Source organism: Sturnus vulgaris, chromosome 5, assembly GCF_052056855.1.
Source record: "Sturnus vulgaris isolate bStuVul1 chromosome 5, bStuVul1.hap1, whole genome shotgun sequence".
NCBI classification, from domain to species: Eukaryota; Metazoa; Chordata; class Aves; order Passeriformes; family Sturnidae; genus Sturnus; species Sturnus vulgaris.
Genome location: NC_142247.1, coordinates 15,788,540 through 15,916,214, shown reverse-complemented (window position 1 = coordinate 15,916,214; position 127,675 = coordinate 15,788,540). Strand labels below are relative to the sequence as shown.

The following is a 127,675-nucleotide window of genomic DNA, read 5'->3' as shown; positions in this document are numbered from 1 at the left end:
TTTTTTCAGACTTAATGTGGCACACACACCACACAAATGCAATATTCAGTTTTTCTGTTCAAAACCCCCTTAAGTTTGATGAATGCTGTCCTACTTAGATTAGCCAAAATTTTTTTTTCATGGTTTGTCTTTAAAATTTTCCAGATAAGCAGTTTATATTTTTCTGCAGCAGTGTAATTTTTTTTTTTTAAGTGGGATACCATTTTACCTATTCCACTGTTAAAAATGGAAAAGCTGCCAAGGGGTAGAGCACTTGTAATGCTGCCCTGTATGACCCTTATGTTAGTTTCCTATTGTGCTTAGGGCTGCCCTGTTACTTCCTGACCTTTCTTCCTTTGCTGTACAGTGACTTTATAGCAAAACACCTTTACAAAGGAGACATTAAGCTTTACATTTTCATCAGGGATTAATCATGTATACTCTGCCTTAATGGCTTCTCAACATACTTGGACATAGGGAAGGGGAAACCAAAAGCCCACAGTGTTCTGATTTCCATCAGAAATCTTGCTTGATGTATATGTAAAAGTGGCTGATCATAATAGGAATTGTTAATTTAAAAACTGAAATGAATAAGTATGAAGAAGCTGTATGGTCCTTTTTTTTTTTAACCAAGAAAGAAAAGTGCACTGCTCTGCTGAGTACTGTACAAGTTCCAGGAAAGAGTCAGTGATTCCACAGATCTGCACAGAGTCTCTCCAGGCTCTGATATTCTAGTAAGAGGGCTTTTTGTTCCAGAAATTAGGGGGTTTCTAGCTATCAGTTGCAAAACTTCATTAATTATTTACCAGGAAGCCATACATTTACCAAAAGTATTAATTAAATCTACCTACTTCTCTTTCAAATTAGTGATCGTAATAACTTCTGTTCTACAAGCAATTTCTGATTACAGGCAATGGTGGTGAAGAACTGTGAATAAAGGATAATTCCAGTCAATCAAGTAAAGTAACTAGTGGCTTAAGAGGAAAAATAAGGGGAAAGCACAGTAATTTATACCATAAAGTTATGCTGCTACTTGTTCTGTGCTCAGAACAGCTACTTTATGAAAGGTGGTTTGATTATTTGGTCTTTAGTTTTAAGTCTCTGTGGAAATAAAGTCTAGATCTTTAATAGTACTGAACCAAACTACTCCCACTACAGTATTTTTCATTTCCTGGCTCTTGCAAAGGCACATCAGCATGAGCAAAGCATTCAGCTGCATTTATTAGGAAGAATAAATGGAAATCAGTGTTTTGTTTATCTTCATGCAAATCCACATTCAATCTACTACTCACGTTTGGTGTTGGTTATTTTAGTGCTTGCTTGTTACCATAGGACAGCTGTGGCAAAGGCCATTGCCCCCCTCCTGTACTCCATTAGATAAATCATGACCAGCAGCTCCAGGCAGGTGAGCCTTCTCATCAGCACTGGCAAATCCATTCCTGCAGCCGTGCATCCTACTCTGGCTTCTCAGTTCAAAAGAGGTATGGAGTTACTGAAGAGAGCTCACTGAGTGGCTACACAGGTGAATAATGTGTGGACATCCCACATATATGAAAATGCTGCAAGAGCTGGGACATTTCAGCCTGAAGAAATCTCAGGTGAAGAGCTTCTCTGTGTGTACAGGAGCATGTAAAGAGCCAAGCTCTTAAGCTCTTCTTAGTGGTGCCTAATGGCAGAGCTAGAACCATTGGGCATAAACTGAAATGTGGGAGGTTTTGGGTAAATATCAGGAGACACTTTTTTTTACTGTGAAAGTGACTGAGTTCTGGCACAGGTGGCCAGAGCAATAGTGGAGAAATTAAAAAACTGCATCGACGTGGTTCTGGACAACAGGCTTTAGATGTCTCTGCTTGAGCAGGGGTTTGGAGCAGGTGATTTCCAGAGATCCCTTCCAGCTCTAGTGATTTTGTGATGCTGTCATGTTCCTGGTGTACATAAACCTGTTAGCTTTCACCACCTTTGTCTTAGCAACTTTGCCTTCCACCCTAGTTGTCTCTATGCTCCTTTAGTCAAGGGCAAAAAGCACAGGGCCAGGCCAGCAGTGTTGGTCTTCTCTGAGCATCTCTGGCTGAGGCAGAGTGTGAATGTGTGATCTTCTGCACTTGTCTAACTTTGTAAATACTTCTTACTTTTATATATATAGGAGCTGAAGAAATAGCTATGGACTTCATAGTGCCTTTAATGGATTTTTTTGAGATGTTCCCCTGCTGCACCTTTTGTTTTATGTAGTCAGTGCACTGATTGCAGTGAGATAGAGACTTCCTGCATGGCTTTATTAATTCTGGATAAAAGTTATATTTTAGCATTTTTTTTAAACTCTCTGTAAGTTTTCGTTAAGATGATTGTCAGAAACAGAGAAATTAATGGTTTAAATTGAGAAGACAAAGGAGGTGTGTTTATCTTGTGCAGCAGGTGTTTGAGACCTTGCTTCATCTCTGGGAGGGGAAGGTGTAGAACGGGCTTGCTTTCAAAATCCTTCAGGCATATCCCTTGTGCACCTGTACTGCTATTGCTGTGCTCACTAACTACTACTTGAAGGGGTAGCTAACTTCTCAAAGTGGCAATATCTCACCAAACATCAGAAATTCACATAAGCTTCAGACGAGCTAAGTGAAAAGGAGCTGTGAAAACTTCTATATACTGCAGCTTCGCTGAAGAGCCTAATATAGCCCAAACCCCCATACATTCACTGGTCTGTGTTGCTGTCCTGCATGTATACTGTGTCCAGTTGGATGCTTGGACCCAATTTCACAATATACCCAAGGTCAAGATAGTGTAGATAATGAAAGATGTGTTTTTCCTTGGCTTCCTTTTCTCTTGGATTTTGCTTTAAATGTTCTGTGAGATTAGTTTGCGTCTGTGAGGTTCCAGAGCGCTCACATTGAATGGTTAAGGTTGGAACAGACCTGCAAAATCAAGTTCAACCTTTGCCCTCATACTAGCAAGCTCACTAAACTGTATCACAAAGTGCCAAGTCTACTCATTTTTTTGAACACTTCCAGGAATGGTGACTCCACCACTTCCCTGGGGAGCCTGAATCTCTCCTTATGCTGGTCAAACCTTCACTAAGCCTTTTCGTCCTCACAGGTAATTTCAGTTCACATCCCATTAAGTGTCGTTCAGAATTACAGGGCAGTGAGCTGCATCCTACCTGGGGAATCTGGACTGTGTCCTTACATGACCTGCCATTTCACCTGAGACTGAGGAGCATCCTATCATTGATTTTAACAAACGGTCAAAAAGGAGGCGAGAGCAGAAAAGGTTTGTTTTCCAGAACAGAGCAGGAGTGTCAGCTTATCCTTATCTGTAAGGTGGCTTAATGTTTGCAAGGAGCCCAAGATCAAAATTTGGCTTAAAAGAGGGTATAAACGTTAACTGCTACTTTTCTTTTTTATTGCATGCAACTATTTGTTATTGTCCTACCAGAGTAGCAGATAATAAAGCAGAGTATGGCCTGTAACTGAAACTTAAACCTTGTAAAGCTGTTAGCAATGAATTACCGATGTGTCTGTTTGTTCTCTGTTAAAAGGAGCATAAAATGCCACCATAAAGTTTGCACTGCTGCACCTGGGGTGCTGGCAGCAGTGACTGTGTGATGGCTCAGTAAAATGTTGACAAAGATGAAATGGGAAGAAACCTTTCAGTGCAGTCAGGAAGACCTGATCTAGCAGAAAATAGCACAGAAAATACAGTGATGTTGTTGTGTAAGTGACTTGATTCAGAGTGAGCTGGGAAAAACTGCATCTTTGGAAAATATAGTGATTTTAAAGTAATTTCTCACTGCTGCCATGGCATGTGATGGCCACAGGTGATCTGTGAGGAACTGCTCCATGAGATAATAATCCTTATTGATTTCTATCTCTATTTCCATGACAGCTGTCAATCTGACTTTCATTTGTGATCCTTGGAGTTAGGTTTTCTGGTCAGTTTGAGAAAACTATGTGGCTGAGGAAAGGTGGTTGGGGAACTTTTAAGAATGGGTCTTGAGGGCAGCGATTATTTTCTCTTGTATTGACCAGGGTTAATACAGCGTGAGTAGGAAGACAGAAGAACTGCTTCTGCTAGCTTCCATAAGGAAGTCTTAGTTGTGATTTTATGTGATGTGGAATTTTTTTAACACCTACTTTTCTGTAATCACATCAGCTCTCACCTTTCCCTCCTGAGGCTTTCTTCACCCTCTGTGTTGTGGTTTAATCCCAGTCAGCAACCAAGTACCACACAGCCACTTGCTAATACTGCTCCCTTTCCCATTGGGTTGGGGAAAAAATGGGAAAGAAGGTAAAATCCATGGGCTGAGATAAGAAAAGTTTAATAATATATAATAGTTTTTAGTATTTTCCTTCCTTTCTCAAAAGATTCTGCTATTTAGTGCCTCACATGAGGACATCATCAATATATTCCAGGTGTTCCAGAGCTCAGAAGGTGATCTCAGCTGCTTGGTTTCCCTACCCTCTAATTCCAGGCTCCCAGCCCTGTTACCCAGCATCTGAGCAGTCAGGTGTTGACCTGCTCACCTGGGTGATGGCTGAAATCTTTTGCATATCCCACAGCTCTCTCAGGGATAGGGATTGAGTGGTTCCCTCTTGTTCTGCCTCTTCCTCCTGTTCTTGTGATGGCCCTGCATTATTCTCCTTTACTAAACGAGCTCTCTTGTGTCCATTTCTTCTGGTGAAAAGGGGTGACTGATGCTGGCAGGGGTTGGTGCTCTGGTTCAGGACCTGGGGCCAGGGTTAGAGTAGCTGCAGTGTCTGTCACTTTGTCATCAAACCCAGGGAGATTCTTTTCCTTTGAGGATCCTGAATAGTGTTGAGCTGGGCTCGGTAGGCCTGGGCCAGGACCCAGCACATTGCAGTGATTTGTGTCTCTCTGGAATTGCCAGGCTGATGGCATCCTTTTTCCAAGTATTTTCCCAGTTTTTCTGGATCCTGCACTTGTTCAGGGGGAAGTTCCAGAATGCTGGATGTACCCACTGTCCTAGGCACTTGCCCACATTATCCCACACCCCCGTCCTCTCAGAGCTGTCCAATCTCAGCAGAGATCTCTGGGTGGTTTTTAAAGTGGTTGTTCAACAAGAGCTGGAACGCAGTCAGAAGACACAGCAATAAAACCATGCTGGTTTAAACATCCCAATGATATTTGAAATTTGCAAGAGCTGTGGTAATTAGTCTGGAGGAGAAGATGAAGACGAATGGAGATGTTTCTCCCATGGATTGGGTCTCTGAGGAGAAAAGGTAAAATATATAACGAATAGTTTCCAATAGATGGCTCACAAAGTACAAAGATGACAGCAGTGCTGGTACAAATAACGGATTCGTTTCATAACCAGCAATTCTGTCATATCATAAGCCAGCATTAAAGTACAACATGATGCAACTGAGATAACAAGCACAACAGCTCTGAGAACAAGTAAATCAACATTGTGATCAGTGACTATTAATAATGAATGTTTATAACAGGTTTGTTCTATCATGTTCTAATCATATTTGTCGTTATCTCAACCCTTCATTGCCCCATGTCAGGCACCAAAAACAGACTGTCACGGTTTAACACCAGCCAGCAAACCAGTACCACACAACTGCTCACGCACACCCCCTCCCTCCCTGGTGCAAAGGGGAGGAGAATCGGGAAGAGGGTAAAACGGCTGGTTAGTGTAAGAACAGTTTAAGTTTAGGAACATAGTAGCTTTAATAATTAAAATAAAATACAATATGCTAACAATTATAATGATATAACGAAAAGTGAGGAAACAAAAAGAGAAATAACCCACTTCCCCCCAAAACTCCTACCCAAACTCCCAAGTGATGCACAGTGCAGTTCCTCATCACTCACTAATGGATGCACAGCCCATCCCTGAACAGAGACCCCCTTATCCCAACCAGATACAGTTTTATTGTTCAGCACAACACCATATGGTCTGGAATATCCATTTGGCCAGTTTGTGTCCTGACTGACCACAAGAAGCTGAAAAGTCCTTGACTTTGTATAAGCATTACTTGGCAACAACCAAAACACCAGTGAGTTAGCAACATTATTCTCATACTACATCCAAAACACAGCACCGTACCAGTTACCAGGAAAAAAATTAACTATACCCCAGCCAAAATCAGGACTTTGAAACATTCTGTGAATTTCCTTCGTCTTCTAGAAGAGATCTTAATGCACCTTTCTCTGCCAGGATAAATTGGATAGATTTCAATAGGAAGATTAACACCATGAGCTGCACTGTTCAAAACTGTACAGTCAAGTCAAACTTTGTCTGACAACTTTTGCTGGGACAGCAGGAAAGAGTGGCAGTACATTCTTTACATCACTAGACATAGACCAAGAAGACTGAAGAATGCTTTCAAAAGGCAGTGGTTCCAAACTGTGCAATTACAGGTGTGATACGGTAATTTCTAAAGATTGAGAGAGGATCAACGAAGAATCTCTCTACTCAGAGGACAAACTCCATGGTTAAAAAATTAGCACAAAAGTCTTAAGACAGCTGGGGCTATGCTTGAAGAGAGCTGTGCAGTCTGTGCAGAGGGTTTAATGATGGATGCAGGAGATGGTGTATAGCAACACCTGCAGCAGGTGCATACTAGAGTGCTGTGTTGTCAGAAGCCAAACTAGGAGACTTGGATAAAGCCAAAGACTGAATTATGGGTAACAATCTTGTTCAGACTGCAAAGAACTGGGTTTTAGAATGCATTTTAGAGTGCATCTGTTTGCTTCAGCTGAGAAATTCCGAGGAGGACTGGCATGTGGTGCTTGTGCACCAGCTCAGTGGAGTAGTTTTGTCTCTAGAAGCAGGAAGTCCTGCTTCCATGACTTTCTGACTGTAAAGCCTTAGCATAATCTGATGGATTGTCTGGAGATTATTGTGGAGAGAGAAAGATGCCACACCATATATAATGTAAGTGGATTTATAATTACATGATAGGGAAATGAAAGGGAATTCATCTAAGAGGCAAAAAGTAAATGTTTTTTGTCTGAAATCAGCACATGAGAAGGTCAGGGTCTGTAAAGTGCCAATGAAAATAAAGCATGTGCTTTTATCACTTGTTCAGCATAATCCTTCCAGAGTTGTATATTGAGTTATTTTTGAAGGCCTTGTGCCAGGGCTTTATCAGATGAACTGAGATCAAAGGTTAAGCTTGATTATTATTTTTGTGTGTCCTTCTGCCTCTTTTCCTGCCCAATTCGACTAAGCAGTCCAGAGGCTTTATGTAATGAAAAGCATTTGTGGAAATGGAGCAATAAAAACCGTTTCAGCTTGGCCTTCTCAACTAGCACTTAGATGGGCACAGAACATGAAGGTACAATGCCAGTACTGAGTTCACTCTGTGTACTGAACACTGATTTTTGATGTAGTGGAAGTCCCAAGTTGTAATATGTAGAAATGGCTGCACAATCATCCATAGAAACCTGGGGTCAAGAAGCCTTGATCCAGTCACAAAGCACCCATTGATGGGGCTGGCTACTGGGCCTCACCCAGCACTGGGTTTTGTGTTTCCTAGATTTCAGGCAACTGAAACAATGGAGTGGACTAAAAAATCTCTAAGGAAAGTCAAGAAGTATACCTAGTTTCCTTGGATATACTGCATCCAGTTCTGCTGGACACACTGATAACTAAACGTACCCCCTGGACTCCATCCCTCTAAACCATTGGATTTGTGCCAGAGACTCCAGAAGCATTGGTTGTATTAATGCAATTGGGCAAGACACAGATTTAAGTTTATCAGTTGATCTATTCTTTGACTGTTTCCCTTCTGCATGCTATGCTATTGCTATGACTTGCAGCCACCTTGCTGATCAAGTATGCTCTGGTTCAGACTGGAAAACCATTGAAGCCAAGGGGCTTCTACTGCCAGCCTTTTGTCCATCTCCACCACCACCATGGTGGGAGAGGCTGGAAACATGCCTTCTGCCAGAATTCCTCAAATTTGCACAGGGAGTTTTCTCAAACTGTCCCTCTGAGCCTTTCAGAAAAGGGAGGACTCGCTGAACCAGGAACTGAAAAGGAAAAGGAGTGTTTCCCAGCAGCAGTGAGGCACACTTGGGCACATGGTGGCACTAAGTGCCTGGCAAAAAAGGCTGACTTCCTTCATCCAGCCCTGACTGCCTGCGACCTCAGAGCTACATCCCTGATAGAAGAGGCAAAAGGCTGAGTATTGCAGGGCAACACAAAGTAAGAAATCTAAGTTTCCAATGAGATGTCTGGGAATACTCTCTTAGCAAGTATCTTCCTCTGTCTGTCATCTATCCTGCGAATTCTGCTTCTGGTCATATTACACCCTCAAATCCCTTTTCCTGGAGTGTTTTCTCATGTCTCCCTTGCGAATAGAGCCAGGGCACATTTCTGCTACCTTATTAAAAGATCTATTGAAAAAGATTTATTGAAAATCTCACTCACATTTAAAAAATACATTACAAATACATTATTTTTAAAAGGTGATGGCTTACTTTTTAGTCTGGATCCTTCTTCTGAATCTTTTAATGACTGGTTAACGTCACATTGGCAGCCTAAACTTCTGAGCCATAAAATGTGAAACTTCAAAATTTTTTCCTTATGACAGAGGTATTTGGGGTAGAAAATCTGAATGACACAAAAGGAGAAATTTGCCAGGGAGCTCTAAGGGGGAAATAGAGCTGAACAATCTTTTTCTAATTATCGTAATAAGAGTGCCATTATCAGAAATACTTTGTGCTCTATTGGGAGAGCGAGCTATGTTAATAGGAAACAAAGATATTTGATCCTTCATAGATCAAAGCACTTTTAAGGTGCTGCTGTCAATATGAAAGGCTCTTGGTGTAAGAATGGTATTGAGTGGACAATAGCTCTATTGTTTGTCATTTATTTAAAAAAAAAATTAAAAATCAGACCTAATGTTTTATTTATGAGGGGCCAGATTTGATGAAAAATGCTTCACTCTACCATAAAGCAACAGTTTTTAGGACTATGCTGTAGTTTACTAACCTGCAAATGTGAGCAATTCCACTGTGCAAATAGGAATATTTGGTATGGGAATAAACGCTGAAATCCACTGAAGTGAAGAAGGCCCTTGGAAAGCTTCTGAATTCTACACTGCAAAGGTCTGTGGGGTTTTTTTACCCATTTTTCTCTTTTCTCTTTATGCTCACTTGGGTTCAGGATATAGCTCCAAGAGCTTCTAGCTAGGCTTTTTCTTTTTGTGTTTTTGCAGTGCTTCAAGCAATCAGATTCTGGTCTAATACCAAAGCTTCAAAATGCTTTCCCAACACTTATTATAATGAAAGTAGAGAGAAATTGATACTGAGAACAGTTCACCTATGGCTCACAAAATGGATTTCTTACTGTTGTTAAATCCTCTGGGGGATGGGGGGAAATTGCTTGAAGACCTGGAAAGTTCTACATACACCCACACTCAATACACACCCCCAGTCTTGTGTAAAGAATAGTGTCAAGAGAATGGGAAAAAGAGATATAATTTTTTCAAGGGAGAGACAAACAGTTTTTGTAGGTAAAAAAGCAGTATTCAGGGATAGAAACTAAATTATAAATCCTGATATTTTACTTTGACCTATATTTAATTTCTGTCCAAGCTAGTATTACATATTCCTATTTAAGTGGAGTGAACAGAAAAGTAAAGCTATTTGGATTTTGAATAGTCTGTCAGTTCACCAAACTTAACACTCAATGAACCCATTAAAACACAATTATTTATTTTTTTGCTTGTTTTTTACCATTTCTGTAATACCAATACAAGGTACACTACCGTCCTCCTGTGTCCAGCACGTGGGGCCATACACGATTTGCCCACTGTCATTTTGGTTTCTTTTTGCTGCTCTTTTGGATGCAAAACTTCATGAGATTTTTTAAGTGCTTTTGCTCCAGCATCTTCAAAACTTGTCTTTTCTTTTTTTTCCCACAAAAAGAAATTCCAACTCTATAAAGCCTCTCTATGTTTGCTGTCTTAGAGATGAGCAAATTTATGTTAAATGCTTTGCTTGTGGTACTTTGAAGCCAAGAGCAAGGAGGGCTCACGACTTTCAGTTGCAAAGCAGCTTTTTTCAGGAAGCCATGGAGGCTGCTTTCAATTCCAGAGGTGGCATTTCCTGAGGCAGATCTTTTGGCACCACTCACTGCACAGACAAAAACCTCCTACTGGAGAGCTTGGACTGGAGAACTGGGGCACTTTCTCTGAAGAAAATTCCAAATGAATATTTTTCTGATATGTAGTCTCTGTTTTTTCTAAGGTAATTGCACAGGCTTTCTGGCCCATGGTGATCCTACAGAGTTTCCAGTCTGCTCTGACTTTACCTCCCTGCCAAGTGAAAGTGTATTTTTCTCTGACAGAGCACATTGACTCCTTGGCTTTGTGCTAATGAACACATGGCAAACTCTGCTGTCAGTGTGACATCCTGTGTGCTTTATTGCCTTATTTCATCTCAGCAAGTATGTCATTGTCCCTTAGAGACATATTCTTCAATGTCTTAGGACTTGGTGTTTTTAGGTCTCCAAGCCCTCCAGAATAGGATTGAGAAGGCCTCCTGAGTGGCCAGGTTTAGCAGGACTGGGGATCCAGGGGAGTAGAGGCTTTTTCAGAATATGTCCTCTTGCCCAAACCTACCAAAAAACCCAGAAAAAAACCCCACAGACCCCAGCAAAACCCCCCTAACAAAAACCCATGGGAAATTCCAACAATTTTGAGAATTACCTATATACTGGGACATATATCAAATAAAGCAAATCTCCTCATACTTTGCATACACAGTAAGGCATTCAGTTATGTCAGGAAACTGTTTTCCCACTTCATGCATTAAAATTTTATGTCACAATCCACTCCACAGGTTTAGGGTAATGTTTGATTCACTCTGGATGGTGCACAGGAGAAAGAACAAAATTCTCAGGAATGATAAGCATTTGCTTGAAAACTTTAGAACATTAAGGTAGACTAAGGTACTTGTCACATTTTAAAACCAAATACAGACAAAGTAATGAACTTCACAAACTTCAGCTTCGCAAAATTAAACATAGACACCTTTAACTTATCCAGATATATCAAGGCACTTACTAAGGCACTGACTCTAAGTTTTTAGTTTGGCTTACAATATATTTCAAGAAGTTAGGACAAGAAAGAGAGAAAAAGAGAAAGTAGAGAGGAAGAAAAAGGAGAAAGGTATACAGTCACCATCCTTGGATGCAGTGATGAGAATTGATTCTTGCAATTTAGATGTCTGTAGGTTGAAGTGATGAGTTTTGCTCTGCCAGGTGTAGGGGAAGCCCATGAAACACAAAGTCCAATGTGCTAATATATGCTCAGGCTCAATGGGAACGCCCAGTCACTGCCTCTGACGGGGCAGTTTTTCACTGTATGATGCAACACTGTGGGTTGCATGGCACTTCAGGGGCCTTTGATGGTTTATGACACCTTCTAAGACATGACAGCTGCCTCTCACATCAGCACAGTTGAGCCAAATGTACCCCATCACAAGGGATGGATGAACCTTCAGACTTACCTGTAAATGTCCCAGTATCTCCCTCAGAGGGAAGTTTTTTGAGACAGTTATATAACGTAGGACACTGGCGTGATAAAAAGCACTATCTCATCTCCCAGGATCTGCTTCTTACAGGCCTCTTCCCTTACCTGGCTTAAACCCCTGTTTTAGCCTCTGGTGGAGGGTGTGCACCCCCTCTGCACCCGGGCTGTTCCCTCGCATGTCACTGTCAGCAAAGCACCCGCTGCTTTTGCGAATGGCCAATTGTTTGAGCCATTCACCACTAGCACAGTGTCTCACACTGAAGCACTGATTTCATATTCTAGAATTCATTCTCTGGCCACACAAAGCTCTCTGGAGTTCATTTTCATAGTCAACCAGTAATGAGACCTAGAAGGACTTCCCAAAAGTCTATGGTACTTCCTATGAGAGATGAAACACTTGTTTTGAGTAGAACAATCTCCCCTATTACTTTTTTCTTAGAAGGCTGGGAGAACTCCTTCCTCCAGGAACAGGTTAGTTCATAAATGGGAAATGCTGATAATAACTGCAGTGACCTCTATAGATAGTCCTGAGAAGCTGTTATGTATGGAACCAAATTAATTACTGTAGACACCTGTCAAAACAGTGATTGTGTGTAGAGAATGACACCAGATGCAGGAGATGTTTGAAACTTCCTTCAAGAATTAGTTTTGGAGTCCTGAGACCTTCAAGGCTGGCTGCAGAAGACTATGGTATGTGCATGCATCAAATTTAGTGGAAGTATTTAGATTCACAGATGGACAGTTTTCCTCTTGTAAACAAAGCATATTTTTTACTTGACAAGTGGAAGTGTTGCCACCTGTGAAAAAATTAAATAGGGATTTTGAGTGGACCCTTTGTCTGTGACTAAGTTTTTTAGAAATCCTGGCTATGGGCCAGGTCTCAAGAGGAATATTCTTAATGTTTGTTTTTTCTTATGACTGAGATCGGATCCTTAGATAATTTTGACATTGCCACAACAAATTTTTTTATAGAGAGAACATACTCATGTTTCCTATGTCTCCAGAGTCATTGGAGCATAAGTCTGTGATTCTCATTATATGAACAAGATGTTCCTAATGTTGATACTGCCTTTTCTTTCCAGTATATTTGCCAGGGTTAGGTATAACACATGGAATCTCTTCTGCTTTATATATTAGCATGGGTAAATTTGCATTTTACTTTAACATTTCTAATCACACGTAGCTGGGATTCTGTTCAAGCAAAGATATATAAAGACTTCAATCAGTTTTCTACGCTTACCTTCACATAATTTTTCACAATAACATTGTGGCAGAAGGATAGACTTGTCCCTTGTGGTGTCATTCTCTGTGTTTCTCTGCTAATATCTGCTAACGCTTGGCCTTTATCCCCATCCATTATTTTACAGGTGATCCCATCTTCTTTATGATTTTCACTCTATCTCTGACTAGCTCATTTTTCTTGGCCATCTGCAACTTCTCTGTGGGCTGTTCCCAAATAAAACTCAATAATGTATCTAGTGAGCCAGAGTAGTGGCATGCTCTATCTGGTCTCCCTAAATAACCTGTTGCACGAGCCTGCAGCAAACTCCTTCAGTTGTTACCTCAGAGACACTACACGTCTGTGGCATGAGTGCTTTCAGAGAGAAATTCCCTGTGCATGTGTGCTAGCATTGCCCAAAACACTGAAGTTGTGACCTCAGGCACTACTGCTCACATATTTGGTACATAAATTAATAAAAGCCTTTCTTCTATGTATCAACATGTGTAATCTTGGTTCCCGTTTTTCCCTTCTGCATCACTTTCACCAACCAGTTCATTCTTCCTTTGTAGGTATTCTCTTTCCCTTCATATCTCAAGTTGTACTATCTTCCTCCTAAAATAATTTCATTCTTCTTCCTTATGGTTCCTGGCTCTAATATTGCTTACACTGTCTGGTGCACATACGCATGTGAAATCATCTTGTTTTCTCACCATTTCAATGTCCTTAGCCATCACAACACTTCCATCTTTTTGTACCCACTTTGAGCTCCCCATCCTTCACAAAACTCCATCATACTTCTTACTATCTCATAAAACTCCACCCATTTGCATCCTGTGTCTTGAAGGCCTGTCTTCCCTGAGTAATGCACTCCCTTATGCTCTTTGTCATACTTCTGGTTTTTTGCTCCTAAAGAAAATTAGTGACTTTCTAATTCCCATTCTTTGCTGGTCCTGTCCCAGTAAGACTATTCTAAAACTCACCCAACAAACGTACTTCTTCTGCACAGGCCCTTCTGGCTGAAATGACCTTCCCCAAAGTAGCTTCATCTATCCTGAGAACCTGCATGCTATTCTAAAATCCATTTAAAAATAGGACAGGCCTACATTATTTTAAAAAAATCTTTGTAATTCATTACTTGCCATATGAATTCCTGACTAAGCAATTGTTTTCTGAGAGTTTCTGCTTTATTGGTATTTTACCTCTTTCTTTCAAGTACTTCATAGAAATGACCTACAATCACCATCTCTGAAAAACCAAGCATGTGTAACTGTCCCGGGCTGCAGTCTCTCTTAACAAGAATGAATGCCCTGTTTCACCTGTTCTTATTGCCTACAAAATGACATGGCTGTGCTTGGCTGCTGCCTGCCTTTAATTCAACTGAGCTGGAAGTTCTGGTGCAGCCTGAGCAACTTGGCTCTTGCCAAATCCTCTTTTGAGTCCCACCATTCATTTGCCCTTAGCACCTCCATCCATTTCGTACCTGCTGCCCTTCTGCCACATATCAGATGAACTCTGCCAGTTGTTTGGTTTTCCCCTCACCTGCTTCACCTGCCAGATTCCGGGTTGGAGAGAAAATAAGGAATGATGTGGGAGAATTTGCTGTCTTACTAGAAGCAGCAGCCCAGTGCAGCTGAATTGCACCTCTCTCGTGTGTGGTCTGCAGGTTGTGGGTAACTTGTGCCTGACCTGATGCACACCCTTGTCACACAGCTGGAGGTGCTGGTGTCACCTGTGGCAATTGTGAGAGGTCATCAGTGAGACACAGCAGCGTGCACAGGGAATAGGATCTATTCATAGGGGTCCGCAAGTGAAGTTTTGATAATAGATTTAATTTGTGTTCAAATGAAACACTATTATTCTCTTTTTTTTTATGGCATGCAACTTGTAACTTATATTTTGTCAAGAATTTCAGACACCTAGGGAAGTTAGTGTAAGTATTACAATAACTTAGAAAGGATTAATTGAGAATGCACACCATTTTGTGAGGTGTTAGGTCATGATTAAACGCTCTTTACTGTAGTCACATTTTATTACAACTTACATATGTTTGGAACACTGATAGAAAAGAAAGCATGTCACCTATTTACAGTCACTACACATTTACATTATATTATTTACAGATAACAAATTTAGTAACATGTATGAGCAGAAAATATAGCAAATATCAATATGAAACTGTACAGGGCTTAATCTCATGTCCTTTACTGTAGTTGCATTTCACTGTAATAATAAATACAGTTCTATATTTACACATTTTACTTTAAAAATCTATTAAATGAATTTTAACAATTTCAAGTTAAAAATATCTGATCAAAATATTTCAAACATGCTTATAAAAATAAGACACAAAGCCTTTAGGACCTTCTGCAAGCTAAAAAAGTTCTGATAAAAGAAGCATTCTTTAACTAGTCTTTTGAATTATAACATTATTTTGCTTCTCAAATTTCTTTACAAACTTCTTAAATATAGCAAGCTGAAAGGAACCTTACTGACACTAAGCAGAGCAGCACAGATGGACCCCAGTTAAATTAAAGCTAAGTAAACATGGTAATAGGTATTGTGCAATGGTTGACTGATCCTCTGTTTAATCCAAAGTGGTTTCAGGCATTGTTTCTGCAGCTGTGTGCTGCACTGCTTCAAAAGCCACAACAGATAAAGGATTAAGATAAGTACCCAGCTGACTTTATCATGCATAATTTCAGAATTGGTTCATTTTTTTTCCCTGAAGGATGAACATGTCAGCCAAAGTCAACTGATGCCATCTGTAACTGCAAAACTAAAAATATGCCAGTGTGAATGGACAAGAAAATTAAGGCATATGAGCTGTTGGCAGCAAAGTCTTCATTGTGAAAATCCATCCTTGAGTCCCAGGAAGTTTTATATACAGGAACAGATGAACAACAGAGATCATCTGTAACAGATTACCTTAATTGCTGGGCCTAGCCTAACCTTCCTAATGTTAAAAAATTAGTCTCATTCACCTGGAGGTTGAGTGGCCATTAACTGAGCAGTGAATACTGAGCTATTAAATGTTACTCCTCAGGGAGCTCTTTTTAACAACAAAAATAGGTAAATTCGTGCATTTTTCTGTCTTAAATGATCAGCTTACTTAAGCAAAAGGTGCCAGCTCTTAGAAAAGAATACTGGAGTATCCCCTGATGGATTGGACGAGGTCAAAGAATTATATTCTACGTGGCTCTGTTGTCTGAGATATTTTAACAGTAGACTTGACAAGGACCTGAAGTCTCTTCTTTCTAAATAGGATGCTTCTGATGTGTAAACACACATGCCTTGATTGAGCAAAGTATTAACAGATTTAAAGTCAGAGAACTCTGCTAACCTAATCAAGTCTTTTCCTAAACTAAAGCCATCAGAAGTCCCTGAATTTCAACAGCTGCTCCAGTATCTTTTTTGGCAATATATCCAGTATGAATTTAGATACTTTTGGTGACAGTAATTTCACTAGCTAATGACCATCTCTATCAACAATTTCCACCTTTATTTCTATGCTGCATATCCCTAATGTCAATTTCCAGTTGACCATACCAGATTCTTCTCCTCTCAGATGAGTAGTCCTCTGCCTTCAAACTTCTGTATCCCAGAAGCAGCTACTTATAAACTGTGATCAAATCACTTATTTCATAAGTTGTTTTAAATGTATGATGTTCATATCCTTTCCAATTTCACAATGTTATTTACAGCATGTGAATGCCAAAAGTGTTTGAAATATCCCAGGAGTGCTTGCATCAGTGCTAAGAACACAGACCACACAACCTCTTCACTTAATATTGCCTTAGCTAAGGATGTTGGCTATCCTTATCCAAAAGGAGACAGTGACCTCTAAATCTTCAACTGACGAGTGACTATGAACTAGCAGCTTTCGAGAATCAGTTTCACGAGACAGAGACCATGCCATGAGCAGGATTACAGTTTTTGTTCCTAGACAAATTACCTTAAATGAATGTTTCTGTCTGAGTGCCTTTGGTGTCCTTTAATAGTTCTCAGCATACCAGTTTTTTTTATATTGATGACTTTCTATGTAGTATTTTTCACTTTCAAATTAAACGAGTCATCTGCCAATTTTACCATCAGTAATTCTGGGGAGTAATTCTACTGGTGTGAAAGCAATTCAGGACCAAACTGAACACAACCTTAGTAGAAAAATACTTATGTGACAATGCCTTGCCATTTACAATTACATTTTAAATGCTTAACAGGGTTTTGATTAACTTCTTTCACATCATGTTAATTTTTTCACATTCACTGAAAATTAAAAATGTTTTGTCAAGTTAGATGACTTCGAAAATTCAAACCCAATGCCAGTTAAACCATTTAATCAGCTTTATCAAACAGAACTTCATCAAAGGGTATTCTGTAGAAACCTCTAGGACTTGAACAGGACTACTCTTCTGTTTAGATACCTTGCTGAACAAACGCCATATACAGATGCTTATAAAAAACAATCATGGCACTGAAAAACTATTATTAAAACCAAATTAAATAAACAGGAAAAAAATAACCCAAACCCTGAAAACATCAGGTGTTGCTTGAAAAAATGGTACCAATTTAATATGCTATTTTTCTTCTTGAAAAACTGATGCCCTTTCTGGGTAGTGCTACTTTAAAAGAGAGCAGCTGATACAACTGCACAAACTTCAGCAGCTTTCATTTCCTGTCTTCATCCAGCATTTCAGGAGGAAGCTGAGCAGGCTCAAGTATTGGATTTTCAGCCTGCCCCAAGTTTTGCCGTTGTCTGCTTTCTGAGGTGTGTCATAATAATTTAGAGGCACTCTCTACACTCGTATGCACACATCCACACTTAGTTTTGGGATTGAAAATTTTGTAAACAGAGGTATTTTCTGTACTGTTTCTGCAACTAGCGACAGGGAACAAACGCGACTGACGAAAGATTGCAGCCTTCTGTCATGTGATAAGAAGGTGGCATTAGTGAACTGCTGGTGGGCATATCATATGATATGCTGGCACTCGTGAAGGTTACCAATGCCTGTGTTGAGTCACAAGATTGTTTTTCTATGTCTTCTGAATTCACAGAGATCAGACTAGCATGTTTTGATCTCCTCCATATCAAAGTTTGCTTTCGCAGACTTCCCAAATCCTCCTTAAAATGTGGATTGAAAAGTATATAAAGCAGTGGGTTTAGACATGCTGGAAGTGGGACAATCACTAGAAGTATTGACTTAATCACTTCTGGGCTGATAAAAGTGAGGTTTAGTAAGGAGGAAAAGGATAAGAAGGCCACAGGGCAATAAAGAATGCAATTAGTAAAAAGTAGCAAGGCTATATGTTTGACCATAGAGCAATCCCAAATGTTATCTAGTTCTCCCTTTTCTAAACTACAGTAGAGCTTTGTATAAGCAACAGTCATTACCAGAAAGCAAAGGGAGTTCAGCAATACCAGTGCTACCATGTAGCCCATAGCAGTGGACTCCCCAAACGGGAGAGGCAAACAAAGAGGAGAAACCCCATATTCACTTCCAGTGAGAACGGGCACCATGGCAATGATTAGTGCCAACATAAAGCAAAAGGAAATGGCAATTTTTACGCTAGCAATGGAGGATTTTGTTTCAAACTTTGCAGCATGCTTTACAGAGAATGCACGTTCGAGTGCAGCTAGGGTAAGGAGGAATATGGAAGCCTCTGAAGCAAAAATGGAGAGAAGGCCAGTTATTTGGCAACCAGTTCCACTTTCCCACTGTGCTCCGTACTGAGCAAAGCTACCAAAAGTGGATGCATCCACGCTAGCCAGTACTCCACTGGCCAGACCCATCAGGGCATTTACAATGGCTATTAAACCAATCAAAAGTTTTATGGAGGACATATACAATGGAGATCTGAAAACTGTAGCAGACACCAGTGCATTGCAAATAAAGGTCAAACCCACTATGGTCCATACTCCAATTCTGATCAGCCAGCTACCAAACAGATGGTCACATGGTTTGAAGGGACCTGAAATGCCAAAATAAAAAGGGTAAGGGAAGCCCATGTAAGCAAAAAAGCCTTCATGCTTTCTAAGACACTGAAGTATATGCTTCTTGCAGATTCTCAGCACAGCCAAAGAGTGAATTTTAGTCTAAAAAGGGAGCTGGAAATTTGCTCTTTCTTTGGAGTAATCTTGATAACATGCTGCTAAATCTGTGATGCATATTGCATTAACAGTGAACATGAGTCTTTGTCCTTCATCATGAGTAGTCTATGGGCTTCTTTTTGTGCCTGGCAGGACTACTGCAATGGGAATGTCAACTCCTGTAGTTTCAAGAAATGCTGTGATATTTGTTAGTGTGTGAAAAAAGCTGAAAATATTACCTTTTGCTAAATTAAAACAGGTTCCTAATGAGTCTGGTGAAGCGTGATGTAATGGATATGGACAGATGTACTTTGGCTACTTTATAACATGTCATTACACAGTCCAAGAAAATGGTGTCTCTCTGCTTTTGGGAGTGCTGCCTCTCTGGATCTCCTGTGTCTGAAGTCAGGTCTTTATGACTGAGGCTTGCTATACATTCTCAGAGGACTGAGGTGCATAAGCTGTGCAGTTGAAGCTGAATGCTCTGTGGTCAGAGAACATTGTGTGTCTTGGTACGAGCCAGCAAAGCAACCCCTCACCATGGCCTGTGCTCTTCCATGAAGGCATAAACCCTGCAGCTGAAATGACCTCCCTATAACTATGGCTCTTGCCTTTAAGTAAGCATGAGGATCTATTGTGTTAGTTTGCAAGTTTTTCTAAGATACTATTTGAAAAATCCAAGCTAAAATTTCTCTCAGGTCTGGTGATAACTTACCTTGAAGACAGCAATGTTTTAACGAACTCAGAACTTCTTTAGGCCATTAGAGCCATTAGGCCATAGAACTCAGAAGTTATTATTTAGGCCATTGGAGAATATGTGACAGTCAAATAACTCTATTCTTTAGCTTCCTGCCTTTTCTATTCCTATTTATATATTTATATTCCTTTAAAAATTTACAATTAGTTGCTGTTGCAAACAAGAATCATGGCTTAAAATGAATGCTGAAGTACAAATTGTCACTTGGCATTTTTTGGTTCCTGTTTCACAATGAAAGAATGGCTAGTGAAAACATTTGCTAAACCAAACAATCAAAACTTATGAACATGGCTGGCTACATTCTACAAAGAATATGACAGTGCTGAGTGTCCTTTGTGAAGGACTGCACACATCAATGCAGTAGTGTTTGGTATTTCCTAGACACAGAACTAAATTTTGTTTTGTTCAAGCTGCTCATGGGTACAATAACTCTGTGACGGTCAGAAGAATTACTTTAGCTTTGCAAAAGACTGAGAGAGCAAAGATTCTGCTGCCTTTATCATCTGTATCTTAGTAGAAGAGTCTTTCCTCTCTCATTTTCTTGATTGGGTACCAATTCTGGTGAAAAGGGGCCCAGAGTAAGGATCTGCTTGGTGACTGGGCAAAACTTTTGCTACAGTCATAGAGGAATATACTGGCTGAATAGTTTTCTGGAATTCAGTGCAAAACTGTGTATTATTGTGCAATGTATTTGAATTAGACTCATCAAATTACTGCACATCATGTTGCTGTCCTAGTATCTGATTCACAGTTTGTTCTGTATCTTGAATATCTGCTAACACTGTCCTTGAATTTGTATCTGTCCAGCAGTTTCATACCTGGAGAAGGTGAGCACTGCACTGAATGATGAGATTTCAAATCTTCTTCAAAGTCAAGAAAAAAGTCCTCAAAATCACGTTCATCTGTTGAGGAGAAAAAAACCCAGAATTGTTACTGCAATTTTCAAGAAAAAAATTTTTGGTAAATGTTGCAAAAATGCCTGTGGTATTTAAGGCCTGGTCTTGTCCCTTTGCCTGCTGAACTGTGAGCAGAATCAGACATAGGCCTACTTGGTTTTGAATTGCTGTACTTGGGATTATTTTAAAAGTTGGCATCTTTACTTCTCTGAAAATAATCACTTACAGGTACATTCTCTATTGCCTAATTTGCAGTGTGATGACTGCCTGGGAAGGAGTTTAAAATATGAATTCTGCTGTTGTGCCTTACTACTACGAATTAACCAAGTTTTGTTTTTTATATCATCACTAGCACATATCCTTGGCTCTTGCTGAGCTCTGAGACCACTGGTTTGCAGGAGCAGAGATAGCACAGAAAGCAACAGGGTGGTGTAAATGTGTATGTGTGCCTACATAACAGATCAAGTAACAGACCTAGTGCTGAAGGGGAAGAAAAACGCAGCAGTCTCGTGTCCTGGAGAACAAATGTACTCTCTGGCAACCCTGGTTCTGTGCACAGACTGAGGAAGGAGATGCTGGAGAGCAGTGCCATGGAAAGGGACCTGGGGGTCCTGGTCTGTGGCAAGTTGAACAGGAGCCAGCAGTGCCCTGGCAGCCAGGAGGGCCAACCCTGTCCTGGGGACATCAGGGACAGCATCACAGCCAGGCAAGGGAGGGATTGTCCTGCTCTGCTCTGAGCTGGGGCAGCCTCACCTCCAGTGCTGGGGACAGCTTTGGGTGCCACGATGTAAGAAAGATGTTAAATTATTGGAGTGTCCAAAGGAGGGCCACGAGGATGGTGAAGGGTCCAGAGGGGAAGCCGTGTGAGGAGCTGAGGTTGCTTGGTTTGTTCAGCCTGAAGAAGAGACTGAGGGGAGACCTCATTCAAGTCTTCAACATCCTCGCAAGGGGAGGCAGAGGGGCAGGTACCAATCTCCTCTCATGACCAGGGACATGCCTCAAGGAAATGGCATGAACTGAGCCAGGAGAGGTTTAGGTTCGATATCAAGAAAAGGTTCTTCACCCAGAGGGTGGTTGGGCACTGGAACAGGCTCCACAGGAAAGTGGTCACAGCACCAAGCCTGACAGAGGTCAAGAAGAATCTGGACAATGCCCTCAGGCATATGGTGTAATTCTTGGGGCTGCCCTGTGCAGGGTCAGGAGTTGAACCTGATGATCCTTGTGGGTCCCTTCCAACTCAGCATATTCTGTGATTCTATGATCCTATGAAAAAAATAGGCCAAAGTAGCCACTTATTTTGGCTATTGCTCATCCTGAAGTGTGTGATTAAGCCTAGGATGTGTTCCATTCTAAGGCTGGCAAGAAACTACATCTTTTCTGGCCTGCTTTTGTGTGGAGTTACATACCAGCTGAGCTAGCCTGTCTCTTATATAAAGGGAATCTTAAATTTACCACATTATTGTAACTATTGTTTGGCTGAAAAGATGAGTGCGTGAGTGAGATTTTTGAACGGCCGAATGAGTTTGCTAAGCACAGGAATACTTAAATAATATATTATTGATGAAGACACAGGGAGAGGCCACCTCTGTGACTGTAAAGAGTATTAGATTTATTTAAAATCACAGGTTGCTCACAGCCTTCAGGTAGACTTAAAAGCCTAAGATGATGGTTACCTTGAATTTGTAACAATCCAGCATCCTTTCTATGAAAGTCATCAATGCTGCTATTATCATCTTTGTTCCATTGGCTGGAGATTCTGTAGTGGTTCTCACAAGCTCCAAAGGCACAGCACTGATAGGCATAAGGCATTTCCATGACCCTGCAGAAGAATAAGGCAGCATGCCACGATACTAGTTAAGCACCAGAGTTACTGGATTGTACTGCTCCTCTACAGTTAACACAAAGCAAATAGTTTAAATATCCACAACAGAAAGTAAAAACATCTCTGGGTAAAAATCAGTCACAATAATACAAAATGAGGATTCACAAATAAAATTCCTTATTGGAAATGCAGATGGTTTTTAGGCTAATTTTAGAAAAGGCATACTGAAGTATTCTTATGTGTTTTCAAAGGAGACAAGATAGTGGGAGATCTATGTCTTGCTGTTGAGTGAATTTTAATCAGAGCTGTATTTTTTGTTTTATGATTTTCAATGATTTTACTGTGTAAATCAACAGTTTCTCCAGCAGTTACTTTCTTAATGGTTTCTTTAAAAAAAAAAAGCACACCCAAATATCACAACCTGCCTACCAGGCAAAAGCAAAACACTTCCCAAATTGAATTTCTCTACTTTAGGGAGAACGAGATCTTTTGGAAACCAAACTTTATTCATCTCTTTCCATATTCAACTCATTTCACATTAAGATGGCAAAAAGGGGATTGTTTCTTGTGCAGAAGATCAAGAAAGCAGTATTCTAAACCAAAAGGTGAGTGAATCAGGCACTATGTGTGAAATGTCACTGAGAGAAAGGTTTTACTTCATTAATTGTCTTAAAAATGAGAGCAGTCATTTCAGGACACAGGATACTCATTCTTAATTCTTTTAAGATCATTGTTATTCCTCACAGATAACAATACATGCCAGTGACTTCCAATGATTATGAAGGCTCCTGTTTTCAGAAAATTGCACACTTCTGGTACTGTGCAAGTTCTGGGGGATCGTAGAAGAACTACTATCTGAGTTCTGTGGACTACTTCTATTCCATAGACATATTTTTATGCTTTGGAAGCAGAGCTATTTTATTTGCAGTTCACCAATTGCACACAGTAAAACCTAACAACTCACCTTAATTCCAAAAGTCCAATATACCAAAAAGTTCAAAGATAAAGAGGTGATTAGAAGTAATTCTGAATTAACTTAAAAGGAATAAAGTAGAACTAGATCCTCCTATCAGATTACTTTCAACAGGTTAATCATGTAAATTAACATAATGGGTGTAATAAGCAACCTCTAACCCCCTGGGAAATCTGCAGGGAAATCAAGCTGATTTAGGCCCAGTGCCAACAGGACTTAAACTTGTGCACTAGCCAAAAAACTTGGACAAAGGGGAACAAACTGAATCTTAACTTCTAAAGTGATTTTTTAAATTAGTGCATTTGGGGGCATTTAGATTCTACAACCTTCCATTTCTGTTGGAAATTAACAGCAATAATCTGTACCCTTGTACCCAATACAAAATTTTTAGGGTACTCAATAAAAGTTCAAGATAACCAAGATCTAACTGTCAAGCAACCACAGGCCAGCAGATTTAAATATTTAATTTCTAACTCATTCATCTGCATGCCATCTTTTAACATAAGGAGATTATCCTGATTAAACATTTTTGAACACATTTCCCAGAAGCCCTTCTTAAATGAACTATTATTAAACCCATTGATTACTAGGCTAACCCATAGCTAATCATCTGGGATAAAAACAATCCCAATCCCCATATATAAATTGCCTTTTTTTGGAACAAAAGAAGTAATTATCAAAAGTAATCCTGTCAGTTCTGCAATGTGACCCCTTGCAACTTGTGGCTTCAGACCTTTGGAAGGACATTGATACACCTGGGGGAATGAACAGTTAGTGGATATTTTAGGCACAAGGGACTGGCAGAAATGTATTCTATTCTCCGATTATTCAAACAGCACTATGACAGATTTCCAGATCTTGTGCTTCTCCCAGCCTGCTGACCTGTCATATACTGGAAATGTGACTTCCCACATTGTACTGCTCCACTGCTTTGATGACATATCCAAAAACATCCATGGCTTTTAAATTACATTTGAAGACCAAGACTCCCATGTCTTATCCTCTCTATTGGTATCTCTAGCATCCATTCTTAAATCTGAACATTTTATGTCTGTTTTTCCCCCCCTGCCTGTATTATCAGAATATACACATAATTAATTAATTAATTAATCCTTAAATTAGCAAATGTTGCTTAATCTATGTGCAAAGCCCAACTGCACACAATGGCTCCAACCTAGAATACAGAGGACAAAACATACTTTGCAAAGCAGGGAAATAAGTATCATCTTCTTGGTGACAGAGGAGTTTTTCCTCACAAAAGCTACATTTAACACAAAAAAAATGAAAAAAGAAGGAACTCTCAGGCGTACAGTGCTGGAGGCAGTCCTTTTTATGCCTGGTGCTTATTTGATGTGAGTGATTAGATTTGGACTTTGTCAAATTAAACTCTCTTAGAAACACTGGCTAACTTTATTTTTATATACTCCTTATCTTACTAATGATATCTGTATCCTTGATAATTTTTTTCCTCTAGTAAGGAATGCCTCTTTTTTTCTGTTTTTAGATTAAGCAGCAGAGAACACAAGGTCGTTTTCTCCCTCACAAAGGTGTGGAGTTAATGGTGAACAGGAAGGCACAGTTATGATGAATGGAGCAAAGCACTGAGCTCTTTTCAGCACTGAATCAAAGCATCAGATAAAGAAGGAAGGAGTGGCTGGCAGCCTGACTTTGCTTCCTCAAGGCTTGCTGTAACAGGCTGGGCTCAGCTCTGCAGAGTGTACTAGTGCTATTGCTGATGATGGGGAAGGGGATGCTCAGCTCTTTGATGTGTCTGTTTTGATGAATTTAGATAAGTAGGAAGTTTTTATACAGGAATTTGTCTTTAATGTAACCACTGGCTAGCTGCAACAATTGCAAAGGGTGAAATTTAATTTTGTTTTAGTTATCTGTTCAAATTTGGTGCTTTGTGCAGTGATCCTGTGTGAAACCCTGAACTCATTTTGATTTATGGTAAAAGTCGTGCAGACGGTAGGTCAGGATTTTACCCTAGTCTCTCCTGACTGGGTATAATTTGTTCTTACAGATGTTAATTAACTCTAGATAACATACTTTGAATAAATTTTTTAAAATAATTAAGTTAGTTGGACATATCCTTGTTAACAATTTGCCCAGATGAAATACACTGTACTTTCATTTGACCAATGTACACAATCTTGCTGAAAGGAAATTCATATAGAGTATAATTTTGAGACAAGAACTTAAAAAATCTTAGTAATACATAATTCAGTTGAATAATGGATTATTCTTGGACTACTGCAGCACCTCTTATGCCTCTACGTCATGGTATATGCATCACTATATATTAGCCAGGTCAGAGTAATCAATTTTCTTGTGTTTACATTCTTTTAAGGAAACTTCAATTATTTTAGAATTGTCACCAGCCTTGGCATTTGGGCAAAGCCAGTGAGAGAAGAAAACGTATGGTATAAACTCAGTCTCAATCAGTCGTGATTTTTATGGTACTTGTTCCTTGACCTCCAAGCCCTATCTCAAGACCTCTAATGTAAAAGAGGTTTAAGGCCTCTAGTACTTTGAATGCTAATGTTATAGTTTCATGTGCTTGTTGAAGTCAAGCACATGTAACCTTAAGTAATCTCCTCTGTGACAAATTACCATTTTTGGGGTTATTAAGACCTTTCAGGTGTTGTTTCCTAACCTTGGAACCACTTTTTGCAGCTCTTATCTCAGTTCATATTAACATGCCATGAGAAAAGTGTTCTAGGGTGGATCCCTCCAGTGCTGTACACAGAGCCTTAATCAGTTCCACACTTCTATTCAACATTCCCCTATTGGTAACTCCAAACACTGCAGTCGTTTTTGTTAATGGTCACATCTTGAGCTGTCTGCCTGCTAGGACTCCTGGGCCTTTTTCATTGCAAAAGGCAAATCTAGTGAAAACATCAGGATGGACTCTCCATCTTTGGAGATACTCAAAAGCTGTCTGGATGTGGTCCTGGGCAACGGGCTCCAGGTGCCCCTGCCTGAGCAGGTGGTTAGACAAGACAGCCTCAAAGCCTTGCAACCTCGACCTTTCTGTGATTCCATAACTATGTGCACACTGTTTAGTTATTTCCTATTTTCTGATACCAAACTTTTCACAGAAAAACATGATGAAGTATATATATGAACTTGGCATCTTCTAACTAAAATATAAAAATGAAAGGAGAGTTAGGGGAAACTCCAAAATATCCTGAAGTTAGAGACAAAACCCTCTTTGCTGTGACTCTGAAATTAGTTTAGTTGGTTATAGCATGGTGCTAATAATGCTTAGGTCATGGGTTCAAGCTCCATACAGGCCACGGTCATCCAGTGACTGGCAGAGCTGCAAATGATCTTTAGAGGACACTTCCTTCCTGTATCACAGAGGACCCACAGAAATTATTAGTATCAAAGTGTGTTAGTAATATTGGCAAAGTATTATCTGAATCTTAATCAAAAGATTACAGAAAAATCATGCTCAAACAAAAGAGGTGAAATCTTTTGGTCTTTCAGCAGTATATTCTTCCCTTGTATTTGCTGTGTTCTCATTATGTATAATGGGAGTTCTGTAAGCACAGTCCAGGAGAAGAAGGACATATCACTAAGCTGCCAGCGATATTGTTTTAACAGCTTTTGAAACATATCACCAGGAAGCAGATGTGGCTTGTACTAAGCAAGTACTGGGGTTAATATTTCAAAACCTTCATAGTTTCTTCAGTTGAAAGTGAGCATAATAAAAGAAGTCTATCATTTTTATCATATTTGCTTTCGTTTTAATGGCACAGATCAAAGACTGACAATACGAAGTAACATGCGTTACACACTGACACACCTTCCACTGCACATGAACACAAATGTGGCTTATTAGTTTTAATGATATACTCACTTGAGTTCTGGAAAATTTTCAGATGTTATCAAACTTTGTAGGGCATGATTTCCTGTTAATTTTAAATGAGTTAAACCATGTAGCCCCGTCACAGGAAAAGAGGACAAAAGGTTGGATGACACATCCCTGCACAACAGCAAATAAAAATCAGCTTATGGTTTTCATTTTTTTTTCAGCACTAGAAGTGTCACATTGAAAAAATAGGTTAAAGATTTCTAACTCAATAAAAATTGACTGTATTAAACAGAGGCCCCAGTGAACATAGCAAAGCATAGCAGCACTGCTCAGGATTACTCACCTTTATGTCTAGCAGAAAGCTAACAGTAATATCTAGTAGTTAGCTGGGTGTCTGTTCCCATATTTTGACTCAAAACATTTATAGTGCTAGTTTTGACATTAGCAAATGAATTTGAAATTTTCTCCCTGGACTGAATTCAAAGGAGCCTGAACAGCCTCCCATAGTTTAAAAGATTCAGTGGGATGCTACAGGGCATGGCTGCCCTGACAGCTCCCAAGGAGCAGCTCAGGTGTGTGGGGAGGCTGGGTGTTTCAGGAAAGGACAGGGCTGGGCTGGAGCACAGGGAGATGACATTTCCAAGCTGAACTTTGTCTGAGTGGCTGAGGGAAGACAGAGCAGTGCAGATGAACACAGATAGGTAACTTGGGGAAAGTAAAACAGGTGAATGAAAAAGTGGTAAGTGATAAAGGAGACATGGCAAAGTAGTGAAAGAGGGGGAGTCCAGAGGTACTGTTTTCTATTTTGCTCTCTCTCCCTCTCTCCCTCTCTCTCATTTATTCAATGATCTTTTCAGTCTTCCTCACAATTGTTTACTCTGCAATACTTGTGATGATCAACAGTCAAGGAGGAAAAAGGGAAGAAGCAGAGTCTGATGCAGCTGAAATGCTTTTATGTTCAAGGCTGAACAGGAAAGTCTGGACTATACACTGAAATCTAAGGTCTAGGCATAAAATAAGGTATGTTGATGGACTGGGCTTCTACCTATCTGGTTTAGTGTGTGTTTTCTTGCACACAGCACCATTAAATACCAAAGGTGAAATTCAGGTCCTACTGCAATGGTAAAAATAACCACTGACTGGTGGACCAAGGTTAGAGACTACCATTTCAAGAAACACTGGAACTCTGTGGTACTGTTTGTGTGCTCAAGAGCTTTTTTTTCTTTAACCCCCTCTGACAGTTGTATGTTGTCCAAAGCTAAAATTTACTGCTCACCTCATAAAGTAGGTAAGTTCTGAGAAAGGTCCCAAAAGGGACATTATAGGCAAAATTGTCTGTGTGGGCATTTGTCAGTGCACCATTCAGAGGGCTTTGCACATCAACAGAAATGAATACCTCTCCAAGTTTTGGTTTATCAGCTGCTGGATTATTTGTGAGCAAATGCCCAGCATAATATTTTTGTGACAACCATGCAGCAATATGACTCCAGAAGAATTTTTTTTCACATCTTCCCCATACAGGCAATGCCTCAAGGATTAAAAAAGCATCACAGTGACAATTGGAAGTAGGAAAAAAAAAATTAGTAAGCACTGAGAAGTGCTTGTGAACAAGGCCTGCAAAACTGCTGCTGATGTTTTGACCACTAACTGCTCTGGCTGAACTTACTAAAGAAGAAGAACTATTTCATCAAATGAGGAACAATGAAATAAAGATGCATTCTGGAAAAAGTTTCTTATGTAATTTTTAATCCAATTCCTGAGGCCTGAAAACACAACTAACAGGAAATATTTACCACTGCCACAACAGATTAACTGCTAATAAATTGAATTAAAAGAGGCAGATGCACTGATAATCCTCATGGACCCCAAATCATTACACTAAGCATTGTATGCAGCTTTGCTGTGATACCTACATGACTTGGGGAAGTACAGGAAATCAGACATTTAGATAAGGATTCAACAGACCAGATGATTAGAATAGAGAAACCCTCAATTTCTGCTGGGGCACCAAGTTATTGAATTTTTGTATGTTCTTGCAAGAAAAATGAAAAAATTGAATGTATAAGATATTCAAATACTTACAGTTTGATCAGAGATGGTAAAGAGGAGAAGGCATTGGGGTGAATAATTTTAATTTTGTTCCAAGCTAAATCCCTACAAGAAAAGTGAGTAGAAAATTACATACCCACTGAGTGAATATGGAAGTTTTCAAACACTTGATTAGGAGTGATTAGGAGGCCTAAATATAAAAAAGGTATCAATTACATGCCAATATTTTCAATAAGCTCCTGCATATCTCATAGTGCAAAGTATTTTTTCATTTTTTGTTAGTTGTCGTGTTATTAAACTTACAACTTAAAATTGCCACAGCCCAAGACATTTCAGTCTGCTTCACAGTCTCCTAAGGCAGCAGAAAGAAGGGTGGGTTATATGGACTTAGTCTGAAAACATTCTCATGTGACTAAGAACAGCAAACCCAGGGTCAATAGGCTTAATTTCCTGACCTCAATTTTCACCGTCCCTGAAAAGTCAGAAAGACTGAAAGCAACTCTTTAAAAAAAAAGTGTGGCATCAATTCTGCAAAAAGATTACAACCATGAGTAATTTCTTGACAAAATGACTCCTCTAGCACATGAGTCTGTGAGAAAACTGGAAACCTGCACATGATTGGACTCCACATCTTAAGACGTTGTTCTCTGTAAAAAGATTTCCCACTCCCTAGAGCTGATTATACCATGAACCTGCCAACACATACCAGCTCTGGCTCAGGAAGTGTCTCCACTTCCTTCAGAAACATTTAGAAATGACAGTTTTTATGGCTATAAGCTTATATATTTTAATTAATTGCTGCAGATGCTAAACTTCACAATGTTTTATCTCCTTTCTCAGTTATGAACTCATGGTGAAAGATCATAGTGAGGAAAAACTGAAATAAGGATCTTGTGGGGTACATCATGAGCAGACATTACAGAGCCCGTATTTTTGAGAAGCTGTGTGAATATCTGCTTGGGGGTACTCACAGAGACCGAAGAGCAGCCAGCTGCCGAAATGTGTCTGCTTTGATTTCAGCGATTTCATTGTGATGCAAGTCACTGAAATAACAAGAAGGATCTCCTCAGTTTCAAACACACTTGGGAGGCACTTTGGGGTGTTTTAGATTGTGCTTATGATCCACTTCAATAAAGTGTATCTGGGGTATGTCAAATCAGCCAGCAATAACCAAGTTAATTATACTCAAACACACATAGATGCTTCTTTTTAACATTTTTAGGGTGGTTTAACACTTACATTTTTTGTAGTTTTTTACATGCAGTAAAACAGGGTAAATCTTCCAGGAGGTTATAAGATAGATCCCTGAATTATACAAGAAAGAATAGATTAACATCAAACGAACATTAAAAGAAAAATAGCTTTCACTGTGTTCCTTCATGCTCAATTAAAAATAATTTGTTTTTATCCACAGTCACAGAAGAATAGAAGTGTACAAACTCACTTATTTCTCATCTGTCACATTTTGATTTCTAGCTGAAGAGGAGAGAGGAGGGCAAATGGCAAGATCTATTAACTCCATATCCACATTTGCAAATTCCTTGCATTGTCTGAAGATTTCCTGCCTGAAGTGTAGACTTCTGCTGTGCTTTACAGCAATGATATTTGCCATCTGGATTTATATCACAGACTTCATATTTATCGTGTTTAAATTCTGATAAGTATTTTAAAATAACCTACTCAGAATATGTACTCATATTTTTTCAGAGAATATCCTGCATTATGCTGATAAGAGTCACAATCAGCTTCCCATTCTACACTTTTAATTAAGCAGTGTTACCTCTGATACTTGGACTGCTACATCTCATAACTGAGGGAAATGGTCAAAAAATATTGGAACTAACTTTGAAATCAATCAATCACTACGTAGAGGGAAAAAAACCTTAAAAAGACTTGAGCCAAAACTCAACAAATTACAGAATAACAGAAACATCTGGACTGATTTACAGTATAATATAACTAATCAAAACCAAGCCCTAGCAATTTGCAGAAACTGAAGGGAAAAAAAAGAGGCACCAAACACCAGCCCCCACCACCCAAGAGTCTCATCCAATATATATATATGTGTATATATATATATATATATATCTGTGTGTGTGTGTGAGTGTGTGTGCATATTGCTCAGGGAAAACTGAATGGGAAATTTGCACGTGAAAAGAATAGAGAAAAAAGCTTATGCCTAGAATTAGAAAAAAATGTCCTTTTTCACTGTTATCCAGTATTATCACATGAAAGAGATTCACTTTTCACTTTGTGAAATTCGCACTTCTCAAATTCTCTAAAACTGGTACCTCTCCACCTATTTAATCCCTCGGTAAAACTATATTTTCACTGTTATTGTTCCAACAGGGGCATTTGGACTATTTTATATTTGATTAGTGGAAGTAGTGTAAGTAATGACTGTCTGTGTCTTTAAGGAATTCTACTCTGATTTTACTCTGTAGAAAGGCAAATAACAGTATGTTTGGGTGGGGTTTTTTTGGGGTTTATTTTGTGTCTGCGTACAAAAAAAAAGTACACTGTGGCCCAAATCAGACATTGTAGAGGAGGGTTCAAATGAGCTAGAGGCTTTTAGGCCAAGGTAAAGGATGTTTTGTATGTCTGGCAGACACTGGCTATTCTGTCATCCACAGGTTTATCACTTAGGTCTTCTTAGAAATATGTTACCAGCTTGAATTTTGTACATACTGACACTCCCTCCTCACACATGGAAAAAAAACCCTGAATTTGAGACCCTTCTCCCCTCAATTTCTGTCAGAACTCCAGGAAATATTTTACTTGTTTATTTTTAAGTTCTTTTTTCCCACTTTCTTAACACAGGAGGCTCTTGGCACAGCAGAGGGCAGGTGGTTTCATTCCTGTGTTGAGGGGCATCCCCAGCTGTGCTGAGCCAGGGCTGCTGTGCCCAGGTTGTCACACACACCCTGACTGCAGGTGTGCACACATCTGGCCAGCCTCGGGCACTTCCAGCCACATCCTGGGGTCCTGGTGGCTCGGCAGGATGCACACATTCAAAGCAGTGCCTGCACTCAGTTTGTGAGGGTGCCAGTGTCCTGTGAGGTGTGGGTGGGTTCAGGGCACCTTCATCCCCCGTGGCACAGCCAGAACTGATGTGCAAACCCAAATGGAGACTCAGCAGGCTCCTTCCAGTCTGGCAGCAATGGGGAAAGAGCAGCTCCTGAGTACTCGAAATCCTTCCCTCCTCTTTTAAGTATCAGCTCTAATAATATAGGGTAATGCTCAAAAATAAAAAATGTGAATTTCCAATGGACAGTGCTACTCTGCTATGATCTCTGTAAGTTATTAATTTTTGTATTATTTGTTTGCCCTCTGTCTTGAGATTATTTACTGTTTTTGAATGTTACTGGACATATTTAGACTTAATTCTGTGTGCAGACTTTTTTTTCTGGCAGCAGACTGCCCTTTATCATTCTGGAAATGATTATATTGCATCCACTAACTACAACTTAATTTTTTCTGGAAATGTTCTTGACATTCACTCTGGTATTCAAATAATGCATTGTAATTAGTGCTGTTTCAATGTTGGCCAGAGAATTAATACCAAATAGATTCCTAGTGATGTAATACATAGAGGAAAGTGCTCTTGGCACATTCTCAAAGAAGTGGACACAATGATTACTTTCGTTAGTGATTAAGAAAACTCCAAGGAAATTTCCAAGCTAAAATAATATTGTATATTTAGTATACCAAATCTACCCAGCTATGTCAAGGAACAGTCTATTAAAATTTCAGTCAGCTACTTATGTCTGATTGGGAAAGAAACTAAAAGAGGAGCATAAGAAGGACTTAAAACTGTCATCCTTACTTATATTTTCTATTCACTTCAATGAATTATTTGCCTTAGTGAGAAAAAAAATCCCAAACTACTGTAGGAGAGACCAAATGAATGAAAATAAGGTAGTTCTGTCTTTTTAAAAACAAAACCAACAACCTTTCTATCTTCTCCTAAAAATATGCTAAGTAATTATCTTTCTCAGCAATATATGGGAAATCCTGATTGGTAAGTGGGTTGTAAACTTTTTAAATAACACAGGGGCCAACTCCCTGAGCTGAATTCCAAAGAAGTAACGTGATACACAGAAATAGCAGTAATTGGGTAATTTTGAAATCATAATGGTTTCATTTGTCTATTAATCTCTTGCATTAATGTCATGTTAATAATCTTACTGAAACGTACAGCACTTGGAGATTAGGTAACTGGTCACAAGCTGATTTGGGGAGAGAGGTGATCTGTGCTCCTGTGAGTGTCCTGTTCAAAGAATTTATGAAAAAAAAATTACTTTTTGAAGATTGAAAACCAAAAGGTTTTTAGGACATTCTTTACAGTAAGTCAGTATACAAGAAAATAAAACAAAGCAAAAATATTTCTCTAGCACTTACAAACTCTCCAGACTTGTAGTCCCTGTCAGATCAGGAAATTCTGTTAACTGTGAAGCACCATTTAAAGCCCTACAATTAAAAAAAAAAAATTTCAATAAAATTGTGGTGATGGAAGTGTGGGGCAACTCTAGTATTGCAATATAAAAAGAAAACTAAAATAAAAAGTAAATGCATACAGAGTTCTTAGTTCTGGTAAGTGTTGAAAAGCAGATTTTCCAACGAGCTGGATAGGGTTATCATAAAAATGTCTGGAAAAAAAGGATAAAAAGACATTTAATGAAAAATACTTTACAATATTCTAAATATATTATTACACTATAAACAAATGAGTCAACTCTCTATGATGAATCACATCTGATTGTAGCAGAGGTGAATTTCTGGGCTTTTCTCACCCTCTAATCTATATTCACCAGCCACATGTCACATTTTGAACATTCAAGTAGTCACTGTTTTCCTGTTTTAATGCCAGAAGCCAGTCAACAAAATATTCTCTCTTCTTCCCAGGTTTACAAAGACAAAATTTCACATATGAAGAATTTTGTAATGACCTGAGACAAATTTAAGGATAGCACATGAAGAAGTCAGAACTTTCCCTATTCACAAGAGGCTCCCTTGCCCTTTGAAGTCATGCTGGTTTTGCTCATGGAATATTACTCAAGATGAGTCATTATTTTTCTTACACTTATTTTTCAATTTCTTAATTTGAAGCTGTCCATTAAGTACATTTTCATGTAGATGATGAGACTGGAGTCCATCAAGAGAAATTTTTACCAGCTTTGACGTTGCCAGCAACGCTAAGAGATTTAGAAGTAAACATTCAAATAAAAGGTCAAAGGCCAGAGACCACTACTTGCTTCCCTTAAACAGGGCTTGAAAACTGCCATGATTTCCATGAAGCTGGAAAGAGAAGAGCTCGTTTGCTTGTATAATGATGTGCTACAAAGTGTACTCACTAAAAAAAGCTATTTGACAATTAGCCACAAATATGATACTTAGTTCCACATTCTCTAATAAAAAGAGTCATTGAAAAGATTCTTATCACTTACATTGTAATAAGTGAAGGATTACCCACAAATGCACGCTCAGGTATTGACTTGATGTTATTGCTATGAAATCCCCTACCAAGAAAAAAACATTTATATGGTAAGGAAAAAAAAAGTGAAGACAGTCTATGTTCACACTGCACAATGATGGTTTTTTGTTTGCAGTAAGAAAAGTGTCTGTATGTAAAGGTATATCCTTGTTTTCTGGAATAAGACAGAACTGAAAAAAGCAAAAGAAATGGAAAGAGAAGAGAAGAGACAGAAAAGTTGCTGAAATTCTGCACTTCTCTAAGTAAACAAAACCATTCAGATAAAGTAAACTTCAAAATGGCATTTTAAAATTCAGAGCATGTATGTATATAGATGTAACGTAAATATACACATGTATATGAACTAAGAACATCAATAGTTGGATATTAATAATTAAGTAGCTAACAATATATTCCCCCCTGTTCTTGTTAAACTGCAACTCTTTTGCTGGATGGCACAAGTTTATCAAGGAAATTCTTTTATACACTATATTGTTATGTTGATCCTCCCACAACCACCTTTTTGTTGAGATATTTCAAATGTGGATACAAACAAAAATGTGGTTGTGCATGCTGGATAGAGAGCCAAATCATCATTAATTACTGGATTTTATTCATATGAGTAATTCTCCATTGTGAAAAACAAAAGGAACAACTAAGATTTCAAAAGAACAATGATGATTTATGTGGGAAACTCCCATTAGTTCAGTCGGGTATGAAGAAGGCTTCCCAAGCTTAAATTTATGCATTACTAAGCCTCCAATTGTTCACTGATGCAAGCACACTTGGCCATTACTTGAACAGGTCCCACATTATTGGTCTGAGCTGTTTAGGCATTGTGCTACTGGTGACGAGCTGCAGAGCAAGGCTTTACATCCCTGCTTGCTTTGCATGCAGACTCTAAGCAGAATGAGCATCTCATCTGGAATCAGTAAACTGGTTTTGAATGGGATGCCTTGCATGGCAGAGAAAAACAAGGAAATGGCATGACTACCTCCCAGAGCAGTATCTGCTACTGGCTGTGCACAAAAAGGTCACAGTTTGTGTTTTCAGCCCAGGCACAACTTCTGAGAGAGACAGGAGGTCCCACCCAAAGAAACCCTTACTATGGTGGCCCTGCAATGAGCTGGGTCTCTGTGGGGCTGGGCTCCCACCTGGGCCACTGGAAGACATCCAGTCCCTGTCAGATCAGCTCCCAGGGCCCACACAAAGTGGACCACACGGTCCCATGATCTGTGATGGATTTGGGATGTCAGGTTGCAATTTCAGACCCCAAATGTTTCTTGCACGTAGTTGATATTCAGGGGTGAAATCCTCTGGGGGCCATACCCCAGTACTCAGTACCCTGTAACCTCAGGCACATCAGGCAGTTTGCTGGTGCATTTGGTGTAAACTGGGTTTGCATTTTTGGCTACTGACTCCAGAGGTCAGCAAAAAGGCAATCCTTTGAGGTCACTGAATTTCATTCCAATTATTTTATGGCATAAACAGCAGCTGAGAACGTTTGGGCTGGGAAACCATAGCCCAGCTGCCCCTTCCAGAGCTGCATTCTGGCAACACTGGAGGTGCTGAGCAGGAGTCCACAGTATCTGGGGGTACCTGCTCTGGAAAAAAATCTCAGGTGGCTATTTAAAACAGGTTTTTAGATCAGTTTGTGATGTAGCAAGGATACAACCATGTCCAAGTAGTATGTGATTACTTATTTTTGTCAAAAATCTATGCTGATAGTACACGAACATGGTAAATAAGTCAAATGGAAAGAATTCTGAGCATATGCATTAATGTGTACATTGTGTTTATCATGTGTTAACATTATTTAATTACTTTTAATTTTTCAATAATTCAACGGTTTTTCAAAATAAATTTGAATAATTTAATTTAGCTGTTGATTTTCTTGATGCAAACTATACCTGTGCATACAAAAGTGTTTTATCCAAAAATTACAAAGAACTGACTATATATATTGAAAAGAAATTGCTGTAATTTAATAGAGGTGAGGGAAGGAAGTAGCTAAAAGTTAATTAAATCTGAAGGACTAATAAAGATACCATTGCCTTCTTAGCTAGAAAACGAATATATTGGATAGTTTGCAAAATCTAACTCTTGTGTTTGGCACGAAAAGTGAATTAATTGTGTTTGCTATTTACTGTATTCCAAAGAGGAAGTTCCTGGAAAAGATCCACTGCACAAGGCAATATAAAAGTAAAAGTTGTCAGAACGTGAACGGTCTAAACTGAACATTGAAAATAATTTTGATGTATGTTGGCATGCTTATTAGTTGTTTTCTAGGATACCAGTTTTTAAGGATTACTGATAAAATCACCAGCATTAAAAAAAAATTGCATACTAGACAAAACATCCTTCCTCCTAATATGAGCTCTGTACTTACAGTTCTTTTAGGTTTGTTAATGTCCTGATTGCAGTAGGGAACTCGTCCAGACTGTTGTAATTTAAATCTCTGTGTGAAAATAGATTTTATTATTTTGGTTATGCACTGCATAACAGATAACATAGCATTGCTGGCATTTGTAATGAACTATCATTTTCTATGCATTGAATAAGTACATACAGCAAAAAGACAGGAAATCCTCAAAAGCATATGGATATTTTCCAATGAAGTCTATTTAGAGCACATTATTGTTCCTATTTTTTATCAGCATTCTATTTTTAGTTACATTTTAGCTATTCTGTAATAAAGAAAATGTAAGTAAATTCAAGTATTAATAAGGGATTTTGTGTTTTGATTTCTGTTTTATAAGTTGCCCATCCTTTACCTTACATTAAAGTATTAACAGGGAAAAAAATTCCTTCAAAACAATATTCAATTACCTTGGTGATCTGTGCTTTACATGTCTAATACATTTCTCTATAAAGATTTCTAAATGTATTGCTAATTTTAAGACTTGACAACAGTCAAGAGAATACTTCTAACCACACAAATCCTAAAAATGGTAGTGACCTCTTTAAGAAATGCTCATGCTGCAGCAGTAATTAGATTTTATTCTGGTAGGCTGAATGGATTATAATCCTACCTCTGCCCTCAGTATGCCACACGTATTCTTTGGCATTTAGGAGATGGCTGAAACTAAAATTGAGATATGCCAGTTTACTGTGATGTTCTCTGGCAATGCTTCGTGAGGAAAACAGTCTGAAAAACTGAAGTGAAAGCCTTTTTAGACAGGCAAAACCCAAGCCACAGTTTACAATAGATTGAAATTGAAATAGTATCAGGCTGAAGTAATGCAGGCAGGAAACTGCTGTCTGAACTCAACAAGGCTTTCCTTCCTGCTTGTAAATCTCTGCTGCTTATTGACAAAAAGAGATTACAGGCACGTTCGGTTTGGTTTTGCCCTCCAGTGATATGTGATTTCCAGACCTACGCCTCAATGCAAAAAAATGATCTTAAAGCTGGCGTCCATCATTTACACCAGGATCTCTTCAGATCATCTTGAGACTATGTGGGAACTGGTCTATACATCATGCAATTACTGTGCTTGAGGCAAATGCTACACTGTCCTGGTGCAGGGAAGCGGCCACATCCATGTTTATTCCCGGGTTTGTGACTGTCCTCTGTGTTTTCATCTCTCTCATGCCAGGTGGCTGGGACTGGGTTTGCAATTACTTATTCCATTGTTCTGTTTTTCCCCATTTGTGACCAAGTGCCATGTGAATATCACTTAAATAAACAAACCAAACCATTACATTTTCCTTCTTCCTTTCCTGTCCCCCTTTCCGGTGCTACACTAAGGGACTTCCTCTCAACTCACAGGCAGCTCAAAGTCCAAATTGTAAAATTGCAATTCAGTGGCAAGGGATCAATGCAATCAAACTGGTGATAAAAAACCCCAAGAAGCCCAAACCTTCTTGCCTCCTAATCTTAATGAAAGATGGAAGTGGGCAAGACACAGATTTGTGGACAGGAAAGCAGTCACCTTTAGACTAGCAATATCCATGTCTGAAACTATTTGTTTCTCATAACTGGGTTTTTAACCTCTGTCCTGGCTGGGTAAAACATCCAAAATCACTGAAAATGATGCAGCTGACTGCAGCAGGTGCAGGAGGAAGCACATGCAAAGTCTTACTGTCCCTGTGGCACTTCTGGGGTCTGGGTGACTCCAGCAGACAACATCTGTATTTGACTAACTGTAGCAAAATAATTTCTGCTAACCATTAGAACTGCATTCTTGTTTGGTACTTTATGTAGAATTTTTTTTGCTAGAAGACTCAAGAAAATTTGAATTGGTCTAAACAGAATTACAGTGAAAACTTGAGGGAGTCTTTACCAGTGCTATTCTTTATCAGAGCTCTCTAAAGACAAAAACTTGGATACAACCTAAACATTTCTCCCACTTGTAAAGCACATGCATAATTTGACTACCTAGAACTTTTGCTTTTTCCAGATATAAAAAAATAAACCCATCTAATTTTACAATCCTTCTCTATGCTAAGACAGTTTCTTAATGTTGAAGCTTTTCACTGTGACAATTTTCCAATCTAGCTATTAGCTTTACTGATTGAACAAGACAAATAAATAGTACTAAACTAGGCAACCATAAGTTCATGAATAATCACTTCTTTTTCTATGCTCAACACAGTTTTCAACTCTCTTTCAAACAATTTATCAATTGACAATGCTTATTAAAAAGGCAAACTACTTTTATAGTCAAAAATAGGATTTACTACATAGAGTCATTGTGAACTATCACTTAGATCCTGTAGCGATTAGGCAAGCTAAAGTCCACATTTGGCTTTTGGGCTATTTTTATTCTTTCAGAATATAAATGAAAACACTCTAAAAAAAGAAACAAATAAGAGGTCAACTCACAATGTCTCTAGGCTGTGGAGCCCATCAAAGCATTTCTTTCCCAGGGAATAGATTCTATTGTTATGGAGATGTCTGCAGGGGAACATTAAGCATGCAGTCAGGAAAGCACACTGCACACAGTGGACTATAGCAAAACATTTTGATGGTTAAATCAAAATTAACTTATTTCCAGGCATGCATTGATTATATGCAATCATGCTTTTGCAAGAGCCTGCATAGGAGGCACCTCCACCACCCTCCACCCATTATCCCAATACCTCTCCATTTGGTTTCACAGAGGGGATCTGTTTTAAAACCACCTAGTTTGTTCAAAAGTGTTCTATCCTGTAGTTCCAGGCTGGGGTTTGCATAATGAACAGATGTATTCTCAATGATAGCTAACCAGTTAAATAACACATCTTAAAAAGTGTGTGTGGGGTGTGAGGTGTATATTTGGAAGATGTATATTCAGAGGGTGTCAGAGGGTGTGGCCCAAAAGAGCAGCCATTGAGGAGACAGATAACACAGCAGACAGGTAAGGGGCATTAGGCTTGCAGAATGCAAACAGATCCAAACCATAACAGAAAAAGTCGTCTGAAACAGAAAAGCTTCCCTGAGATGAGTAAACTAATTAATCTTAGAAGCGCTGCAACTTGCTTTTCTTTGAAATTATGAAAATCAGTAACTACTTCCTAAAATATTTAGAAATTGAAAGCAATTTTTATATATTTTAACCAGGTCAACCCTTCCCCTTTTCCCCCTTCTATCTCAAGACTCTGAGTTCTGCCTATTTCTGTCTTTTATACTGACATGGAAAAAAAAAAACACTCTGAGTGAAGCTCATTAATGTGAGCAGATTCAACTTGTAGCCACTTCAGGTCATTTAATTAAAAAAGAATGCCTTTTCCCCAGATTTTTCCTTTTATTTTGTCCTCAAAATCCTACCCCTGTACTGGAGGGAAACTAAGGGAGAAGGGCTTTAAGAGAAAAGAAAGGCTGTGAATGAGTGGCTGCCAGGCCCCTTCACTATACTCTGAAAATAATGTTAAAGATCAGAGGCTCTCTGAATGTATGAGCAGAACCTAGAGAATTCGAGTCTACCTGTCCATCAAAGGCAGGGATTCTGACAGCAAAATAAAAGTGTTCTGTGGGTTTTTCCTCTTCTAGGAAGAAACCTAATCAACTCCATATTTTTAATGACTACTCTGACCTTCAATGCTTTAGTTAGCATAAAGAGTGCATCTGCAAATTCCAATTATGTTTGGATCTTTAATTATAAATATTTTGACCTGCTCCAATTGACCATGGACTTTTGCACCATGTGGAAAATTTGCCATACTTTATAGAGTATCAACCCAATAAAAGCAGAACCACATACAAAGATTTTGATGAGCCAAAAATATCAGCTGTGGTAGGTTGTCAGGAATGATTCAATTATTAATCACTAGAAAGCCCAGAAGATTAGAAATAAGCAAGGCAGAGATTAAATAAGGAAACCTAACTGGGCAGAAGCAAGCATGGCATGAAAAGAAATTATTTTCTCCTGCATTTCTTAACTGTCCTCTTACCAGTACATTTCTGGTAGGGGTCAAGAGAACATTGTCCAAGACAGCCTCTTGCCTTTTACACTGCTGATATAAGTCTAGAAGGTCAATCAAATCACAAGTCCATTCATTCTTTAACTTGAATGAGATTGATATTTAATGTAAAGAGAAGGAAAAGGCTTTGCAGCACAAGTCAGCTGTCAATCCCCATTTTTGGGGCCCCATGGAGGCAGAGATAGTGACTACAGCTGTCAATGAAGAACCCTGACGTGTGCCAGGTTCAATGTTTACACTGGGGCTAGAGGATGCTACAACATGCTAAGTGTCTTACATAAGACCATGGTTTCTGACAGCCTGTAAAGCTTGACTATATAATTCTCTCTTTAATAATGCTAATGTGTTCCAAAGCATCTTGAAATTACTTCTTCACTTAAGTTTCTTCAGCTAGTCCAGATTTTTTCCACTTGGTACATTCCTAGAAGATAAGAAGCTGAAACCATGATTCATAGTGTGCCTTCCAGATTGTGGTGCCAGCTGTGCATGTTTCAGTTAGGTGAACCGGTATGCAAACAGAACCAAACACAAAACTACATATACTTTCTATGACAGGAAATGCACCTTTTTTTCTACTGGATGGCATTCTTTCCAAGTCCCTCAGGAAGATTTCTATTCATTTCCTGTTTCTAATCTTCCCTCTTTCAATCTTAGACAGCACACAATGCATCCCTTCCTGTTTGTTTTGCTGAGCAGATAGGGTGATTTTTAATTCCCTTGAATACTTTTTTATTGAAATGGAAACTTTTAAGCTAGATCAAAACAAGTGGTTTAGCAAATGCTAGTCAAACTGAAATAAAATCTGTTTCTCCAAGAGGCCAAAGCCGTCCAAGAAAACATTGTGTATAAAAAGCAATCAATAAAACTTACAGAACTACCAAACTGGAGAGGTTTCCAAAGGCATAGTCCGGTATGTAATGAATTTTATTCAGTGCCAATGTCATTGCCTGGAGTGCTGGTAAACTCCTAAAAGCTTGGACAGGAATTTCTGTCAAGGAATTATCATCTAGCCACAGGTGTCTAAGGGAGACCAAGCCATTGAAGCAGTTGGGGGGTACATAATTGATGTGGTTGGCATCCAGACGCCTAGGAGAAAAAGAAACAGAGAAAATTGACTTCAAGAAAAGAAAAGTGGCTTTGCACAATGGCTATATGAAGTTATCACCATGAACATAAGCCCAAAGGATGGACATGGGTTACCACTTTCAGTTTTCATTTCCTGGAGATTCTATGTTCCCATCTTGCTTGCAGCCTCATCCTTGAGTTCTCAAATCATGTTTGTACATCTGCTTGTCAGCTGGCTCTGCACAGACAGCTCTCCTTTGGACTCATCAACTCACTGAGAGCACACACTGATCATTTTTGAGCAGTGTCTCTCTACAGACCGGGTATGACTTTGTTTCCTTTCCCAGTTGTTCAAAACCATGGAACAAAACAGTGCAAGAAACTCATCCAGAGATTCTCTTTCAGAACCTACAAATCACTGAGCTGCAAGATAATTTGGATTTCCACATGCTAAATGCTCATTCCAAGACTCATAAACAGAACTCACTTCTAAGTCTCTGGAAGTTCCTGCTTTACCTTTTCTTAAATATTACAGAGTTATAGAATCAAAAAATAAGCTGTGTTGGAAGGGACCCACAAGGACCATCGAGTCCCACTCCTGGCCCTGCACAGGACCATCCCCAAGAGTCACATCATGTGTCCAAGGGCATTGTTCAAACCCTTCTTGAACTCTGTCAGGTTTGCTGCTGTGAACACCTCCCTGGGGAGCCTGTTCCAGCACAAATACTGTTTATCCTAATGATTCTATTGATAACTGAAGTTCACATTTTTTTTTAGTGGAACGTAATGTTTTTTACCTAGAGATTAGTATTGCCAATGTGATGTATTTGTGTTAAAAAAGAAGTTACTAAACGCACTCCAGCTGCTGCAGAGCCAACAGAGGGAGCTCAACTGCACGTTGTATCTTTGCAGGTGATGCTTTGTTCTCACACTTGTGTAATTAAGGATTAAATCTAGTGAACCTTTTTCAGATGTGGTGCTACAAATATAACGTCATCTATTCACTGGCTTTTGTTTTGCTGTGTTTTGCTTTTTCACTGTGATTCTTTCAGGGAAAGATTTAAAAGTGCGTTTCAGGTTTCAGAAACTTTGTGAAACACCCAGCTGGAGATGTGGGCCCCAATAAACTTCTACTTTTAATGTGTTGCAGTGACTTATACCTTTTCCATAACATGAAAGCTGTGCTCTAAAAATTTTCATGAACTGTTTAGAGAGAAGTAATTAAGTGAATGGTAAAAAAGAAATAAATTTAAATAGACATTTGAAAATACTACAGAACAAACAGCCACACCTGGGGTACAAAGAAGTAGTTCTGTACAACCTAAATTCGGTCTCTTTGAGAGAAATGCAATAGTCTTTTTGGTGGACATACTAATCTCTTTATTTAAAGCTGCTTCCTCATTTACATTCATGTAAAATGTCAGGTCCATTCTATCTCCTGTTCCATGCTGGCCCTACCTACTGCATGAGAACAAATAATGACTGCTAAGGCTCCGTGCCAGGCTGGCAAATAACTGAGACAAGGTCAGTTGGAACAAATTTATAAGGTTCAGTGTCAAAGCCCTTGTACAATTAAATTTTCAATATAATAACTGACATGTCAGGCAGCAGAGACAGATCTTCCAAAATAACTCAGTGGTCTGTCAGCAAATGGGTAAGGCTGGAAATGTTTAGAAATATTCATGTTGTTCTTCCTCCTTTCCCCAGGCAACAACCATGTTATGCCTGTGTTTTCAAATAAGGTATAATTTGAATGAGTAGATGAGGTTTCTTTGTGTTCAGTCAGAAGTAAACTTCTTCCCTGGGTGATGCTGGTATGTAAACTAAGAAGTTACAGTTGCCTTAGTTTGACAGTTTCACTGATTAAAGAATGGAGGCTTTATTCAGACTACATGTGCTGCAGTATTGCAGTTACCATCCTGTTCAATAGGAAGCCTGCCCGTGCAGCCCTGCTGTCCCTGCTCACTCCATGAGAGTCACTCACAGGATGCCTGGCTGTGTGGAGCAGCCAACAGTTACTTGTTTGTACCTGACCCTGTGGCTGAAATGGCAATATTTCTGCTGTCGTCAGTGAGACCAGGATTTTTATCTTACCAATATTTTGTAGCAAATCAAGGAACTGATTTTCTTTTTTTAATAGCTGAAGTTTCCAAATATAAACCCACCACTGGCTATGTAAACAAAACCCACAGAACAGAAAGAAAAACAGAACTGCTGTACTGTAAATGAAATTCTAGATAGTTGAATGTTTAATTAAAGCTTGGAAGAAACAAAAAAGCTGCAATGATTTGTGCTTCAGGTTCTGTAACTGGATTACGTATCCTGCAAGTACTTATAAGAAGTACTGCCTCAAGTGCTCTTTCGTTATCTAATCTTTTTTAAATTTCCAAGTACCGTTTTCCCTCTTGCAGATATTAAAAGGTTTCAATAGTGGTTATGTTTCCTGTCATACTGTAGGTAATGCACACTGATGTATAAAGGACTGATCAAAATCACCCTTTTCAGCCAATTGTTTTACATGTGTTGATCAAAGTTTTGGCACTTTCAGAACTAAACCCATTAACTCACAAACATGACCCTATTTATAACTGAAAATATATGTAGATAACATGTGGTGAGTTTGAAAGCTGCTATTATATTCTAGAGAGAGCTAATTTAGGGAAACAGAAATACTTGATCTCTTCTGATAGGCAGCATGTAAATAAAGCAGCCACTATGAAATTTACCATGAGCTCACTTAAAATGTCTAAACCTTTCAAAGCAAATGCTTGAGCTATGTGGACTGTAACCCACTAGTGTTTCCTGACACACTGTGAATTCTGTGATCATGTGTACAAATTATGAAAAGATATTGTTCGTGTAGAATGAAAACCTCATTTATGGTACAGACAAAGGCAGATTCTTCCCCATTTTCTGTATCTTCTCTCAAAAACAGCTACAGCCTGGGTATATCTCACAATCAAGAAATTCCTTAATATCTTGTTGGAGTGTCTTGCTCATTCATTCAGGTTTACATCAAATGGATGTAGGAGATCAGGAAGGAGATTTCTCCCAAGCCATTTTTCCCTGTGAAATGAACAGCTCTTACATGGATTGCCTCATCTTGAATGGATGAGGGCCAGGACACAATGAAAGGTCTGGAGAAGAGGGAAGCCACAAGGATGGAGAAGTCAAGGATAAAATGTTTCTTTTGATGTTTAAGTTTAAAGTAGGAGAGGTAAAACCAAAGGAAAAGGGACTGTACTTAACAGGTGGGGGAAGCAGAGAAGTGGGAGCACAGGAGGACTGATTTTAGGCATGGTCGATTAAAGAAGGTGTGTGCTTCTCCCTCTCAGATCACCTTCCTCTTCTCCTGACTCAGATCTGTTCTGCAGGGAGCCTCAGCCAAGTTTTTCCAGGAAGTATGGAGCAATGATGGATGGGGATAGTGGACAGGACCTGTCTGGGGAGGCCACAAAGGCCAGGAGAGGGTCACTTGCAGCCCACCATCTTTGCTGGCACAGACCCTCTCAAGGGTTTGTTCACAGGATTGACTAAAGTCTCATTTAAGTAATGGCAAGTGACATCTAAGCTAGCCTTGAAAAGTGGATGTAATAAAAATACAGCTGGATGTTGTAAGCCATGTTTTTCAAACCTGGTCTTTTAAGCAGGATATCCCCTTCAGTCCACAGGGGAAAATGCTGGGACTATTGTAAAAAGCTTAATTACAACACAACAGCCCGGCAGTTCTCACATCTCACTTTTACAGGACTGATATGAAGAACCCTGCATGGCAACAAGAAGACCAAAAAAGACAAATCACGAGTCCCAGTTTAGGAGCATTTCTTTCTGTGCCACTGCTCAGTTTTACACGAGGAGGTTTCTGCAGCCCTGGGAGTGTCTCAATCTGCAGTGTTTCTCTTTGCATCCAGGTGAGATGCTCAGGGGTACTGGTATGACTGCATTCAAGACAATGGATGCTATCACACTGCATACAGAAAAGAAGCCAACTGCACTGATATGTTTATGCAAAGGTTGGCTCTGATACTGGGTACTTTCAATCCTCACAACTGGGATAAAGTGGGGGCTAGCAGTTGTTGGGTAATCCCAGGAATCTGGCTGCAGACTCAGATCATGACCCCACAGATAGACAGGCATGTTTGATGTGTCTGGGAACACTCAAGTCTTCAGCCTAGTGGCTTGGAGTGAGCTCTCCTAGCCTCCCAAGCAAGGTATCACCTGCTGGGGACAGTCCCAGGGGCATGCAATCTTCCAGATGAATCCCAGGAATACATTCAGGGCAATGTTATTTGGCATGAGTCAAAAGTGTGCCAAGGATCCTGTTAAGAGTGCAGCCATGGCCAGAGGCTGGGTGTGCTCTGAAGCACTGCCTGCTTTGCTGGGCTGGTTGTGATTACCAGTGTGACACTGCATGGCCCCCAGGACCTGACTGGAAATCTGGTGTGAGCCCCTGCTCTGCCAAACTCTCCAACAGCACGTTCTTGCCTCCCATGTATGCTGGCAGGCTTCAGCCATGCAGGATGATTTCTGGCTAGCAGTTCTGAGGTTGAAAAATCTGTCGGTCTTAGAGATATGATAAACCTCCCCTCTTTTGAGAATTCTCATGTGACAGGAAAGAGTCAGATGCCTGGTACCATCTGTTGGATGAAGGAAAACATCACCTGGTGGCCTGGAATTGCTGATCTAATACAGTTTCCTTGCATCCACTTTGAGAGCAACTGGCTGGTTGAGTTAGGGACTGCACATTAAAAAAAGTGACCAGTAGCAAATGCATTTTAGGTAACCTTGCACCTCTACTTTCCTCCCCTTGGTTTTCAATCCAGAAAAATCTCTGTGACTGAGAAGGGTGGCCTGATACTGGGCTACTGCTTGGTGTTTCAGTCACTCTTGTGTTGCCCAGTGCCCTGGGGCTGTAGCAGCCTGGATGGTGAAGGTGTGCAGTAAAACAAGGAGGCTGCAACAGCGAGTTTTGAGATGTCTTTGTGTATGTGTAGACATTTGCACGGGTACAAACAACCTCAATTTCAAATGTGGGAAATTCCTCCTCTGGGAGTTTGTGGGCACCTGTTGAGGTAGCAGCTTTCTTAAGTAGGATAATACCTTCTGTAGCCTTCATTATTATGGGGTGTGACATGGAAAACCACAACTAAGGTTCCCTTCTTTTCATGAAAACAATTCTCTGGAAAGAATGCAACTTCATCAAAGTTGTTTGGTCTTTCAACTAAAAATCAGGATTATTAGCAGAAGCAAGAAACTGGAAAATAATTGTTCAAATTTAAGATTTCTGGGGAAAAAAAAAACCAACAGCTTTTTAATTTTAAGCCCAAACTGGAAGAATTTCAGAACTATGTGCCCTCAAAGTCCTTCAGTGCTTGTTTGGGCTAAGCATGGAAACTTTTCTGAAATGTCAAATATTTGGAGGAGGAGGGAGAAGATGAAAAATCCATTTGCTGACCTGTTCCAGACAGGCAACTACTGAGAATATCTGAGATGAATTCTAGATAGTATTTTGTGTAAAACCTGGTGTCACCATCAGGTGGTCTATAAATAGTAAATACCTTATAAATAAAATTTAAGAAATCTAAAAATTATGTTGGAAAAAATCTAAAAAATTTCATTGATACTAGTTTGCTGTTACTTGTAAAGTCCAATTAATTTGTTTCACTAATTCACAGGTTTGCAGGTTAAGGTAGAAAAGATGGTTTATTTTTTCAATCTGTCAACTGTTTAAAGTGCTTGTGAGCTATATTGTTTCTATATTATAGAAATATATATATATCTTGAGCTCTATTATTCTGCCCTATTTTCCACTATCAAAGTAATAGTCCTTTAAATTTCACAGGAATGAGAGCAGGTGATACAATAAATAATGCTTGCTTTGAAATGTTCTTCATGACTGGTGTGGCATGGGCAGTGAGATAGCACCCATCCTATTCTTGTGACTATTTGTGTGTCTGACAATGCAGCAGGAAGAACTGCTTATTAACAATGATGTCAAAACAAGAAAATAAATGGAATGAAGTTTCACCTATAGTATTCACTGCAAAGGGTTGTGTTACAATAGTTCCAATAAAAGAATAGCAGAAACTTTGCTTTTCCATCTGCAATGCAGATTACCTTTTCCTCTTTTATTCAGCAACATTTGAAAATGGAGATCTGCAACTTTTCAGTGGCTAAAAAATATATATTAACATGTTCAGGAAAAAAGTTAAAAAAGAGTACTGATATGTCATTGGCAGTTTTTGACCAATCCCTGTTTGTTCAAAAATACTGAAATTGTATGCCAGTTCTGGAATAAAAAGGGCGTAATTAAAAATAAGACGATTGTACTAGAGAAACAAAGATACCTATTTAAAAATACCTGTATTAAATGAAAAAAGTTTGACAGAAAATAAGCTGCTAGCTAAAAATGACACTTGAAAAACATATCAATATACATATGTAAAAGGTTTTTGAACTATATATATTAAAAATCACTAGAAGTTTTATTGATTTAAACACAGAATGGAGATATTGATGGTGTGAGAAACACAAAATCCAGAGATTTCCTGCTTATAGTCTGTTCTAAAGAAATACATTTGCTCAGGGTGACTAATAGGGATGAGAGCATTCAAGTGACTCTTTGAACCCTCCTCCCAAGCACTAAGTTGTGACACACCAGTGATTGTGTTCCTCCCTTTCAATCAAAGTATCTGCACACTCTTTTGCACTTGACAGAAATAAATGCCATTTGAATTGTTAGGACTAGCAATCCAGATAATTTTTGCTCATACTTGATTTCAGAGGAGAATTATAGCCTATACAATAATACAGATACTCTTCTGCTCAACACCATATCTCAAAATCAGCATGTGCTCGTTACTTCCTTAATCCTTCTGCCACATAGGGAACAAGAGTCCCATGCAAACATTGCCCAAGCTCTGATAGCTGAACTCATTTATTAATCAAAGCAGCTCATCACTGGTTTTGACTACTGAGCTACAAAGACTTTTATAAAATTGGAGACTATTTTAAAATTGTTCAATCTTATTTTTATTGCTTCAGTGACAGAAAAGAAAGTCATTAATTTGTTAAGGATTTCTCATTTCTCAGATTTTTCCTGTCAAAGGTGAAATTCACAAATCTTACATGTTTTTGGTTAACTTTTGTGCCTATTTCTCATTTTATAGTAGTTATTGAGCAATATCTGCTGTCTGAATAAGATTGATCTGTTCTAGAGGTAAGTCAAGCCTTAAGAAATTTATGAATATTTGTCACTCAGACTTGTCATACCATTCTACATACTGGCAATAGTACCACTTGGACAATAAAGTAGAAGAAATTGTTGCTTGTTCCTGCAACACATCAGCTCTTACTCTCTGTGCCACAGGCCATTTAACATCAATTAATGGTTCTATCAATATCAACACCTATACTGTCATTTTTTAGCCTGGAACTGGATAATAGGGAGAGCATATCATCCAGAAATACCCTGGATGCAAAAATTTGTGATGAATTTGCATTATAAGTAAATGTGGGATATTAGTGTGTGTATATGTACATATTGTGCATGCACAATTAGACATGGATACTTCTATAAAAAGGATTTTAACATAATCCTCTTCACGTTGATGAAGGTATCAAGGCATTTGCTATGGTTTGCCCCTTTGCACGACTGCCTTTCTTCAGTAAAACCACAAAAGGAAGAGATTTGAGCCCCATCACCAGCTTTTTTTTATACTGCATATATGCTAACCTAAAGCAAAGGGTTAATGAGGCTTTGAGAAATCATACCACCTGCAGACCTAAACATAATAAAAAGAAGTTGTTATCTTACAGAAACTGCTTTTGAGAAGGCTTTTAACCTCTTAATTACACTCTTGAAAAGACTCCTGCTATTTCAAAGGCTTCAAGAAATAATTCCTATTGTAAATCAGAAACCAATGCAAAACAACCTTGTGAACAGAAAATTCCTAGACTATATGAAACAAGAAATTGAATCTGTGCACACCTTTATCTGGCAGGCACAACCCCTTTTAAGCAAACAAAAGAATAATAGTTTTCTTTTCCTCAAAGAGGTCTCTTTTGCCAGTGATCGTTTTTCAGGTGATAGTAGTTTTTCTGTACAAACCCATATCATTCCATCTTAGGGCTGCTAGGCAGCTGTCTAAAGGTTTCTACTGACCATTCCTATTCTCCTTCTGTTTTAATTCAGTCCTTTAAATAGACTGCACGAAGTCCAGTTTACTTCTTCAACTTCTTCACCCAAGGAAAAATATTTGCAACAAAGCCTGAGTGAGACTGTCATTTTGTTTAGAAACTGTACCGAAAATTCAACAATCTCTTTCAGAGTAACAAAGGAACTCTTGTTGGCTTGGCTTATCATGTTTTGGTCCAGAATGTGTATAGAGTGATGTGATCTCAGCAAGATTTTTTTGTTTGTTTAGCAGAAACAAAACCTAATATAGTCACTGGACCAGCATTTTCTCATGACTTTTCCAAAGATCAAAGGAAAGAACTGTAACCTCAAAAGTATATGGCTGAGATATTTCTGTCTGTGTCTGGTCAATAAAGAAAAAAGGCACTGACCAAATAACAATTATAAGATAATTAATTCTTAGGGCTGTTTCACCTTTAGAAACCTTAACAAATGCTTTGTATATTAAGGAGGCAAATGTAGTTCAAGACAGGCATAAGAACATGGGAGTTATTACAGTATAATGTATGCCTGTGTAGTGCTAAGTTATACACAGATGACATGATTTTTCTGAAAATAAACTAATTTCATTAATTCTGGTCTTCAGATTTTGGCTGAACAAAATGTATACAAAATATGTTAACCTTCTGCTGGAACTTCTTTACCTACAAAAAAAGAATAGTATGTTCAACACAGCACATTTCTCAACCAACACATCTTAACTCTAACCAGATTGATACTGATGCTCATCCTATCCTTGTCAATGTTAAACTTTTACTCGTGATTTTGGTGATCAGTATACACTGTAGCAACATTTCTTGTGAAAGCTGTTTGAACTTCCAGATTGAATTCTCTGTTTGGATCTTGTAACGTTTTAGGAAAATAGTTTTATTTGAGAGTAATTCTGTGACAATATAAGGTGAGCAAAGAACTGCTTCTCTATTTTCAATCATCTAGATATTTCATGCTGCAGATTCAAAACTAGTAGCTCCTTTTGAAAATCTTGTAATTTTTTTTTTTTGTATCAGGTGAAAATACAACTTTGTGGGTAATTCAGAAACTAATTCAATTTACTGCATCCTGTGTTTAGGAAGCAAAAACATCTTTGTGGTTTCAAAATATGAATTGCAGGTGCAGCAGAAGAAACTCCTGATGCCAAAGTGCCTGAACAAGAACATGGCAGATGAAGTTCAGTATAGATAGGTGCCAAGAGAGGCACTGAGGGAAAACATTACAGGACAAGTTCTTGAGTAGCTACTAACATGCTAGAAAGAGGATGCAATAAGAATGAAAATAACAGCTCAGCATTCAGTAAAGGTTAAAAAAATTAAGCAAAACAAAGTTTTGAACTAGTAGGAAAGCAGACAAAAAACCATCCATTTTTTCCCCCTCTATAAACCCATGGTGCACAAGCACTTTAAACACGCTGCACAGGGCTTGTCCCTCTTTCACTTGTCTCAGGTCAAATACATGAGAACTGAAAAAAAGTTCAATAACATGACAAGGATGACAGAGGAATGGAACAGCTTCCACAGGAGAGACAATCCTAACAGATTACATCTGAAAAACTGACTAATGCAGATACAAGAGAAGTATATAAATCTGGTGTATGTGAATACAGAACCGCTGCTTCCGCTTTCTCCTAATGCTGCAGAGAACATCAAATGTGGTGAAAAGCTCCAAATAAATATCAGAAAGTACCTCACCATGCTACACAGGCTAGCTGATCAGCAGACATGCTGCCACAAAAAATCATGAGTGTTTCACTGGCTCAAAATGCAATTGTCCAAGCTCATAGAAGAAAACCCTTTATCTATCAAAGCCATGATAGACTCAGTGAGTCCCTGAGTGCAAATCTCTGGCTGCTGGAACAGTTTACCAAAGCAGCATTATACTCCTGGCTTGTTTTCCTTTGTCTGGTATTGCAGGCTGGATGCTGGGCAAGGTCAGCTTTTAGCACAACCTAGTACAACCATTCTTACAGGGCAGAAGCACACCAAAATTATTTCATTCATACCACGAAGCAGCCAATCTCCACTCTTGGTCTAGTAGTTCTGGCAGGAGTTCTGTTAAACTGAAGCTCGTGGACTGAGTCAGCATGGACAGTCAAGAACTATAAATACAGAGGCCTGCCTGAAGCACAGAATATAATTAAGCATCTTCTAGTACACTTAGTTTCATGAGTTATTAATGTTTTCCACAGTGCTTAAAAAGAAAAAATGAAAAAAAAGAAAAGGAGTAATTTGGGATTCCTTCTCTTCCCTGGTAAAGAATAGTAAAAAGAAACCATGTTCTTGACAGAAAGCATTGCAGGCCAAGGAGTGTCTTCTCAGATGTTGAACCAGTCTATAACGCTGCAAAGAAGCTTCCAGTGTCATGAAATTACTGCAATGAAATAAATCACTTTTGATGTTTAATTGAGAGTACAATTCTCTTGAAAAGCAGCTCAAAGAGAATTAAAAGAAAAGGCTGATTCAGCACATTACAAAGTAATATTAACAGATAATTATTAGGTAATCATATATTAGTGTTCATGCAAGGCTGCAAATGGATTAATCAGGAATACTCACAGAGACTGCAGGCTGCGCAGGTTCTGGAGCGCTTCGGTGGGAACCTGGCGTAGCTGGTTATTCTGCAGCATCCTACATTTTGAATAGCACAAAAGCCAGAATCAACACAGTAAAGATAATCTCTTTCTACTGCAAATTTTCTTCCAAGCTTACCTTCTTTGTACTGGTCCTAATTCAAGGTTACAAAGAAAGTTACACAAATAGTCCATTCCCCTTCCCCTGTCAAAAGCTCTCTTCAAAGCAAACAAATACCTGTAGCACATTAGCTTTGCTAACAGCTAGACATCAGCTTTGAGCAACATTTCAAAACAGCTAAGGAAGTTAAAAGAATAAATCCGATTTGCTTTCAATAGGGCTTATAACCTCCTAATTACCTCCAGGGATTCTGAAATTTTCATTTTCATGTACTGATACTGTTCTCCTTCTGAAGTGATTCTATTCTGATAAAGCTGTGAAGGACTGACTCTTCAAATCCTTACTCAGGAAAATGCAACAATGGCAAATCAACTTTTAACTGTGTGAGGCCTTTATGATTTAGTTTGAATAAAATTTTATCTCTATAAATAAACTGCTGACTTTTTTTTCAGTGAAATAAATTTTCTCAAACTAAAGGTTGCTAGCAATGACTTGAAAAATCTTTTTTTCTGAAATATCATATCATTTACCTTGCAAAGATTGAAAAATCACTTTCCACTCCTAAAGAATATTTTCCTCCTTTTGAATGTGGTTTCATTCATACTACCCAACACGCTTGTTTGGACCAACTCCTACATATATAAATATTCTATGTGGATAAATCTGAAGTAGTACATGCTGCCTTCAAAAGGAGGCATATTCAATGGGACATTGTAAATGAAATAATTTCTGGCAGGCCTAACTCTGCTTGGGCCAAGAAGAGCTAGAGCTCGCCAACTTAGAAGTAAATGGAGTGGGAATCTCTTCATACTTCTTTTACTGCTAAGTATTTTTTCAGTAGAGATTTGTACAGTAGTGTCAGGCCCGGCTTGAAACTGCCTAGGAAGCTGATGTTCTTGCTAACAATACAGTTTCTGTGAACTTTACATGGGCAAAGATCCCCTCTGATGTAAACACTGTGAGATGTAGCCTGCTAGTAATTTTAGCAAATATATATATTGTTTTATTATTCAAAATAATACAATTTTGTAATATTTTTAATAATACTTTATCTAATAGTCATTACATTGCAAAGAACATTATTTGAAATGTGAACTATTAAAGTACATGTGTATTAAATTACATTGTGTCGTATACAAGAATGTTTTTCCCCCATGTCTCAAGAAAAGGAAACCCTCAGTTTTGTGTGATCATGAAAAGGTTCAGCCAAAATCAAGACTTTTGAGATAATTGAAAAAACTATTAACTGAATCAATTTTTAACTTTGATATTGTACAGAGACATCTACTTGATGAGCAAGTTGTTTTTAGAATGCTATTAATGTTTTCCAACTTTTGTTTAGGATACTTTCTATGTGAAAAAACAAAGATTTAATGATGTTCATATGTATCTTCAATTGAATTGTTCAAAATGAGCTGATCAAAATATGTAATTTACTTGATCAAAACTTCACTGGTTAATTAGTTCCCTAGAGCATTTAGGAAATCAGAAATATATCAAACAACACACAGTTTACTTACAGCACTTTAAGACTGAAAAGGCCAGCAAATGCTCCCTTAGGAATGTATGTCAAGCCATTTCCTGCAAGACGTCTGCAAAGTTTGAAAAAGGAAAAAAGTGAATAGCTTTTCTCTTCATGTGGAATTAATTTGGTTGCTAAAAGTGCAACACAGTTTGAGCGACTGATGCCAGAGGCAGTAGCTTAAGAGCCTAGTTTTGTCATTAATACACTTCTAAAAAAACCCAAAAAAACCCCAAAACCAAAAAACAAACAAACAAAAAACCAACAAAAACCAAAAACAAAACAAAAGAAGAAGCCTGTAGCTGCACAGTTGATCCATTGAGAGCTGGACTGTAGAGAAAAAAATTCAATTTCATTGCAAATTTGGATTATGGTTTAGAATGTACATGGAATTCTTCATATTCTTTTCAGGGTTTAGAACAATTCCAGAAACTAAAAAACAGATATAGTAACAACCATTAGCATCATAGGATTTATAGGCGTGGACTTCTGGAATTGTGCATGTGTGATTTCCATGCACATTTCACCCATTTGCACAGATATAAAAATATATCCACATAGCAATGATTAGAGTTAATTTTAAAATAACTACACATGAAACTTCTGTAGTGGTGGAATAACAGTTTTCCCTGTGGGCAGATATGTAATAGGTTGGCAAAAAGTGTATTTGTTAAAATTTGTTGGGCATTTTTTTCCCTACTTCTACTGCATCTTGCTCTCAGATTGCCTGAAGGTATTTTACAGACTGAGGTAAGTACACCAAATACAGTTTGGGTCTAGGAAAGAGAGAATCTGTTTGATATAAAATAATGGCATTTCCATGTTCCCTATCAGTGCAGCTCCAGAGGATCCTGGAAATGCTCAAGGCCAGGCTGGATGGGGTATTGAGCAACATGGTATAGTGGAAGGTGTCCCTGTCCATGGAAGAGCATTGGAATTAGATGGTGTTTAAAGCCCCTTCCTACCCAACCTACTCTATAAGCCTGTGTTCAGCATTCTGACACTGCAACTCAGCCTGAATTTGCTGTGATACCTGTGCCCTACCTGGAAACCTGACTGCTAAGGGACAGCTTCCCAGTAAAGTTACTTTGAGTCAGTAGGGCCCCAGTGTGTGCTCCTAGCTGACAAAAACCACAGACTGATATGATGTAACCCCCTCTGCAGAACAAGTTAAGCCAAGTGGAATTGTACACCCCATCAGCCCAGATATTGCACACCACATCTGCAGAGCCCATAGCCCAGATGATGTGGGATCAGAACTGACATTAGATTCAGCCTCTGGCCCCTTAGGAAAGAGCACAGGACTAGTTCCAGGAAGTTCCTGTGGTACCAAGCTGCCAGAGAGAAACCTACAGCACTGAAATAGGCACCAGGTTTGCCAATATTCTTCACGGCAAAGGCCAAGTACTTTTGACTGGAGTCCCAAAGATCCAGCACTGACTGGCCCTTAAATGCAGTCTTCTTTTGGGGTTGAGTTTTCCCTGAGCTAACTACAGGGTCTTGTGCACACCTTGTTTCTAGTCACTGCTTTCATAACAACAAATAAATAAATAAATAAATAAATAAACATTTGGCCATATGTAAAAAAAAAAAAAAAATTAAAAAAAATCTACATCTTAGCTCCAGAGACTTTTCAGGAATTTTCAGTTATTGGAAATGGTACACACATCTCTGCTGTGCTATGTAACCTGCAACATTGAGCTAGCTCTCTCTGTTAAATGAAGGTAATTGTGTTCTGCAATGACAATCAGCATCAGACAGAGCTGCTGGGCTTGTCTCTCCCTGCAGAGTGTAGTGGAGTCTGATCTCCAGACATCTGAGAACTGTGCACATGCAGCTGAATTCCTGCAGGCGGATGTGCAAACCAAACCTGGCTCACTCTTGCTCCAAGATGAGGCACTCACAGGCTCAGATGTGAGGGCCTTTTTTCAGATGTGTGAGGGCCCTCTGCAAGCTTCAGCTTTCATTCTGAACACAAATGGCAGTGACTTTTGGCTTATTCCTGGATCAAGCAGGCATGTGCTAGGTTAGGCATAACAGATTGTGTTCCTGAAAGTAAATGCCTTTTGTGCATCACTAGAGGCTGAGACCTGTCTAATTCTGATTTCACTTTTTATGATAGGATTGTTTAAAAGAAAACCTAAAAGACTACCTAAAAACCTAAAGACTACCTCACCCCCACAGCACCTTTTTGCTCTGCCATTTTAATGACATGATTGCACACAATTCTGGACATAAGCTTGGCATGAACCAGAAAGTTATAAGTTTGCAAAACTTTACTGGAAAAAAAAAAAAAGAACGTGCAGGTATTGAGATTTTCACTTCAGTTACTGCTGTGAGTGTCATATGGAAAACTTGATAAAGAGCAGAAATCCAGACCCACATGTCTGAAGACTCAAGAGCGTGTTCTTTCAGGCTGCCACCCCTTCTTCACTCATAATTGAGGTAATGCAAGCTGTGGAACACACTGCATGTTAATAGCCCCTGTTTGAACTTAATACTCTTCATAAAGTGGGCTAGCTGAGAAAATCAGATCTATTTAAGAGCTCCAGGAGAAGGGCTGTGGCAATTACCAAGCATGCATCACCTGGCTGTAAATGCAATGCTGCAATATGATTGGGACACTGCACAGCTTTGAAGTTTTATTTTAATGTCTAAATACTTACTTTTCCCAGCTTTGGAGCATCTTTGTGGCTCTCTGCAGCAAGCCTTAATATTTGGCATTTTTTTGAAAATGTACAGCTATGTTCCTCAGCTGTTCTAAGTGGTAGTTACCTGAACTGTTAAACAGAAATGTAATTTTTCATTCTTGGGGTTTTTTTTCAGATTCCAACCCTTTAAAAAAAATATTGCTTCTTTTCCTTTTAGATCACAGCTTCTTAATTACTAAAAATGTCTTGTACAAACACTTTACATAGATGTAGAAATAATATGTTAAACCTTTTGGTAGGCATAACTTCTGTATTTACTCCTCATGAAGTTTCTTTCAACCTCAGGTCATTCTCGAAGTTTGGCTTTGAATATTTTTCAATTTGAAAAGAGCTCTCACTAATTTTACAGACAACACTTAGAACTATCTTATATGATATTCCTCTGCTGATGCAGCAGCAGAACATACTCGTCATGTACAGCCCTATGCATTTCAGCATAAGGCTACATTAAGTATATCATAAATGCTATGTATGGATATGTATGTCCTTGTAGTTCTCTCACCAAGCAACCTGACAGTGTCAGAAAAGGCAGACATCAGGCAACAACTATTTTTGCTGCAATGGTGCTGTGTCTGACCTTCATTCACCATGCTCAACCCTTTTGCATAATGCACTTTTCATGATTTTCTCTGGAGCAAGCTCAGCAAAAGCACCTATCTATTCCCAATACATGCTATGAAACCACTTCTGATACAATAGTAGCATCTTCCCAGCCCATTAGAATTTCCCAGCACTAGTATTTGGTCAAAACCAGCAAAAATTATTCATTTGGATGGTTGTCTAGTTCTTTTAGTATTCTTGGATAAAAGTTAGCACATCAGTCCCTCATGGCATGCTGCAAAGCTTGGGAAATTAGGTTTATTTATTCCCGATAATTTTTAATGTCTTCCTTGCAGCATTTTATTGCTATTACTGTGTTTCTATTCTCAGCCTGGGCATAAGGGAAAATTCATCCCTTTTTTGACACTAGAGCATGTATCAAGTGTCTACCAGGGTTTACTCTTCTCCACTTCAGGATTTTTTTTTCCATTACCTAAATTATTTGAAGGAAGCTGCCCTGTATTTTACTGAATTTTGGATGTACTTTGGATAGTAATTTTAGTCTGAATGGGTAAGTATAATTTTCCCTAAACAAATGAAAATGGGCACAGTCCCTATAGCTGAGTAGTTCTTTTATTTTAAGCATTTCTGACATTAGTTTAAAAATCTCTCATATTAGAGAAATCCCATTAAGTACATTCAGGCTTAGACATATCACAACTCTTTAATGAAAAAGTAATCAAAAATGAGCCTATTTTTTGAGATAAGTTGTTTTAGATTTAGATTTTACTTGCACTGCTTTGAATAACCTTGCAAATTAATGGAAGCTGGAAAAGTTTACAGAGAAGAGCCACCACATATCTCCTTCAGCACTTGTTACTTGTCATGCTTGGAGTAAGGATACTTTTGCCTTAGGCATAGTTTTTATATTACTGCAAGTTTCTTTCTAAAAGATGTAAAATAAATGAGTGGCGAGGAAAGCAAGTGGCCTCCATACTTTTAAATGGCAGTAATTTATAAAGCATCTTTCATTTCCACTGAGCTGTGCTCACTGCTGGAATAGTTGTAGTGCTGTAGGTCATGTTCATGGTCTGTGTTCACATCTAAGAAAAGGTGTGTCTGGCTCTCCTTTGAGTGCTCCCCATCTGCCGAGCCCTTGGACATTTCTGACCTCTCCTGCAGTGTCACAGTTCTGAGAAATGGTGGCCATTCAGTCAAAAGAACATGCCTAGACACGCTTCAAAAATCGTCAGAAACTTTTTTCTTGTTTTCCTTTGATTTTCTGAAAAGAAAATCTTCATTCATCAGAAAGAAGCAAATAAATACGAGTTGTGACTGAGAACAGTCAACTTTACATTTCTAGTACAATAATTTTTCTTTGCCAACTCAAACCAGCTTTTTGTGTGGATGTTTTTTGCACCAGGACAAACCTTACCTGGTACGAAGCATCTCCTCTATAACTGCTGGGATGAAGGTGAACTTGAAACACTATAAAGTATTCTCTACAGATAAGAAAACTGTGGCATTTAATAATGAAAACACGTTTCTACTAACTGCAGAAAAAAACCTGTACGACTCTAACCCAGCTACTTCTTAGTCTGCAGAAGACTGTGACAGTACAATATTAGCAGTGGCTGCTTTCCTTCTCTGCTTAAGTAAGATCTAGTTCAGCAAATGCTGATCAAGCAACTGTGAAGTGTGTTTTCAAATCTTCTAGTATCAAAACTAAAGAAAAGACATGAAAGGGAGGTAACTGTCTCCTTGGGAAAAAGCATATGTTTACATTGATCAATATTCATGCTGTGTTCTAACAGGTTAGCACAATGGAATTTTCTGGGCCAAGTTACTTATAAATATTGGAAGGTGCTAATACGTAGGAGAATAGATGACACTGGATCTCAGTGTGACTCAACATATAATGGGAATAAACAATGTAAAAGAAGTCCAGCTTCACTATTACAAAGTGAAAATATAGTGAAACTGTTGTAATTGTATTTCAGAACAGATACCATTAAGTAGAAATTAATGACTGATATTTCTGATAAATATATTTGACTCTCAGTATTTGCCAATAAACTATGATATGAATACCAGACTGACTCAATGTTTCTAGACTAATGCCAGTGCATGCCCTTTAATACAGATTAGGTTATATATCATTGCATCACTTGTGTTGCATTATATTTAAACAGTTCCCATGGAGTGCAATATCCTGTACAGAATGGAATTGTGAGTGCAATCTGAAATCATTCTTCAGCTGTGCAAAGGTACAGAGGGATTTCTACAAGAATAATTCTGTGAACTAGAATCCTTTCTGTTATGTCTCTGACTCTGCATTTTACCTCTGTTCACTAATTGGTTTGCTGATTTTATTTAAGGAATGAGAGCAAAGACTGCACATGCTAAGACAATCTTACTATGGATATGTTATATATATGACTAGGTTAATATCAACAGAGTCACAATCCAGTCAGTTTTATATTTGTATATTTTCTTGGAAAACATATTCATCATTTACTCCATTATATGCTGCAGCTAACCTCTCCAGACACAAAATTGAGAAGAAATCGGGTAGAAGAATCTTGTTTTTGTGAATATAAATTGAAACTTCAAAAGGCCTGAGACAGTGAAAAACCCCAAAAGATGGGACTGTTCTGCTCTGTGTGGTACCTTCCCAAATTTGGTGCTAAAACACTAGTATGTAGAAAATTCCATAAAAATTCATGCAATCATGGACTGTGTCCTTTATACCTTGTGTACAGATAAGAAACTCTCTTTTGTAATTTGAAACTTCTTTCTTAAAAGCCTGATCTGCCTCCTCCAACTGCCGTAATTGTTCTGGATACCTGATAAAGATCCATGGTGAAATATCAGTCTCATTGAAGTCTGGGGAAAAATTTGTGCTGACACAAGGAGAAATGGGGCTCTCATTTGCATCCTGCCACAGTATCATATTTGCCAGTAATTTACCTTTCTCTGAGGAGCTGCACCAATAACACTGCTATCAATCCTAAACCTACTACCCCAATTTCTAATGGAGGAAACAGCTATTGGAGGGAACAAAAAGAAAACGAAACTTTTTCTTGAACAACTTGTTCTGGTATAAAAATTGGCCTTTGTTCAAGGAAGAATTTACGACTCTTGAATCTTCTTGTCTCAATTTTGTTTCTTGTTAAACTTTGTTAAAGGTACACAAGCACACAACTACACGTATGTTTACTCCACTTATATATATATAAGTGAAGTAGTCAATATATAATTTATATATTTTTATTTCTAATTATATATTGATAAATAGGTGACATGAACTGCTACTTACATCAAAAACGCTTTGACAACATGGGTATTCATATAGCACTTAACCAAAGTCACCTAAAGTTTTGAGATAAGAGTTTAATTTTCAGGCCAATGAAATAGAAATGTATGAATTAATGGGTGATTAATTACAGTGTTAATAATCCATGGATGATATCAGCACATATTTCAAAAAGTTCTTTAAGAATTACTTTGCTAGCCTAGAAATTTAAATGTTAGTCTCTATTTTAATTCTCTTTTTATATTTCAATCTGTCATGTTAATTAAAACTATAAAATTACAGTAATATAAAAAGAAATGTGAGTCAAATAATCTATAAAAAATCTGATGCTCAGAGAGATCAAAGAAGAAAATGTAAAGATATTCTCCTTTCTTTAAATAAGGGGAGGAGAGTGTGCAAGTCATAATTGTGCTGCATGTTACATTTATTGCTACTTACAGTTTACTTGGAAATTCAAATATAACACAGTCTGCTCTTGCTTTAGGGCCTAATTGCCTTTTAAAATGCTTGTGCCAAATTCTCACAGGGTGTAAACTGGAATAACTCCAACAAACCTAAAGCAGTTGGAATGAAATGAGCGTGTATTTGATCTTGAACTGGCTTTGATGAAATAGATCATAGATTTTTGTCAGTTTAGAATATGGTTCAAAACATACTGTTTCTTTCTCCACGTATAAAAGGCACAGACTCTTTCTGCATCTGGCATGGCTGTGATGCAATCACTGCTAAAGACAATTGATCTCTTCCTTTGTGAAGCTGTCCCTAGCCAGTGCTGACAGCAAGCAGGTCCTTCTGCTGAACGGGAATCCAAGTACCTGCCTTCCAACTGCAGCAAGGAAAACTCTCAGGAGGGACTCCAGCATTGGCCAGAACATCCCACATTGATTCCCAGCAGTGGATCCCATGGATACAATCATTAAGAGGCATTACTTCTGTGTTTGAAGAATGTTGCCACCAAACACAGCTCCCAGAATGGTCTTAAAATTGTTAAAATTTCTTTCTTGGTATTTAAATGTTACAGCAAGATGGAGCAATAAACGGTGGATCATATACATAATATTTCCTAGGCTGGGTCTCCCAAGTGTCATTTACACTTTTGATGCTGATTTTGGTTTTATCCCAGTAGTGTCAGTATCATCAGAAAAGGCAGGAAATAGTAATCATTGATAGCAGGAACTGGCTGAAGTGTACTGCAATACCATCAAACTGAAAATAATAAAATATGTGTTAGCTGTTTAGTCATTTCAGTGTGATAGGCAAAGAACACAAATTATATAGATCCAGATTTTGAGATTGCTGCTGTTTTCTGCATGGTTCAATGAGGCAACATCAATGAATTACTGGAGGAATTAAAGCTACTCCTTTTTGGAAATGCAAAAAACAACTTAGAGGGAAGAATTTGGTTCTACTGTGCTTGAGAACCTATTTGATATAAATGTGACATGGTCTGAATTCCTTACCCATCATCCTAAGCACGTGAAAAAACTGACCCAGGTAGGTACCAAAAGTTCTCCCTGCACTGAAACTAAGCAGTCTACAAACAGGCTGAACTTCCACTGACGAAAAAAAGGAAATTATTTCTGCATACTTGCTACTGCAGTACACACAGAATGTGTACGACTTAAATTAAAATCCTGCCTCAGGATCTACAGATAGCACACTTCACCCTAGTTTAATTAAGTGTAATGTCACTATCTGTATTGATCGCAAAACACAAAAAGCACTTCCAATGACTCTTTTTGATGTTCTAAACCAGTTCTTAATGAATATTGCTGGATAATAAATTACAAGTACCAGAAAGCATTTATAAGCTACAAGCCAAAACCAAACTTCAACAGACTCAAGAGTAATGCAGCAGCACTGACAAGGTCTCTTGGATTTCAACCTAGAACATTTATTGCTTCTGCTTGCAAGCATATCTGAATATTTTCAGTTTTCTTTTATCTTTTTCTACCCTACCATCTCCCCTTCTTCCCCTTTACCCCACAGATGCACAGCAGTTCCAATGTCAAGGCTGCTCCGTGCAATTTGCATTAACATTTCCAGAATAATTATCTGTCAGCACAAACTATTCAACAAGCAATGTAAGCAGCTCTGATTTAGTAAGGCATTTGCTCTGTTGTTTTTCTCTCTCCCTCTCTTCTTTTTTTTTTTCTGTTCCTCATCTTGTTATTCTTGATAAGATGGCCAAAAGTGCAGTTTGGAGGATGTCAGGCTGACACATCCACATGGGCGAGTTCTTTGTTGTTACTCATTTTGGGGGCATCAAAGGGATGGCATCAAAGCCAGTGAGAGCTCCAGAACACCAGAGCCCTTTTGTGGAAGTAAAGGTTACAAGTTGTTAGCTCATACAGTAGGAATCTTCTATGCTTGGGTTTGTTCTTTTCTAGTAAACCTAAACTGTGCATGCAAAAACTAGGGGAGAAAACCATTGCCATTGTTTCCAACTGATTAACTAGGTAAACATCTTCTTACTGTTTTTACCAACATATTTCAAGGCAACTGGTGCAATTCCCTCTGTCAGGACTTTGCCTGCAGCTCTATATTAAAGCAAAGCTGGGAAACCACAGTCCTCAGGTATTAATAAAATCTGTCCTGCAGCAACAGAATTTACAGTGTGCTGTGGGCCATTTGCTGGGCTGGTGACAGATACTTGCTGACAAACACCATGTATTGAACACAGTGACACAGTCTGATCCACGTGCATGCACACATGAAGTGAAGAAACCAAATTTGCAATTTATACGAAGAAACTGAATTCACAACTCAGTTGTTAGATTGTGCACCACTCTGAAATTATCTAGGGCATCACAAGTCATTTAATAGTGACAGTTCTTGAAACTAGCTGACAGAGGTGACACAAACCAATTTCCATCAGGACCAGCTCTGCTACACCCTGCTGTGCAAGAACTAAAACTGGTATTGAAGTGACATTGGCATGTATGGACAGTTTGAGACCATTAGATGATACACTGTTTTTATTTTAGTTCTGCATGTCAGTTGCCAGGATTTTTACTCTTGCATTAGAAGTTTTCAAATTTATGCAGATGAAGCTTTAGGAAATATTTTAGTATTTAATGATAATGTTCCAAGATTGTTGAAGTAAATTACATTAATCCCCCACTTTCTCAAAAGTTTTGGAATATGACTGCAGCATTTTCATGTTTTCTACCAGCTTATGTCATAGTTAAAAAAAAAAAAAAAAGTACAGAATCTGTTTTCAATGCTAGTCACAATATGTCTGCCCCAGTACAAAAATAAAGACTGTACAGGACCCCCAGAGCAAATGCTCTCAGGTTGCAAAAATGTACATGACCACAGATCTCAGTCCCATGGCTCAGAGTCAGTGAGGAAAAGAACACCTAATTCCCATTAACCCATAACCAAATTCCCATTGAAAACCTCTTTGCAGCAAGAAAGAGCAAACAGAGGGAGAAGTAAAAAGAAAAAACAGAAAACCAGCCCATAATGGATCATGCCTGGTAATTTAGGACTTCATTTTCACATATACAGTGGCTTCTTGATCACTTTTGGAGTGTAAAGGGATTTGAACACAAATCATGGTAAAATTCACATAGTGCATCTTATGTATTGTATCTGCAATTTTGCACTCCTGTATTACCGTCAATTGTACTTTTAAAGGCACTTTTGCCTCAGAGACCACAACCATAACGCCAAGATCAATCTATAAAACTGTAGATCTGTTTATTTGATTTTAAGATTATTTTAAAATAACCACGTGTGTCAGAAAACATTCTTGCACTTGTATGTAGAGTGTGAATAATTTGGGATGACTTCACAGTTTGATTTTGTAGAAGAGAGGCTATTTTGGACTGTCCTGCTCTGTAGTAAAGTAATTGTAATACAAAGGTCTTTTGTTGCTGTTTTACTAAAACACCCAATTTAAGTTGCTGAAAAATAGCAATGTATTAAATATCACTTGAAGCTTCACCTATCTGTGGAATGTTCCTGTGTTTAAAATTAAAATGAGAGCCTTATGCATGTGCAGTGTGGGTGTCTGTGCATATATTTATGCATATATATGTATATGTGGATATATGTCTAGTTGGAGAGATTTTGTAGGTAAGTCTGATTCAAATAGTTTTAAATTAGTATTGGCTTTCTTCCTCACATTTCATTGAGACATTAATTTATAAAATAAAATAGTTTCAGGCACTGCTTTGAAGTGTAACTAACCACAAAATGTTAGGTCTGCACTCAGATGTAGCTGCCTCTAATACTGTTAAGAGTCCCACCCTTTAGATTTTTTAAAAAACCTTTTTTCCATGCATTACTCTAATTCACTGTCATATTAGAACAGGCATTCTACACATCGTCTATAATGACATATGTCGAGAAATAATCCACATGAGAGTGAGTCTTGGATTCGGTCAGACTGATAAATATCTGCAGTTATTTTGAATTTATAATGAAGAACAGTGTTGTACAAGTTCATGCAGAGCAACTTGCTGATAATCAAGCACCTGAAACACTTCTTTCTTGGTGGGAGTTCTGTCATATATGCTTTAAGAGAAAATTAAATCTGAAAGGCCCATCATTGTCACAAATAAAAGATTTTGCTCAGAAGTATTTTTTTTGAGATTTAGAAAGTCCCAAGTCTTCAACGTTTTCCAAAATTTTCCGAGGAACATGCACCTCAAACACACTTGCAATATGCTTTACTTCATCATAGTGATCATAGTCTTTGATTAAGTACCAGTCATGATTATCAGGTTTGCAAGAATGCTGCATGTCTCAGAGGACTCTAACCTTGGCTAGAAAAGTGAATCAGATTCAGCCTGGAAGGCCAGAACTGGCTAAACAGACCTGTCTTATATGCCACTGCTTTGGAATCCAAACAATTAGTTTAACTGTTTTAACAAAACCTCAGCTCTTTCAGGGTAATCACTTAATAGTATTGCCAAACCAGGCATTGAGGATGTAACATCTAAGCTAAAATTCAGTGGTTCAGTCATGAGCTTTTATCAGATTTTTGAGCCGGATCTGTAATAAAGGGATTAGTAAGACTTTTTTCAACCCTAGAAAAACCCTAAAAGCTGCATTTCAAGCTCCTGCTGTTGTGTACTTCAAAGACCAGAGGGACATTTCTAAGATGGATTTTAATTTTATCAAACATTGCTTTAGTAAAGATCTCATAAACTCTTATTCTAAAAATGTCCGAATTATGGGCTAAGTAATGTTTTCCAAGAGTACCTTTTAACTGAGCCACACAAACAAAAACCACAGATTTCTCAGGTAAACTAGAAAAAAAATCAAGTGGCAATGCCTGGATGGGAAAAATAATTTTCATATGTATCATCACCACTCAAAAATTAATACATGGGAGCATGAGAATTACAATGGTTGTTCTCCCCTACTTTAAAACGGAATAAAATATTTCCTTTCCATAGTCTATACTTTTTTCTATGTAACACTAGGCTGAATTGCATTGCATGCCTCTGAACATCAAACAACATCTCAGCACAATGAAAAGTTGCCTCACATCAGCTACCTCACAACTTCCAAGGCTTCAGTTTTTTAAGCTTATTTTAAAAGTGAATACAAACTAGAAGGATTTAATGAAACAGCATTAAATTAATGAGAAATAGAAGTGATTGGCTAGTGTGAAACAAATGGAAGAGTTGACTATGCATATTTAAAAACATTTGCACAGTAAAAAAATAAATACCTTGCTGGTGCTTCCAGCAATGAAAGACTGGAATTACTTAATTTGGAGTGGCTTGTTAAAGAATAAAGGTTTAATATTTCCAGTGAAAAAGGTAGGCCCAGCACAAGGAGAAGGCAAGAGCACTTTCAAAGGTCTTGATCAGGAAGATGATACACACCACAGAACAGTTTCTCAGGCACTGACTTAAGTCTTACAATTTCGGGCATTTAGCTGCCTAGGGAGGTGGAGTCACCATCTCTGGAGGTGTTTAAAAAAATACTGGATGTGGCACTCAGTGCCATGGTTTAGTTGATAAGGTGGTGTCAGGTCATAGGTTGGACTTGATCTCAAAGTTCTTTTCCAACCCCACTGATTCTGTGATTCTGTAATCTAATCATAAAATGAAAGAGTGAAGGTAACCTGGCTGTATTACAATTTCCTTCCAGAAAAAGCCCAAACTTGTGTTTAAATTCTTTCCTTTAATGGCTGGAGAGCAGTTGGGTTGGAAGGTTTTAGTAGGGTTATTACAATTGACAGGAGATTGGACAACCAAATATGAACATGATGAAGATCTTCATAAGCAGGAGATTTGAGGCATATGCACAGAATATTGTTAAAACTTGGTGTGTGACATCCCTCTGTATTATGTACCTGTTCATTACATTATTTGAAAGCAGTAATGGCAAGAAAGATATAGATAACCAAAGAAAAGGAGTAAGTAGAGGAAGAGAGAAAGAATAAAATTAAATAAAGCTTTCCAAATAGAAGTGCTGAGAGTAATAAAAATAAGACAGGAAAGGAAGATCTGCTTGAAAATTGAGTATTGTCCAAAGTTAGCATACAAAATGATTTTAAATTTTTGGTTTGGTAGGGTTTTTTTGTTTGTTGGTTGGTTGGTTTTTTGGTTTGGTTTGGTTTGGTTTGGTTTTTTTGTAGATGCTGGCTAGAAAGACCAGGTGGCAAAATTCAACTGTGATAACAAGGACTGTAAGTTGTCAGTGCAATACCCACCTAAATTGCAGAGGACTGTACACATTTCACAGCTTAAAACAGACCATATCTTTGCAAGAAGGGTAGCACCATGACTTTGCAGATCATACATGGGTTTTATGGCATGTTAGCAGCTAAGCATGCTAATAAAAAAAAGCAGGTTTTCAGTTTTAAAAACTTAAAAGCCACATTTCATAAAAGGCTTTTAATCAATATTTAGAGGTACTCATGCAAATACAGGCGCCAGCTTTTTTCCACAAGATCTATAGTGCATCAGTTATAGAGTCTCCATCACTCCTCAGAAACCTACATTTTCTTTTAAGCCTGGGCCATTATAACTAGAGTCACTGCCAAATCCAGGTCTCATGAATGCACAATACTTTTCACTTTTGGTTAGTTCACCATCACTTCAAGCCAACATTCCTCTTTTGATGTTGTGCTTGATCAGCTAGTTTTCGCACTGCGCTTTTTCCCCGCGGTGAATGTAGTAGATAGCGTAACTAAGCTTTTTCAGGATTCTGCACTCTACAGTCAGCCTTCAGGGATGCTAGGTTTAAGAGTAAGGAAACAGTAATTAGAAGTGATTAGGACAAGAAGCCTCCATACTATGAAATGTGGACTCAATTGTCCTTGACACTGACAGAACAAGGCAGCAGGTTTTGGTTTTGATTACAGCTTTACTTGGGATTTTAATAAACATGAGCCAGTATTCAAACTTTTAATATCCTGCTGCTTAACTATTTCCAAAAAGCAATCCAGCTATTTTAAACAGTCCTTGTTTAAAAATTTTAATTTGTTTGGCTCTGTCTCTGCTTAGAGAAGTTGTAGCCTCATGGTAACTCTTTTATAAGTTCATTTCCAGAATCACAAGCAATTGGTTTTTTTTCAACTAAGTGTTTCCGCATGTGCCAAAAGTGTCAGGCTGACAGCTTTCCTGCACTGTTTTATCTGGTTCCCACAGTAAGTATGAGAGACAAACACAGGAATGTGTCTAGTGCTGACTATGCCCATCAAGGATACAATGATACTTACAGCTCTTCCAGGAAGCGGAGATTGTGCACAGGGTTTGAGGGCAGCTTAGTAATGTTGTTCATACTGAGATCACTGTAGGGGAAAACAGACAGAGACTTAATATGGCATGCCACAACTGTGGCATCCAGCTGTTCATTCCACACATTTTTAAGTGCTACATTAATAAAAATTAGTTCCTCTGCCAGAATTGATGAATCATTATCTACTTAGCACATTAAACATTCCTTTTTCGTACGAACACAGCTTTGTCAAACCAATACAGGCTGTGGCATGTTCCTCATTTCCAGAGATTTTGGAATGTTTTATCACGCTCTATAAATCAGCTGGAACACTAAACAACACTTTTAGTCTACATAATTTTAATAAACCGCTGTACTATATTAAAATTTACTTGGAGTAGTAAAGGAAAATTACTATGATTTTTGTTGTTGTAGTACTGTAGTATACTTGGTTTACTAAAGTAGACAGGCAAAAGCAAATTGATACAATCTATCTGCATAATCCTTAAAATTTCATTAATATGGAAACGCTGTGCTTTTGCCATACAGCGTGTTGCATGGTCATACTGATCTGCCTTGCTTCACACAAGCACATCTCAGGTGTCCCCAAAATCCAACCTCACTTACAGAAATGACATATTTTCAAAAAATAAACATTCCTTTTTTGAGTGTTCTTTTGTTATAGGTACTCAAATTGCATTAAATAAGTGAAATGAACCATAAAACAAGGGTGTAATGTGATCCTGCTCTGTAACACACTTCCTGGTGGGGTTCCATGGTAGTTCCTGGTACAGGAAACTACCAGCCATATCAGCTCTGTCAGAGCTCATTCAAGCTATGTTTTAGACTAAATTTCATAGAATACTCTTTTATTCTTAACTTGCCTTTTCATTGTTTTCCACTGTCTTCCCCATGCCCTATAGGATCATTATAATTGCTTTTCATTGAGCACCAAGATTGTAAACAAATGGCATAATAGAATTTGGTGTGGAAGAGACACAACTGTATCAAAATTTCTGTAGATTCTTAAAATAAAATTAGGAGTGACCTGCATATTTTATGCAGTACAGTATACAGTAATTAAAACAGTAATTTGTACAGTAATTTAAAACTCCCCACTATTTAAACATATCTATGCATTTGTAGCAGTGCTTATAGTTTCCAGCTACTTTGGGTACTATTTAGATAACTTTATTTCTTCCAGCTGTTGAGAGCTTACAAGGTAAATAAGTTATCTGTACTTTGGTGGGTAGGCATCCTATTCCTACTCCATCTAGTTCTTATTACTCACAGTCTGTTTCACATTACAGAATATATGCTTTTAGTCAGCATAGTTAATTTAGATGTTTGATCTTCTGGTGAATTTTAAAATGTATAATTTAAAAACATACTTCACATAGAGATTTTGAAATAAAGGAAATGTGTTAATACTTTACAACAATTATCAAATCACTGTTGAGTAAGGTTTCTGCATTCACTTCAAAATCAAAGTATAATTTGAGAAATGTGTACTTATTAAATTCGTTTTTCACTGTAACCCTTTATCACCTAATTCTTTCATACTGTTTAGCAGGTTATTGCCCTTTCACTTTGATAGAGGCTCAAAGGATTTATTCTGGCAAAGGAACAAAAACATGGATTTATTTGGCAAAAGAAAAACTCATCCAGGTAGTGAATTATATACTACTGAATATTAAGATAAACCCAGTATTTTAACAAGATCATTTTGATTATGATATTTTCAACACATGTCTTAATGGGTTTTTGAAAACATGCCAAATCACATTTTAGACTTAAAAAGTCAGCCCTGGTGGAAGATGGGAATGATTCCTCTTCAGACACACACATATTTAGGACATTCTACAAGCCCAGCATTAACCAATGCTCTGGCTGATGAGACAAACCTGAAATCTGCTTTTCTAGTGTATTAACTTCTATTGCTAGTAGGCAGGACTTGTCTGCCTGTATCACCCACAGGACCCCATGACTAACCAGTCAGAAGCAGTCTACTGACCAGACCCTAATATCTTAAGAGGATTAGAACAAGAGAAGGTGGCTTTCATTATGTGCTTTGATGCCCAAGGAGAAAATCAACAATAAGTGCATTTTCCTTAATAACATCTTTAGACCCTAGAGGTGGATTTGCCAAGAGTGAACTGCTATGTCCTAGTCTCCTTTCTGGACTCCACTCACGTGGTAAAGTATGTGTTACCACATCATATGATGGAGGAGAACCTCTCCTTTTCCCCAGTGTACACCACAGCAATTTCTATCTTTTTTAAACGTACCAGTTAAATAATTTCCTTCTTTTAGATTGGTTAATTTTTTTTCCCACGATTCTTTCCTTGGAACATAAGAAAAAAAGGTGTTTTTGTGCAACCGAATTATTAAACATTACCTATGCATATTTTGCAGAATCATGGAATTGTTTGGGTTGGAAAAGACCCTTCAGATCATCCAGTCCAATTGTTAACCCAGCACTGCCATGTGCTCATCACTAAACCATGTCCCTAAGTGCCACATCTACGCATCTTTTAAATATTTCCAGGGATGGTGGAGGTAACAAATTATTCTCCAAGCTGGCTCAATAATCTCTTTTTAAATTAGCTTTTAACATACCAGCAACTAATACACTGTTGGTTTTTCCTGGGATATTTTTTCTTTCTCTTATATTTACATATATCTATGTCACAAATAATGGGCAATGTTGGCAATGTGCTATTCTTGTAGCTGTAAGGGTTTAAGAATAAAGGCAGACAATGCTAGTGAGAGGTAATGTATCTGATGAGGCTAACTGACACAGTTGGAAAAAATGAGAAACTTTCAGGCACAGAAATCAAAACTCTCTACTTCTTCCAGCTGTACCAGTTGGCTAAATAGGTGACATTATTTCTCCCTAAAAAACCACACATCCCTTACACTGGCAAAGCAGTAGTTCATCTGTGCTCACAGTTTTTAGATCCAGGATATTCTTTTGTTTCAGAATTACCATGGATGCATTTAATTAAATTTTTGTTCACTGGAATGACTAAGGGAGACAAGTGCCATGGCAGAAAGTTACTTCTGGGGGGATGCTCAAAGAGTTAATGCAATGCAATAGTCACTGGGTCTCGTGTGAGCAATACTGCAAAATTTGGGCTTCTGAACAGAAATTTCTCACAGTGCTCTAGAGACAAATAAAGGAGATTCTCAGCATTTTGGTTTGCTAGCATTTTGGACCATCCCGCCAAAAAGACATGGCTAGGATGAGATTTACAGCCATTAGCTAGATGAAGCACAGCTAACAGCCAGTAACAGCTAGGTGGTAAACTATGAAAACCAATCACAATTGCAGTGGGTATGTCTTATATCCTGCACATATGACGGGTTCTTTCCTTCAAATGGGTTTTCTGATTTCTCCTTTCAGTGCTGGCCTGTAAAAATTAGCACTCTATTCACTCTGGGAAAGAGAAGGAGATGAAAGCTGGCTTGCGCATCAGCATTTGCAATGTAATGCATAAAAATATTAAAATCAAGGTACTAGAACTTTAACTATCCTCAGTGGAATGGTTCGGATTTTGTATCAAATCTTGGCAGACTCTTACAACCTACTGTGATGAAAAACTTAGAATTATTTGAATACTGAAAATCTTTAAACGAGTCAGTGTAACTGAACTATTCCCATCTCCCAGAATCACAGCACATACAAACCCCACTGAGGACAGTGGGAGCAGTATGGTAAGAGTATACCCTAATTTACAAATGCTCTGAAAAGAGACAGCCATAGTCTCACGAGTAGGCTGGTGAAAACCACGATGAGCTGCCATATTGTACTGAAAAGGTAATACATTATTCTGAACAGTGAGATGAATGCATTGTCCCTTCTCCTATCAGCATTCCTGCAGCCTCTTTCCAGCTGCTGACTATAAAAGCAATATACCAGCAAATGAAACTTTCATCTTTTCAAAAGATAAGAAGCTTTGCTTTAGTGACTGCATTGGCAACATGGCTCACTATAATGATATTTATACACTGTGCCAATCAATCACCATGCAGTGTCTCTGATGACTTGTTAAAGGAATCTGATTAAATCTTTGAAGACCAGAAAATACTGAAAATTACACCATGTATCCATCTGTTGTTTTCTCTGGGTGAGTAGATGAGAAAATTCTGAGCATTTGCAAAACAGCAACCAAGAAGGCAAATACAACAGGTCTTTGTTTCCCTCAGTTTTATTGTCCGGGCATAAACACCCTGAAAAAACATCCAGTTACCATCTTAAAAGTGAGTACTTCACAATGAATTCCAGAAAGCCAGTAAAACAAGTTAAGTGAACTAGTCCTTAACATATAATAGATCAGTCTGCAGGCCACATTACTAATCTTTTATTTACTGTTATTGCAAGAGATGTTTCAGTGACTATTCATCTTGGAAGATCAGTTTTTTCACATTATATTTATGTCTTTTAAACGGAGAACAAAAGTATGCCTAGGGACACTGCAAAACTTCTGCTAGGCTACATGTTTATTATACTGAATGGTACAAACTTGTCTATCTATTCCAGGTCTAATACAATAATCCACTATTAAGGACAATTAATTTTGTAGCCTATTTTTTTAAACAGTTGCAACCTATTTGATTTTTTAAAAATTATTAAGACTTATTATTAGGATTATTAATTTTGATTCTTCTAAGCTTGCCTTATCCAAGATAACAATTCTTTTCATGGAAGTCTTTGAAAGATAAAGCACTCTCATAAAATATTGTCAATAGACTGAATGTAGTCCCTTAGTTGTTAACAGCTGAGAACAGTGTCTAAACTAAGACAATTTCCTTGATTCATTTACAGCAAAATTTGACACTACCTTACATGTATTAACACAAAATAATGAGAAACAGGTGAATCCTACTTCTGCTCTTCCCTTGCTCTGCCTATCCTTTTAACACAGAACTCTTGTTTCTAGTACTGGCAGAATACAGCTGAAGTTAACTCCACTGCACAATGGAAGAATATGCTGGTTATTAACTGCATGCCATCTACTGACGCAAGTGCTGCATCCATTATGGAAAGTACCTTCATATGCTACAGCTACATTAAGGAGATAAATCTATTTGCCCACACTGCAGTAATAGAAGTTCCTGTTTCTTACAAATAAATTGCTATAGATGTTTTCATTTGAGGGCATCAATAAATAAATAGATTAATAATTACCGTCATTTTGCAGAAAGGAAACTAAGACACCAAATGGCTAAGTGACATGTTCACAGACAAACAGATGTTTATATAACACAGAGGAAAATGACACTGATGATGAGTGGTCCAGCACCCTTCTCATTAGATCACACTGTTCAGTCATGGCATTTACACCAATTTACTAAAGTACAGTGCATAAGCTGTCAACAGACTAAGAAAAAAAGACCATATTTTCATCTTAATGTTCCTAGATTACATTATCTTTCAAAGTCAACATGAAAATTGCTAGTCATGTGTTTGCATGTTTAATACACCCATGCAGAGCAGCACAGGGCAGAGTAGGAGCATGCATAAATAAGCATTGTAAGTGTTTTCTGACAATTAAACCATAGCACTTCTTTTCATAATTAGCTTCAAACTTCATCTGTGATTCTTTGAAGGATCCTATAGCAAACTATGATTAAGATATGAATTTCCACTAAATGATTCACATTTGAAGAGTACATCTCTGTATTTGGAAAAATCTTCTGGAAGAAGAAGTAGTAGATTAGCAGGAAGAAGCAGTAGAGAGAGCCATTATAGACATTACACAGATAAGGAAATCTCACTTTCAAGGTATTCAAGGTAAATAACAAGTGGCAATAGCAGGTATATTTCTGCCCTTCTGCATATTGATAATGAAAAATGCTATTGTTAAGTATTTAAAAATTCATTATCCTATGTAATATTATTTGTAATAGCAGATTAACAGCAACAGATCCCATGAAACAGGTTTGCATGGAAGGGGTGTAAGGCTAAAAGAGGATTGCTTGTTACACATTTGTTACAGAAAATTTTTGTTACTTGACATTGAAGCTCACTCTTTCCAGAGACTCAACTCCTTTGTATTAAAACATGCCCTGCAAAAAGCAAATGAGACTGTGTGGTCATGTGAGAAGAGACCCTGCAGTGAGCCTGTGTGCCTGCACACCTCACAGAGATTTTTGTGCCAGTGAACAGACACTACTCCCTCTGTCCTCTCACACCTTTCCTAGTCACACCAGCGGTGCTTGTTCCAGCCACTGCAATTGTAAACACATAGATATGGTAAGGATCAAGCACCTCGAACTTAGGGAAACCTCAGAGGTGATCCAGCAAGGTCAGGAGGGCTCTGTCTACATCTCTTCAGCGCTGTTGTGTACTGGCCCATATAACACTGGATCCCGGCAAACCAGGCTGATAGGTCACATCTGGATTCAACACAAAGTAACAAAATGCTTTGGCCAGACTTTTGCACTCCCAACACCTGCCACTGAGTTCCTCTGACAGCAAAATTTGGCTTATTACTGCAGAAGCTCTGTAACAGAGTGATTTTAAACACCATGTATTATTCGTGAACATAGGCAATTCTGCCATATAAACAACCATCAAAGTCTTACTTATATCTGGACTGCAGAACATTTGTAAAGCAAACAGTACGTGCATGATTAATCTTTTCAGGAAACAATTTTGCCATTCAGTTTATCCAAGACTCCAGCAGAGGGAGCAGGTCAGAGCAAACAATTAGGGTCAAAAAAAGAAAGTAAAGATCAAAGATCAGATCAAACACACCCAGTGCTGAATTAATCTGACAAGTATCTGACAAATCATTTTAGGTAAAAAGATTCTGGCTCTCCGCTTTTTTTCTTTTTATTTAGTATCATATGCATGATGCTCATTAGAAGAAATTAACCATTTCATTTCAAAGCTGATTAATGGCTGTTCATTTGAAGCTGAAGACTCAGTTGGCTCAGGAATCATTACCAGGGTAAGTTACAAAAACATTCCAGCATGCCAATCATTTACTGTACTTCACTCACATATTAAAAAACTTAAATAACAAAAGGAATATTTTATTATAGAGAAGCCAGCAGAGGCAATTAAAAAGAGGACTGAATGGAATTCCTCTTCTGCCCATGCCCACAGATCGTATTAGTACATTTTTACTTTGTGAGTTACTGCTTGTTTCTGCTGCACTGGTTCAAACAGATTATATGAGTACTGCATACATGATTAATCTTGTTCAAATACTGAAACAATACACAGCAGGAAGATAATATCAGTTTTTATCGTAATTTATGAAGACAACTACCAGCATGTTTATTGTGTTTTTCATTACTTGTTTATCAAGTACTGTTTATCTTATTTTGATGAAGAACGTCACAGTTAAATTGACAACAGATATTTATTAGACGTGACCAACTCTGGGAAAAAGAAACCCTTGGTTCTAGAATATTTTCTGCCATTCCAGATGTTGCTTATTTTTACAACTATTTGCTACATTAATGACAAAAATACTTTTTTTTCCCTTTTTTTTTCTCCTTCCCCTAAATGACTGGACCCATTCATTCATTTTAGAAACTGGGGGTCCAATTTTCTTCTATTTCCCTGTCTATAATTTCATCCTTCTGTTTTCAATGGGGCTGTTTCTAAATTATGGTTATTTATATGAAAGAAGAATGTACAAAAAGCACAGCATAGTTTGTTTATTGCCATGCTACACCTTGTCTACAGCAGAAACTAATTCAAAATATATCTGAACATAAGCAAAGATTCAAAATATAGCCCTAAAGTTATAAAATGCAATTTTTTAAATTAACTATTATGGCTCATCAGCAGTGAATTGGACTGAATACCTAACCATAAATTTTGTACAGCACAGATTATATGTTACACAAACCAATTTTAAAACTCATCTTCACCAAAATACTGAAAATTACTTCTGTGAGGCTTCTGAGGGTGAAAATTAATCATAACTAGTCTGATTTCATTCATAACAAGACACAATGTAAGTAATTTATTTTGTGATTTTAATTTACCTCAATTCCACAGCGCAGATTTGAAGAATTTAAATCCAAGCAGCTTTGAGAGCATCTACTATAAACACATTTCAACAGTGATGGTGGAAGCATGGGTATCTGGAGATCTGTGCACAACAGATCTGTATTCAGGGCAGGAAATACATCTCCTTCATTGCACACTGCAAAGGTCCCAAGGTACAGATGAGTGAGCTGGGTCCAGAGCTAGCAGATGCATTACCACGTTAGGTATCCTCAGAGAGACTCATTATCCCAGGTACAGAGGATGATCCTACGGCCGTTCCAATTTCAGAACACAGGACCTCTGCACAATGCCACTTTGTGTGACATAATGTAGCAGGTGCTGTGAATATATACATTGGGTACTCCCAAAATAGTTCTCTGCAAAATACATACACTCTAGGTGAAATTCTGGTTTGGTAAAGGAAATGGCAAAAATAAAAGTCAGCAAAGACGAGAGTCCATGTCTTTGATCTCAGCTGATTTGTTTTTTGTCAGATGATTTAGCAGTAAAATGCTGGTAAGTTTCTTCACTACTCTTATCCTGTGTCTCCATTTGCCTATGAATTGGTGCTGAATCATAGACCTGTTTAGGCTGGAAAACACCATTAATATTATCATGTCCAATCATTTTAGCAGAGCACTATCACTTCTGCTTTTATTACTGTTTAGTTGTACCTTGTGCTGTTGAACAGTAATTGAAGAGTTTCAGCAAAGAAAATCATGCTATGCTACATTATACCTACTAGAGTTCTACTTTAAAGTACTAATTTGATAATGTTTCATACTGTTGCTTACCTGAAATAACTATTTACAGACTCTTCTCTTTATTGCGTGGACAACCCAATGGATGTCATATTATCAACACACTCAGTTTCATTCAATACTGCTCTGGAAAGAAATTCGCCTCATCTCTCTCCTAAACCAGAACTGCTCATTCCTTGTAAAGATGCTGGTTAGCCACAGTTAGCAATTGATCTGTATTTAAAAAAATATTCAGCAGGGAAAAAAACTGGTTTTAATTGAAAGCAGTTCCCTGAATTGGTTCACTATCTTGGTGCTTGTGCCTTCTCAAGCCCAAATACAGAGGAGAAACACATAAGAAAGGTGAAGCAGAACTGTTTTATTTCAGTCGGAAGTTTTTTGGACTAATGCAGGCTGATCTTCTACCTAGGATGTAAATATTGTAAACACTCCTCAGATATAGGAAGTAGTGGATTTTTTAAAATATGCACATCTTCCCTTCATGTCTGACAGAGCTTTTTTGCTGAAACACAATAGGCCTCTAGATCTGCCAGCACCTGGCTGGCTGACAGGCTCTTCCAACACTTCCTACAGAGCTCAGAGGAATGACAGATCTGCTGAATCTTTCCCTGACTGGTTGGACACCCAAATTGCTGCAGCAGTAAGTGCCAAGAAATATGTAGCTTGATTCTTACAAAGATAATGCCCTTAAAAACACTGTATTTCTTCATCAGGTAATGATTTATTTTCTCTTAAGTAATCAAAATTCACTTTTATAATGAGATACCTTCACATGGACTGGTATAAAAGCCTTAATATACAAAAATTCCAGGCCCTTCATCTTATGCTGACATCACTTGCATCCAGTCTCCACACATTTCATTTGCTTGTAACTGATCAGCTGCCCTTCAGATAGGCAGACTACTGAAATACGTGAGCTAGCCTTAAACAATTCAGGTCAAGGAGCAGGGTTAAGATGTTCTAAGTCACCCTACCAAGGGGAAATCTCCAGTAGAGAGACTTCATGTGCTGTATTGGGCTGGCACATATTTTTCATGCATAACCATACTAGAAAGAACTGCACTCTTTCTAGTATAAAAATGCGTTCTCTTTTGAAAAATTATTTCCCTTCACAGCTTACATTAATGGGATCAGAGCTTTACAATTAATATGTGGAGGCAAAATACTTCAGAACTATTTCTACTGAGCTCAGCTGCACTGTTCAGAGGATAAGCCAATATTTAGTAGGAGCAGAGGCAGCACTCTGATCCAGAAAAAATGATCCCTATTTCCTTCCTTTTATTCATAGAGTTTACATAGCCCACTGTTTGGCAACCTCATTTTAAGGGCAATGACCCACACTTCTTGTGATTGTTATGATGATCAACAGAAAATCTCTTCAGGGCAAGCAATTAACTGGTGCTGTTCAGCCAAATCCTCTGCCCTGTCTCTGATTCAGGCTTCAAATATGAGTTTTGGATCTTCATGGAGACAGTACTGAACAATATCATAAAACATCAGTAGCCAAAACAAACCTTTACCAAATGTAAACCTTTGCTGCCAACTGTACTGCACCTGTGTGCACATGTGAAATAGTGTGTCCTAATACTGCACCTGTCTGGTCTGCCCATTTTACTCACAAAATGAACTTCCAAGATCTCTTTTTCTATTCTAAATGTTATAAAAATGTTCGAAACAATCAGTTGCCCTATTATTTACAAGTCTTAAAACCTCTAATACAGCAAGTCAATGTCAGCACTAGAACAGTGCCTGGGGGTAAACACCTGGCTCCACTGATTCTGGTAGCAAAACTCCCAGTGACTCCCATGGATGGAAGACATCATCCCAGGCCTACGAGTTCCTAATGCCAGGTTCTACCCAATAGACAGTATTTCACTGTTGTGTAAATTATGCAACAGCACACTGGCTTGCCTGAAATAGTGCATGTAGTACTCATAGGTTCATAGGGGAGTTTTCTATGTATTTTTTTCAGCCGTTTTATAATTTCTAAAGTTTGTTGAGTTAAAGGCAAGATGTCATGTGGGTCACTAGGGAGTGGAAAGTGTGACATTTTCTGCTGCTATAGTCTTTCTTTTTCTGTTTGGTTTTCATGCCTGATCCAATTTTTTTGGTACTTTGCTTTTCCATTCCTGGTGTTTTTTCAAAGTGATGAGCTGATTCTGCTAATTTTTCCTTTCTAACCCTCTCTTTTCCATAGTCTTTGCTCAATTTTTCTTTAACATCAAGTTCAGTTTTCCAGTCAGCTCCATCAGAAAATCAGAAGGATAACTCAGAATAATGTACATTGTGATGGAGTGAGAGACTGAAAAGTTAATGGTTAAAGGCTCAAACACTTGGCCATTTGCAAAAAGCAGTGGGAGTTTTGCTGACAATGTGCAAGGTAACAGCCCAGGTGCAGGGGATGTGAGCACCAGAGGATGACCACCACAAATCAACCCTCGTTTAGCAAGAAGCTGGGATTTAAGCCAGGTAAGGGAAGAGGCTGATAAGCAGCAGATCCTGGCAGGTGGGGTAGTGCTTTTTATCATGTCCTTCCCTATGCAACTGGCTCAGGTGTAAAACTTCCCTCTGGGGGACATACTGGGACATTCACATGTAGGTCGGTAGGTGTTCATCTTCTCTGATGGGGCATAACTGGCTCAACTACTCTAATAAGAGGCGATTGTCACATCTCAGATGTCATAAACCATCAAAGACCCCTGAAGCACCCAGACTCATTTCTAGGTCCCACCAGAAGACTGCACATGATCCACAGTGTTGCATCCAACAGTGTAAAATTCCAACCCCCTGCCCCCAGAGGAGGTATCTGGGCATTCCCACTTGAACCTCACCGTTTCTTAATTCACTGAACTTTGTGTTTTATGGGCTTTGCCCACCCCTGGCAGACCAAGACTGTGACCATCACCTGGATCAGCAGACATTTAAGTTGCAACAATCAAGTTTCATTGCTGGATTCAAGTTTCATTGCTGGATGCATGGGTGGGAATATCTTTCTACTCTTTCTTTATCTCTTTCTTCTTCTAACTTCTTCTCAAAATATATTGTAAGCTCGACAAAAAAATTCCAGTCAATGCCTTGTAAGTGCCTTTATGTCTGGACATGTTAAAGTTGCCTAAGTTTATTTAAAATTTGCCAAGTACCTTATTTTACCCTAATGTTCTAAAGTTAGCAAGTAAAAGCTTGGTATTGAATGTCCTGAGAATTTTATTTTCTCCTGCACATCACCTACAGCAAATCAAACAACATTCCCCTTAGCCCGTGGAGAGGAGTGGGGCATAACAGATGGTTCCTTCTGGATGAAGATGCAAGATCCTTGTAGAACTAGAAGCCTTAGACAATCTGGGAGTTCTCCCACAGGCTTCATTTGCTTTGCAATGAACAAGTAGCACAGATAAACACCACAACACCCAACTGGTGACATTGGCATCTTATGACCAGTGGTCACCTCACATGAGACAGTACCTGCCACACTCTGTTACTGCTGCTTTCCTTCCCCAAATGGCGGCAAAATGGATGCCAGCATGAAAACGGTGCAGATAGAAATGAAATATGGGACAGAAGTCAAAGCACTCACTAAGCAGAAGCAGGTCTTTGCTGAGATGTGTTGTCCTATTTTCCACATTCTGCAGAACCCAGTCAGCCTTCCTTTCCTTTCATGAGGAGTTTGGAGTTGGTGGGATGCACAATGATGTTCTTCTTCACACTACACACCAGGTATAAAGAGACTACAGCAGTCCATATCCTGGATTTGTTCTCCTGTCCCATGTGGGGAGTGATGTGAAGGTCAGAGGTGAAGGATGCCCCCTCAGTTATGGCCTTGGCATTTGAATCTCAACTTTTACATACTTGTGACAGACTGGAAGACAGCACCACGTGGTTTTACATGCATAAATATTGTTGCTATTAAAAGCAACACAGAGGAGATTTTGTGGGCATTTGTTCTGACTGAAAACCACATATCTCTCAGGATCTTCACGAATAAAGCCCCAGTATACTTGCATAATCCATCAGAGGTTCCAGAGATCCCTTTTCCCAGAACTGTGCAGCAGGTTCTGCCACTTCTTCATTTGTACAGTTTTATTAAGCTCTTCAGAATTTTCATCTTGAATACAGCATGGGCAAAAGCAAGGACTTTAAGCCATCCTGATCTTAAATTAAAACCCTTTTGACTAAAACATGATCATCTAAAGTTCATTTTTTTTTCCTAACTCAATCCCATAATGGATATTTTTTCATAAAAGCATACAGTTTGAATATGAGTTTTTAAATAACCAAATAAAAGAAATAACATAGAAACAGGTTTTAAAATATCTGTGGAATAAAGGACGTTATTTCTAAAAATTAAACTCAGGTGATTTGTCTTGTCACATGTAAAATGTATGAAGTTCCTTTTCTTTGAAAGTCCCATTAGAGAAGGATATGGTAGCATGGTTAACAAATGCTATAGGGCAGAGAGTCTTTCTTGGGCAATTTTTCAATTCACTGGAATTTTCAAACTCGTATTTCGCCATTTCCAGCTCCCATATTAAAAATCCATTAGCAGAAAGCCCATTGAAATACTGATCATGAGCACAAGAGACTTTTTCTGGAAACAATTCTATTCAGTTCTCATGCCTGAACAAAAGCAGATTGGCACATTCAGTTATATACAAACGCCTTTCAAAGGGGCCACCCCCCCTTTCCCATAGCCACGCGTTTCAGGGCTCTATATGCTGAAGGAAGCCAATGAAAGGTTTGAAGGGGTGGGGAGACCAAGGGCTTCCACCAAGATCCTTCAAAGTCCTCTTTCTCTATAGTGGGAGGATTTCCCTCTAAATCCCTTTCAATAGCATATTGATGGCTTTGAAAGCTTAAATGGCATTTGTCAACCATCAGTAAATCTTGGAAACTGTTTCTGCAAATAGCCCAACTCCAAGTCTCAGATTTTCTCATTAATCTGTACGTAAGGCCACTGAAGACTTTTTCAGAGCCTAGATAATGCCTGGATTAAAAGGTCCATTCAGAAGGGAAAACTTTAGCATTCACCTTGTGTACATAGCCATTTCACCAGTGGTATTCATGGGTTGTTATTTCAACTCTGCATTTGTCCTGCAAACAAGACATTTTGCCACAAAGACTTGGTAGAGACATTCTTCAGTGAATTACTGAAACCTAGCCCCACTATTTGTCATGGTTTGTTATTTTTATCAAGTGTAATCAGTTCAAACAGAAACCCTAGACTGACAACTTTACAATTATGTTACTATTTTAAGACTGGAAGGTATGTTTCTTCTAATTCAACAAAGAAACTGATTAAAGCAAAACCTGATTGCTTTATCTTATGACACATCTAAAATTTTCCTTAATCAGATGTCAGAAGTTCTTTGTTTTATTTTTAAAGTACAGACAAGAAACTGATATTAATCCCTATTAAATGTTCATAATTTATGGTATTTTATAAAACCTTTATATACTTAAAAGGTTTAATAATTTCTAACATGTTACATACTGCTTTTTATTCACCTTTTAGGACAATACCGTTTTAATTTAACTTTCTCCAAATAAAGCTAATGGACAGGCTTTAAACCCTCAAAACCTGTGCCCCTTATACAAACTTTTTTTTAGGCTGTTCTTACATCCCAGGGACATTTTTATTCTCTTCTTTCTTAAGTTTGTTTGTTTATTTGTTTGTTTTTTTATTTTGTATCCAGTAACTTCAACCAGAGCCATAGTATAAGCGACTTTGACAGGCACAAGGCATTATTACTATTATTATTATTATTATTATTATTGAAATAATATGGTCAAAAACGTTTAGGCACCACAGAAAAAAAGGAAAACAGAACAACATCACCCATTGGAGACCTTAGGTGAAGTTTGAGATGCCAGTGATGCAATGCTAGTCAAATTTTTCAATATTAAAAGAAAAAAAATTTCAGACCCTGTCAAATTTCCCCAAATCCAGACAGAGCTCATTGCTAGAACAAATCAACCTTTCCACCATATTAGAAAATTTACTGTGAATGTCAAGGAACATAGCCTGGGGATCAACAAAGTTCACTGGCAACCCTCACAAGGATATACAAAGATTATCCTTCCCACTATTGCTTTTGAAAGGGAGAAGTTAGTCAAGTCCCTTCCTTCCTTCCTTCCTTCCTTCCTTCCTTCCTTCCTTCCTTCCTTCCTTCCTTCCTTCCTTCCTTCCTTCCTTCCTTCCTTCCTTCCTTCCTTCCTTCCTTCCTTCCTTCCTTCCTTCCTTCCTTCCTTCCTTCCTTCCTTCCTTCCTTCCTTCCTTCCTTCCTTCCTTCCTTCCTTCCTTCCTTTTCAGTTTTCAGTCTACCCCTTATTCAAAATCAACAACCATGTGGATAATATAGGAAGTTAAAGGACTATTTTATACCAATTTCCATGCCAAGTGTATAATTAACTAATAAAACGTTGTAAGTTTTTGCAGACCCTCTGACTTTTGTCATTCCTTTTCAGCCATGGGCAGCTACAAATATTGAGTGCTCCCTTTCCTTTAGGGGTAGGGCATTACAACGTCCCATACTTTTTTTGCTATCAAAGGAAGAAACCTCGTAATTTAAATTGAAAACTCTCTGCAGCTTGGATATGACATAAGAGATCATCCACACTCAGCCCAACTCACTGTAAACCCTACCTGAAGCCTGTCACACAAATTGAAAAAGGTGTTTTCTACTCCAAATCTCCGCCTTCACACAGGTTACTGTGTTAACAATACTGCAATTCTCTGCGTGCCTTTAAGATTTCTGGGGGAACCATGCCATGGCTCTGGGCTGACTAAAAGTAAACTAAACTGCCAGGAGGTTTTAGCTGTGGTTCATCACTTCTTGAAGTCACTTGCCTGGCTCCCAACCAACGCTGTTCACACAGTGGAGGATGCACTTGCTGTAGACTCCATTTCATATGTATCCCATGGAGACACCTTAGACAAGCTGGAGCGTCTTAAATGGCATAAGGCAGGTATGAATGAGTAACTAAATTAGAAGACAAAATGTATGCACAATGTTTACACTAGTGTAGAACAAGGGAAGTAAATTAATAAATCTGATTCCTAATCTGCACCACTACATATTTTCTGACATCAGAAGTATACTGTAGTGCCTGGTTGGTTATTCATACTTTTCTTTTAGTGAAAGAAACTAGTTTTCTTACATGGAAAAGAAAGAAGCTGTCTTTACTTTTGTCAGTACGTATTCAGACTTGTGACTTGATTGTTGGGCCTTCTTTTGTAAAATATAAATAGGTAGGTCTTCCTAGACATATAGAAAACTTAGTAAGGACAACTTAATAAAAATTAGTAAAACCCTAATGAAAGTGAATGCAATTTAGGCTGTAACAACAATCAAAACACTTTTGAAATGTTTCATCTCTGTAAATCAGAATGTGTTTCCTGAAAGCAGAGCTTAGAGAGCTCAGTTTCATGTAGGTTTCAATCTTGTAGTCAGACTCCTTTAGGCTCAATGAGGTGGAATAAGTTTCTCTATTATGCAGTTTCTTAGGTGTCTCCAGATAGAAACCATCCTTTTTGGTAAGGTTAGTGCTCAGGTAAGGTCAGGCTCAGTGCTTTGCTGATGGTTTCCAGATGGCTCAGAACAAGGGCAGAGCTTACACATATCTTCCTAAAAAAGTCTACATAGATCTGACTTCATACATGTGTTGAACTCTTTAGGACCAGAAATGGTATTACAAATCTATGAAACTTGTAAAACTGTTTTTCTGCACCATTTTGACAATTGTGTGTTTCCATATTATCACAAGAAAGTGGTAATAGCTCAGCCCCATAATGAACAGAACACTATGGACGAAGGACAACAGTCATAATTGGAGTCAGTGTTTCCCTCCTATATGCCACAAATAGTCTGATTTCCTCATGCTTTTCATGTTGAAAAGCTCTAAGGATTTAGGAAACTAATTTCTGTGCAACTGAAAAAGAGGCACAAGAGCAACCTCCAGTCCTTCCTCAGGGTTGTGAATAACAAAGGTAGGAATCTAAACTCCAGCTCACATCCTGCAGAAAAAGTGATGTAATTCAAAAGTCTGAAACAGAATTGCTATGTCTTCTCTTGAGAGGGCCAGGGGAGCAACTTCTGCCCACCCATATACAAGAAGGATGTTTATTGCCAACAGGTGGGGGGAATTACATGCCTGCTGTCTTTTCCCTCCTGCACTTTTTGTACAGCAATATTCAATTACACCATACTTTTCAAGGAACAACATAAAGAGTAAACTGCTAAGTAGGAGCTGAGGAGACTGTAGAGTGGGAGATAATTTTGCTGTGGCACTAAGCAATGCAATAAGGAAATGAAAATAAAGGTTTGAATATCAAATCAATGCTTTATCTATGAGGTGGTACTGCTTCCTTAAGCAAAACAAATAAATATTCCCAGGCTAAAAACAACTCTCAGTGCTATTTCAAGGAATGCTTCTACTTTTTTTATAACTCTTACATTGGTTTTTATTTTTGTTACCATGTTCTCACGTTGAAACTAACAGCTTTGCCATCACATGTTGGAATGCAAACACTGCAGATTATCACAATGTCAACGTACTTTAGGATGTAGAAAGACAACCGAAAAATTTGTTTTATATTTCAGCCTAGGACTGCTATCATACAGGAACAGAGCTTTTATTTTTCCTCCAAATACCATTCAATGCATCTTGCTGGCAGGGGAAATTAATTTTCCAAACTCCGTCTTTAAAGGATATTATTTTTTTAATAGGAGCGTCTTTGAGATAGAACACATGCCCCTGTTTCTCTATCCACACCATAAAATGTTTTTCCCATTCATCACCAATAGCTGCTTTTTTTTTTCCCCTATGAAAGCTTCTATAGAACCTCCCCCTATTCCTCACAGAGTGGATCCACAATCCCAATTATGGTTGTGGACTGCAATACAACTGTAACATAAATGATAAATAGAGTCCTTAAGCTTATCTGACTTTTAAAATAAAACTTTGAAAATAAAAAGAGGTAGGTGGACAGAATTATTAAGCAAGCTGGTTGTAACTGCCTGCTGAACTAATCAATTCATATAAAGATGAGGAAACGTAGGGGAAGACAGATATTAAAAATTAGGTATTCTGCAGCCTATGGAATTCAGTAAGATCTGAATGAGTAGTTCACCTGGATAGAGATGGCATTCTGTTATGCCTGCATATTAAGGGGTTTACTGTGAAACTTGTGCAAGACATCTTGATTTATACTGAAGTAGAATGGCTAAAGCCAAGGAGGAGTGACAACTCCCAGGAAACTCAGCTGAGGTGTACTACACCATAGCACATGTGTCAGGCTACCAGTCACAGTTCAGGCCCACAGAACCACCAATTGTTACCTAACAGAATCAGGAGACTGGAATTTCCAGTAATTTGGCTTTGGTTATGGCTACAGAGTTTTTGATTTCACTATTATGGCCTCAGAAACCCTCATCTTTTAGTCTTATGGTAGCAACAGATCCAGACATTAATGAATCACTGAACAATTCTAATGCAATTGGGGAAAAAGATATTAAAATGCCTTGTGATATCAAACAGCATCTTCTCAGAACAGCAGATGTACTGTTTACCTGGATTACGCTTTTTCCCATAAAAGAGAACAGAAGCTAAATATACTAAAACTCATGTGTAATTAGTCTTCAGAAACACATAGCTGCATGACATTTTAGATCATGGTGAACAATGATATCCCAGCCCAAAAATGCACCTTAATCAGGGCCTCTCTCCTATGACACCATCCTATTTTCAATTAACAGTGTTTTCAGATGAGCCGAAAAGGGGTACTTTGCTCCTGCCATTATAATTTCTGCTATTCTTTTTTTTACCCTTTACAAAAGCATGAAAGCATTGGATTGCTAATTACTTTTATCTAGCCTATAGGAAAATTAGTTTATCTTCCTGATCAAAGCAAATTAGGCAGATCATGGCTGATTAGAATGCAACAGTAAAATCTCCATACTTTCTATTCCACCCCCTTTTCTCTCAGAAATGGGGCCTGTGTCAAATATGTAGGTATTTCCCACGACCAGTCCGGACTCGGTTTCCAACAGGCCCTGGAGCTGGGACAATGGTTCTTACACAGACACTGAAGTTCTTTAGTTCAGTCATTGTGCAAGGAAAGAACTGGTAACCCCTTAGCTAGCATTTGATGAAACATCTAGATTTACATATTTCCTTAATTGCATTTTTCGAATGTGAGTGAGATTTATCTGACCAAAGTTAAATGCCTCCCTTATTATACTACTGAAAATACAAACCTATGCTCTTCAGGCAGAGTTGCACTTGGTTCTAATCCTGGCATTAAAATGTTGCTTTCCTCTACACTGGGACAAAGTGATGTCTACCTTTACTTAGCACTATCTAAAGAAGGCTTGACTACTCGCTTCCAAGGTGGCTGCTGCATCTCATAGCAAAACTGAATACCATTACTCCCTCTAACTAACTGCATTTTCTATCACTCTAGTATTTTACCCTTCACTTTTTACCCCTCATAACTCATTTCCCTTCAGTTTGTGTTCTACGGCTTTAGTAGATGAAAGCCAAGCTATACGGCCACTTTATTTATAACCAATTACTATAAATTAACAGTAAATCTCACATTTAGCTCCATTTAAACATCACTATGCAGCTGCCCATTTGAAAATAAAATGGTTGCCTTCTTTCACTTCAGTGGGCACAATACAAAACATCCATTGAGCTTTTCCTTTATTGCAGCTGCCAATGCCCAGCCGACTTTTAACAAACCAACCAAGCGGAATAACAATGCAGCTGCAACATTTTATGGTATTTCTGTTAGTTCTCTTTTGAGACTGAAGGTGTTAATTAGGAATCAAAGAATACAACCCTGCCAGCTTTCTTTCACAAACTATACTCTGGCCATTCCAGTTTTCAGAAGGAAAATAAATCTAATAAAAGGACAAAAATGTTGTTTGTCACACCAGTAACGTGTATTTAAGATCCTTTGATCACAAGCTTTTTATGTAGGCTTGTCAGACAGGCTGAAAATATTTTTTCCTCTCTTTTCTCCTTTCTTCAGGCTTTTCTGAATACTGATTCTAAGATTGTCTGAAAAGGTGAAAAAAAGATAGAAACTGGAATGCTTGACGGGTTAAAATGGGGTTGCTGAGAAAACCAGCTTTAGATCAAATAAAATAATTGCTCACTTTTTTTATTCAGGTGCAAGTTATTTTGAAATACAAATTATCTGTTCCTGTTACAGAATTTAGGAATTCTGTAATTAAAAAGTATAATTTAATATTTCAAGCACTTAAATATATGCAGGTGTTTTAATATTAGTACATAAATTGTTTTGTGGAGTATTACTTTAAACTCCAAAATGTTGAAAAATATCTGTCACATACATATATTCGCATGTATATTCAATGTTTTAGTTACACGCATTAACCATAATCATGTTAAATTTACATTTAGAGGTAGCAGCATGTGTCACTATCTTTAATCTTTAGCCAAAGTTAAAACCTTAAAATAGGTTTATGAGGTTAGCACAACTGAGAATTAGTCAAGCTTTCTAGCTTACCCAGCAAGAGCTTTCACTGTTAAATACACAAATCATGCCAAAATCCATTAATCCTGCCAGGGAATGGCAGAAAGAAGATCTAGTTGTTGATTTAATGATAATGAATTGAGCAGGCTCTTAAGGCTACCTGCAGAGTTTGCTAAACCGTTAAATAAAGTTAGTTTTCATAAACACTTTTTACAGAAGTATATATAAACTTTCTTTGCCTTAAACACCATATAAGAGAAACGAGAGTCTAATATACAGCTGCACTTACCTGGTTATACATCTAATATAGTTTCTTATAATGTTAAGTATATATAGAGAGTGGTGATTCTAAAACGTACCAGAGGGTTTTGATATTTGATAATCCAGAAATACAGAAGTGCCTTGAAAATGTTAAAATACAAATCTTAGCAACAAAAAAAAGTTCTGATGAATGTTGTCATGCTGTATGTCTCATGTAAAGTGCAGTTTCTGGCTACTGTAAGAGACTCACAATGAGATGATTCAGTTATAAATGTACCTTTTCTTTAGTGTCCCAATAGTACCATTTCATTTTATTCCGGAATTTTAAAAAAGCAAAACATAAAATTGGAAGATTTACGGTTTTTTTAAAAAACAAACATGTTCGGTTTTTTGTTTGGTAGGGTTTTTTTTTTTTGGTAAGGGAATTATATGAGATGATAACCTATTCATTTGGTTGATTGTTGTAATTTTATCTGTTTTACTTGATGAACATTGGTTGTGGATGCAGAATTTGGCTGATTTTCACAGCAAGCAATGGCAGCTGGAAGACAGAAGAGAATATTGCCTTTCTGCATATGGAATATGGTAAAACCAGAAAATACATTTGAAATTGGCTACTGCCAATTTTACTTCTTGAAATGCTTTTGTTCAGTTATTGTATCATAATAGTGCTATGGTTTCCAAAGGAATGGAATTATTTTTGTAACAAAATGTCAAGTATATACACGAAAGCCATACTTCTTTCTATAGGGTTAATAATTGTTATCAATGCTAATAATTTGTTCTGGATGATATATTTAATGGCTTTTTCACAATAAGGTGGCATTTTCAACAGTAAGGTCATATCTGATGAATTTTTCTTAAATGTGGCCTTGTGTGCCCTATAAGCTAATATGTATCTAGGGTGAAGTTTGCCACTTGGCAGAAAAAAATGTTTCCCCCATACTTCAATAAGGAATAAAGATGATTTTTTTTCTAATTTAAGGAAAAAGCTTTTTCGCTAGTCATTATTTTGAAATTATCTTTGTGTATATATATGAAATTTGGTGTATATACTTCACATTTACTAGACTCACAAATTCAAGAATTGTAACTTATAGAGCTATGTCTGGGTGAAAATTTTTCTCTTGGTTGACAACTGAATTGAAGCACTGTAAATGAACTCAGATTCTTTGAGAATGTTTGGTTGCTCAGTTTTGCTGAATTCGAGATTCATCTGGAATATTCTGAAGAATTTATATTGTGTCAGTTACAAGCATCGCCAATGAAATCATTACCAAATATTCTTCATCAACTATACCAAATTAATCAAGGTAAAAGGCTTTTGCTAATGAGCACATGACTACAACTAAATCAAAGATAAGAAAATCCTGTCCTTATGGGTTTTCTGTAGGGTCATTTTTGCATAGGAATATGGTGCAAGGGTGCTTGAATAGTTTCCTGATCTCCTTCATCTGCTAACTGAACTCCCAACGTGTTGTCCTGGTCCATTCAGCTCTGTTGGTTTGGCTGTTTCTGTGGCTACATTCTAAAGCGTACCAGTGAAATGAGATATATGCTCTTCAACCAGAAATGTGTTTCTTTTTAAACTCGATGATTTCACAGAACTTTTAGGAGCACAGTCCAACAAACAGCTGAGTCAGCACAGCTGAAAGAGATGGAGGCTAGAGCAGGAGTGTGGGAACAACTGGCTCCAAGGGGAGGGGAAGGCCAACATGAACATCTAAACATGACTCTATTTCAGAGGGACTCAATATGGAAGTATATTTTTTCCTCAGTTTCCTCTTCCAACACCAATCTTCCAGAAAATTTTGAGCACTATCTTCTTCCAATTCGGTGAATTCAGAAACTTAACTAGCAAAGACAAGTAACTCCTACACAGGGAATTCTGCTGCAGAAAGCAAGTTCTTTTCCCAGTGCCCTGCCCTGCTAAGCAAAATCATCAACTGCACTCGAGCCAGGACTCTCAGCAGCCCGCACACATGCTGGCACCTTGGAGGTTCACTTTTGGTGGTCTACTTCTTCTATGTTGTTTCTTCTTACAGATCTAGCCAGTCCTAAATCTGGTTCCTTTCACAGCTTGGAGAAAGAGCCCATTTTGGTTTCTTCTGCTTTTGAATAATGAAATTCTGTGCTTGTGGGACCAAAAGTGAAAGCCTATAGATTAAACATATCAGAAAATGAAGAATACAAATCATGTTTTTCCTGCCCCCTTTCTCATATCTTTCACTAAAGCACTAATGCTGTAAGATTTCATTACATACCCTCAAGTATAATCTTTGGACTGAACCCTACATGTCCACAACATCTTCACTCTTTTGTTCTCTCGGGCAGAGTAATTAGAGCAAAGAACTAATTGGCTCTCAAAGGTAGTTTCTGCAGTGGTGGCACTGATTTCGATTACTCAGTATTTTTTCATTTTGGTAAGTAAATAGTATTTTAAAAATTGTATTCACTAGACATTTATTATTTATTCTGAGAACTTTAATTTAAAGGAATTTTAAAAATCCCAAACAATTTACCATAAGAGCATAAAACAAAATAAATATTGTAAGACTCAAACATATGCCAAGAAGCTCTTTCTCAGCCTGTTTACAGGCACACAAAATATCTCAATGTATTCTATCAACTGCAACTTAGAAAGGAAATAGTCTTCTTAATCTTATCAGGTAAGGTCTAAAAAAATTGAGACATCTAATTCAGATTCAATAGCTACAAAAATCTTAGGAAAAGTCTCTTCCTAGATCTGGAATAGTAATCTGAGAAGCTTGAAAAAACTTTGTTTTCAGGTGTAAGGCATTAAAGATTGTAAGGATAAAGGTTGTAAAACCTGTGTAGGCACTTAGAGATGCAAAGGGCAAACAGACATACTAGGAAGGGACCAGGCACTGAGCAGAAGATATGGAGGTAATAGTCTCCACAGCTGATTGCCTGATGTCACCCCCGTCACAGCACAATCCATCTCTCCTTCCAGACACAAACCAGCTAGGTCAACAGCTGTATCCAAAATAATGTAACTGCCAGACCTCCATGAACACAGGATATTTTAATACCCAAGGAAAAAAAATTAAGGTATAGCTGAGCAGTATTTCCACTTTGACAGAATGAAGGATTCAGATACTGAGAAAAAATACACTAATTTTTGTATCTTAACATATTTTACACTAAGATAGAACTTAAAGGGTGTGTGGAGGCACTGCACTATAGAGAAGCACTGCAGCTGAAATCATTACCCTGAAGATGCACACATTGGCATTAGCCTACACTGGTTTATGTCTCCAGAAAAAATAGTACATATAATAAATCAAATCATTTTACTAGTGATCTTTACTTAGAGCTAGCAAAGCTTGTAGTTATACTGTCATGGCTTCTGCAATAATTTAATTCTGTGATAATTTAAGAATACAGATATAATTTTTTTAAGATCCAAGAATAGCCAATGACTTGAACTGCTGAACTAAACTTAGAGCTCTGACAGACCATCATTTTTAACAGAATTAAGGAAGAGTGGATCAGTGTGAACAGTCCTCATCCGCCTCTAGGCCTTTTGGGACAGACATGGGTAAATGGCAAACCTCCTCAGAAGCCAAACAAAGACATTTTACCTTCTCTGCTTGACAGTTCTGACTAGTGGAACAATTCCCTATCATACATGAGCTGACTGCTTTTCTAAGCAGCAGCATAAGGCCTTTCTTTGTGAGCTGTGTCACTGTCTTAAGTAATCTACAAAGGAAAGTATTATAAAATAGCAAAGTATACCTCTAGCCACCTCTGCTCCTGAATTTTAGAAGCAGCATAAACTCTACTCCAATATCCCTTACTGAATTCTTCTTCCTAAGTAGCACAGTCAATGGCATCACATGCTCTGTGAAATACTGATAGAATGAAGGACAGACCAGGCATTCAAACTGGTAATCCACCTTTTATTCATTTTAATATCACTCAGCCTTATGTATACAGTTACCCAGTGACATCCCAGACTTGTTTCTCTACAGCAGGAATCTTGCATTTTATTAATTTATTCATAGAAAACTGCACATCTATTTAATGTCATATGTTTGAAGATATTATTCCACAGGTCTCAGTTGCACTTTCATTTGTCCAGTTTGAATTTCTATCTATCAATATTGTGTCTCATGTTAATTAATATGTTAATACTCAAAATATTATGTTAATACAATTTATTCTCTGAGTGCTTGATAATAATTTTAAAGTTAGTTTATGATGTCATGCCATGAGTAAATATAACCATTATCTTGCCTATTGAAACATTTAATTCTGTGTTTTTTACTAAAACTGGCAGTTAGAGACAACTGCATGAACAAGACTATCATGAAAAAGAAGGAAATAAACCCAATATTCACAGGAAATAAAACTCTTGATTTTACATGATCTGCATTATCTATTTTGGTGGATGACATAAAAGGGAACATAAATATCTGAATGTTGTTGAGGTTTCTTTCTATACTTTTAAAACCCTGTGTTACTGAAATTAATCTCTGTAGTTCTTTCTTTATACTTCCTCTGACACAGAACAAAATATTCCATATGTCTTTTTTAACTAGAAGTGAAAATATACATATAGTAGTACATCATTAAAATACTAAATCAAGAATTATACGCTCTGAAGCAGCACTGCAGAATCATCTTATGATGCAAATTCAAAGTTTCTATCTCATACTCTACTGAGAAATTCCACCTCATATTTCATCTTCATCAATAATTGTGCCATAGTGTATAAAGAAAAATTTTGAACTCCCTTTGTCCTCTGTCATTCTTCCACTTGGTGCAGCCCTGTTTGTTTCGGGTCAGCTTGCACAGCCTTGGACTGTGCATTCCCAAAGTGCAGCCAGGGTCACTGCAGGAGCAACAGGCCTGCTCTAATTGCCCCTGAGGGGACTGACTTGGGCATTTGCTTGTCACTCTGCTTGAAGACTTCAGTTTGCCCAATGAGCCAGGAGCTGCTCTGAGAGTTAAACTGTGTACAGACACACCAGATGCTTGGTCCACTCCTTAAATCCATCTCCTAAAGTGTCCTATTGGTCAGCGCTGACCCAAAGCATTTCATTGTAAACAGACTCAGCAGCATAGAGGGACACTCAGTTAATGTCTAAGCCTGCTAATAAAGGTTAAATTATGAAGTCTTTTAATTTCTGATTTTTTTCTGATAGTAATACTGTTTTACAGATAAAGAAAAAACATTTATCTTTAATACTAGTATTGATATTACTAACTGAAATAATATACACATAATCCTTTGCTGGTAAGGTGTATTTATGTCTTCTGTTATCATTTTCCTGTGGTGGGACATCCATCCATTTACCAAATTCATACTGTTAAATGATGATACACAGATTTCTTATTTTCATTTGGTCATTATTGAACAACCACCTTAATACTGCTTTATAAAAACTGTGAACACAACTTAATGGAAGCTGTCCATGCTAAGAAAATCCAAACCACTAATGAATGTCATTAACAATTAATTACTATGATTGATACCTTGGTAATTATGCATTCACTAAATACTAAAAAAAAATCTATATGTGTACTCAATATATGGAGATATTTGGATAAAGAGTGAGTAATTCCCTTAGATTAGACTCATCATGTCCCAGTAGAATCCTCTACAATAAAACTAACTGTGACATACCAGGGGTTCCATCCACATAATTGTAAGGAGTTTCAGTTCTAGCTTCATTGGGGACCAAACTGGCTCATAATTAGTTTTCACAAACCCTTATCAGAAGGGATTAAACCAGCAGCACATTGAGAGCAGGCAGCATTTCCTTTTAGACTTCCCACATAGAGATACAACACTGCAAATAATACCATCCAGTAAATCTGGATATTACAAATTCCTTGTGAAATCTGATGCTCTTCCAGCACTGCTTTATGGAATGAAAGGCAGGAACATAGAGCTGCATGACTACAAGACGCTGTATCTGTGATTGATGATAAATGTAGAAAACAGACCACATCTGGATTCAGGTTTATGGGATTCTTCACAAATTGACCAGAGACAGCCATTGGAGGCAGAACAGCTGAGGCACCAATATGTACAGAAATGTGATTTTGATAACTCTATTTGGTATGACAGTTGTTTCTGTCTATAAGTAGAATGAATGTACCACAGCACTGTGTAAGCATCCTCCAAAAAAAACCTGTTGCTCTGTTCACTTAATGCTATCAGCAATGGCCGCAAAGGACTGAAAAACAAAAGAAATTATTTCTTTCCTGAAACTCCTGCAAAATCTGTACACAGCTCCCTGGCACAACACAAGTCACCTGCCAGAGTCTGCATCCTGATGTAAACAAGACAATAATGCTGATCACTCAATGGTATGCCTAAAATCTTTTTTTCAAATGAAAAAACTGACTTTTCTTTATTTCAAAAAGACAGACACTGTGCATACTAATGATACAGCAGAAGCTTTTCTGTCAAAAGTTGACACTTTAAAATGAAAGTAAGTGCTTACATCTAATTATATGACTTAATAATTTTCAAAAAGCTTCAAAATTTTAAAATTCAATTTATTTTAGCAGTACCAATTCCAACAATTAAGTTAGTTCTATTGGTATAAGCATAGCAGAAACTACATGAAGTCTTCCTTGGCATAAATCTACTAATTTACCTACAGGGAATGGCACACAGAAATCTATGTCACAAGTGGATGTCTTAGGTTGTTCAAAGAATCACTGGCAAAAGCAGGTTTAATATTAAAGTGAAAGCATGACAAAGCTCATTGGCAAGGTTCACTCTACTGCTAACTGCATGGTTAAAGCACAGAGAGAAAAATCAGACTAAAATCTAAAAATCGACAGATATTATCTCTGTGGAGGCTGAGGATGAAAAAAAGGTAAAGATTAAAAGGAGTAAGAGACACTCTTCCTCTTAGTCCCAAAGTTTAGAGTAAACTTGCCTGCCAAACTTAGTCCTAGACTTGACCAATGGCTTACACCTAAAGATTTTAACCACATTTAAATTTAGGAGCACTTAATAGCCTAATTTAAACAATTTGTCAAAAGATCCAATAGTATTTACTATAAGTGCAATAGCAACTAATTCATAGAGCTATCTTATGAATCTAACCCGCTTAAATCTATGAGAGAAACATTCACAGCACATTTGCTATAGCACAGTCACACTCACACAAACACCTACAGGAGTATGTACAAGGTACAGATCTGTGAAAAATTCCTGTTTCAGTGCAGTACTCATATCAGATGCCTTTGCATTTTCACTAGAGGTGAAGGTTTGAGCCTAAAGGAGTGGGGATATTGACTCGGTTACATGGGGGGCATTTGGCAGTGATTCTCCAAGTACAGCAAACTTGAGAGTTCACTGGCTCTGGGAGGTGTCCCATGCAGAGGGAGATTCCTGGTCACAGCCTGCTGTGAACCAGGAGAGCTCAAAGGGTCTCACTTAGGATTCCCTGGGAGCTGGCTTTAGTCACAGTAATTTTCCATCGTGGTCATAATTTAGATCGGTAACTTTCTTTGAAAGTTTGATAACAAAAATGTTGTTCTACTGGGATTGCCATTCAAGAAAGAGAAATAAGTTTCCATGACTGCTCATTTAAAAACAGGAGCTCATTAGACAGAACTAGTTCCTGGGAGAACACAGGGTTTCTGATAAAAGGACGTTAGCCCAGGTGCTGTTCATCAAGGCTGAGGGCTCACAAGCATTTCTGAGATCATAGTGCATATTCAGTAAGCATTTTTTTATTCTAAAAACATCTACCTCAAGATTTTAAGAATCTGTTTAACTATGTTCTGCACTATCTCTGGCCTTCACATAGTTAGGATGTTCCAAAGGGAACATCCTGGTCTTTCTTTTCATATCTTCTGTCTTGGCCAGAAGGAAGTTCTGGCACTTGACAGTTCACACTACTTTACATATGTGCAAGCAACAGGTATGAGACAAAGTGAAGCCTCCATATGCTGAGGAACTTACAGCCTTCCCAGATGCTGTTCTCTGATCAAGAGCTTTCACATTGTCCATTTTCAGTGCAAGGGCTAAAAAAGACCACATGAGACCTTTTTCCTGCTACCCATTACTCTTCTACAGTGCCTCACACTCAAGTTTTAGAAACACCAAGAGCAGTACTGCACATCCTTACTCTCCACCCCATCACAACTATATCTGAAGGCCTTATCTCCACTAAAGAAACAAATGTTTCTGATAAGAACGCTGCCACAGTAACGGTACACTACAAAGTCTTACTGCATACACATGGCACAAATGTGCATTGTGAATTTAGAATTCAGTTCTAGACTAGAGTGCCACTTCTTCTGAGGGTTTAAAATGTTTAAAATTGGTTGGCTGCCTGATAAGAAGTACAAGTCACTACTCCGATAGAGGCAGATTCCCAGGCAACCTGCTGTCTGTTCTCCGTGTACTTTTTGTCGCTCTGTTAACCCTCCTGCAACTGTGTGTACCCGTTGCAGGTTGCAGTCAATACAGTGAAGCTTTATGCAGGGACACTCTAGGACAGGAACGTACTGCCTGAGACCCTTGACAGGTCACAAGGTCGAACCTGCACCTCTTTTGGACTGCTTCCAAATCCTTGTCTTTGCACAGCTTCAGCACAAGTGCAGGCAATACTGCCATATTGCACTGAGCGTATGGATCCTGTATTTCCTTGTCAGCAGGTCAAATATTACTCTCAGATGCCTGCATAGACTTTGCAATAAGAATCTTATATATCACAGAGTTCAGGTCACATAGACAGCCAGGAGCAAAACTAAAAGGCAGACATACATCATTGCGAAGAGAAGAAAATTCCTTGGGATCTCCCTTATTTTACCATGTCATACTCATAATTAACACTTAATGAACTATTAATCTACAGATCTCCAGCTTTTTTCAGTCACCACCAAATTAGTCAAATTCAGATGTACGTAGTTGTCCCAGCCACCACATATATGGAACAAGACTAGAGAAAAGTTGCATGATTTACTCGAATCCATAAAATACTATATCCTGGAGCAGACCTTAAAAGTGTCTCTACCTGAATCCCAGTTATGGCTAACTGATTGTAGTCCCTGTTCCCAGAAGCAGTTTCTGCCCTTTTCTCATGCTTCCAAAATGACAGTCTCTGTGAATTACAATCTTTAAGAAACTTTGGTTTCTATGCCTTCATAAGGATGGAATCATATTTCTGGACACTGGACAACTTGGTCTCAACCTCCACTACAAACATAAATGCAGCCTCATCATGTGTGAGACCAACAGGAGAAATATTTAATTTCTGAGGCAGCCTCCACACCAAGCTGATTAAGGATCAAGCTCAAAGGCAAGTTACTCATCAAGGTGGTTCAGAACAGGTAACTTTCAATCATGGATGAGAGAGAGCTTTGTCTTATCTTACTTGCTTCCTCTGCCAGCTATGACCTTCTCCCCCCCTCAGGGTACACAGAGACTCATTCACAAACTCAGTGAATGCCAAATCAGTGCAGCTACACTTCCCTTGATGCTGACATCATCTCACATCTGTTCTTTCATTCACTTACACTAGCATTTTTATTATCACAGGATCCAGAAGACATGGTGTAACTGGCATCATAAGATTCCTACTGCTGCAGAAATGAGGGTCAGGGAAATCTTTTTTCTGTGTAATATCAGTGCTTTAACTGTTCTATCCTCAAACAAAGCAGACTGAAGTGTTAGGTAAAGAAACTAACAGGAAAAAAACCCCAACAAGTAGTAGTATCAAACACCAGCTTTACTCTTCTTCTCCTACCTACCCTTCATAAATATCAGCATCAAATTATTGTACACGTTTCATAGGAAGATCTGTATGACACAAGTACAAAAAATTCACAATCATTATGCACATTAATCCCAATCAAAAAATACTTCTGCATTACTTAAGTAATTAATGCTTAAGTCTAAGCATGGTTACTCTCGATAAAAAAAGAAAACATTTAATCAAGTGTCATCAAAAGAGGGGAGGGATTTTGTGTGGTGAGAGTTATAGTTGTTTGTGCTGCTTTAGACTGATAGATATTTTAAAAATTCGTCCAACATCTGTCTATACAGAGACATCTCCATGCACACAGTATTTTATCACCTGTACAAACCTGACTATACTCCTGAAATATAACGCAAAAGGTTTTAGCAATTTTTAATCAAAATATGTCTTTAAATCTATTTCACTCCAACTACGTAATTTAATACTGTTGTAAGATGGTGCACTCCAGATAAAACTAAATATTCACATTGGTCTAAGATTTTGAAAATTTTTGAAAAACAATGGTATTAAATGATTTATGATATACAGAATGCTTTAGGTTGTGCAATGAGAATGGTGTAGAACTGCTTAATGGAACTATTCCCCACAAATGAGCTGATACTTGGGAAAGGGATAATTGCTTTAGAATTATTAAAGGCCTTGATCAACAAACATTTGCACATGTGATTTCAGTGGAACCATTCCTGACACTAAAGTTAAGTATCTGGATAAGTATTTGCAGGACTGAAGCCAAATCATACAATTGGACCCAAACTAAGAGCCCATTTGTTACCAATAAAATCCCAGTTTGGGAGTGGCTGATTATTATAATTATCTTTGTTGGATAATACTACACTTCAGATTAATTTTTGCAGCAGTGACTAGACATGAAAATATAACTTGCCCTTTCAGGGAATGACCTCAGTGCTGTGGCCACAGCCCCTAAAACCCAAAGCTCACAGCTAAAAATTAGTAAAACGCAGCAAAATAATAAAACTGGAAGGTGATACAGAATGTACTGTCTGAGCAAAGCCGGATAAAACTGCACCAGTTTCTGGGAACTTGCATTGCAATCCCATTTCATTACTGCTTAGAGATCCAAGGATTGCTGGTAGTTGTATAATACGAGCTGGCTGGGGGTCTTCTTTATCTAAATGGCAAAGATATTCCAGGACAGTATTTCTATTTGGGTGCTGCTGCTTCTTTAATACTCTTTCTAAGGTCTCTAATTCAAAAGTTACCAGATATTGCCTGTAGACTTTCAGGAAAAAACAGTGCTAGGACTAAGTAGGGGTACCATGAGTTGATGCTCTATACAGTTGAAACAGTTCGTTATCTTTGTACACTTTTTATTTAAACCTCAATTCTGAGAGGTAGAAAAAGGTTGCACTCCTTCAACAAGTGTCAGCAACATCATTTCAGGCCCTCCTCAATCACATTTATTTCTTTTATTGTTCTCCAGGCGATAAATTTCTCACATCTGATCAGTAAAATTGTACAGGAGATTCTCAGGTTTTCCTCAGCAAACAGTACAGAGCATATAGCATATGGATTTGCCACATGAATTGCTAAATCTCTGAGGAGTAAGCATGCTTTGATCACATCTTATTTTTTTTAAAGATGTTAGGGTATTTTCTTCTAACTGAAGTCTAAAGCTGTTCTGGTATGTCAAAAACACCACATCATGTTCTGCCTTCAATCAGTTTACTTGGAGCCAAAGGAACCACACCTTATTTACCATGATTTTTACTGGGAAAAGAATCAGATCTGCTGGACAGTTCAAGTAAGGAAGTCAGGGAAAACACCATAAATTTTATTAATCATGACCATTTAAATAGCCAACAGAGAATTAAGAAAGCAGTGCAGGCAGATGAAATACTATCTTGGCCAACAAACAGAATAAAAGAAAGTGATCTGGACTACTGAAAGATTGGTAGCAATTTTAAGCGTTTGAAAGACAAATGACATTGCAGAAAAGACTGGGTTAACAAGGGAGCACTTGAGGGAAGTCTAATCTCGGCTGGCAGGCTGACTGGGAAGGTCAGCCCAGTGCACGCGTTCTCAGCTGGAGCCAGGCTCCCTCTGCCCGCCCAATTGTCCGATGCACTTGAGACACCAACCCAAGGGAAGGTGCCTTCACTCTGTCAGCGCCTTATATTCTCCCAGCTCACAGACAGATCCCTGTTCCCTGTCAATTTATGCAGTGTTTCCACAGAGCAAATGTTAAAGGAGAGAGGTAATGTGTGAGAGGCTTTTTTTTCTTTTCTGAGCAGCAAAAGGCTCTTTAGGAAGCAGTGTAAAGAGTTATTTTTAACACTGTATTCTCAAGTAAGAAGAATAATGTTTCAAAATACATTTTCAATCCAATTTTTTCTCAAAGAAACTGACTTTGACTGGACATACTATGTTTTGAAATTTAAAGCAAACCTCTTGAAAACTGCCAAACAAATGATAGGTACATAGTTTGTTCCTTCTTCAGTTTTTGTTTACCTCTAATTTATCTAAGGGTATATTTCACCTTTGCATACGTGCTATTACCACAAGCAGAGAGGAAATGCTATGTTTCCTTTTCAAAAGAGAGAGATTTAGCACTAAAGTCTAAATCCAGAATCTGGATTCATCTTCATCCTCAATCAGGACAAGATTCACATTACTAACTGAAAACACATGACAACCAGTTAATTTAAGGTCTATGAAGTTTGTAGCTTTGTAAAGAAGTACTTTCTATGAAAAGACAGACATTCTATGAAATACCTGACTCCTAAATCTTGTCAAGGGATCTGAAAGGTGTGAGAGATGTTATAAATCTCACTTCTTCAAAAGAAGATACGCTGCTGTTTAACCTCTTTGAAAAACCATGGTCATTTCCAAAATACCTCTGATGAAAACACAGACAAGACCTGAATTTGCAGTGTGAGATCAGAATGACTAAAAGGATGCAACTTTACCCCAAAGGATTGATCTTAATGATTTTGGGTGTTCCTGACACAGAAATGACTATATTTCTTGTTCAGAGGCATTGTTAATTTCTGGGAACATACTTCTTTACCTTCAAAATAGTAAGTAATCTTTTAATCCAGGTTCATTGCATATTTTTTTATTTTCATTTTTTATGTTTAGTAGCCTTAAACACTTTCAGAATGTTTTTTGACTGTGCTCTACAGGAATAGTTATCATCAAATACAATAGTATAGCAATGAATGAAGTGGAAGGTCAAAATTTATTTGAAGATTGGTAGGTTTGAAATCTTATAATATGCACTGATTTCTTCTTCATAGGTTCTACTGTAACAATATCAATGTTATCAAAGTTTTGAGAAATAATTTTTCTTAATAAATTATTTCTATGAAAAAACCTAAAACTTATATGAATCATATTTCACCAAGCATAGCACCCATATTTGCAATATACTTAAAATTAATCTTTTAAAGTAAACTATAATGTAAAAGGCAATATGCTGCAATATTTATATTTGCATTCATGCATGTCTCTGTCAATCTATGATATTAACATTTTGCAAATATTTTGCTTATCATTGACAAGTTTTGGTCACATACACAGCATAAAAATTGTTAGACAGCCCTGGCAGTCATAATAAATTTACTTTTTTGTATTGTCCAGACCCAAAACAAAGAACCTAAAATTCTACAAGTGATGTCTTCTATATTGCCATCACATGAGATTGAAAAGAAAATCTGTTTTCGTTTCTTGTCATACTAAATATTCTTAAAAAGGAGTTTCCAGATTTTACACTACTTTTAGAAGTAATTATTTAGGTAAAGTAGGACAAGCCTGTGGTTAAACAATGGAGGTAGGATTTCTTTAATGGCTGGCTTTGTTATAAACTTTACCTCTAACTTTGAGCAAGCCTTTCTCCACTTCAGTTTTCCACATCACAGCAAATGGTAACAATATTTCACTAACTCAAGGGTTTGGTTTTAGAATTAATGAGGGTCCCATGTGCAAAAGACCTGTAGATTCTGGCTTCTTCTTTCCACTGTGAACTGATAGGAAAGTGACCTGTTCTTAATTTGAAACAGAGACTCAGTGCTGCCCTTCATCAGCACATGGAATTCTCATTTACGTCAACAGGAGTTGCATTGAATACACCAAATACATTACTTAGCTCAAAAGTAAATGAAGAAAAAGGAATGGAAAGAAACTCATGGATTCTCCTTGCCTGCTCTTAAAAACTCTAACAGTTCATGGCAGCAGACACATAATCATAAATAAAAATATTTTTGATGGGAGGCAAGAATTGCTGCCTGGGATTATAAATGAGAATGGAGAAAATTATAGCAAGTCCATCTGTAGAGTACATTTAGCTCTGCTGCAAGAGCACCATCATAAAAAAATGATGGTACATGCAAAATTCAGTCACCATAATATATCATGCTCTGTAGACATTTGTCTCAAAATAAAACAAACCTTTAATGACCTCTGCATTTCAGTTTTTTTACACCATCTCCTGTGCACACCAAGAAAACAAACAAAACTTTTTCTCCTATGTGAGTGTTAAACTAAGATAAAAAGTTCAAAAATTTAGAAAAAACCCCAAAGCTTTAAAAGCTTAAACTTAATCCAAGGTAGTACTACACACTGGTTTTGGTCAGATGTATCTATGGTGCAAGAACAGATTTGACTGAAGATGATTTTTTTTTTTTCTGGAAAGAGATTAAATGTGACTAGACAATTTTAATCTCTTGCTTTGATCTGAGGTAAAAACTGTCACAGCAGAAAAAGACATTTTTGGGTTTTGGGGGAAAAAAGACCAAAAGAGAAAGGAGAATAGTCAAGAAGCAGCTGGTTGGCCATTACCAAGCTCAGGGATGCAAACATGCCTATAACAAGCAGGCATGTTTTAAAATTTGCCATTGCTTAGCCATCTACAGACAATGAGACTTGACAGTTCTTTACAGAGGGCAGGCAGGAGCTACTATTCTGCATAATTAGGCAATAATTAATCAATCCAAGGATAGTAGCCTTGTAAATTTGGAAAATGGTAAGTGTAGCTGCCTATGTGTATGAACTAGTCTTTTATATTTTATACTGCCTGCATCAGTTCTGGTCATTTAAATGTCTGCCTGTCCAAATAACATTTTTCCACTTCAGGGTGTATGTTACTGAACAACAGAGGATTTTTGACTGGAGAAAGGCATTCCTTCTGAAGGACAGAAGGATTTAAAAACAAAAGGGCAGACTAGATAACAATCCTCCCAAGAAGCTGGTTACCAGAGGCAGAAGAACTCCAGCAATGGTATTTTGACATCACCACACATATGCTCTCTTTTTCTTCATAAAACAGTCAAACAGTAGATTCTCTCATGTTTTTCTGGATTTAGCATTCCTCCAAGCAGTGAGGACTTTAGGGTCTCTACTTAACACAGGATATGTACAGCTTCAGTATGCCTTTATAGCATCACTATCTACCTTTCGGCTTATGGCTTTCCAAAGCACCAGAAAACATTGTATCTTATGTATACCCAAAATACTGACCTGCTACTTTTGGAACTAGTGGCAGACCTGGTATGTGTCTTAAGGACTGTATCTTTATTACACATAGCCAAGTTTTGCTCTACTGTAAGTGGTCCTTCAGTAATGCTGACTGCTGACTCCTGCCTCCTAACATTATCAATAACTTTGACTTTGAAATGTTTCTGATAAAATAAGCTAAAACAGCTTTTAAGAAAAATTCCAGAATAGTATTTACATACATAATATATTTTAAAAGTCTTTCAGCTGCTCACCCTCTTTATAAATGTATGCTATTTTCTTTAAATTAGGCTTTCCCCTAACTTGGATTTGGTTGGTTGCACTTAATTTCCACCTTTTCTATGTTGTCATGTTTATACTTTTCATAGAAATCCATTTCTAGCTTACTTTATTCTATTTCTTCAGATGTAAGATATGTTTTATGTCCTTTTAAGTATTGTATTAACAGAGGAGTGTGCTCAGAATGACCACTTTAGTACCCCAGACATAACGCTGTGAAAGCATCTTCACAGTAACTATAGTAGCAAGCATGTTAACAGCACGTCAAAATACGGAGACTGGACAAACTCGTTCAAAGCCAGACAGACTTTATGCTGGAGACGAAGAACAAGCAGTTCTTCGTATTAACAATCTACTGGTCATGTAACCACAAAAAACCCTATGGAACCACTAAGGAGAACACCAAAGGAACACTTAGGGCACCAGCACTTTCAACACACGACACCATGAGAGGCTAAACGGCGAACATTGACCCAAAAATAAGGAAACAAAGAAAGTTTCACCACAATTTTGGGTGAGTTTTTTGCCAATACGAGGTTTCTCCGTTCTCGCCGGCGCTGCCCCTACACGCTGTAACTCAGCGCGCCGGAGATGCAGCGCAGCCCGTGCCGGCGGGGATGCCCTGCCAGGCGGGCACTGCGAGGGGCGGGCTGCGCCGGCCCGAGCCCGGATCTGGACACAGCCACCCATGTCTGGGCACAGGCACTCCGGTCCCCGAGCGCTGCCTGTCCCCCGGGAGCCCGGATCTGGACACAGGCACCTGTGTTTGGGCACAGGCACTCCGGTCCCCGAGCGCTGCCCGCCTCTCGGGAGCGCGCTTTATTCCCTGCCTTTGCTCCACCCGAGGGGAGATCTGTTAACGATTAAATCATCAGCGGCCGCAGTTCAAAGCCCTGTCCCGGGAAGCAAAGGTGAAGATAACGTCCCGGCGGATCGCATCGAGTTTCTGCTGTTGCAATCGCCTTTAATTACCCTCCAAACGGCACATCACACAGCGATCCTCCGGGCGCCCGACCGGGCACCGCGATAGCCAGATACCTATAAACCTTTTACAACGCGCCCGCTGATTAAAAAGCGATTAGAAACTTATTTGAAGTCGGGTGTTCTCCCCGGGCACGGAGCGCCTCCTGTCAGAGCCGGGGCCGGCCCGAGCCCTCCCGCCGCCGCCAGCGCACCCTGCCCGGCCCGCCCGCACTTACAGGTAGGAGGTGAAGACGCTGAGGTTGGCGGGCACGGCGGTGAGCCCGCGGTCGGAGCAGTCGGCGCGGAGCAGCACTCCGTCCAGCTCGCAGCGGCACGGAGCCGGACAGCCCCGCGGGCGCTGCCCGCCGCCCCGCGCCCCCCGCCGCAGCCCCGGCGGGCACAGCAGCAGCAGCAGCAGCAGGAGGAGGAGGGCGCGGGCAGCGCGGGTCGTCGCCATGGGGCCCGGGGGGTACCTAGAGCCGCGGGGCGGCCGCTCTCATGCCCCGGGGCGCGGCGGGGGCGAAAGGCGGGCGCCCGTCTGGGCTCGAGGAGCTCCAGCGGCCGCCGCCGCCGCGCCGCTGTCTGTGGTAGCATCTCAGCTTACACGCTGCTTTAAAGCCCTGGAGCCGGCACCGCGCGCCCGCTGACGCCGCCCCAGCCTTGCCCGCCGCAGCGCAGCGGGCCCTGCCCGCGCCGCCGTGCGAGAGAGCGGGCGGGCGGGGGCGGCCGCGGGCCCGGCGGGCAGGCGGGAGGAGGCAGCGGGGGAACGCCGCCCTCCCTCCTGCCCTCCTCACTCCGCCTGCCTTCCCTCCGCCTGCCTTCCCTCCGCCTGCCTTCCCTCCGCCTGCCCGCCGGGCCGGCCGCGCCTCGGCGTTCGCCTCGGGCCGGCATCTCACATTCACAGAGCGGGTCAGGCTGGAGGGGACCGCAGCGGTGTTCTGAGCCGAGCACCCTGCCCCAGCAGTCATCCCAGAGCACATGGCACAGGATTGCATCCGGGCAGCTCCTGAATACCTCCAGTGAGGGAGACTCCACAACCTGCCCCAATGAGTGATCACCCGCTCAGTCAAGAAGTTCTTCCTTATAATCATCAATTATGCATCATACAATCACAGAACCGTAGAATAATCTGAGTTGGAAGGACCCATCAGGATCATCGAGGCCAAATTCTGGCCTTGCATAAGACACCCCAAGAAGCACACAGTGCATGAGAACATTGTCCAACTTCTGCCTGTTGCCTTGTGTCCTAGTGGTTGGCACCACTGAGAAAACCCTGCCTTCGATTTCTTGGTGCTCCCTCCTGCACATTGGGTATTCATACACATTTATGAGGTGCCCTCTCAGTCCTTTCTTCTCAAGGGGGAATTCCAGCTCAGGGTAGGGTTGCACATGGTGGACATTTCTAGAAGATGAGACAACAGGCAGTTGTGGAAGCAGGGGTATGGTCCTGAGGCCCTGGGGTGAGGGGTGGGTCTCTGGGGTGATGGGACAAAGGTTTGGGTGCTCTAGTGGTAGGGAGATCTAACCTCTAAGGCCTTATTTAGTTGGTTGGCAATCCCAGCTGCAGACCATGGTCCTGGTCAGTGATGGAGATCCACTCTCTTCCCTCACCACATTGTTAAGTCACAGGCTTGCCAACAGGTAACAATTTTCTAAAGGAGACTCGCTGCTGAGTCTCAAAACTGAGTTCACAGTGAGGCTGCCATTGAAAGCTCTTGAGATGTCCCTACTCAGCTTCTTGCCAGAGGTTCTCCTCAGGCAGTGCACAGACTTGCCTTTGTGCTGTGTGTCTGTGACTGAGTGAGGCAAAGGTGAGGACGGCAAGGTTTTTAAAACCTTCTTCCTCCAAATCAGTTTTCAGCATGCCAAAGTTGGCCACAAACTCCAAATTTCAGACGCTGTGAGTTTAGGAACCCAGTCCCAGCCCAATTCCTGTTTAGACTGGTAGCTAAATTGTTGGTCAGCCTACTCAGTATGTGTTGGAGAACATTAGTTAAAGATTTTCTGCTACACTCTCTTTGAATCTACAATTAAATCTGAAATGAGAGCCTAATGAAAAGGCCAGCAAAATACATGCTTTTATATTTGACCCAGTTTATAACGCCTGTTTTCACCTCTGGACCATAATCTCGTATAATCTGAGCTGCAGAATGATCTTGTATTGGAACTCAAGGGGTTTATTTGAAATAATAAAAAAGGAATCTGCTGTCTGGCTAGTTAGACAGGCCAGAATATTTTGGCCTGTGGGACTGCTTTGAAACTTTTCCCCAAGCATCACCTTGTCCTAAGATAATAACAACAGTGGTTAGAAGCATAAAGTGCCTGTGAGAAATGCCTGAAGAGAAAAATTCTCCAGGAAGAGGATTTTTTATTCTGTGTCATGATATGTGTCCAGGTGAGCGCTTTCCCCAAAAGCTCTGGCTGTCTTTTGCCCGTGTCTATAAGTTTTTATTTTTTGTAAGTGAAGTGAAAAAGTATTTATGTAACTTGAGGCTTTTATACACTTTTTTTTGTTTTGTGTGGGTTTTTTTGTTTTTGTGTGGTTTTTTTGTTTGTTTGTTTTCTTTGTTTGGTTTTTTTGTTTGGGTTTTTTTTGTTTGTTTTTGGGTTTTTGTTTTTCGTTGTTCTAGAAAGCCATTGTTTCTTCATTTTCTGTTGAGGATTTATCAGCTTGCACAAGATATCTGGAGTTAGGCATAGATTAATTAGTAGTGAGGGTTCAACTGTGAAAGTCATCCTCTGTATGTTATTTTGCATACATACATTTGTTGAGCTAGTGGCTTTCTTTTAAAATACTTAATATACGTCTTTACAATTTTGCTTAAAGATTTTTGAAAGTAAAGTAGCTTGAAGATTAAAAGCAGGATTTTGTAGGAATGGGTATGGATCATTCCTACCTGTGTACATTTAAACTAGGCTGTGCAGTTTTTTCCTTTTCATGTTTCTCACAGGTCTCTGGTTCTCCATAAAGGGAAAAAGAAAAACAAGAGCCTGTTTGGTGATGTCTCTGGGAGGTGCTGTTTCTGTTCCAAAAGGCCATTGGGACTGTAAGAATTTCTGCAGGTTCTAACATCTCACCATAATGTCCCAGTCACTTGAAGTGACATCCATGGCACAGACATCAATGGTCTTTGGGTTTCATAAGGCAATAAACAAAATCCCTCAGGGATCTCAGCAGAATGTTCTTCTTGAATCTGTCTTCCTGACACTCAGGCAAAACCCTCGATCTTTTGAATATGATATTAGATGTGATGATACTCTAGCCTAAGGTTTACCAGTATAAAAGGTGTCTTTATGAAATATTACCTACAAGTGAACAAAATTATATGTTGGGTTATATATTCTTAGCATATAAGAAGTGTAACAATTCATAGGCTAAGAATGCATAGCAAATATATATTTATATATATATTATGTATATATATAATTTAACATCATTACTTACAGCATGACAGATTTTAGACTTTATGTGAAATTTGGGTTTAAAATCTAGGACTGCAAAAAGAAAATTGTCTGTCTAAACTATTCACGCTATTTCTGTTTTGTAAACTTCAATTCAATACAATTATTTTTTAAAAGTGTGGGTAAAACATTTGACAACGTAAAATTATGCTTAATCCTGAAATGATCAGTTGTCCCAGCCAAAATGGAGTTTAAAGCAGAAGTGTAAACATATTTGCACTAGCAAAGGTAGCAGCTAGTTGAAATATTAAGGCAGGTCCAATGCAGGGCCAAAGTAAAAAGCACAGCAGCAGAGAGCACAATATTTTATAGCTGACTGTAGCATGTTTTTTCCTTTCCTGCCTATGAATGAAGGGTAGGTTCCTAGAAAGCAGTAAATACAACTGTGTTTTTAGTCTGTGGAGACAACAAAGATCCTGTGCAGGCTGGGAATTCTTTTTCTGCCTATTGAGATAAGAAATTCTTCATTGAATGTGTTGAAATCCTTACACTGAAAGGATTCAGTAGGCAAGTGTGCAGCTCTGCAGCCCTGAGGCTGTTCTGCTGGAGAACAGTACAGCAACTGCCCAGTGATCTGAGCAGAAGGATCCTTTCCTCCTTGCAGGACACCTCATTTGTCCTTTTATCCCAGCTAGCCTTGGAGAATGGTACATGCCTTATTTAGATTTATAGCTGTAGAGGCTTTTCATACATACAGCAGAAGGTTATTTGTGTGCTGTGTTCATGTGGCTCCATATTTACCTGTTGTATGTGTTCCTGTTCATTTGCATCACGTTATCTGTCCCGTTTCATGGAGGACCTTGAACTAACACAAGTATTTACATCCCTTTATTAAGCCATACAATATTCTTCAAACCAAGGCAGATGGCACTGTTTCTGTTTTACATAGTGATAAGAGCTGGTACCTGAAATGTAAGGTGGTTAGGGTAGAGTCACTTTTTGAACCAGAACAAAATACAGGATTTTTAATTGCTCTGGCTCAATTTACCACCTGGCTACAACTTTTCAGTCACAATAATATTATGGACGGTTTTATTTTACCATTATGGATTTAGTTTTTTAGATTTTCATGCTATTTAAGGCATGCTATGCCTTACTTGAAATAGTCAATTTCATATTGATTCTTTAGTTTGGCACATTGCCATCTAGCTGCACACTTCCCTCAGCTGTTCTGCAGTTGTGTGGTGGTAGGACTGAGGTGAAACATCTAACAGCTAAGATTTACTTGGATTCATCTGAAATATGCTTCAATAGTCAAGTTTCTAATTGGAAGAAGAGACAAAACTAGAAAAAAGGTATTACTGTTGCAGTTCATACAGTGACAGTTGGTTTATATGTACAGTTTTGAAGCAAAAGCTGGCATGAACATTATTTTTAGTCTGAAAATATCTGATAGTAAGGTTCACAACATTAGTGCAAAATTCAGGATTACTCAGGCACATTTTAATAGTTAGAAATTTGGGAAAGAAGCAAGGGAAAAATGTAAATATGTAGGCAGAAGATTTACTGATTTTTTTTCTGGAGGAAATGAAAGCAGGTTGTTACAGTAATTCTCTGTTTAGCAAATCAAATCTGTGTGTTAAAGTGAAAATGTGAAAATGAGACATATGAAGAGAACCTCCTATTATTTTGAGTTGGAGTGGATGTGACATCATTCAGAGAATCACAGCCAGACTGCAAAATCATTGAGTATTTCACCAACACAGAAGCTATGTGCTTTAAACTTTACTTTAAATGAATAATTTAAACTCTAACTCTTATTGATCTGTTACTTTATGCTTGTATGTTTCAGGTAAAGCCAGAAGAAGAAAGAGGAGAACATGTAAGCTAAGCCTAAAGATGCATGAAGAATGGTAGGCATTAAATGAGAAACAAGATTTTTACCAGAGCAGCTAATCTTTGAAAACAAGCAAGACCTCCCTTTTTGGCTCACTAAATCTTATTTTCTCAAGATATATCTAACTGCCCATGCAAAGTTTGTCTCACTTGTAGCCCCAGACAATCACTGGTTTCTGAATTACATAGTCTTGCATCTCTTCTTTCTCACCCCACCATTGTAATTGTTTACTACCTGTTCCTTATAATAGCAGGTGAACCAAAGATTTTGAAATGCACTGCTGTGCATTTTAGCACTGTAGTTAAGTTCAGAGAGCTCTGCATTCTGTGTTGTTTGTCAGTGGGACTTTGAGGGAGGTCTTCAAAATATTGCTGACTTAATGCAATAAAAGTTCATCACTCCCATGGAAAGTCAGTACCTCCACTTCAGTGAGGAAGTTAACTCCAATTCACAGAGGGTTGCAGGGTCGTTTTTGTTTTCCTTAAACACTTGTAAAATGTCAAACCTTTGAATATGTGTGCATGTGGAAAGGCGTGATGTATTTCTGTGCCCTGTATGTGCTGTGTTAATCTGCATTCTGCTCTGGGTGAAAGACAAGAGTACATCTACATGAATAGAGTAATTTTTCAATTTAGCAGCACCTATAGAAATTCTGTCCAATTCTTTCCTCCTTCTCCCACTGTGTCTGTGTGGCAAACACCCTGGGGTTCCTGTGGTTTTAAAGTGTATTTGCATGATATTGTATAATGAGCGATTACATTGTTTTGTAGTTGTTTGAAGGAGGTCACAATAATATTTTTTGCACTTCTCTTTCTTTTTTGTTGTGGTTATAATAGCTTTAGTAATTCTGGGATCAGCTGCTATGCAAAAGGAAGAAATGTATGGAAGAAAGAATCACGTAATTGTGACAAATTGTCAGAAGGCTTTAGATGTGGTGTAATACTGTGTTTTCCTGTAAATTCCCCTCCAGAAGGAGGGAGAGGTCTGTATTTTCATTTCTTTCTCTTTGTATTTGTCATCCTAGGTATAAGCACAGAAAAAGCAAATTTCTTTGCAGAGAAGGTAGTCAAGATTTTTTTGTTGATGGGTAAGACCAAAAGATTTCAAACATCTCTGTCCTCTTGACAGCAGAGCTTTTTCTATAATTGACTGGAACTTTGGAATAAATCAGATGGGAAATGCCTTATGGAACTCAATTTTTCAAGGAGTTTTTGAAAATTATTTGCATACTGCCCAGTCCAAAATTAATTCCCAAAGTTTTATAGTTAATCAGAACAGTTGTTGAAGTGTCCTTGTTTCTGTGACTTACGTGCTTCATCCACACTTTGTACCATGGTGATAAACTGTCAGGATACATTATCCACCTCTGCTGAGTCTCTGAAATTGATCCAGTCCCATCTGCAGTAATGTAAAATGACACAAAGGAAGGGAAGGAGCAAAATATGTATCTGTGACTTTCAACGCATCCATAAAGCCTCCACCAGTGCCTGTCAGAGACACATGAATGTTCAAGAAATGCTATTCCTTCTGCATGGCTGGCAGTCATGCAAAGCCCTTGCCGTAGGTGGAGGAAGGGAACTGGTCAAGAATTTGCATAGATGAGCCATCAGGAAATGGGGTCTCTACAGCTGCAAAGGAGCTGAAGAGAGAAGGAATCTTATGTAGGGAGACATGAAGCAAAGGGAGGAAGAATGATTGCAGCACAGATGTTTATAGGAAGATGAGAGTGAGTTGAATGGGCCCTTGTGTTTGGAAAAAAGAGAATGGGGACATGCAGAGCAAATTGGAGCTCTAGAACAGGGGAATGACAGGGAAGACAGAGGCAATGACAGGAATGACAGAGAAGCGGAGGGAAGGTGGCCACAAAAATTTGCGAGAGAAAGAGACGAGGCCTTGGTACATGCAATAAATCTAGTCAGCTGAAATACACCACTGTCAAGTTTCTATGCTCTTTCTTCTACAAACACTACCTCAATAGTGTTAATATTCTGTGAATTGCTATGTATTTGTGCTAAACTTTTTTGAAAGATGTAGAGATGTATTTCTGGACTGAATGTCAGAATCAGGGCCTTACATAACATCAACATGCTTATAACATGCCTTGCATTGCATTCTTGTTCTATTCCTTGGCAAGGGAGGTTAGCTGACTTTAGGGCAGGCACATTTATTTTGGGATGTGTTTGTCTCTGAAGCAAGCTACTTATTTGAGAGAATTTTATATTTACAGAACACCAGCACAGACCCATGACACTGACATCTTTGCAGAACAGGGAGCAGGATGTAGCTTCATTTACCTTCATCTGTCATCATTGAAGACAAAGAGGTACCTGCTCAAGGCAGCTGCTGGCTTCTGTCTTTGAGCTGGGAGAACTCTTTTCTCTGTCCATTGACATCTCCCAGGGAACCTTAGAGCCTCTTGAAGGCTATTACAGTTTCCCATGCTGGATGGTTTGAATATCCCTCCAGTTGCTGTTAGGAGAACTGAAATTTCCAAATGCCTAGTTGCTGCAGGAGTTTTGTTTTAAAAGACTGCCTGAAAAAAAATCCAAATTTATATGGAACTGGGCCATGGAAGCCAGTGTATTTATTTCTGTTAACAACTTGGGCCTCTAAGGGCTTGGCTACATTTCTTTAGCAATTAATGGAGACAGTAGGATATGAGGAGAAAATGTTTATACCACCCAAGTTTAATCTCCCAGGCATCTTTCTGAAGCAGATTAAGTGTAATAGACTCCTCCAGAAAATGGTTCAAAGCACCTGCGTTAATGATTTCATGTATTTGTGGACAGTTAAATTACTATGCAAAAGTGTCCTGGCATCGATTACTATTAGTGTTACTGCTGCAATAGATCAGAACCCTGAGAAGTTACACACAGGAAACACTGGCAAACAAGGACTAGTATGAAAAGCTCAGGATTAGTATGTTCTGTTTATGCACATTTTTTGATCTGGATTTGGCTCAATATATGAGCCCCTGAGTCTGGTGAAACAGAAGATTGAAAGTAAATCAGTACTTATCATTTTGTTCTAATGCCCCTTGGAATCTGGCAGGATCAGCAGTGGTATAGAAATATAGAATTTCTCTTGAAATTGAAAAATCATTACTTTTCACTTTGGCACCTTGGAATGAATTTCAAATGCATCAAGTCAAAAGCAATGTATTTGCATGTTTTCACTTTAATTACCATTATAAGCTTTCCTTTTCAGGAAACACATCTTCATCTATAAAAAACCCACACCCTTAATGCACTTGTTGATAATAATGATAATGAGAACAATAACAACAACAGCAACAACAACTACTACTACTAGTATTCCTCCTTCAGAATTTTAGTCAACCTTATTACAGAAAAAGTAAGAAATGTTGGGTCTGTTGGCTAATGATCTTAGGGATTATTTCTTTGGACATGGGCACTTAGCACAATTGAAATGATTTGGAAGGAGAGGAAGACTGCAGAAGGGATGTTGTGTTGCTTGTGGCCATGCAACAGAATTCAAGTGTCCTATTATTTTGCTTCAAACTTCTATCCCCCAACAGCTTCCAGCTTGATCCATTTGATCCAGAGAGCAAAATGTGTCCCTTCTATACAGGGTCAGAGGTCAAGGATAAATTGTCTGGTTATGCATTATAATGTATATATATTAACATTGTATTAAACTTTATTTAGAGCAGAAGCATATTATTTACAGGTGAATTTACAGGTGAATATAAGTGTCAAATCAGACATCATTCTTTAGTAATGCTCATTTCTGCTCAGAAGTGTTCAGAATGTGGCATTTCTATTTATTTGCACTTTTAAGATCTAGCTGCTAATTTTGACCCAAGCAGTTTTTGCTTTCTAACTTTGAAGAACTTAATTACAAATTGAGAACACTTAAAAAGAGTTTCAAAAGTTAGACTAAGTGAAGGTATTTTGAAACCCTAAATTCAGATTTACTGCACTGATTGAATTAGATTATTTATGTCATATTTTACTTTGGAGCTTTAAAGTTTAGAATTTCCTCTTGTTTTACAGTTGTCCAGCAGTATATCAGCAAAATTTTTCCCATAGCATTTTTAAAGAGAAGCTTCTTCTATGCAGTAAGAATTCTATATTTTGTATTTTTTGAGAATACGTATCTAAGGGGCAACATTAAATTTAACATTAATTTAATTTTATCATCAACTTGTTTTGATGTGTAGAAGTTTGGAGTAATGTGGTGAGACTGAGTTATTTCATCTCTTACAGCTGCTTTGAGTTGACAGATAGAAAGAAAATGTTATAACAGGTACATAGATGTTTCTCAAATACAATTTACTATTTACTGTGGTCTGTCTAAATTAGTGAAGCTTTTGTGCTAGTGCCATAACATGTGGAGTGCAAAACTATTCTTTCTATTTCTACCTCAGTACCTTGCCAGCATAACACCAAGCAAGTTTAGAATTGTGTGTAAGTGAATTGAAGTTGTTCAGAGAAAGGTCTGTAAAGGCATACCCACAGTACATGAAAAGTATGTTTACTGTTGGTTTCACACAAAGACTGTGTTACAAAAGAGGTATTTGGAAAAAAAAGAACCCAACAACTTAAAATCAAACAACACAAGCAATTAGATTTCAGTAACATATTAAAAAGATGAACTAGTTTTTGGGAAAGTCACAGGTATAGATTATAAATCTGTTTCTTTTACATTGTATGACTTCTTTTGGAATCCTCATATGGACAAACTAAGTGCACAGATTTGCTTGTAGCACTAGAGTCTAAAGCTGTGGTTGAACTGAGGAAGTTGAAGCAGTAGCTGAAGTTTGACTTTTCAAAAAGAAGAGACAGATGAAAAGGCATATGAGGCCAAGGGCTAATTAACAGATTCCAAGTATATCCACCAGCTTATCTGTGAAATTGAATGGTTTCCCATATACTTGTGTATTCATACCAATTAATTTTTAAACTGCTTATTACTAGAAGGTGTGGATTTTATTTATTGTTTTGCCAAAAGAATACACACCCAAGAGACAGATGCTTCTACCCGAATTAAAAAGTAATTTGGCTACCATCCCTTATCAAAAGTTGAGTTTATCTGTACAGAATCTATGTGCTAGATGTTGCCTTCTCTCGCTGCTCAGTGAGACAAGGGCAAGCCAAAAGCATGAGCTCCCTCTCCTGGTTGCTGCTGGAGCTCGGAGCCCTTCGCCTCCAGGCGTTCCGGGCAGTAGAATTGGGAAGACACGAGTTGCAGCTTATTTCAACCAATTATAGTTTGAGGCAAAATTATAATCAAGTGCCTATTAAAATACATTAGATATAATCTTCAGAATGCATCAGCAGTATAAGAATTGCATTTGAAATGCTCAGGCGCTCTGAAGTAACAGTAGCTTTATGGTGAAAGAGCATCAGATAGACCAGAAAAGAAAATACTACACAGAAACAAGTTTTTACTTTCCGTGATTTCAAGTACTAAAAGAGAGGAGCTAGAAGTGGAGAAGTGAGGATGCAAATTAACTAATCCTAATTCTTTTGTAAAACTCAACGGTAAACTAATACTCCCTCTCTCACTTCTTTTTAGCCACCCACAAATTCTGGGGATAATCTATCTCAAGATCCATTGATTTTTTTTAGATCTCAACTGAATAAGCCATGAGATACCTAATCTAAAGTTGGTCCTTGAGCCGGAGATTAAACAAGGTAACTTCTTGAAGTCCTTCCAGCATACATTGCTCTGTGTTTCTGTTCTAAATGTGAGAGAATGAATAAACTTTTGAAAAAGAGTTTATATAATATAGCCTTTAACCCCATGTTCATCTTGAAAGGCCTCTTAGATTCCAAGGTAGAAAATTACATTCTGCTTGTGTAAAGAGAGAAGCCTGGGTCCCCTTTCTGTGCTTTGACCCTTTAGGTACCAGCAGGCATTTGCTAGAGGAGAGGTGTGATACAGGTGCAGAGGACAAGGCTGCAGATTGGGCACCTCCCTGGGCATTAAGGAAAATGGCTGCATGTCCCCTGTACTAACTACCATCTATTAACAAAGCTGTGGGAAAACACATACAGCTCATTTCAAAAGCAATCTTGCACATCATCTCTTAGACAGAGAAGTCGGGCAGTGCTCTCTGACATGCCTCTACATTGACCAAAGGCATCACAATCTGGATGACAGGGAATGGTTTTAACACACTTCATTGTGACCAACAGTTACCACAGAGCTGCTTGACACAACTGTTCACTGCATGGGGGAGAAAGAAGATGAATGTGAACTCTCCTTACTTCTCCAAAATACTGAACAGAAGAACATAATTTGTTTGAAAGAGAAGTTTCCTGTGTCAGAGGAAAGCAAGGCAACATAGAATACACAGAGAGTGAGAAGATGGTATAGAGTAGAAGCCATTATCTAGGCATTCTTGATATTTCCCTCCAGCATAGCTTACCTCCTTCTATTAACAATGGAATTAGTTTGAAAGTCTGGTCTTTGAAGGCTAAACTTAGTCTTTCTGAATGTTTCCTTCCTTTTTCCCACTCCAGTGTCCAGTATGATTTTCTCATTTCTTTAGGCCATGGATGGATATGGAGTTTGTTTTTCACCTGATGAGTTTGAATTATATGTGAAAAAGCAGTGAGATCATCCTGACACAACAGATTCCCATCATTCTGCCATGGACGTGTCAGGTCACAGGTGTGTTTGGGCCTGTGCTGTGATTTCCATTAAGGGTGACTGTCAAAGAAAGGAAATGCTTTTACTACTAATCTTCTGGAAAACTTCCTTTACAAACATGATGCCAGAATTATTATGACATATATTTCAAGATGGGTTTTTTTGAAAGCTACTAAAACCCAGTGTACAAGGGGCAATTCTGAAGGAACCCTCTGAACTTTTTAAGAAACAGGGTGGCTAAATCTGTCACCTATTAGCAGTGATGAACCCAGCTACAAGGTAAGCAGATATGAGGAGGAAGGTTAAAAAACACCCTGATAATTCTATGATGACAGTCCTGATGAGAACACTGTATCCTCAGATAGCCTGGTCACAATACCCTTGATTTACTAGACAGTTTTTCAGAAAATATAAAAAATTGCAGTCAGAAGTGACAGAGGTAACTTGGAGAAACCTCATGAGATTATTTTTGCAAGTTTCCTCTCTATTTACCTGTAGGAACTGGCATTGCAAATGTCATTTGTAAAACTGGCTTTGAGGTCAGTGTATCTTTTACAGGTTGCTTTGTTCAGGAATGCTTGGTGAAAATGCTGAACCTACAATGTAATCCATGGGATTAGTTGTAGTACTGGCCCCTAATGGAGCCTGTCATAAGAGTGAAGACAGGTGTGCAGCTGATATCACCATTTCCAGATGCTGTTGTAACACCTGCCACAATATTTCTTAGATTCACTTTGTAGTATAATGTAAATGCACTTAAAATAATTTTATAGTTATGATAGCACATCTGTAACTTTTTTATCCTTTTGATACTTAAATTGTCATGATAGCAGTAGATAGTACACAGAAACCAGACAATACTCCTTCAGGTTTATGAACCACCTGCATCTTCAGTATTTCAGCAGTTACCCAGATGTTGCCAGGACAACAGAATATAGCTATAGTCTTCATATTTTATATATATATATATGGATTTAATAAACTGGAGAATTTTAGAACTCACTGCTGTTATGTGATTACCTCAGAAGCTTCCCATATAAGCAGCATTTATTAGATAGCTGTGCACAATTCACTTACATTTAAACCCTTAAGGCACCATTTACCACTCTATGCTCTATGCAGGCAATGCCTTGAAAGCACCCTCACCTTAGGTCTCCTCTGCCTGGCTTTGAGACACACGATGGAAAACACTGGCATTTGAAGGGTGAGGTTCAAGTTTTGGTTTTTGCCACGAAAGGAAAAAAAATCTAATAATTGAGGTTGGGATATAGTTATGAATGGTATAGCTAATAGAGCTCACACTGAGAAAAAATACAAGTTCAGGGAATAATTTCCTTCCATGGTTGTCTTAACTCTATAACTGTAGGTGCCAATCTTTCAGGCCATACTCTATTATGATAATTTTAATTTAAGTCAGTGGAAAATTTAACTCACAAGGGCTGTATTATGACACAGAATAGGGGTGTTTACATGCCTCTGTATTTCTATATTGAAATACCTGAGCTGGCTTTGAGCAGATAAATCTCTTAGGACAGATGCAAAGCTGAGCTAGCTCGTGCCATTGCCAAGTCCCACTAAACCACGTCCCTAAGTATCACATCCACAAGTTGTGCAAATTGCCAAGTGGCTGCATTAAATAGTTCTGCAGAGTAGAGATGCACTTGAAGAATCAAGGACATTGCTTTCTGAAACAGAAAAAGAAGCACAGCTTTAGCCATTAGGTTTATTAGGCTTTTTATTTTCTAGCATGTTTTTGATGTACTGGAGAGCACAATGCTCTGTTGACATGAATGCCTGGGTTTTCAAAATGTGTTGTGAAAATACGAATATGATTACCCTACTCTCAGTTCTATCTGTGTTTTAGCATATTTGATCCTATCACAAAATGCAAAAGAAAAAAGTATTCCATACGCTGCCTGAAAAAATCCTGTGAAAAGCATGCACTGTTCATTAAAATACAGTATATATTATTTGAAATTTACCTTTTTTTCTAGCTTCATTTTATATTACATGTATCTGCTTTGCAATCATAAATTCTTTTGAAATAATTTCTTCTGCACATTATGTTTGTCTGCTGCAATAATAACATGGGATAATGTTTGCTGAAATGTACTGAATTCCAGCCAGCAGCTTGTGCCTTTACAGTCATCAAGTAGATGTTCCAAATTATGAATAATAGGTTTTAGGGAAGAAGGCAGGTGAACCAACACCACTGGCTTTCCTTAGTAACTTCTTTCAGAAGAAAGACCACGTTTAGAGGTTGAAAGGGTGCACTGCATCCTTCAGCCAAGACCAGGAGAACCAGCCAGCAGCTGGTTACTGAGATAGCTTGCTCAAATTGTTTAAGTAGAAATACAAATAAAATGTTCTTTAAGTTGTAAGTAGTATGGATAGAGTTACTTACAGGCAAAGTTACTTTATTATTGTTTCCAGATGAAAATTTTTAAAAGCAGAAAGGGCAGTTAGCATTTGGGTTCATTAGAAGTGATATAGTTCAGGACTCATGCAGCCTCGTACTCTCTTTTGGATGAGAAAGGGAAGGCAGGAATGAGAATTTAGTACAGCTGAAGGCTCTAGGCATGGATGGAGTCATAATGTGGAGCTTGGGTAGGATGTGTTACTTGAAAAGCAGCATCTGGACACATATACACACACAGCAAAAGTAATCGACAGTTCTGTTCTATAGCCAAAAAGAAATTGGAAAAAAAAAAAGTACTTTCAAGCTGACTTTTTTTCTTGCTGCACCAAAATTAATGTACAGAGAGACATTTTCAAAGGAGTCAAAGGGAGACACAGCTTCCCGTTTCCCACTGAAATTCAGAATTTACTTCTCTGCATGTAAGCAATTCTGAGGAAAATTACTGTGAATAAACTCAAATTCACGGTAATTGTGCACTAAAAATGTTTCATTTTTCCTCCAATTGTTTGCTTCTGTTATCTGCTGAGCTTTGCCAGCTTTCTGTGCTGATGTTAAGGGTGAGTGTGGTCCCTAGAGGGTCATTCTCGTGTAAGCCAGAGGGCCACAACACTAATGCTCTATAGTTACAGGCTTCTTCAGGGCTGTGAAGGCATGGATTAAAGAACCCCGAAGCCTAAAGTGACACAGAAGGCGAGCCAGAGCAGGGCAGAATACAAGCTGAGGCACCACCAGGCAGGCCCTGGTAGGCAGCCTGCAGCAGATCCTTCCACAGCCATGTGTGAGCAGCAGTGCTTGCAGCTCTTCCAAAGGTAGCACAGCCCTTGCCAGTATCTTTTAGCTGCATTTTTTTTTTCTGAAGAGCCAACAAATTTAGTGGGAAGAATTTGTTTTCAGTCTTTCACAATAGCATTTCTAATGGAGCTTCAGCTGTGAAACATCTTCTACTGGTGATACTGATGAGTATAAACTTGAGATAATCTATTTTGACTTTTATATTTCAGTCTGTGTTTGGAGAGGTGCCATTTACAAAAGGAAGCACAAACATATTTTAACTTGTAAACTGCATAAAATTGATACAAAATCTATGAGGTCTCTGTGAAATAAAAACACTCAAAGACCAGAGTTTTAAAGGGAATATTTTAGTAAAGAACTGTGTAGTGAGGTATATTTTATCCTGTGAATTCCTTCAGGACCCTGACTGTTTACATCTTTATCACTAAGGAATATATGCTATCTTCCTAATTCTGTGACTGTAGACTCACAGTTGCTGTAGTTGTCAAGGGGGTGCCACATGTGGAACTGAGTAACTCAAATTATAGGATTGTTATAAAAATATCTCTATTGAAGTGTTCCAGCTTTTAAAGCTTGTCCCTTGTTTCAGTGCATAAATTTCTATGAAGGCAGATTTTGTCTGTAAATGGATGCAGCCAAATGTGTAGCATATGTACATATATATACATTACTTAACCAAAATAAAATTTTCATGAGTAGAATTTATTTTGGCTTTTCTTTATCCTGATAGTGTGACTGGTTTAAAAATATTTAACCAAAATGCACAAACTGCACTTCACATGAAACCCTCAGAAAATACAATAATGCACGACAGGAAAAGAGAATGAAAATAATCAATTAATAATTCATAACATTTCAGTTGCTATAGCTATATCTGCTATGAAATTAGTAGAACAACCAACTCTACAAAAACATAACGAAAATGTTATGCCATCACTGCCTGTCCTGAAATCATTCTTGGATGACCTTCAATGTAGAATTTTCATAAAGCAAGCCAGACATCATGACATATCTCACTCCAACTTTTTGTTGTTTGTTTTATGCAACTGTCTACAGAAATCTTTCATTTCTTAATAAAAATATGATTTTACTGTTGACATTAATCCCACTGAAGTTGGTGGAAAGGTTCATACTGAATTCAGTAAAACCTCACTGGTCCTTCAGTCACACAAATATCCATGTGTTTTCTCAAAATAAAGCATGTTTAAGGATGCAATTGTGGTGTTTTCTGATGCAAAAGTTAGAGTCATAAAATATATGGCTATCAAGCTTCACCTTATGAAAATCTGGCCTGCAGTGCAAAGGGATAGGCAAACTTAAAGGCACTAAATACTCTTCTGGTTTAAAGATGACCATGCATAACTCATTTGTGGCTTTACTTCATTCAACACCCTGCCCTTTTACGGATAAAGTCATCCAAGAGTCACAACTAAAAGGGACATATTCTAGGGGGCCACAATTCCTTTGACACCTCTTTAAAATTATATGATAAATATAACTTGCAACTGAGAGGGTCTGGTAAACCTGATGCAAAAATATCTAGACTGCCACACTCTTCTAAGTACCTTCAGATGTCAATAGGCATTTCTGGAATTAAATCTTTCTAAGCTAAGCTATTTTGCATTACCACCACTTTGTTCCCTAAGCTGAAGATTGCTGAAACTGCATTAAATGAGATGTCTAGTTCTGGAAGAAGCAGCCAAATAAGCTATTTTCCACCATTATCACCATTACATCTTGTGTTTCTTAATACTTCTTCATTGTGACCCTGATTGCCCTTGAAGTTGCCACCAGGCCCATGCAGAAGTGCCCTCCAGGGTGGGTAGGAGTTTGCCCAGTTTGCCCCACCTGAATTCTGCTGGCTTGCAGGACTTTGAAATTCCTCATACAGAGCCACCCTTTCATTTACCCTCAGTGGTAGTACCCTGGCCTCTTGTCCCCTAGAGCCACGCCAGTGCTGCTGTCCTGTTTGCTCTCAGTATTCTGCCAGGAGGTGAGAAAGAGGAACTCCAGGCTCTCTGGAGTCCCTGGCTGTCTCCTCCCCTGGGAGTGCAGCAGCTCCATCTTCAGTGCATGACAAAAGGAGAGCCCTTTGGTTAAAGCCAGCTTGCTGTGCTGCTGGGGATGCAAGAAATTGCACCCAAGGCAACGATAAAGTGTGACTTTGCAGCTTACCAAGCTGGGGAGACCAGGTCTCCTTGATCAGGAGAGCACACACTGATTAATGCTAGGGACAGAGCTAGGCTTGGAATAACTGCTTTGTGTGATGGAGGCAGCAAATTGTCACATTATACAAGAGCTGTATATCCTTTGTTTGGGAAAGAGCAGGTACCCTATAAGCAGAACTATTTAGCAAGAGAAATAAGAATACTTCTGAATAGCTTTAGCTATTCAGTTAATTCTGATTATGTTTGGATTTAAGAGAACAATTAGTCTCTCCTTTTAGAGAATTATTATATTATATTATAGTATATTATATTACATGAAAAATAACTTAATTGTTTCATATAGCTTAAAATTATTTTCCATCCTGGGAAGACTTTTAAGATTTTGATGGTACTGTTCATCTATTACTAGGGCACTATGCTGAAATTTCAGAATGGTTGTGAACTTAACTTTTACTTTGACATGAGTTGTGCTTTTGGTTGTTTCTAAATATGTAATTCCATCTTAAAGGGTATTATTTCAGCCATTGCTGCCTTACATTTTAAGATGATAGTTTTGAGAGGAAAACTGAACTAACAGAAAATTAGTTAGAAAATAGTCTAAATAACTATTCTCAGTACTTTTTAAATGTTTTCCTTTTTAAATAAGAAATTTAGTGCCTTTGGCTCATCTCCCCCAGACAATTTCAGTTTAAATCATTTTGTATCTTGTGGTAAAAGCAGCTTTCTTAAATTTTCCATTCAGCAGCATTCCTAATCCTGGAGGAGTAGGAGCTCATTATTATTTCTTCCGATGTGATGATGGATAGGCAGTCTACTTTTGTACTTTTAAAATGTTATCTGATGGTTAGAAACATAAACATAATACAGTATCTTGAAACCCACAAATGCCTTTGTTATTTAATAGAAGAATGAAAGAAAAATATAGTTTGTTTTCTTTTTCCAGCATTGAGCCCATGGAGTCACATTATAAAGATTACATAGTATTTACACTGGTGACATTGCATAAGTATCTGTATCAATATTAGTTTCCAAAATAATTGGGTTTTGGGTCTCTTTTAAGCATCAGAGATTCGTTAGTGTCAGTCTCATAATAAAAACATTAAAAAATACACAAGGTGAAAAAAAAAGACTTATAATGAGATGAAGCATGTTCAGTTTTTTGGTTTGCAGAGAATGCTTCAAGCATTTTATGTTTTACAAACATTGTTAAAATCCCATCTGGTGTTTGTGAAGCATTTTACTATCTCCTGCTGGGCCAGGCAGACATTGGTTTTCATGTCTGTATGTTTCCAAAACATGAGGAAAAAAATTGAATGGATCTGGACCAAGCACAGCATAATGATAGAATACTATATTTCCATTCTCCTGCATTTGGAAACAGAGACAAATGTCCTTGATTCCAGAAAGGATCCATCAGTTCCCATAATGCAATTTCATGTGAAAAATGCAAAGGAGTAAATTTCTCTAAGTAGTTCAACATTCAACATTTTGCACATGACATATTTTTGTGAGCAATAAATACATAATTTCTGTTTCAATTATATATTTAATTTTCAAGGGAATTTAGAAAACATAAAACCCAGATGAAAATGTGTTTTTATTTCATTTTTATTAATGCATTTTTTCTTTATGCAGTGGACTTTACTAATGAATTTTGTGTGAAAAATAAATAAATATGAAAGCAGAAATGCAAAGTCCTTTTAATTTTATATTCCTGGAGCCAGCATCATACATCCTGATGTCCCATTTTTTCTAATGTCAATGGGAATAGATCCATTTCTGTTCTTACACTGCCTCTAAAACTGGTATAGCTTTTACTTATTTCAATTTGGTTACTGAAGCAGTAAGGAGAAAAGTGAGGAGAAAAGAGAATTAGTTCAGAAGGGAGAAAGGTCAGTGGGTCTGAGCTAGCTGTTATTTGTAGAAGGGAGATAACGATCTAAAATGACATGGCAGTGATAGCATAGCTACTGCTTACAACTGCATTTTAATGGCTTAAGAAATATAAGTATTTCCAAACACATTTGTAGCACTGAAGGTCCTAGAAAGCCTTTCTTTTCCACATTCACTGATAATTCATAGAAAATGTAGATACATTGCCAAAACAAATAAAAAAATCTTAGACGAACAGAAGTACAAAAATAGACTGATTGCTTTTTAAGATGCAGCAGTCATAACACTGGAATACCAGATGGAATTTTCCATAGACACTTTTGTGGCTTTTACCTGATAAATGGCTGGCATCGTATCAAAAAACCTTTTCTGTGTGTGCTTTTGATTGTATATTTGCTGTTTTATTAAAAGACAGACATTTGGTGGGAGTGTAATTCTTGCTGCATTTGTTCATCCTTCATTCCTCCACATAGAACTTGCACACTCTGGGCCCATCTTCCTGCCAGGAAATGTGGGGAGCAGGTCTACATGCAGACACACATTTCATATAAACTTGATGTGTGAACAGCCCAAGGGATTGATTGTGGGTGCAGATAGTCACTAGGCACATCACCCCTCAGATGCAGTCTTGACACTTGTGAAACACATTGTCCCTCTCATTCCAAACCCTCTGGTCTCCCTCTTTGCTGGTGTCATATCCATTCTTACAGCCAAAGACTATGTGCAAGTGAAAGAGATTTTCTGATGTGTATATAAAAATAATGGAAATTAGATTGTTCTCTGCTTCTCACTTTCTTCAACCAGTGCAAAACCCCACTTCCTTTGCTATTTAAAATGGCATTTTCAAATTGTTACATCAATTGTAAATGTCATGATAATCAGAATTCTGGATAAGAGGCGTTTATTTGTATTTGAGGCACTTTGCTGAATCTTTACACATAGAGTGTGATAGCAAATTTATGCTTAGCCACAAATCTGCACTGTTCACTCTCTGGGAAACAGGATGGAAGAGTGGACAAGCTCAGCCAAGCTAGTTGCTGTCTCCTCCATAAGGAAGGTGTGTGTTTGCCCCACGAAAATTTGAATCTGTGATAAAATGGAACTGAAGGAAGAATTGGAGAAAGGTAAAAAGCTGAGAGAGAGTAAGAACTGCTGAAGTTTGTAACAGCAAGGAATCAATTGTCTCTTCCAGCCGCTTTCCTCTCTTTTTGGGGAATATGGTGGTCAGTAGCGAGCTGGTGACCAGCTGTGGAGGTGGGGGTGGGAGGAGTGAGGGGAGGAGTTGATGGTAGAACGGAGGCCAACTGCAGCTCCCCAGCAGGTGGGAATGATTATGGAAAGAATGACGACCTGTACTGTACAAGTTATTGATGGTACTTCCCAGAGGAGCTGAGTTAATAAAGCTGCAGCCAAAATAAACCACATCCCTTGCATCTTGTCTTTTCTTCCTGCATGTCCGGAACAAAGCAATGAAAGTATTGCCTCCTCTTTCCGCCATGCCTTCCCCAACATGATCAAGTTTTCTTCTACTCTGTTCTATGCAGCTGTGTCATGAAAGGATTTAACTCTTGTTTTCTGTTAAAAGTACAAAAATATGAAGATCAACTAGATCCTAATTCTACTTTTTTAAAAGGCAGCATGTGCTCAAAGTGAGAAAAGGAGTAGAAAGCAAAGAAGGAGAAATACTACCTGCTTGATGTAAGAGTGTGCTGGTTTTCCCTTTAGCATCTATTCCCAGATCTGTGCTGAGCTCCATTTCTTGAGACTGGGTGGAAATTACAGTGTTTGCATGGTATGATCTGTGAGTGGAGCTGACACCCAGCCTCCAGGTGATGGTCTTTGGAAGTCATAGTTTGGACATGTAGAAAAGCAGTTGTTCTGAACAAGAATAATTGAAGAATGGAACTCATTGAAGGGCTGAATACTGATCTAAATTCAAGCCTTCTCAGTGTTTAATGTTGATTTAGAGCTATTTTTTTTAGTGTCTTTCTTATAATGGTTTATTTACTTTCCATTTTATAGACAAAGTTACTTTCAAGGTATTTTCCACAAAAAACAGCATGCAAAAATCTGATCCTACCTCACATATTTCCATTTGCTTTTACAGCTCCAGTTCTTAATTTTCCTTATTTCCACCACTGATGCTAAATGGCTTTCTTTGCTATGACTTGGGTTCCAAGTCCAGTCAGTATGGAAGAACATTTGAACTAGTGAGGACTGAATGACTGGCTTCAACACCCTGTTTATATTTAATAGGTTTGGCTTGCTATTCCTTTGAAATTTGGTTTGTCTTCTTCCAAGTTCATCACAGGAGCTGCACATGCCAGAATATTTTATTTAGACATCAAACCTGATTGCTGTTGCCCTGGATAAGATTTTTTGCGCAATTATTAGTCCATCTAGCCCATGACTGAAGTATCAATGTTCTTCCTGAGTACTTAGAAATAAAAATATCTGTAACAATATCAGCTTCTCCTTTTTTCCTTTTACTTTGTCCTTATTGTATAGATTGGGTGAATGAACACTTGTGTACCTGCATATGAGATTAAGTGTGTCTGTATTTATACTGAGAACTCAAAGTGAAAGGTGTATTGACTATACACCTATTTCTGAAGGTGGCAACACTTCTGGTCATTCTTCTGTAAGTCTGACAATCAAGGTTAATGTTTCCCAGACAGAGAAGCTGTATCATTCATGGGGAGTGATCAGTCAGAAATGGGTTTATTGTCCTGAAACGGTGTGCTGATAAAGAAAGCTTGGGAGTCACTA

The 127,675-nt window shown here is 38.3% G+C and overlaps 1 protein-coding gene across 1 annotated transcript; it reads right to left on the bottom strand.

Moving 5' to 3' along the window:
• Positions 1-14,699: 14,699 nt before the first annotated feature.
• Positions 14,700-106,171, bottom strand: LGR5 (leucine rich repeat containing G protein-coupled receptor 5). Its single transcript, XM_014879546.2, has 18 exons — positions 105,951-106,171; positions 68,708-68,779; positions 54,449-54,520; positions 52,794-52,865; positions 41,853-42,068; positions 39,406-39,477; positions 36,970-37,038; positions 34,555-34,626; positions 33,685-33,756; positions 33,509-33,577; positions 33,306-33,377; positions 30,347-30,412; positions 30,079-30,150; positions 29,141-29,212; positions 27,104-27,229; positions 22,117-22,262; positions 20,366-20,449; positions 14,700-18,672 (listed from the first exon to the last, which is right to left on the bottom strand). Exons 1-18 carry the CDS (start codon positions 106,169-106,171, stop codon positions 17,582-17,584), a joined length of 2,736 nt encoding a protein of 911 aa, XP_014735032.2. The 3' UTR covers positions 14,700-17,581.
• Positions 106,172-127,675: the final 21,504 nt, after the last annotated feature.

What these genes read in the sequence shown, in the direction of transcription:
- LGR5 (XM_014879546.2), bottom strand. Translation starts at nt 106,171, where the DNA reads ATGGCGACGACCCGCGCTGCCCGCGCCCTCCTCCTCCTGCTGCTGCTG. An exon ending in TTAACAAACCTAAAAGAACT is followed by an intron (nt 34,627 to 36,969) that starts GTAAGTACAGAG and finishes TTTTCTTGGTAG; the next exon opens with GGGATTTCATAGCAATAACA. An exon ending in TGTAAAAAACTACAAAAAAT is followed by an intron (nt 30,151 to 30,346) that starts GTAAGTGTTAAA and finishes TTGTTATTTCAG; the next exon opens with TGACTTGCATCACAATGAAA.